This window comes from Zingiber officinale, chromosome 8A (assembly GCF_018446385.1).
Source record: "Zingiber officinale cultivar Zhangliang chromosome 8A, Zo_v1.1, whole genome shotgun sequence".
Lineage (NCBI taxonomy): Eukaryota > Viridiplantae > Streptophyta > Magnoliopsida > Zingiberales > Zingiberaceae > Zingiber > Zingiber officinale.
The window spans coordinates 6,040,831-6,185,009 of NC_056000.1; the positions used below are offsets into that span (position 1 = coordinate 6,040,831).

Here is a 144,179-nt window from a genome sequence, read left to right on the forward strand (position 1 = left end):
TTACTGCTACTATACTGCCATGTAACTGTCTCCAATTTGCAGACTCAGATGAGATTGTATATGGCAAATGATGCAAATTTTGAAGCATACTGAATGAGACAGGCTTATCATATAATAGCCGAAGAGAAAGATGGGTGGATTTGAGCTCTTAAATCCTGACAAGCTTATTAGCACATACTAGGTATAGATCTGGAAAGAGGCTTCTCACCACAACCCCCATGTCCATTCCCAGAGCAGAAAGGAAATTCTGATCATCTAGATTCCCCCTCAATGATTCTCAACATGCAAAAATCCCAAACATTCCAGGTATTCTTCTATGAGAAATTTTCCGTTCTCTTTTGCTGCACAAATTTTCTGAGGTTCACTCAGATCAAAGCTGATGAAGATAAAATTTTGAAGAATTTTTGCTATGCTGTATTCACTGAATTAACTTAAAATCAGGTTGTCAAACATTTCTGACCTCAAATTTACTCCCACTTCTCAGGATCTTTAACTTTGGATTTATGTAAAAGTTTCTGAATGATAATTAAAGCTGTTGATATTAATTTCCACCTTCTCCATGTCTTATCATAGAATGACAGGCTGTATGGAGACTCCATATGCCACCTTGGAGTTTCTAGCTCGCTTAATGTTATGTGTCTCTTTGCTACATCAACAATCACCATCGGCTCCATGTCAGCAATGAAGAGGAGTAATGCCAGGGGCGCATTTTTAACAATTGCATTTTATGTTGTCCCAGTTATATTTTTTGTGGTTTTAATTTGAAGAAGTCACCAACCATAATGCAATTGGATTTAGCTATGAGAGTCCATCATGACTAAGGGATTAAGAATAAATTTATTTATTAGGAGCCAGACCAAGTTTATAGAAAGAAATTGTGTATTCTATATATTTGTAATGTTTTTTTTAAAAAAAAAAACAATATTAAGCATGCTTAATCCAAGTAATACTTTCTTTATCCTCCAAGAAGATTCAGATTACCTCTCTTCCCCTTGACTAATTGAAGGTGATTTTGTGTTCTCTCTATCAATGAACATTATTTATCCTCATCCTTTGCTGTCTAACATTCAAAGCAAGCCCGGTTGCATAAATTAAACGAGTTTGCAGGTTGACCATCACCTCCCCCATCTTATGTCTTTATTGGCAACTCCTAAGATGTACACTTTCTGCTTGTTTTTTAGATTACCTATCAAAAGCCCTTAATCTCTCATTTTCTGATGAAAGCAAAATTTTAATCTAAGACCTTAGCGACAACTTCTAAGGTCCTCACCTACTAAGCTAGTTGACACTTTATTCAGCTGTTTCTCATCTGGACTAATTGCATTTTTCCTGAATATACAGAAGAATAATGCATCTACAAATTGAATGCAATGGAATACAAATTGTATATGTGTAGTGGTGTTGGAAACAGCACCCTAGTTAAGGCAAATATTTTCAGATATATCTCAATAGAAGTCAATTAGAACATTTTGCCTCGGGAAGCAGTTAGTCTATTAATAAACAGATTAACTGTGTTGAGGTTCCTACTTGAAAGCTTAAATTTAATAATTTTTAAGATTTTTTTTGTATAATATTGGCTTGTCATCGGATCATTCAATCTGCCCATGTTCTATTGGCAAATGATCATTGTTTCATTGGATGGTGTCATGTATTCTAAGGACACAAGATAGTTTTGTTTATAAATGGCATAAGTTTTGAAAGTGGAATATATATTGTTCTAATTTTGTGCTGTTTCATACTTGTACATCGGTTGTTTTTGTTAATTGTGGTTTTACTAATCCTCACAATGATATGCAGTTTTGTGTTGATATCTTATATGCAAAGGTTCATAATTTTGAATTATTGGACTTGTTAAGTAGCAAATCTGACAGTTTGTAGGAATCTTTGCATACTAGGATCATTACCCTTCTCCAACTTTGCCAAGATTGTGATGTACTCCCTATTTTGTATATGCAATTAGTATCTCTTTTATAAATAATGACCGTCATGTTCCTGCAAGTCAAGTTTTCTTCTCTTCCTCTTTCGTGTAATCTTCAATTTGAATTCTTCACCAACATTTTTAGTGGTAATTTGTATCTTCATGAGCCACTTCTGCGAGTGCAATTGAAAATTTAAAAAAAAAATCCAACAAACTCCACCTTATCGTCCATGGTATTGAATATTTTCTGTAGTTGACCACTTTTTTGCAGATACGAGGATGAAAATGAATAGTCAGTATTTGGTGATACTTTGGAAATGGCAATCTGTTACTACTTTAAATGCTAAGATCACACTAGATTCAACTAATCTTGTTGCCTGAATCAATCACGGTATATTGAATGGAAGTGGACCATTACCATTGTACATCTACTTTCATTATAAATATTGGAGACTGGATGCATACCCACAGATCTGTTATTTCAGGAGACACTGTGAATTCAGGTTCTGTTTATATTCTGCTTTGAACTCGTATGTAGTTTGTAACTTACTCTCTTCTTATACAGTAGGATTTTGTTTTTGTCTCCATTGATGTATAACCACATGTATCTTGAACATTCTCGCAGGCAGTATCCTACATTTCCTTTTCAATCTCTGTGGTGAAAAAAAATGAAATTGATAGGTAAGTGGGGGACCGAGACAAGCTGCCGTGAGGCTGCCAGTGGAGATGGGAGGTTGGTGGATCAATTCTGGCTAGATGGAATGAAGCTTGATAGGGATAAAGAGAGAATGAATGGAATGAGTGGCCTGGCAGTCAGGTCGAGCACGATGATGCAGACAGGAAAGCGACAGGTTGGCGATAGCAACAGGACAGCGACTTCCTTGTCAGCTCGACTAGGGAAACTGGTCCACAAGCAAGACACTTCCGGATATATCTCCATGGAACAGTGCAGTTGTCACCGCAGTAGGAGTGCAAGAAAGAACGTGTGACAGAATGACATAAAATATGGAAACGAGTGGCTGTTTCTGAACAATTGAATGAATGAATGAATGAATGGTTGGAATTTTCATGTCCTTTTCTTCACCCATACATATGTTTAACTGAGCAATTTCTCACAACTATTATCTGTAATTACCATAGTTGAAACTGATCTCGATTGATTCATTCTCGCAACAGAAGTTATCATTTCACCCAGCGAACAGATTTAAGAAGGTAGCAAGAAAAATCTGGCTGTGACCATTCCTTTTGTTTTTATTGTCTAGAAAGTGGTCCTGTCAATTAAGTGAATAAAGCTGAGTACCTGGTTTGGTCCCTCTTCTGTAAATTACTTCGTGTCCATCATCTGCAACTCCTCTATAACCAATAGCATGAAGCACTGGAAGTTTTAAAGCAGGGAACATCGCAAGTACAAGTCAAAGATATGCTCTCATAAAGAGGTGAATCTAAATGCCCCAGTACAATTTAACTTGGTGAAGTTTGTGTATTAATGATTTATCCAATCAAGGATATATTATTTCCTGTGTTCTCCCCCAAACTAATGTAATACTGGAAGTTAAATTTAGTTATATACAAACGTATTCATTTTTTTCTTCTTTCAAGTAAAACAAGGAACCTTTTCTATGATGCTAACTATTTTTGTTCTATTTTTTATTTACTTAAAAAATATCATCTCACTGTTGAGGAAAATCCAAAGGGGACGTACTTGTCGTGGCATTTCTATTGCTTTGTTCTTCCATTCGTGGATCATGTCGTTTCTGAAACATTCCAACAGTGTCAACTGAGATGGTTGTCAATCGTCACATCAGATAGATAGATCAACGTCCTCGAAATAAAGGAAAAAATAATACGAGACAAGTGCATCCAAATTTGCCGATAAAATTAATATCAAAGAGGTTGTTTTTTATTCTACTTTCGAAAAATAAAGGAAACTATTTATTTATTTCTAATATAAAGAGAAAAATAATTAATCCATAATTATTTATTTCAAACGAACGAATAGAAACAAAAGAACACACAAATTAATCGGCCATTTAATTTGGTGTATCCGATCCATGAAAAAGGCGTTCCATTATTTTTCTCAGGATCAGATGAAACTTTCGCGGGTAAAGAAGCATTACGTGACGCGCGCTGTGATAAATAACGGAAACGTACTTAGATGGCGAAATATGAAAGCGGTCCCCCGTTTCCATGTGCCACCGGCTCCGTCAGCCAATGGGAGGCGTCCCCGTCCTCAATTAGGCTGTGAAGCCCACGTGTCGCCGATGCAATAATGTTGAATGAGCCGGTGTGGTCCCCACGCGATTTCCAGCGTCATTTTTGTGGGAATAAATAATAGAGGCTAGTACGAGACAAGTGCATCCAAATTTGCCGATAAAATTAATATCAAAGATGTTGTTTTTTTATTTTACTTTCGAAAAATAAAGGAAACTATATATTTATTTCTAATCTAAAGAGAAAAATAATTAATCCATAATTATTTATTTCAAACGAACGAATACAAACAAAAGAACACACAAATTAATCGGCCATTTAATTTGGTGTATCCGATCCATGAAAAAGGCGTTCCATTATTTTTCTCAGGATCAGATGAAACTTTCGCGGGTAAAGAAGCATTACGTGACGCGCGCTGTGATAAATAACGGAAACGTACTTAGATGGCGAAATATGAAAGCGGTCCCCCGTTCCATGTGCCACCGGCTCCGTCGGCCAATGGGAGGCGTCCCCGTCCTCAATTAGGCTGTGAAGCCCACGTGTCGCCGATGCAATAATGTTGAATGAGCCGGTGTGGTCCCCACGCGATTTCCAGCGTCATTTTTGTGGGAATAAATAATAGAGGCTAGATTTGGTCCGAACCCCTCAAATCTGTCATCATCGATCTTGTCGATGCGTTCGCCGACTTTTTATATTATATTATATTATATTATATTACGAGTAAATTTACAATTTTATTCCTCAAAAATTTTTATTTCCATTCCCTAATCAAATATAATATAGATATTAATTTATCTAATTATTTCTCATATTTTCAAATATTTTCAGATATAAAAAATTAAAAATTAAATATAATTTTTCTTAAATTCAGCGTATTAAATTAAAATTTAATATATATTTTTTTTATTAAATTTAGCATGACTTTAATTATTCAATTAGATAAAAAATATACTAGATTTTCTTTAAATAATACTCAATTGAATAGAAAATATATTAGATTTTTTTTTTATGCTGAATTTAGAAGTAATTATATTAAGTAGAAAAAAATCATGTTCAATTTGATAGAAAATATACTGGATTCTAATTTAAAGTGCCGAATTTAAGAAAAATTATACTAATTTTTAGACTTTTTATATCTAAAAAAAAAATATGAAAGATAATTTTGATAGAAATATATACTGGATTCTAATTTAAACTGTTAATTTAAAAAACAATTATGTAACGATATTTGTATGAGAAAATTGAAACAAATAAAATTTTACAGATAGGGAATGAAAACTTTAGATTTTTTTCTAATTCATCGTTATATTATATTATATTATATATATATATATATATCTTAGTTTGTCTTTGGTGAAATTAATTCTTTTCACATCGTGATAATATCGGCAACTACATTAACGCAACATATTTCGTCGTCGGCTCGATTCAATCCGTTGATTTAACGTCGAGCTCATTTCACAAGAAAATGGAAAATATTATCTCGATTCAAGATTAAATTTATTTATTTAAATTTATATTCAATTCCAATATCAATATTTTGATATTGATTACTATTAGTGCAAATAAAAAATAAAAAAATATATAAATATAAATATAAATTAATGGTCGGATATGGTCGAGGGGGCCACTTTGCTAGGGTGGTCCATGGAACTTGGTAGGGTCAAATACACTGCATATGGTTATGGTTATGGTTATGTGGGGTGACTCAGTTTTATTTTATACAACTATTAACTCAATCATGCATTCACAATAATTCAAAGTCCATTCCATTCTTGTGATTTTTCTTTTACTAATTTCGATTAAATAAGCAATTCATTTACAAAGAATTTTAGCAGAAACTCAATCGTTCTTTCAAATAGTTTTAGAGATTCGGGGTGAATTGAGAGCAGAATATGATGAGTTTGAGTGTTCTATGAATTTTTTATATTTTGACTTATTTTGGTATTTTATTACAGAAGGGTGCTTATCAATTATTGATGCAGAGCTAGTTTTGTATTATTGTATTTGATGCAAAATGATTTTTTATTTGGTATAGAAGTGATCATATTTATTATCTTTTAGATTCTTAAATTTGATTTATAATGCATTACTCTTGCTATTTTAACCAAGCTTATGATCTATGGCAGTCAAAGCATAGTCAACGTTCGAATAGAAACAAAAGAAGGACTTTGTCTAAAATAAAATAGCGACATAACTTTTGAATGGTCCATTAAAAAAAACAAAACTGCTATCGGAATCAAAACGCTCGCACAAGAAACACATTCTTCCAACATTAAATTAAATTAAATTAAATATAAAATTATCATTTGTTCCATAAAATTTTTAACTTGATAAACAATTTTTTTTAAAAAAAATGTTTTATAGAAGTAATAATTCCAATTTGTCTTTAAAAAACAATGGGAAAAAGGAGGGGATTTACACTTGTGGAGTTTCCTCTCACAACGCTAACAACGTGACTGAACAGTAATCAAAGTCCATTAATGTTAGAGATTAGTTGACCAAATTAATCACGTCAATATTTTTGCACTGTATGTTTTTATTTTTTATTTTTGCTCTTTTTTTCCCACTGGAAAATGGCCGGCTTGCTCTCATGAATCATGCCAAACACTAGGATCAAAAATTGAATGTTCTTTCACTTTCAGCCTAAACAGGACTCCTCCTTAGAACAAGCTTGATCTGGATGATCAACAGCGGCCATCACTAATTGTGTCCTGACTCCAATTTTGCTTTGTGAGAAAAATCAATGGAAGCTGGAGTGTTCCATCCCAAATCCAATGTTAGATTCCTAGTCCCTATTAATGAAACCACTTGGCCCACTCCATTAATTCTAATTACTCACCATCCCATTCCTCTTCATTTCACACAAACAAAACTTTACTATCCAATCGATGCTTCAAACTCTTAGTCAAAGCAATTAAAAATATACATATATTAAATCAATATCCCTATCACTGCACTCAGTGTTTGGCTTGAGCTGAGTTGCTTCCAGACTTTCTAAACCCAAATTGCAGTGCTGTGCAGACCTTTTTAACAACCGCAAAGATCATACCTGCACAAATGTTTCAATAAGGGAGCATAATACACTTGGATTCTGCAAACACTCGGTTGTTGTCGATTGGAGAAGTACAAACATTAGCACAGTTTGTATGTTTTTCTTCTTCCCGTTTTAGTGACTGAAATTAGATGTTGACAAAAGTTGATGAAACTGCAACAACAAGTCACCGTCGTCATTTTTGAATTTACTGTTCAGTTTTGTGGACCTTGCACTTCACAAGGCAGAAATAAAGTTAAAGTTGGCAGAACGCATGAGACTTTACTGTAAATCGTAATCACCACTTGGCTGTCTTCCAAAAAGTAATGCATTTCTCCAAATTGCTGAAAAAAAAAATTGGTTCTTAGCTCGCGTTTGTCTGCTTATAAGCGGAGCTTGTATGAACAGCCGCAGGTAGAATGCAGAGCAGATTGGAGGTAATGCGAAATCATAAGGTAAGCTTCTGTTTTTTTTTTGTTTTTTTTGTTTCTTTTGTTTCCTCTCTTTTACTTTTCTTCGTCGATTCAGTTATTTGGTGAGCCTGGATTGCATTATTGGGAGGTTACAGGAATTGAATGCCTTGTCTGTTTGTATACGGTCAGCTTAAGTTTCGGTTGCAAGCGATGACGATTGGCATAGAGAAGACTGTTTTGCTCGACCAACTATATGAATGAATGCCGCACCCGACCGCAGCTGCATTGTCGTACATCCATTGGAGGAGTTTTCAATTCCATTGAGGTACTAAAGTCCCAGGCCAAGAATTTCTAAGATCTCATCGGGTTCTTGAGATCTTTCTGTCGCTGAATCTGAAGAAGGTAGTCACTTGACGTCTTGACATGATTACTGTGCATGAAGGCATGCAAACTCTTGGATTTGATTTGATGTTAATTACTTTGCCCCAGGATTACAGCTCTAGCTGCTGCTGCTGCTAGCTAGATGGATCAGAAGGTGGGTTGGGGCAATCCAACAGCCTCAAAATCCAATCTTGATGCTTCCTTTCTTAACTACTCCGGCATTGAGCTCCAAGGAATCATCGCGTGCTCGGATTCTGAGCTAATGGAATCAGGCGAAGCGTGGAGTGATGGCCTTCTTTCTCAACCCTGTGCCGCTGCTTTCCCGCTCGTTGGGAGAGTGGACGAGAATTTAATCAACGATGAAGATGTGATCTCTGCTATCTTTTCCGGCGGCGACAACTTCTGTAACTTGAGCTGCAGCGGTGAGTCCGAGATCAACCATGGTTCCTTCGACCAGCATAAGTTCGGCAAGGATGAAGCGGCCTCTCAATTCTGCCTCAATCCCCCTCCAAGGTCGAATTTTGACTCCAGGAGGAGGTTCGAGGAGGAAAGTTATCAGATCGTCGGTTCTCGGAGCCGGAAGAGGTCGCGGTCGGAGAAGCACTCGGGGTGCATGACAATAAGCTTCAGCGAGGAGAGCAGCCGGGAGCCGGACGTCGAGGTGATCGCACAGGTGAAGGAGATGATCTACAGGGCGGCGGCACTGCGGCCGGTGAGTCTGGGCGGCATAGAGGAGACTGCGGAGAGGCCGAAGAGGAAGAACGTGAGGATATCGAGCGACCCGCAGACGGTGGCGGCGAGGCACCGGCGGGAGAAGATCAGCGAGCGGCTTAGGGTGCTGCAGAGGCTCGTCCCCGGCGGGACCAAATTGGACACCGCAACCATGCTCGATGAGGCCGCCAACTACCTCAAGTTCCTCAAGTCGCAGGTCAGGGCCCTAGAAACCCTAGGCAACCCGTCGAACACTAACGGCGCCGCTTCCGCCGCCGCCACCTTGAAGCGCCCCTCCTTTCCACTCGCTCTGAACCAGGCTTTCGCCGTTCAGAGACCTCACCCGACCATCCTAAAACCCTAATTAACACATGATCGTCTTCATCATTAGCTCGGGGATTAGGGCTCAAATCTCGTCCTCAATAAATCTTCCTGATCAAAATTCAATTTTTATTTATATATAAAACTTCAGCTTTTCCAGGAACCACTGCCGCCCCTCTTTCTTTCTTCCTTTCTTTCTCACTTTCTTTCTTTTTTAAATCTTAACTACCTTTCCCCGTCCACAATAAAGCAATCCTGGTCTTTCAGAATTAACGAATCCTTGAAACGCTCCAGCTTTCGGAAAAAGTTCCTATTCAATTCGCAATTCCAAACACACAGTTTGAATATCCCATTTCCTATTTCTTCAACAATCAGAGAAATAAAGCCTGAGAGTCACACATCCCCTCTGCCTTGCGATGAGAAAAAAAAACAAAAGAAAAGAGGAGCGAATTCTGTAGGAACTAGTTCCAAAGGGAGTTGAAGGCACGAAGTTGAAGATTGGCAGCCATGCCCATAGCATGGCACTCACTCTGTTACTGATTGCATGTAAAGTAAATTACTGCTTATGTCAAGCAAAATAGAAAACTATACAATCTGAGAGAAGGAATGGGGATGGCTAGCTCTAGCTGGGGACAGACAGTTATCTTTCTTAGCTCTTTGCTATCTTATCTGATCCTTTTCTTTATTCAAAAAAAGGCGGTGTTCTGCTGGAATGTGACTTTTGTTATCGGGATTGGCTTCTTCTGCTTTTTTTTTTTTAATGTTCTTGGCTTATTTAGATAGTCTTTTCTCCGTGTAGTCATTGTTATGATTACTATCATTGTTATTGATGCCATTATTATTATTATTATGGTGACAATCCAATGTGTCTAATCCCAATAACCCTTCCTGAAGTAAAACTCGTTGTTCAGAGCTTTTATTGGCACTGTTGTCTGGATCATTTTGGAGCTGTATATGCATGATCCCAGCCTACCCTTAATATTGAAACTGTGATTCAATGAATGCGCGAGATTTTATCATTTTTGGATGTTATGATCGATCTTTTTTTTTTTTTTTTTTTGAGTAATTCAGATGTTTAGGTTCGTCCAATTAATCCTAAAATCGGACAGTTTTTTTTACTACTAAATAAATTCAGATTATAATTTATGTGCATTCAAAAGCTAACCTTTAATATATTTGTTTCAATTCAGATTGTTTGAGTGTTTTGGTCGATCAAAAATTTGTTAAAGTATTATGGGATGCGTTGGAACTCTCAGAATTGGCATTTAGTTAGTAAGCATCGTCCGTTGTATCTTTTAAAATAATTATAATATCATTTGTAAACTTTTTCTTAGAAGAAACGGTTTGTGCATCATCTTTGAGTTTAAACTCAATTTGTGTGTGATAGACTTAAGTGCGGTTTCATTTATAACATATAATTAGAATTATATTAACATTTAGGTAACTTACTAAAATATGAGAATGATAAAAAACATAAAATTAAATTTTACAAAACATTTTTCTTTCCAGAATACATGTCAAAAATTTTATTTTACAAAAATACTTACTTTAGATTGTTTTTTTTTATCAAAAACAAACTCTTTTATATTAAAAAAGGTAAACAAGTATATTGAAATTTATAATGGTTAAAGTCTTTAATTTTGAAGGCATAAACTTAATTATAAATCAATTTACACAATTGTTTAAATTATTCATCAAAATATTTTTTTTTTTCATAGAAAAAACCTAATGTGCTATACTCAATGAATATAACTCTTTAGATGCAGTGAGGGGGCATTTGAAGGGTAAGGGAGGGTAGAAGTTCTCCTTCCTCCCCTCACCTCCTCAAAGTTATATTCCCTTTACTTATGCTCCCTCTCCTCCTCCTAAACAAACTGTAAAAGTTTATAATTATGGTCAATATTTTTAATTATGAAAGTACAAATTAATTTACAAATTAACATTTATTTTATAAGTTGATAAATATATAAATGGGCAGGCTCTTTAAGTAAAATCAGTTATAGATGCAAATAGTTTGAATTACCATAAGTAGAACTTATCGACTGTGCGCACATAAATAATCCTCCTAAGTTTTCTTAGGTTCTAAAAATTCAGGACTCAGAATCGACAGGCCATATGGATAATTATTGTGTTGTAGCCGGGCAGTAAGCAATTATTGGTACAAATTATACATCAAATCAAATCAAACATTTTTTTTTAGAACTACACTAAACATTGATTGATAAGGAGAATAAGGTGGGGCTCCTAAAGTTAGGGTTGAGATTAAGAAGACTAGTTGATGTGATAGTTAAAGTTAAAAAGGGGTCAACAATCAGGATTAGCATGACCGTAGAACCCAATCGAGCAGCCCGACTAAGTACTTCGACTAATCAGTTCCTTTTTCATATTGGATTCTGAGTCCTCCTTGCCCGATTGAATCTTGAGTCCCTTTAGCTCGATTAGAACCCGAGTTCTCTTGGTCCAATCGGATCTTCTATACATACTGCTTGATCGAGCTCTTTGTCCGACCGGATACCGAATCCTCAAGGTACCTAACCTTCAGTAGTAGATCAGACTCATTCAAGAATGATGTCCAATCGGATAGTAAATAGGATTCATCATCTCACCATTGAAGTGTTACAATTAATAGCCTCTCAACCGGAGGGATCGATATTCTTTTTTGACGTTTTACATAACCGCTATCAAAGAATCAATAGAATATTACCTGTGTTGTCCATATGGTGAAAGTTTTTACCCTGTAAACACAGAGGTGATGATTTCAATTTAGAAAAGACTACAGAGTGTCAGAATGATTGATCTTATTTTAGTAATGCATTGATATTAGTGTAGAGATGAATAACAACACTATATAAGGGGTCTCCTCCTGATCAAGGCGTATGTAAGCTTTGCTATTAAAATTCACTGTTAATCGCCGGTGTTCTTCATTCGTTTTCTTCAGCTCCCCGTCTAACTTGAGCGTCAGAGTGCTTGCGCCGGAATCTTTTCCTGGCCCAATCATTGACGTTTTGTTCCTCCGTCATTCTTCTTTGACACTATGGCTCGCTCGTGGCACTAGGTTCCTCCTGCTCGAAGTCTTCCCGCGGTCAACCTCGAAGCCACCTAGTCAGCACATCATCTTCCCCGATTTCAGACAAGACCAAATTCGGAGTGCTTGTGTCGGGGACCCATCTATGACTTGGCGTTAGGGCGCAAGAGTTTGGAATTGAACCTCTGACCGGATGGTCGAAAGGTACGGAGAAACTCGCTTATAACTCGGCTCGAAAACTCGAGAGTATGGAATTCCGACCAGATGCTCAATCGAATGGTCGAAGGGCATGGGAAAATTCGCATATAACTGGACATTAAGGCTCGAGAGTTTGAAATTGAACCCACGATCGGATGGTCGAAGGGTACGAAGAAACCTGCTTATAACTCGACGCTAAGGCTCGAAAGTCTGGAATTAAACTTCCGACCGGATGGTCGAAGGGTATGGGGAAATCCGCTTATAACTTGATGCTAAGGCTCGAGAGTCTGGAATTGAACCTCCGACTAGATGGTCGAAGAGTACAGAGAAACCCACTTATAACACGGCACTAAGGCTTGAGTGTCTGGAATTGAACCTCCGATCGGATGATCAAAGGGCACGGGGAAACCTGCTTATAACTCAACGTTAAGGTTTGAGTGTTTAGAATTGAACCTCCAACTGGATGGTTGAAGGGCATGAGGAACCCCACTTATAACTCGACGCTAAGGCTCGAGAGTCTAGAATTGAACTTCTGACCCGATGGTCGAAGGGTACAGGGAAACTCGCTTATAACTCAGCGCTAATGCTCGAGAGTCTGGAACTGAACCTCCAATCGGATGGTCAAAGGATACGAGAAAATCAGCTTATAACTCAGCGCTAAGGCTTGAGAGTATGAAATTGAACCTCCGATTGGATGATCGAAGAGCACGGGGAAATCTACTTATAACTCAACGTTAAATCTCGAGAGTCTGGAATTAAACCTCCTACCAGATGATCGAAGGGCACAGTAAAATCTGCTTATAACTCGGCGCTAAGGCTCGAAAGTCTGAAATTGAACCTCTGACCGGATAGTTGAAGGACACAAGGAAACTCGCTTATAATTCATCGCTAAGGCTCGAGAGTCTAGAATCCGCATCTTCCGAGCTAAGTTTGCCCACATTTTCATTGAGCACAAATATTTGACAAGATATATATTTATGAAATACAAGTATACCTTTAAACTTGGTAAGGTTGAAGACAGTTGGCGCTCCATGGCCTGTCCAAGTTCCTTCCATTAGCGTCTTGAAGATAATAAGCACTTGAGGCGAGCCTTTTCATCACCTTGTATAGTCCTCCACTCCACTGAGGTTCTAACTTGTTAACATCTTCTACCGGTTTTACTCGTTTTCACACTAAGTCTCCCTCCTGAATGAATTAGGGAATGATCCTCCGGTTGTAGTTTTATCTCATCCGATGTCGGTAGGCTATCAACCGAGCGGTAGCTCTCTCTTTCTGCTCTCACTAACCAGGTCTAGTTCCATTAGACGTCGATCGACATTATCTTCATCATATAACCTTCTCTTATCGGACTCATAGTCAACTTCAACTGGAACCACTACTTCTCCATTATAGACGAGATGAAAGGGGTTATACTAGTGTTCTCCCGAGAGGAAGTGCGTAAGCCCATAGCACACTGGGCAATTCGTCTATCCAACTTCCTCCGACATGATCTAGCTTGATTTTGAGGCCTTTGAGGATCTCCCTGTTAGTGACTTCCGCTTGACTATTACTCTGAGTATATGTCACGGACGCAAAAGCTTGTAAGATACCATAACTTGAGTACCACTCTTGAATTTTTCGATCCTAGAATTGTCTTCCATTATCCAAGATGAGTTTGTAGGGAATTCCGTATTGACATATGATGTTCTGCCATAAGAACTTGATGGCCATCTACTCGGTTATCTTTGCTAAAGGTTCGACTTCCATCTACTTGGAGAAATAATCGACGACCACCAATAAGAACCTTTTATGAGCCGATGTCATCGTAAAAGGTCCCACAATATCCATTCTCAACTGTCGAAAAGACATAAAACAATTGAGGTTTTCAAAAGCTCTATGGGGGTGGTGTAAAATGGTCTAGTTTCTAGCATGATAAACAAGTGGATACTAACTTGGCCGAGTTGGCTTGTAGAGTGGGCCAGAAATATTCAACTAATAAAATATTTTTGACGAGTGATCAGCCGCCCGCACGGCTTCCACAGGAGACTTGTTAGACTTCTTATAGAATGTATTGCACTCCCTTCGACCCGATACATTTAAGCAAAGGGCAAGAGAAAGTCCTCTCATACAAGTGATCCCCCAACAATGTGAATCGATCAGATCATTTCTTGATCATACGTGCTTGTTCTGGCTATGATGGTAAACTTTCTTGTTGGAGGAAAGAAATTAACGGTGTTCTCCAGTCACTTTACAGTTCCATCGCTCTATGTAGGCTATTAACAATGTTTGTTCCACAAGCTTGTCTAGCGCCTAAGGGACTAAGGAGCCAACCAACTTGGCTAACTCATCCACCTTCTGGTTTTTTGTTTGGGGAATCTTCTATAAAGTCACCTCTTGAAATCATGCTTTTAGTTTCTCAAAGGCCTCCATATACATCCTTAGCCACTCACTATTGATCTCAAAGTTACTCGATAATTGTTGAGATGCCAACTACGAGTCTAAGTATATCATAACGCAAGCAGCACCCACATGCTTGGCTGCTTGCAGTCTGATTATCAACACCTCATACTATACTTCGTTGTTCATGCTTCGATAATCTAGTCGCATGAATAGCTGCACTTTGTCTTCCCGAGGTGATATCATAAAAATTTTGATTTTGTTACCCTAACGAATGGACAATCCATCCACATAGATCCTCTAATTTTCTTTTTGTTATTGGCTTTGTATCTCAGTCACGAAATCAGTTAAGTCTTGAGCTTTAATGGTTGCTCAAGGTTGATATTACATGTCATATTCGCTTAACTCTATGGTCTATTTGATCAGTCTTTCCGAAGCTCCTAGGTTGATGAGAACTTGACCTACGGTGTCGTTAGTTAATACTTTAAATGAATGTGAAAGAAAATGGAGGTAACCTCCTAGTGTCTAAGACTAACCCATATACTAATTTTTTGAGAGCAGTGTAGTAACATTTGACATTTTTCAATAAATAACTTAAGAAGTACACTGGTTGTTGTTCATTGTCCTCCTGCCGTACTAAAACCAACCCTACAACACTTTCAGTGGTGGACAGGTACACCCATAATAGCTCGCTAACTATTATTTTTACAGAGTATAGGCAAGGTGGACAATTAATCTTTAAGCTCTTCTAGCGCTTTATTATATTCGGCATCCCATTATAACTTGGTGGCTCGATGGAGTATCTTGAAGAATGATAGGCTCTGATCAGACTATCTCAAGATGAATCAGGACAGTGTTGTGCTTTGCCCAGTCAGTCATTGTACTTTCTTCAGATTACGTGAGGGGATCATTTCCTAAAGAGCTTGCACTTTGCTTGAGTTGGCCTTGATCTCCCGCTCAATCACTATATAGCCAAGGAAACACCCACTCTTGGCTCCAAACAAATACTTGCAAGGGTTGAGTTTGAGTCCATACTCCCTCAATGTTTGGCACGTCTCATCAATATCTGCACATAGGTCAACCGATTGGAGGGACTTGTTCAGAATGTTGTTCACATACACCTCCATATTCCTTCCAATCTGCTTCCAGAATACTTTATTTATAAGTCATTGATAAGTACTGTTTACATTCTTTAGTCCGAATGACATAACATATAACAATAGGTTCTCTTTGTAGTGATGAAACTAACCTTCTTCTAGTCTTATTTGGCCAGCGGAACTTGATGATAGCCTTGATACGCGTCCAACATATTAGTGCAGTTGGCACCAATAATCAAACCTAAGTTTTGATGAATGACAAATATATTAAAATTAGATATGTTGTGATCTAACCTTTCTACCAAGTGTGCAGGACTTGGGTGGTCTGACACTACGTTAAAATCCAGCTAGGTCTAGAGGACTTGATCGCTAGTGTAGAAGTCCAGATAGGTCAAGAAGTGACCCAATATCTGACGGAAAGTCCGGCTATGTCCGTGGGACCTGACAGCTGGCTAAAGTCCAGTTGAGTCTGCAGACTTGACAATTGGCGGGAAGACTTGGTGGACCAATGTAGAGTCAAGCGATTCTGCATAGTAGATAAGGTAAGTCACTAGAGAAGAATGTTATAGTGAAGATGAGTCCCAATTAGGAACTTTAGATGCAGGTCTAGTTTAAGTCTATTTTAAATAGCTAAACTGAGACTATGACTAGATCTTGGTCTAAGGAAGACGAGATCTAATTAATAATACTATTTTATTATTATTGTAATTTTGTTTTACAAGTTACACTTTATTTTTAGATTAACGTGTTTTGCAGAAGCAAAAATGCACAAGACACACTCGGGTGAATAATGCCTGAGGTACCTCTTGTGTGATTGGAGGCGCCTCAACTGCTTTGGTCGAAGACCCACACGGAAAGGAGTGAAGGCACCTTTCATGTTGCTGGAGGCACCCTGAAGTATGGTGTGGAGGCACCTTGAAGCGCCTAGAAGGCGCCTCGAAGCACTTGGAAGGCGCCTTCAAGTGGATAAAGGTCACAGTTTGCACGACTTATCGATTCTGAGAATAAAGGGATAAATGGTGCCTCTGGAGGCACCTTGAACGATGCTAGAGGCGCCCTTAATAGTCTATACAAGCCCTGTTCGAGCAACTTTCTAAACATAACTTCAATACACGACCTTTCGAGTTTTCGGCTACTCCGATTTCATCCTCCTACTATGTTGCGACGCTGCTATGCTCTACTACCGTTGAGAAGTCATCCAACACCGAGCTCGATCTGATAATCTTCAAGTGTTGGGTAACGAAAGTTTTAATTAAGTGTTTAATTATTGCATAAAAGAAAAGTATAGATTGTTACACTTGTTCTTAATTTTCTATTATACTCGATTCTCTCTTTCAGCAGTTCTGAAAAAGATTTTTAGTGGATTATCCTTCGATATGATCATAGAAATCGTGGGTCTTAGAGGTGGAGTCATTGAAGACTCCGAACCAAGTAACTCCTCATGCACTTAGCTTTTCGATTTCTACTTTATTTTATTTCACTGTGTACTCGCGTTTAAAAACTAAAAAAGATAAAATTTTAAAACCACGTGATTCATCCTCCTCTTACGTATGTAATGATCCTACACAACATTTATATCAGCTCATAGCGGAGGTTGAGTCCACCACTTGATCAATACGCGACAAGGGGTAATAGTCTTTTGGGCACGCTTTGTTCAAGTCTAAAAAATCCACGTAGATGCACCATTTGTTCCCTGGTTTGGACATCAGCACTACGTTAGCCAACTAGTTCAAGAACTGTATCTCCCAGATGTGTCCTGCCTCAAGCAGCTTGTCAACCTTCGTTTAGATGATCTTGTTCTACATGACTTCGAAATCTCTCTTCCTTTACTTAACTGAACGGCATCGGGGTGGATGTGGAGCACATGTTCCATAATGTTTGGTAAGATGCTGGTGATCTCCTCAGGTGTCCAAGTAAAGACGCCACCATTGCCCGTTAAACACACAACCAGATTTATCTTGAGCTCTGGGGTCAGGTTAGCCGCTAAGTAGAAGCCTTCGATCAGCCTTGATGGATCTGCACTTCTTTTTTCTCTTCATAAATTAACATTGGTGGCGCTTCATGTATTATGTTGACCTCCGTTTGCTAGATCTTAAGAATTGAGCAAGATTCGGTCTGGACGAAGTCCACATAGTACTTGCGTGCTACTAGCTAATCTCCTCTTACTTCGCTCACCTAGTCCTCCACTGGGAATTTGATTTTTTTAATAGAAGGTTAAGACAATCACTTAGAACTCGTTCAATGTCGATCGACCTAGAATCATGTTGTAGGTTGAAGGCGTATCCACTACTATGAAGGTTGACCGCTGAGTTCTCATCAAGAGCTCCTCCCCCAGAGAGATAGCCAACCTGATTTATCCTATCGACTGCACTTCATTGTAGTGAATCCATACAAGGGAGTCATCATGGGTTGAAGTTCGTTCTTTTCTATCTGCAGTTGCTTGAACACCTTCTTGATACCATTGACCGAGCTTCATAAAAATCTTATGCACATTATAATTAGCTATAATAACCTTGATAATTAATGCATCATCGTGGGGTATTTCCACCCCTTCTAATTCTTTGGGATCAAACTTATTGCTAGTCCTTGTGCTTACTCTTGGCTGCAACTGATGGTGTAAATCTCCAGTTAGTGTGAGTGTGACTTCCTAGCTTGGTGGAAATCTTTATCAGTTGAGTTACCAGTTATCATACCTATGTCTCCCCGAGTGGCATTTCCACGGTTTTCTTCTTGTCGAGTCGGGGGACGCTCAAGATTGACTTGGACGAGGGTCGGGGCCCTATTTTCTTGATGTTGGGGCACTGGCTGGGGTCGATCAGCATCTCGAGGGCCTCTTCTCTATGGTCCATTTGGGCATTGATAATGTCGGTTGTTAGGAGACAACGATTGCCTTCGTAACTCTCAGTTAGCTGTTTAGTGTATCCCCTGATTGTACCTATAGTAGTCCTGAGTGTTATGCGTTTTTGTTCAATGGTAAGTGCAAAAAGGTTGGACCCATTGGTAGGGCTCGATGAACGAGGTCTGAACGACTTCCACATATTGGACCATGTTTATCCTTTGCTCATAAGGATGTGACTGAGGGCCCAATCTGGGTCCTTTGTGTGGAGGAGGAGGGAGAGGGGCTCGTGGCACAACCCTTGGAGGTAGAGACAAGAGTAGGCGTAACCACCTCCTTCTTTCGAGTGGACTATGACTCCTCTATGTTAATGTACTTAGTTACCCTTCCTAACATATGGTCGAAATTCCTAAGAGGCTTCTTGATCAGGGACCGGAAGAAGTCTCCGTCTGTGAGTTCTTGGGAGAAAACATTCACCAGAATCTTTAGAGTAGCTAAAGGGATGTCTATGACCACTTGGTTGAACCGCTTGATTTATACTCTCAATGCCTCCTTGGGCCCCTTACCTAAGGGAGAATAAACTTAATGTAGTTTTGTGATATGGGGGCTAGTCAGAAATCCTTGAAATTGTAGATGGAGTCCGCAAGGAGTTGATTGAACCATCTCTGAGCTGAGCCAGAGAGCGTAGTGAAGAGCATTCGACACCATCTGTGTATTAATGGAGGATTACTATTGATCTTGTTTGAAAGTTGAGAAGACGGAATGATCGGAATGATGTAGTTGGAATGTTGATCGAATTGCCATGACTCGAAGGGGAGAAGGTATGATGAGTTGTCTTCTATGTTGACTAAGTCATCAGAAGACTTCTGATCAACGCTATCTACAAACAATGATTGGGTTGCCCTAATCCCTTGCACCTCAATGCTCGAGGCAGGTTCTAATAATATATAAGAAGTCGGTTAAATAGAAAAATAATAAATGCATGAAGAATAAGAATGGAAAGTGTACCCTGACCCAAGGGAACACCCTCTAGTAGACCAACGAGATGGTCGTAACGCTGATCGAGTCGTCGTGTCCCAAAAAAGTAGATGAATGTGAGTCATATGATGAGTTGGATCTAGGGAGCCGAGTGTAGGGGTGGCAATTCGGTTCGGGTTCGGGTTGACAGGTTCGGGTTGGCAGGTTGGCGGGTTGGCAAATGACAACCTGAACCCGACCTGATTATTAATTTGGATCAAAATATTCAACCTGAACCTGATCTGTTTATTTGCACTTGACCCGAACCCGACCCGTTTGACCCGTTTAACCCGTTTGACCCGTTTAACCCGTTTAACCCGTTTAACTCGTTCGACCCGTTTGACCCGTTTAACCCGTTTAACCTGTTTGACCCGTTTGACCCGAATATGACCTGAATTCATTAAATAAAATTTGTATATTTAATTAAAAATTAAAAATAACATTTATCTACACAAATTGAAAATTCATATCATAAATGATAAGCCATATCAACATTGCAATCAATAGCATAACATATCTCTATGTTTAGGGTTTTTAACTTTTTTAAATTTGTAATTTTAGTTTAAATTTATAATTATTTATAAACGGGTTCGCGGGTTGTAATCGGGTCATTTCAGGTTGACCCGAACCCGACCTGTTTATTAATTGGGTCAAATGGGTCGACCCGATTTCGACCCGAACCCGAAACTACCCAACCCTAACCTGATTTTTTCGTGTTCGGTTCGGGTCGTGTTTTCGTGTCGGGTCAAAAATTGCCACCCCTAGCCGAGTGCCAGAGCATAATAATGGGTTGTAGGTCAGATCATAATAATGGCTCGTAGACTAAAATATGACAATGGCACGTAGGTCGAAATATAACAATGGTGTGAAGGTCGAAATACCACATCGGCATGAAAGCCAAAACACAGCAACGATACAGAGTAGAAACAGAGTAGCCGCTTGATGGCTAGAACAGAATAGGCAGCACAAAACCGAAAAGGAGGTGGCAACAATCGGAATATTACAACAAGTTAGATTGGAGCACATCTGTGGCGAGGGCTCGGAGGCCCGATCAACATGGATGACATACGGAAGAACTACCTTGGAGATAGTCAGATCTACACTTGAGATAGTGGAGGTTGCTAGGAACACAGATAGAAGTGTTGGAACCCCAAGGTGTTTTGATGTGATCAAACAAGCTAAGTTAGGTCCTGCGTTTGTTTAACCCTTGTGTCTAAGTGTGCAGGAGCTTAGGAACACAGGAAGTCGAGCGGAAGACGTGGCTAGCGAGATGGACGGCACGGGAAAGAGCCGACGGGCTCGGTGCGTCCGAGGGACGAGGTGTCCGCGGAAGAGTACACCGGTGGATGAGAAGAGCGTGCATGACGCTCGAGGGACGAGAAACCGGGAAGGAAGACTGCTCGAGTAGAAGGCCGGAACATGGGTTCAGGTGAGCCCTATTCCGGAAGGCCGAGATCACCCAAACTAGCGGAGCCGGAGCGAACAGACCCGGACCAAGACGAGCCGAACTGAGACGAGCTGAACCGGATCAATTCCGGGCGCCCGGGGGTTCATATTTGACCAGATTGAAGCTGATCGCGAGCTGACCGTTGGGGGATAAAATTTATCCCCCCGGGGGCGCCCGGAACCCCTTCCAGGCGCCCGGACCAGTACTATAAATAAAGTACTGATCCGTACATTCAAAACAACAAACTTGTAATCAATTCCTTCTGTGCTTTCAATTATGTTCTTTTCATTTGTGCTGTCAACGTTGTAAAGAGGCTACTCCGCCCAGAGGAGAATCAGATAGTGCGCTTACATTCCTTGAATTAGCAATCCCCTGATTGCAAACCAAGTAAAACTTTGGTGTCTGCTTTTCTTTACTTAGTCTCTTTTATTTATTTATTACAAGTATTCATTATATAGTTGAAATCCGAGAAAAGTTCGAGTTTTATTTTGTAGGGTAATTACCCCTCCCCTCTTGCCGGCCTCCAAAGGGACCTACAAGTGGTATCAGAGCCAGGCGCTTCAGGAGGACTAACCGTCAATCGAAGCAACAAGATGGTCGGACCAAGCATCGTTTCACCAAAATTCGAGGGGAACTTCACAGACTGGAAGCGTCGTATGGAGGTATTCCTAAAAATAGATTTTAAAATTCGGTTTATTATGAAATATGATTTTGTAGCTCCAATAGATAAAGATGGAAAAGAAAAAGAAGAGAGCGATTGGACAAAGAAGGAGTAGAATGAGTCGGTAGCAAACAGCCGTGCGGAACATCACTTGCTGAGCGTGTTATCGCCTCAAGAGGTCAACCGCATCGGAAACTATTTATCTGCTAAAGAACTTTGGGAGAAGTTCTTTGAACTCCACGAAGGCACGTCCGAAGCGAAGCTCGCTAGAAGGGACATCCTCCACAACAAACTGATGAACATCCATCTGGAGAAAGGTGAGAAAGTAGCCGGTCTACATGCAAAGGTAAAAGAACTAGTTACTGGTCTCGAAAACCTTGGTGAAACGGTAACAAACCGGGACACTATACGCTACGCGCTCAACGCGTTTCCAAGAACTCCAGAGTGGACATCAATCGTCAATGCTTACTACATCTCAAAAGACCTGGAGGTAAGTACTTTAGAAGAGTTGTTTTCTACCCTTGAATTACACGAAATTAGATATGCAGAGATATCAAAGGACACAACCCATACTATGGCGCTGAACGCAACCAACAAGGATGAACCTGAGTCAGACTCCGAAGACGATCAAGAAGCGTACATGGTAAGAAACTTTAAAAAGTTTTTTAGATCGAATAAATTTAAAATGCAGAATAAAAAGAATCAAAAAGGTAGAAGAAAGGTACGGTGCTATCAGTGTCAGAAGGAGGGACACCTAAGGGAAGACTGCCCAGAACTCAAGAAGGTCAAAATGAAGACACCCAAGAAACACAACCTAAAAGCAACTTGGGATGACACTTCTTCATTTGAATCAGAAGCTCAAGAATATGCGGGGATTGCACTGATGGCAAGCCACGAAGGACAAAGTACATCAGAACCCAGCATCGATGAAGGGGGAGCGACCTCAGATGGAAGTAGCGAAGCAGGGGGAGATTCAGGCTTCAAGTCTGATATGGTAAGTGAGGTATGCCTCTTACCCCCTGATGAACTTTACTTTGGTATCAAAGCTATGACTAAATCCATGTATAAATTAGAAAATAAAAATGTCAAATTAGAAAATGAAATTTTAGAAACAAAGAGAATTTTGGCAAAATCATGTCTTATAGAGGATTTTGAAAAACTGAAAATTGAAAATGAAAAACTAAAAGAAGAAATAGAAAGATTGAAAAAATCAAATGGTTCAAATCTTTCTACTTTTAGATATTATAGAGGTTTAAATTGATATTATAGATTTCATCAAAGTCAAATAAGAAATATATCAAAAATCTATATATCTAGGAAATACTTGGTTAATCCTGTAGGTAGGAACCTCTATTGGGTTCCAAAAACCTATTTAATCTAAAATTAAAATTAGACTTAGCATTTTCAGCAAGGAAATTAAACAACTAATTTCTTTATGAGGCTTTGTCTAAGGAAGTGGTTGTTGCTCCAATAACCAAGAAGGCCTAGTGTCTTGCCATGACCTGGAAGCCAAGTATCGAAATGAAAAGTTTAATTGACTAACTGAAAAAACATTAATTCAAATTACTTAATGCTTTAAAAGAGTTATTCAATTTGTGTTAGAAAATATTTTTAACTTAACTTAAAAAAAAAATTTCTTAGAAATTTTTATGAAAATTGACTTAGATTTTTTTATATAAAAGTTAACTTAGAGTTTTTTTTATAATATTGCCTTATCATTTTTTTAAATTTTTTTTAGGGGATCAAAAATTTAAGTCAGTTTTAAATTTTAAAAAAAAAATCTGTTTTTTTTTTTTAAAAATTAAACTTTAAAAATTTAACAGAATTTTTAAATTATGTTTTTAACCCAGAACTTCAGTTTTAACTTAAAATTTTTTTTATGACTGTTTTATCTGAAAAATGTTTTACTTAATTTTTTTTCGAAAGAAAAATTCTGAAGAGTGTCTTTAAATTGAACTTTACTTAGACATTTTTAAATATTTTACATTTAAAGTTTTTTAACTTTACCTTAGACTTATTTATAACCCCAATTTTTATGTGATCAAAGGGGGAAAAGTATGTTAAGTCTAGGGGGAGATACTATAATTTTTCAATTGAAAAATATTTGGACTTATTGGAATATAAATCGTTTTTATTGCATATGGTTACCCTAACTTAACTTGGGTTGCTCACATCAAAAAGGGGGAGATTGTTGGAACCCCAAGGTGTTTTGATGTGATCAAACAAGCTAAGTTAGATCCTGTGTTTGTTTAACCCTTGTGTCTAAGTGTGCAGGAGCTTAGGAACACAGGAAGTTGAGCGGAAGACGTGGCTAGCGAGAAGGACGACACGGGAGAGAGCCGACGGGCTCGGTGCGTCCGAGGGACGAGGTGTCCGCGGAAGAGTACACTGGTGGACGAGAAGAGCGTGCGCGACGCTCGAGGGATGAGAAACCGGGAAGGAAGGCTGCTCGAGTAGAAGGTCGGAACATGGGTTCGGGTGAGCCCTATTCCGGAAGGCTGAGATCACCCAAACTAGCGGAGCCGGAGCGAACAGACCTGGACCAAGACGATCTGAACTGAGACGAGCTGAACCGGAGCAGAGAGCCTGGACCAGAGTCAACTTTGTTGACTTGACAGGTTCGGGCGCCTGGATCAATTCCGGGCGCCCGGGGGTTCATATTTGACCAAATCGAAGCTGATCGCGAGCTGATCGTTGGGGGATAAAATTTATCCCCCCGGGGGCGCCCGGAACCCCTTCCAGGCGCCCGGACCAGTACTATAAATAAAGTACTGATCCGTACATTCAAAACAACGAACTTGTAATCAATTCCTTCTGTGCTTTCAATTCTGTTCTTTTCATTTGTGCTGTCAACGTTGTAAAGAAGCTACTCCGCCCAGAGGAGAATCAGATAATGCGCTTACATTCCTTGGATTAGCAATCCCCTGATTGCAAACCAAGTAAAACTCTGGTGTATGCTTTTCTTTACTTAGTCTCTTTTATTTATTTATTACAAGTATTCATTATATAGTTGAAATCCGAGAAAGGTTCGAGTTTTATTTTGTAGGGCAATTCACCCCTCCCCTCTTGCCGGCCTCCAAAGGGACCTACAAGAAGGTCGGTCTACTTGGCATATGGAGCATCGGTCAGTCAGGTCAAGGGTGCTACCCTGTCGGATCTGATGACAAGAGTGTCGGTTAGTCAAATATGACAGCGGGAATGCCGACAGCAATGGTAAGGGTGTGACTGCAGTGGCTGAGACGCTAGAGGTGGCATCCTAAAGGGTGGTGGCCCAAGGCTAAGCATTGCCAAAATGCAGAGGTGACATGTGAATGCCACAACGAGTAGGGAGGCATGGCGCCAGCAGTGACGCCGATGACCAGGGGCTGTTGGAGGCCGCTGGAGGTGGCCAGTATGCAGAGGGGAAGGGAGAGGAGTGGCCATCATGAGGCGATGGCGTGTGAGAGGGGCGGCGACGTTAGAGGCCGCTGGAGGGTGACCATCGGCTAGAGCGGGGAGGTCCGCAGTGACATTCAAGCGTGAGAGGAGACAGTTACCGACAGCGGCAGCAAGATGAGGTAAAGGCAGTAGCGTGGTTATTGGGAGAGGAGAAGAAGCGGCGACCCCCTGTCTCCATGCAATTCCCAAAAAATAAAACCCACTCTCCTATCCTCTTTCCCCCTTCCGTGAAAATCCTTAAGGAAAAGGGAAAGTGAAATTCCAAAAATACCTCATTCTTCCACATGTCCTCTCTCCATTTATCACATTACAAGCTTCCCCTTTAAGTTTAGTCGAAGGAGGCACGAGTCCGACTGACTAAATAGTCTATCGCAAAGGCTGAATCGCTCCCAACTATAAAGTCAAATCGTTAAACCCATCGTATAACATCTTGCTAGTAGTTGTGGCAATGCCGAGTGAACAGTGGAAGTGATGTCAAGCGAGCGACGATAGCGGTGCCGATCGAATGGCGGTAGCAATATCGAGCCAGTAGCGACAAATAGTACTAAGCGGATGCCAAACAGTGTCGAGCGGACGACCGAAAGAATGCCAAGTGGGTGACCAAGCGATGTCAAGTGGGAGTGGATCCTAAGAGATCGAAGGGCATAGAGTCTGTGTAATCGATGGCAAACGGGAACAAAACTCATGAGTTGAGTAGGCGTGGAGCCCAAGAACTGAGCAGTTACGGAGCCTGTGAGACCAGAGGCGAACGAGAGCGAAACCTGTGAGCTGAGCAGGTGTGGAGCCCAAGAACCGAGCAAGAGCGGAGCCTGTGAGATCAGGGATGAACGAGAGCGAAACCCTTGAGTCAAGCGGGTACGAAGCTCGAGAGATCAAAGGGCACAAAGCTTATGTAATCGAAGGCGAACGGGAGCGAAACTCGTGAGCTGAGCAAGTGTGGATCCCGTGAACTAAGTGGGAGCAGATCCCAAGATATCAAAGGGCACGAAGTTGGGTAATCAAAGGTGAACGAGAGTGAAATCCGTGAGCTAAGCGGGAGCGGATCTCATGAATTGAGTAGGAACGGATCCCGAGAGATCAAAGGGCATGGATCCTGTGTAATCAAAGGCGAATGAGAGCGAAATCTATGAGCTGAGCAGACATAGATTTTGTGAACTGAACGGGAGCGTATCCCAAGAGATCAAAGGGCATGGAGCCTGTGTAATCGAAGGCGAACGAAAGCGAAACCCATGAGCTGAGCGGGAACAGATCCCTTGAACTAAGCAAGAGCAGATCTTGTGAACTGAGCAGTAGCGGATCCAGTGAATTGAGCTAGAATGGATCCTCAGAGATCAAAGGGCACAGAGCCTGTGTAATCGAAGGCGAACGGGAGCGAAGCCCTTGAGATGAGCAAGAGCAGATCAAGTGAACTGAGAGGGAGCGGATCCTAAGAGATCAAAGGGCATAAAGCCTGTGTAATTGAAGGCGAACAGTAGCGAAGCTCATGAATTGAGCAGGAACGAATCTCGTGAATTGAGCTAGAATGGAACTCATGAAATCAAAGAGCACGGAGCCTGTGGGATACTCTAGTTCAAGACCCATGATGATACTCTGATCTAAGACCGATGGCGATACTCCTGTCTAAAAGCAGGATTGCTTATAAATTGGCTGAACGACTCTGGAATCAGGGAAATGGTACGAGAGCAAGCTCGTTTATAACCTAGTTAGCTGCTTGAGAATCTGGGACATGGCGCGAGAGCATATTCACTTATAACTCAGTTCTGCTTGGGAGTTTGGAATATAAGCTCGAGAGCAAACTCGCTTATAACCCGGCCGAAAAGCTCGGGAGTCTAAAATATAAGCATGAGAATAAGCTCTCTTATAACCTAGCCGAACGGCTCGAGAGTCTGAAATATAAGCACGACAGAAAACTCGCTTATAACTTGGCCGAACGGCTCGGGAGTCTGGAGGCACAGTGTATGACCCAAACACCTTGTAGATACTTTGGTTTGAGATCGATGGCGATAACTCGACTTCAAACGGGGGAGGTGAAGCCCTGATGCCAATGAAAGTGAAGCCCATAGCAATATGAGGGAGCAGAGCCCGTACCACACCTGATCGGGGAGATAAGTCCCTAGTCCATGATCAAAGAGTCGTGCCCCTAATCTCTGATTAGGAAGCTGTGTCCCCTAGTCTCTGATCGGGAAGATGTCACCCTAGTGTCTGATTGAGGATCTAGGACCATAGTCTCGAAGTTAAACCTTTACTCTCTGATCGAGGAGTTGTGTCGGATATCAAAAGAGAAAATATAATAGAAAAATTGACCTGCTAACTGGCTGAGGGTTTGACTCACGAATACTCGTAGAGTGAGAGGAGAATATAATGTATTTGTCAAAGTCCACCTAGATCATGATGATGGCAGAGTTTTTTTGGCGTCATCCATCTTCACATTCCAGATCAAGCGAAATTCCCACAGACGACGCTAAATTTAATCCTATCTAACGACCACGCTACCACATCAACTATATTTTCAAACTTGAGTAGGTAGTCCTCTGGATTAACTGTGACTCTATATTCTCCAATTGCTAAGTGTTGGAAATGACTCGGTAATTTGTCTTCTAATATTTCCAGGGATAACGCCGTACTTACCCACTCAGGCGAGTTACTAGCAACCAGAGCCTTCCCCTTCTGGGGATCCCGAGCGGATGTGTCTATCGAAGATGATCCCTGAGGCCTTTTCACTTGGCCTATATCATTGAAAGGCATACGGAATAATGCCATATGGTACGCAAGTGGGGATGAGGGCACGGATAGAAGGTTGATCGGCTATATAGATGCCTAAGTGATAATCGATCGACGAAGGGGGACCATGGGGAATCCCATCGACCCTTCTACCTTGGTCCTTCGCTCGATGTGCATCACCGATAGTGCCGGGTCATTCGGCAAAGGACCCCTGACTGCTTGCTATTGCTACGCTAACTTATGTGCTTTAGCAGCTACTAGCAAATCCAGGTTCTCTTGTAATAGGGTAACTATTGTGAACCTTCTAGCTTCTTCCATTTCCATGTTTCATAATTATGCGAGGTCTCCATAGACGGCGCCAAATTTGATCCTGTCTAAAATCATGGAAGATGACGTGTTGACTAGGTGACTTCGAGGTTGATCACGGGAAGACTCCGAGTAGGAGGAACAATGTGCCATGAGCAAGCCTACTTGTCAAAGAAGAATGGAGGAACCAAATGTCAGCGACCAGGCTAGGGAAGGGTCCCCGATATAGACACTCTGACGCTCAAGTTAGACATGGAGCTGAAGAACAATGACAATGAACAATGAATTCTGATAGCGAAGCTTACTTGATGGCAAAAGGCGAATACGCTCGCCCCCGGCATCCCCGCCAACCCATCCCAGGGTCAACATGGAAGAGATAAATCACGGACGACTACTAGCCTTTGAAATACTGACTAGCACATAAGGGAGACATTTATCTTGGCTATACCTAGATTCGAACCCCAGACCTCATGGTGTGATAGCGAAGCTTACTTGCACCCTGAAAAGGAGTCCCCTTATATAATGTTGTTTTTCATCTCTGCATGAATATCAATGCATTACTAAATATGATCAACCATTCTGACACTCTACAGTCTTTCCTAAATTAGACCCATCATGTATGCATTTATAGTGTGGAAACTTCCACTGTACGGACAACACATGGAATATTATCTTGATTATCTAACAGCAGGTATGTAAAACACCAAAAAAGAATATTAAGTCATCCGGCTGAGGGGCTATTAATTGTAACACTTTAACGGTGAGCTGACGAGTCCTATCTGCTGTCCAATTGGACATTGCTCTTGAATGAGTTTGATCGGCTACCGAAGGTTAAGTACCTTGAGGACTCGACATCCAATCGAACAAAGAGCTCGGTCGAATAGTATGTCTAGAAGATCCAATCAAACCAAGAGGACTTGGATTCCAATTGAGTTGAGGAAACTCAGGATTCAGGGATCATCTTATTCGACCTATCATTGATTATGGAGTTAGACTCTGATCGAGAAGTTGTCCCCCTAGTGTCTGATTGAGGATCTAGGACCATAGTCTCTGATCATGGAGTTAGACTCTTACTCTCTGATCGAGAAGTTGTAGCGGATATCGAAAGAGAAAATATAATAGAAAAATTGACTTGCTAACCGGCCGAAGGTTTAACTCACGAATACTCATGGAGTGAGAGGAGAATATAATGTGTTTGTCGAAGTCCACCTAGATCATGATGATGGCAAAAAATTTTTAGCGTCATCCATCTTCACGTTCCAGATCAGGTAAAATTCCTACAAACGGCGCTAAATTTAATCCTATCTGACGGCCACACTACCGCATCAACTATATTTTCAAACTTGAGTAGTTAGTCATCTGGATCAACTGTGACTCTATATTCTCCAATCGCCAAGTGTTGGAAATGACTCGGTAATTTATCTTCTAAGATTTCCAGGGATAACGCCATACTTACCCGCTCAGGGGAGTTACTAGCAACCAGAGTCTTCCCCTTCCGGGGATCCCGAGGGGGTGTGTCTATTGAAGATGATCCCTGAGGCCTTTTCACTTGGCCTATATCATCGAAAGGCATGCGGAATAATGTCATATGGTATGTGAGTGGGAATGAGGGCACGGATAGAAGGTTGATCGGCTATACAGATGCCTAGGTGAAATTGATCGGCGAAGGAGGGACCATGGGGAATCCCATCGACCCTTCTACCTTGGTCCTTCACTCAGTGTGCATCACCGATAGTGCCGGGTCATTCGGCAGAGGACCCCTGACCGCTTGCTATTGTTGTGCTAACTTCTGTGCTTTAGCAGCTACTAGTAAATCCATGTCCTCCTGTAATAGGGTAACTATTGTGAACCTTCTAGCTTCTTCCATCTTCGTGTTTCAAAATTATGCGACGTTCCTATAGACGACGCCAAATTTAGTTTTGTCTAAAATCATGGAAGATGACGTGTTGACTAGGTGACTTCGAGGTTGATCACGGGAAGACTTCGAGCAGGAAGAACAGTGTGGCATAAGCGAGCTTGCTTGTCAAACAAGAACGAAGGAACGAAATGTCAGCGACCACGCTAGGGAAGGGTCCCTGGTACAAACACTCCGATGCTCAAGTTAGACAAGGAGCTGAAGAACAATGACGATGAACAGTGAATTCTGATAGCGAAGCTTATTTGGTGGCAAAAGGCGAATACACTCACCCCCGACATCCCCGCCAACCCGTCCCAGGGTCAACAGGCAAGAGATAAATCACGAGCAACTACTAGTCTTTGGAATAGTGACTAGCACATAAGGGAGACATTTACCTCGACTATGCCTAGATTTGAACCTCAAACTTAATGGTGTGATAGCGTAGTTTACTTGTACCTTGAAAAGGAGTCCCCTTATATAATGTTGTTTTTCATCACTATGCAAATATCAATGCATTACTAAATATGATCAACCATCCTGACATTTTATAGTCTTTCCTAAATTAGATCCATCATATATGCATTTATAGGGTAGAAACTTTCACCGTACAGACAACACATGAAATATTCTCTTGATTATTTGACAACGATTACGTAAAACACCAAAAAAGAATATCAAGTCATCCGGTTGAGGGGCTATTAATTGTAACACTTTCTGACGAGTCTTATCTGCTGTCTGATTGGACATCGCTATTGAATGAGTCTAATTGACTACCGAAGGTTAGGAACCTTGAGGACTTGACATTCGGTCGGACAAAGAACTTGGTCGAATAGTATCTCTAGAAGATCCGATTAGATCAAGAGGACTCGAATTCCAATTGAGTTGAGGAAACTCAGGATTCAATTGGGCTAGGAGGACTTGGAATCTAATTGGACAAAAGATCTGATTGGCCGAAGTGCTCGGTCGGGCTACTCGATTGGGCTCTACGATCGTGCTAACCTTGATTATTGATCTCTCTTTAATTTTAACTGTCACATTAATTAGTTTTCTTTACTTCGGCCCTAACTTCGAGGGCTCATCTTATTCGACCTATCATTGATTATAGGTCAATTTATGAAACTCAAGTTATTTAATTGAATTGACAACCCATTTAGTTTAATGAGTGCCATTTTAGCGGATTCATTTAATTTAAATCTGGATCGATTCGATCGCACGCAAGCTGTGCTCAAGTTCCATGAATATGTGCAAATCATGTTTCAATATGAATTCCTGCACTTACTTAATATAATATATTTAATGAATATATTAAACTGCAGTTGTTTACAACCTTAATTACTCGGGAATTACTTTACTTTTGCAAAACTGCAAATTTTCAGTTGAAGAATGGAAATATTGCACTGTTTTTTTATTTTAATTAATTATCTATTTATATATTATTATTTTGGTTTGTAAAAAAAAATTATTCAAGGGGACACTTAGATTCAAAGTTTAAGCGACGTTCGATGGATCCAGCGAGTTGAAGACGAATCAGAGCACCAAATGTGATCGATCGAGAACATAGACAGGGTACATGGTAGAGAAGAATAGGTGAATCAATAATGAAATAGATTAGAATACACCACAACAACGCCGTATCTACAGTCCCACACCATCACAGACTAAATCCCCATCGCCAAAACCACACCCGTCGAAGCACCGAAAACCCCCATTTCTCAACAACAATGTCACAACGAAGTACCTGACACATACGAAGAAATACACATGAGCGGACACAGTATACATCTCGATCACCAGATCCCGAGCGATCCAAGGAGCGCTCCGCCCTAGCAGATCCTTCAATGGCGGAGGGAACCGAGCAGGAGGCCGACGGTGGCAGCGAGGAGAGCGACGACGAGCGGAGGAGAGGCGGCTCCAGCGGCGGAGGTGGGGGCGGGGGCTGGAGAGTCGGCCGCGTAGGCGCCTCCGGCGAGAAGAGCGACGGCGACGGCGCAGATCGCGAGAGATGTGGATCCGAAGGAAGCCATGTCTCCGCGGCGAGATCTGAAACGAAGAAGGGCCGGGTTTGGGGATCGATGCGGAGTAGGAGGAGGAGAGCGGTTTATAGCGGTCGAGGAGAGGAGACATGCAGCTGGCGGTGGGCCCAATGACAACTGTCAAAGGTGAAACGTCGCTTTACTTTTGCTTAATCAGACGTTGGTGCCGATGGAACGTGTTAACAGCTCGTATTAATTAATGTTTTGGAGGTAGCCGATTGGAATAATTGGCAGCATTCAGCTCCATCAATTATGGAAATTTTTATTTCATAATTATTTTATTACTTTTTTAATTTAATAGATATTAAATATCTAAGTTATACCGATTAATTCTGAAAGTACAGATCCAACGTTCTCCTAAATCAATCGTGGGGATTGAATGGGTAAGAGGAGGAGCAGGATGTTCATCATTCTGACACTGATCTATAATTACGCGTAATTCTTTTGCGTGTGATGACGTACTTATTGAAAGCCAGCTTGGACGAATATTCGACACAACTTATTAGGCTGCCTTGATCTTTTGAATTTATGTTCGATTGACTTTTTCTTTCGAAGTCATATCTAAGACCGACCATATAGTTTAGATTGACAAAGCAATAATACAAGAAGAAGTAATGTGAAAAAAAACTGGTGATGGGACAAATAATTGCCACGAGAAATTAGTTAAACAAAGATTTCAAAGTACTAGGTCATTGGAGACTTGAGACAGACAAATAATTGCACGCACATTGCGTGCTTGTTGTTGAGCTGGGCCATAACTCGGGGTGGATGGTATCTCAATGAAGGTACTTGAACAACCTCGATTGTTTTTTTGACTTCCTCGGGAGAGGTAAGAAAGTATTTCCTCAAATTATTGTGGTTTATGATTTTATGATATTTTGACTATAATTTTTTTTTTAAAGAGAATACATTGGATTGTCTTTTTTTTTTCTTTCCCATGTTTAATATTTTCTTTTTAAATAAAATTTTGTTGCCTAATTTCTTCTTGTCACTTCCTCGATAAAATAGTTTGTATAATTGAGTTGATCTGTTAAAATCTAAAAAATTATCTTTTTTCATATGTGATGATTAACTTAAATTTTTTTAATTTGAGAATTTACTCTCAGAATTCTTTATTTGGAATACCATTTATATTAATTTTGTGAAAAAGTTAGTCGATTAATAGCGTCGATGGAATTGAAATAGACAATACAAGTGGAGGTGTCTACGAGGCCTGCACACACTACAACACTCGACCAGGTTCCAATTCCCTCACTTTCCCCTTTCTTGGCTACAGAGTAAGCGGATCGGCCATCTCTTGTTGATAGGAGGAGCCCTTCATTCCAGGGATTCCGCCATGAACCCCGAATAGTAAGCATCTTCCTATTTCCTACCCGAGAAGTCGCCTGTTTGGCAAAATTTCCATCTGTTTCAATTAAATTAGGGCATAACCTTTTTAAGATTGTACTTTACACCTATTTTTTTTTTTCCCAGATTGAGAGTTTTCATTGTTGTTTACCTTCTTTCTTGCTGTCCGGAGCGAACATCTCGAGTAAAGATTGGAATAGTGAAATCCGTTTAGAAGACACAGAATTTTGCTACCTAAATTTATTGTTGAGGCATCGTGAAAGAGATGAATAAGAGTTAGCCTGTTTAGAAAGAACCACTTAAGCTTGTGTGAATACTCATATAGAAATTGGGTCCGTTGCTTGTGTGAATTAAGCTTGAGATTTGGCTATGTTTGGAAAGATTTTCTCATTGTTCTGCATGATCTATCAGCTCCAGTAGTCATTACCCTTGAATCAATCTAGCCTCGGTATACAAAGAAGTGTGACAAATATGTATTTTGCAGTGACTATCTTTTCAAGCTTTTGCTCATTGGTGATTCTGGGGTTGGAAAATCATGCCTTTTGTTGAGATTTGCGGTAAAGATCCGTTCAAAATGGCCTTTTCTAGAGCTTTCTATTTGTTATCATTGATATGCTGCCTCTCCCTCCATCTTGTTTTTTCAATATTCAGCTTTTGCAGTAAATTTATGAGTCCTTTTGCATGAATAAATCTTGTGCTGGCAATTGTTTAGCCATGTATGGCCTTGCTAATTGATGGAATCCTTTGTTTGTATTTGCAAGTCCCAAATGCTACCTGCAAAGCAATACAAAAATCCTGAAGTGACGATGAGTGAACTGGTTTCAGGTCTTATTTATCCAGTTCCTCCACCCAGTATGGCTAAAATATTATTTAGAACATAAAGGGCAGTCCGGTGTACGAAGCTCCCGCCATGCGGGATCCCGAGGAAGGGTCCATTACGCAGTCTTACCCTGCTTTTTGCAAGTGGTTATTTCCAGGATTCGAACCCGTGACCTTTTTGGTCACATAGCAACAACTTTACCGTTGCGCCAAGATTTCCCTTCATTTAGAACATAAAGAACGTAAATAATAAACTAGTTGTCTGATTTTGTTCCCTAGGATTTAGTCTGTCACCAACCAAATTATCATGTAATAATTACAATATAGCAGAATGATTTTCTATGTAATAAATATCCACATAGCATGTTTGGTTACCAACCGAATTATCATTTTGAATTTCTAGCATTGAGATAGAAATTCAAATCAATCTAAAACTCAGGATATAGCGAAGGAGAACAAAATAACTCAGTTTGGAATTTAAGTAGTTGAAGGGGAGGGTAAAGTTATTGCCATGTGACCAAAAGGTCACAGGTTCGAATCCTGGAAACAGCCTATTGCAAAAAGCAGGGTAAGGCTGCGTATAATGGATCCTTCCCCGGGACCCCGCATGGCGGGAGCTTTGTGCACCGGGTTGCCCTTTTTTTTTCGGAATTTAAGGAGACCCAAAGAAAACATTAGAAAATGCATAAGTTGTAGGTAATTTTTAGTGGTGTCAGGGTTATTTCACGAAAACTTAAGGAAATATAATTAGAAATAATGAAGTATTTGTAGGTGAGCATCTTGTCCCCATTCCCCAATATCAGAAAATCAACCAAATTCTGTCAGTTCAACTTTTTTTAAATAACCGTTTCTGTTCATGTCTGAGATTTTGTACCAGGAAATCTTGAACTGGTGGCAAAGTTTGTTTTTACTAATTCAATCGCATAAAAGCAACTACCTATAGGATATTGGTTCCTTTGGGTTCATGATTCAGGTCTAAGGGTGTTTTGTCGATTCTCTGTTTGCAAGACTTCGTTTCATTGTAGTAGAATTAATATTGGAAAACATAATGACCTGTTCAAAATAGGGTGAAAACTATTTACTTTGGTTCAATTAGATGTCATAAGCATGATGTGAAAACCTTTTTAACTTTTGAATATAAAACATATAACGACAAGGAGCAATTATGGAGAAGGGAAACAATAGAATAGATATGATATGTACTTTGTACTAGCAGGCTTCAGGCATCCTAACAGAATGTTTCTAGGAGTGAAAGTTAACGGAATTATAGTTCCATGCAAGTGCTGTTTTCTGGCATTTCTAATTCATCAATAGGAAGATTTTTTTAGAAGATGCTTTTTAGCTTGTTATATTTTTTTCTCGACTTATTTATACTTCCATTTGGACACTCATCTTTTACTAAATAAGGAATTGCTAACTCTTGTTGGTTTAATATAAACTTGTGAAATATTCCTGTGAATATATATTCACTTGAAGCCCAACTTTATCCTTGATTTATGCTTTCACACGCTTTCAGCTCATGTATGTTTTACCTCCTACTTTGCATAGGACGACTCATATTTGGAGAGTTACATCAGTACAATTGGTGTTGATTTTGTAAGTTTCTATAAAATATCATAAAGTTTTACAGTGATTTCCTCATTGCGTGTTTTGCTTATAGATGTTTTTATTTTATCAGAAAATTCGCACAGTTGAGCAAGATGGGAAAACCATAAAGCTTCAAATTGTAAGTCTTGTTGGTGCTTGTCACCGACTAGTTCACTGTCTTACTTGACTACTAATCTTTTATTCTGTAGTGGGATACTGCAGGGCAAGAACGCTTTAGGACAATAACAAGCAGCTATTACCGTGGTGCTCACGGGATTATCGTAACTAACTGCCACTTATTTGGTTTGTTTATAAACTAATTCTTCAGTTTGACATGACTGTCAATGTTGGCAGGTGGTTTATGATATTACTGATCAGGAAAGCTTCAACAATGTCAAACAATGGCTGAATGAGATTAATAGGTATGCTAGTGAAAATGTGAACAAGCTACTGGTTGGAAACAAGTGTGATCTGACTGCAAACAGAGTGATCTCATATGAAACTGGCAAGGTAGAAAGTCCTTGTCCTAATTTAATATTTCCCATTTTGTCAATGAGGTTTCTCATTTTTTCAGCTACATTTACTAATGCTAGTTTATTTGATGCCTGAAGGCATTTGCGGATGAAATTGGGATACCCTTCTTGGAGACAAGTGCAAAAGACTCAATGAATGTAGAGAAGGCTTTTATGACCATGGCTGCCGAAATCAAGAACAGGTTCGTACATTTCTTCTACTGCTAATGCACTTGTTTGCCACAGTAACCTTGGGATGAAGTTTTAGATGAGATTAAATTTCTTAAATGTGATAAAGGGTACTAATTAGCATTGCTTATGTAGAATGGCGAGTCAACCAACAATGAGCACCAGTAGACCTGCTACAGTGAGAATACAGGGTCAACCAGTAGCTCAGAACAGCAGTTGCTGTTCCTGATTCAACATCAGGATGAATTAAGTCCTCGATCCTGATGAATGCTTTATATAATATGGTTGTGAAAGACATGATGTAAATGATCAGATTATTTCAGGAATTTTCTATGAACTTTGGGTGAAGCACACATTACTTTTTTGTAGTCATGAAAATTGAAAACTATTGTTCTGCTGTCATGATTCATGAGTATCGCCACTAATACGGGATATCATCAGCCACCCCAATATTTTTTTTCCTCGGCTTTTTTTTTTTTTTTTCAAAAAAATCCCATTTTGGTACATGTTTGACTAAGGTTGCAATTTCTGCCATTTATTCTATTAAGTTGGTGCTTGTCATGCCAGGTATGAGGTTGCTGTCGCGTATAGTTCCTTGGTGTCAATGGTGATGAGTTTCCTTGTAGGCAAATCATATTGATTCACCTTCTCTAAATCAGTACCACAGTTCTAATATGTAAAATAGAAAAGGTGGTTTAATTGCTTTTCTCTTTATCGTAAATATAGTTTTACCACCAAAATCATTTTGGCAAAAAGTAATAGGAACTGGAAAAACCGATTACAAAAGCATTAATTCCTACAAGTGAGGTCCAGTGGTCCGCGTGCAAAAACAGCACTACATCTTCTTGTAGCAAATCGACAAATGGTAGCTATTGAGAAAGTTTACATTGCTAATTTCAACACACCTAGAACGGACTCTCAGGGCCGTTTCTAGGGAGAGGAGATTAGGGAGAGGGATTTGCTAGATCTTATTTTACAGTATAAAAGATGGATCATTATATTTATTAGTTGATTTAGATGGATCCCATCTATTAAATAGATAGGGTCTATCAAAATCAATCAATCTTTATGATCCATCTTCTGATCTGTAAAATATGGATCAAAAGGATCCTGCCTGATCTCTAGAATGAACATAATTAACTTTTGTTATAATAAAAAAAATTCTCTCCAAAAAAAAGAACACGAAGACTCAATATCACCTACTTATGCACATTTGCTCTGAGTGACTGAAAGTGAGCAGCAATGGAATCATAATCAGGAAGCCTTGGATGAACATGGGACAAATTTTTAGAAGAGATTTCACGTGAAATTGATTTCCCATCTGAACTTGGCATAGTAGATTTCTCATTTTCTTTAACGGAAGGCCGCCTTGACTCATCTTGAGGTAGCTTGGAATGACCGCTAACAACAGATGGTTCAGTTTGTGAATGTTTCATTGATGGTTCTTCGGCTGATGATTGTGATTGTCGAGGCTTGGAACTATCCCTGTCCTGTAAACCTTTGGAGTGTTTTATTTTGGCAGAAGAAGATTCACCTTCAGAATTCAGTAGCGAGGTCTTTGATTCCTTTACTGGTTCTGAGATGTTTGGGACTTTATCTTCTTTAGCAACTGATGGTATGGGTCTTGTTCTTCGAGAAAGCTTAGCACTCTTATTGTTGCCACTCATGGATGCAGTTTGCAGCTCCAGCTCCTCTGCCTCTTGGTTGCCAAAATTGGAATCATTGATTGGCACTCTGGATTTCGAGCCATAAGATGCCCTCGCATGTAGTATCTGACTGTTAAGCCTCTGATTTGTAATCTCAGAGTCAGTTGATTTCTGTGTGGAAGGAGAAATGTTCGACTTCTGGCTTCCAGAGGTCGAAATACTATCTCTTGACTGTCTAACCCTGGCAGAATAAGTTTGCTCTTCCTCCCTGTCTATGTAGTTTGTCAATGATGATCTTGAATTAGATTCCTTGTACTCCTTTCTTTCTTGTTGCTGGAGATGTGATTCTTGAACTGGATGGACCAAATCTTCAGAACTTCTTCTATACTGAGAATAAATTGATCTTCCTGTTGCTGAAGAATCATCTGATGATCTATTTGCAAACTGCTCTTCACTATCAAGACTAGTGTCCACATTGGCTAGGGAAGCTCTAAACTTTGTCCCGGAAGTATTCGTATGCAAATGTCCACTTGTTTTCCCTTCACTTGTGGCTTCAATACTCGTTGAAAATTCAGATGTACTGATTGTAATTTCATCATCATTGAGAGATATATCTTCTGAATTCATTGTCGCCCTGGATGATACATCAGCACTGATGTTTCTTACATAAGGTGGACGAGTGTTACCTTTATTCCGGAATCCACCAGATAATCTACCGAAGTTCAGGATCCCACTTTCATATCCTTCATCTGAGACCAAAGTATTTACTGATTCTTCTTCTGTAGATCCTCCCCCTGCATCATTAGAGTGAGATTTTCCAATACTTCGAAATTGGTGGCTATTACGTACATTAAGGTCAGATCTCCGACTCTTATCATTAGAGTCTCTTTCCAATTCAAGGTTTTCCTCATCATGGAAGACAGTTACTCTTTGGTTACTAGAATCAAGTGCAATAGTATCATCCATGAGATGCGCTCCATGACTAGGTCGTGCTGCCAGTGAAACTTTACTGGAGCTGCTGTCAGTGTCTACGAAATTGCTTGATCTCCCATGCCCTATAAAATTAGGATTCTCCATCTCATCTTCACTCTCAGAACTTGATTGATCAGAGTCATATTTTGGCACGTTATACTTTGGTGGCAGATTGTCATCAGAATCCGAGTGTAGGTCAGCCTGCTTTGTCTTATCTGAATAATCTGTTTGGTGTGATTGTGAGTTGATTTCATTATTCATAAACCCAGAAACACTCTCCTTCTGGCTCCAAGAATCCACGTTTGACAAGAGATTAGAAGGTCCATTACTTTGTTGTGGCAAAAATGAATCTAACAAGTTGCTCTCTCTGTGCCTCCAGTGATCATCATTATCACTGTTGTAGTCATCATAATGCCCAGCTGAAGAATCAGCTTCAGTTTTATCCTCATGATAGTCCACAGTTTTATATTCATCAAGAGTATCAGAATGAAATGAAGGAAACATGCTAGGTCTATGTTCATAGTTCAGACTGCTGTCATCATCAACAACAGCAACATCATGATCAGTATCAACATTATCGATCTTGGATGCAGGTCCTAGATCTGAAATGCTTTCCTGAACATAATGATATGGTCTGGCATTATCTTCATGGAGATTTTTCCCAGATGTAGCATTAACAACCGGCAAGCCAGCTAACCGAGTCTTCTCTGATGTCAGATTTTCCCTAGAGGTAGGATTATTATTGAAGGTTTGATCTTTAGCTAATTTGTTTGTTCGTACCAAGTCATCCTTCTGCAGATCTGGTTCCTTTTGGTTCACAAAATGAGAATCCTCCGGGCTAGTATCCTCAGATGCTTTTAAATGTGAAGTGTCATTGCTCCCCACATAAGAGTTTTTCATTGACTGAGGTCCTTCATTTTTGACAACATATGCAGATTGTTCATATGATCCACCAGAAGATGGTCTAGAAACATTCCCGCGGCTTGCTAACTCAGCAGCAGCTCTAGCTGCCATGCTAGCCCTTTCAGCAGATTGGGCAGCTGCCTCAGCAGCAGAAGTTGCATCCTTAAATTCCATGTTCCATGAGCTATGGAAGGAAACACTCTCTTCCTTGGCAAGGGTTGATTTGACCGCTAAGATACAAGAAAAAGATCTCATTTATAATTGATTATCAAGAGAATACCAAGGGAAGTAAACTAATTTAATTGATATATTTACTGCACAAATAAGTTTAGGCATGTACTGAAAGATGATGGGTTATGTTTACTAGGAGTATCTTACAATACCTTGTGGTTGGGTTGCCATATTATTCTGATAAACCTTGGGAATTGATTCATTGCTCTGGCTTCCAGCAAAAGAGGCTTTTGTATCAGACGATTTAATTTCTGTTTTATCCATAGTACTGAAAGAGGATGGACCACTCTGTTCAGATACAGATTCATGAAGCTTAGACTTAATTGCATCTTGAGTCTGACAGAAATTGAATGAAAAAGTGAAGGAACAATGCAATTTACCAGGAGGTCATCCTTAGGTTTCTGAGCTTGCTCTTCAAATGCTTTGGGTTCCCATTTAATTCCATGTTCTTTAGCAATTTCATTCAGGACTTTAATCTTTGTCTGAATATCAGGTGCATTTGCTGATAGTTTCTCGACCATCTGAACCATAGTAATTTAAATGGGAAAGATTAAGAAAAAAATACTTGCAAATTGAATCTATAAGAAATATTAGCTATCCAAAAATGATGGATGTTGGTTGTCCCTAAATAAAAAGGGAAAAAAAATCAGAAAGAGATGTAGAGGAGATACTCTTCCATTTTGTTGTAATTTCTATTAACAAAGCTAAGTTAATGAATTGAACCTTACCATACGACTAACTCCACAATCTGGTCGAATTTCAAGAGCAGCCTTAACAAAATCTTTACCATACTTTGCTGTGAAATGTTTGCTAATATCCATAAGTTCTGGGATATCGGCACATCTCGGGGATGCATATATTACACTTGATACTGCTTCCTTCAGATCAATGGGGCAATTCCTAGAAGATGAGCATTTTGCAAGAGTTAAACAATGCCAGGAATGATCCCATTCAAAATAATAATAATTATTATTATTTTCAAAAATCTTCTACGGCTTCTTAGCAATTCCAATCAAAAGGCCTTTCAATCATGTCAGCTTGGGTAACCGATGAAGAAAGGCATCGCTAAGATGCAATAAAATGACAAAAAAAAAAAAAAAAACCTTAAAGAAACAAAAGAAAGCATCAGAGAAAGAGTTAAAAAAGAAGCAAAAGGGCTTATGTTATACCGTGAGATTAAATATCCAATAGTTAGAGATATTCCAATATCTAATTAGGTTCTAAAATAAATGATGAAATCTAGAAGCAAACTTTGAGATTTTACATTGATGATATGAACTTAGTTGTTATCCTGTAGTAATCATCATCGTTGTCGTCATTACTAAGTCCTGTAAATTGCAACTATTTGGGGCCGGCTACACAGCCTACACTGATCCACATTGAAAATATGCAAGAATGTATCAATTTATTTATCTGTAACAACTAGGGGAAAAGTTAGTTTCTGTTCAAATTCTGCTTCTCTCCGATGAGGTAAGTGATGTAAAATCAATTATTTCTTTGTTAAAAGGCAGGAAGTGAAGTAACAAACTTAATAGGGAAGTATGAAAACCACCGTCATATGAAACAGATTTAAATTTTAAGGACAGTCCATAGTTTTGCCCTCCAAGTAGATTAAGAAAGTCAGCAGTCGCTATGGATGTAAAACATTCCAGATTTTGACTTCTAATGTCTTTTATTTGGCAAACACATCATTTATGAGCTTATAAGACAAGCAATAGGAAGAGGAAGACAAAACAAAGGAGCATAATGAGACATCAAGGAAATTTAGCTGCTAAGTTACATACTTCTGTGACTCTATTATAGGCAAACGTGAATCAATGATTTCACAATATATCTCAATGAGTTCATATGCTGACGTAGTCTTTTCTTCCCTGATAACATGTTCAACCTGAAAGTTGACACAATGTAGCAAGTTAATCGACAAAGTATGAACTTCTAGATAAATCATGTGCATTATTGAATGTTCACAGGATGAGCATGATTATACAGATGGTACGGATGCTTGAAATAATATATGTACTAAAAAAAACAGTGATAAATCATAGCCGCCATATAATGCAGAACTAAATTTCAAGATGATTATCATGACACTTTGACCTTAAAGGTAAATGAAACAAATAAGTCATAATAGCCCTTCGAACACATCATTTTCTTTAGAAGCCAATCCTAGAATAATCATTGACCAGATGAATGATGGTCAAGTAAACAAAGTAATCAATGACCAAATTATCATAGGGAGCTGAAAAGTGAGAACCCTCGGGAAATGTTGATTTTGAAGTATACATGAACGCGCACAAAATTATTAAAACTTAAAAACTACGATTCAAAAACCCAAACTTTTCATCGACTGGTTCATATCTGAAAACGAGTTTAACCATTCTGTAAAAAGGAACTCTTACCCGTAGCCGAGCGGTTTGTTCCTGTCCACTCTCCAGGAGCTGAGCCAAATTCCGTCGCATGAGCTTCACCATCTCCTCCCTCTTGTTCTTTAGCAGCTTTATCCGTGACACCGCTAGCTTCAGAGACGTCTTGCTGCCCCCCAGTTCAATCGCCCGCCAGATAAGTCAAAATAAAAAAGGGGGGAAGGAACAGAATCGAGAAGCCAAACGCTAATACTACAATCAAAAAACAATAAAACTCTAAAACATTCAGATCGAAAAGGCGCTCACCATTTCTGCGGTTTGAAGCTATGGGAAAGCATCCCCGAAATTCTGGACCGGCTCTGCATATTTTTCTGCCGCTGAATTAAGTGCCCGGATAACTGAGAACGACGTAGAAAACACCAAAAACCGCTTCCACAAGATCACACCGGATTAAATACCAACCGGATCGAAGGATTTCTCAATTCGTTTGGCTGCAGATGTGAGGCAATTCGATCAACCTCCCCTGCTTCTCCTCCTCGTTCGCTGGCAACGGAGAAAGAAATAAATAGAAGCAAAATACGAAGGGCGAAGGAAAACGTGACGCTGCATGACTAAATTACCCCTCGATTCCAAACGGAAAAGGTTATTCAGGCAGGGGTGTTTTGGGTAAATTAAATGCGAGGACCGCTGCTGCCTCCAACGCCCGCGTATTTTTACGGTCCTGTCCAGCTCGATAGTTAGGACCGTGGGAGCGTTGATCAAATGGCGAGTGCAGTAATTGCAACGTTTCAAGCTTTGCTTAAGATCCACAAGTGCGGCGGCCCCACCGAAGAGACGATCCAACAAATATTGAAAGTCAACAGCGTCCGATGGGATAGCGTTGACCAAAACAATTGCCATTGGCTTACTCCATTTCAACTTTCAAGTTCGTGCTCGGTAAGAAAAAGGAAAAAAAACAAAAGACAAAAAGGGAATGAAATGGAAGGAAATATCGTGTGCTTTTCCTCTCTTGTTCTTCTATTACTGCGGAGAAACGTGTTGAGAAAGAGAGATGAAACCCTTTTGCATACTTGTAATACAAGGAAGCAATAATAAGTGACGAACGCGGAATATATCAGATTCTAGAACCCTATTTAAAGTCGCATTAGTTAATTTGTTTCATGATTTTAGCACTGTGAAAGTGAAGCTGCTTTTCTTGACCAGATTTCAATGAGGACTAGTAATTGGGCTAAAATTTATTTATCCAATGGGCCATGTGGGCCGCGAGTGAATGCCCATTAAGGTTTCTCTTTTATATCTTGCCCATATAGTAATTTAAAATACGTCAACAAGCAACTCGGAGAATTAGTTTATTGAGTGCAAAAAGATGTAGAATATTTAAATTTTGACTCAACATTTTATTAGTTATTTTGATTACATAGTTTTTTAGTTATTTTTATTCTTGCCATCGATGCCTACATAAATATGGACGGCGTGATAGAAGCTTTATCGAGATCTGGCCGAAAGACTGTTTTACGTTGGCGCCTGTTTCAGTTGACAACCAGAAGCAGAGGAGACAGCTGCGCGTGAACTTCGTCAACCAAGACAGCCTCCTTTTCTGGGATGGGCAGCCAGTGAGACACTGAGACTGATAATTATGCCCTCAAAGAATATTCTAAGTAAAGAGTCAAGAGGAAGAGCTGCATGAACAGTTGCGCTGATGCGTCCGATTGTCCTAAAAATATTCGACGTGACATCATCCTTATCACCATCTAATAATTTCGCCCTCTATTATTATCAGCAAATTCTAGACTATTTGTTTTATTTGGCAATTGTGTTTGTGTTTTGATGAGGAATACTAAGTTCTAAAAAAAATGGTACAAGCCTGTGCACTTTGAATGAAGTCTTAATTCGACGCGAAAACATTCTGCATGATGAGACTGAATATTTGAGGATTGAAGGGGAGAGCATGTCCCGTAATCTCAAGGATAATAGTAATGAATTCTCTAGGGTTAATGTTGCCGAGACAAGCAAGAACTTTAATTAAGGGTGTCAATTCGGATGGATTAGGTGGGGTCCGGTTGAATTTTTTTTTAACTCAATCCGAATCCGATCCGAACCCAAGTTCAACCCAAAACACTTAAACCCGAATCCAATCAACCTGAACCTAACTCGGGTAATCCAAAAATCCGATTCAAAACGATTTTTTGGATTATTTTTCCTATAATTCTTCACTTTTATTTCAATACTCTATCATTATCATGCAAATATGATGTTAATATACATAAAAATATCTTAATTTTCAAAATAAAATTCAATTTAACCCAAAAAAACCCACTAAATCCTATATTTAAGTCAACTTGGATCAACCCGCGTCAACCCAAACCCGATCCGACCCAACCTGAAAATTTTTAACTCTCCAATCCGAACCCGACCCGAACTCGAAAATACTCAACCCAAATCTGATTTTTTTCAAGTCGACTCGAATTGGATCGTCGGATCGAATTCATTTTTGACACCCTTAACTTCAACGACAATAATGATTAAAAAATTTAAGGTTAGAAAAAGAATATCTATGGGAATGCATGTATAAGTTAAATGTTAATGATAATAAAGCTATAAGTTTTATTTATCATGTTAACTCCTTTGATATTTAGCATGCTCGTTTAGCATACTTAAATTTTAGATCTTTAAAATATCTGTCTAAACATGATTTGATTAATTGTAAAATATAAAATCTGATAAGCATGAAATTTGTATATAAACAAAAATGATTAAGAAGCCATTTCCAAAGCCGAACTAAACACATAAATATTAGATATCATTCATACTAATATTTGTGAATATAATGATATTTTAACTAGAGAAGGAAAAAGATATTTTATCACTTTCATTGACGAATATTGTTCTAGATATACCTATGTATATTTGATTAGAACAAACGATGAAGCATTTAAAAAGTTTAAACTTTTCAGCTGAGGTTGAAAATCAAAAGGATAAAAAGATAAAAATGGTTCAAAATGATAGAGATAGTGAATATCTTTCAAATTAGTTTGATGTCTTATGTGAAGAGCATGATATTATTCATCAAAAGTTTGCATCATTTACTCCTTAATGGTTTGGTCGAAAGAAAAAAAATTGAATTTATACGAATATGATTAATTCAATATTTCTTAATGCTAAATTGTCAAATAACTTCTTATAGGGAGAAGATTTACTTATGACCTATCATGTGTTGGATCGATACATACGTGAGGGGAGGGAGAGTGAATCAAATGGTTTTCAAAAACTTATTTTATTATTTAAATAAAAAACACGAGTATGTGCAACGGAAAAACAGAGAAATCAAATGATAAATAAGAAAACCAAAACAGACACAGTCGGTTTACTTGGTTCAGAGCCTTCGGCGACTCTTACTCCAAGACCCAGGTCCCGCGGACCTATCGATGGACAATCTACTAAAATACCTTTTCTAGTACCTCCGGAAAAGGGAATCGAATACATAGAAAGAGGGAACAACTGAAGCACCCTACACTTGTCCTTTTGCAAGTAGTAAAATGTACAAATTACAAATTGTTACCCAACTCCTTGGAAGATTGTTAGCTTAGGCTCAGTGTCGTTCAGCTCCTTGGCAGCAGTCGGGCAAAAAACAACGTTGTACCAATGTCACAGCAGGAAGCCGAAGCAGTCGGGACCTCAAATGGACGCACAGAAGCTGGTATCGATGTTGTTCCTTGAAGCTTGGTCGAATAGCCCTTATAAAGGTTGTGGAAGGCGCATTCCATAAGCATGAAGACGCCTCTAACCTGAGAAATCTGATCTCATCTTCGTTGTGCTTTATCTGTGACGGGGTCCAAAAGTTATCCTACGAAAGCCACCTTCAAGCCATTGAAGGCGTCTTCCATGAACAGTGTGAAGGTGCTTTCGGATACTATTTATCCGAAGATTTTTTACTCCTTTTACCCTACAAGTTGTGTTAGTCTAAAACTAAAACATCTAACCTGCAAAAAAAAGTTAGCACAGTGAAAGATAAAAAGTAGTAATTAGCTCCTGTCCTCGCAGGACTAGGAACTAGTTAAGGTCTTATATTAGGGATCCAAAATGGACATAACCTGGACGATGCCTATTGTCCCTCAATTAGGACTCGTCCTCACTTAGTCACTCTCCTCCAGTGACTTACCTCTACTTACCAACTTACAGTCGATTGATTGGCCTCTTGACCCACCTGGTCTTCATGTCAGCTGTCCGATCCGCAGATCCAACTAGACTTCTGCCGGTTGTCCGGTCCCGCGGAGCCAACTATCTTCCTGCCAGATATCCGGTCGATCCATTGACCTACCTGGACTTCGCACCAACTATCCATCCCACGGATCTAGTTGGATTTCAACCTGGTGTCCAGTCCTTCAAACTTGTCAGTTTCTGCATACTCGGTAAAGCAATTAGATCACAAAACACCTAACTTAATTCCCTTGTTATTCATCAAAACCTGAGTTAGACCATTAGTACAATCTGCACCAATAATCTCCTCTTTTTTGATGAAATAACAACTAGGGTTAAGTTAGGAAAAATAAGATATGAAAAAAAAACAAACATAGAACTTGATTTTAAGAGAAGTCTAAAATTAGGCAGTCAGTTTTGTTCTCTTAATCATTTTTAGGATTTTTAGGATTAAGTTTTCTGATTTTCTTTGATTTTCTAACTTAAACTCTAACCACCCTCCCCCTTTGACATTCATAAAAAATAAACATGAATAGATAAGTGAGTCAATCATGCACTCAGGGAAAGTAATAGAATTTTGACAACAAAAGACTTTCAGGATTATTGGGGGAAGAATTTAGAAAATTTTTAACCTTTTGAAACACAACCCATTTGCAAAGAAAAATATAGAATTTTGCTAAGAAAATTTATTTTTGAAATAAGATTATGTTTGAAAAAGGCTTGCGAAATTGAAAAGATAACTCTTGCAAGAATTTTCAAAATTTTGCCAAAGTGTTTTCAAAAGCATGTATGTTTAAAATAGTTTTCAAAATACTTGTAGTTAGTTTTTCAAAACATAGATTTTGAAAAAATATCAAAATTTTTGCAATGAATGTTTTGAAAACTAACTTTTGCAAAATAAATTGTAAATTTGAACAGAAACTTTTTAAAAGATCTTGTCAGATAGATTTTTAAAATGTTTACAGAGTAATTTGGAAACAAGATAATTTTTCAAAGAATGATTTTTTTTAAAAAAACTATTCAAAACATTTTTCAAGAGTGTTTTTAAAGTAAATTTGAAAATGATTTTTTAAAGAATGATTTTCAAAAAAAACTATTCAAAACATTTTTCAAGAGTGTTTTTAAAACAAATTTGAAAGTAATTTTTCAAAGAATGATTTAAAAAAAAACTATTTAAAACATTTTTCAAGAGTGTTTTTAAGATAAATTTGAAAATAATTTGCAAAATATATCAAGACAATTAAAAAATTATTTTGGAAATATTCCTTCCTCCCCTTGGACCTAGTATGTATTTAAAAATATTCATCTACAAAATTATTCTTAACTATTTAACCATTAGTTATTAACTAACTACCAGAGGATAGTAACATTCATTTGGTTAATGATGTTAGGTAAATGCATCCAGTTAGTGTTTGACTAAACATAGATTACTTAACTTGATCACTGTAGTATTTGGTATTTTACACCCAGACTTATATTGATGCACTGATATAAGTATCTTAAGTCTAGGCAATGTGCCTATACATCTCACGCCGTTGTAGGTTTGGAATACACAATCAAGGGAATCCGAGTGTGTTTGTGAGATGCTCAAGTTCTAGTTCTATAGGAACTTGCTTTCTATGGATTTGATTTAGTTTAAAGCTAAAATCAATTTTGAAATTATAAGGAAATGGGAAATTTTAGGAAGTAACAAAATTTTCTTAGAATTTGTAAATTATTTGGAAAATGTTTTGAAAATAGCAAGTCTAGTCTATGAAGCACATTCCTAATTGTTGACGTAAATTGCTAAATTCACTTTCAAAAAGGTGTTTGGTAAATATGTCAGCTAAATTTGACTTGGATACAATGTAATTGAGTTCAATGTCACCCTTAGTTACATAATCCTTGATGAAGTATATTTAATTTCGATATATTTGGTTCTTGAATGATGCATTGGATTTTTTGTTAAGTTGATCGAACTAATATTGTCAATTAGGACTTTTGTATTTTTAAGGTTTAAATTGAAGACTTTTAGGGTGTGCATCATCCATAATAGTTATGTAACACATTCTCCTATTGCTATATATTCTACCTCAGTGGTAGATAAAGCGATACAGTGTTGCTTTCTGCTAAACCAACTGACAAGTAATGTGCCAAGTAGTTAACAACCACCACTTGTACTTTTTCTGTCTAATTTATAGTCGGCATAATCTAAGTCAGAGAACCCTATGAGTTCAAAGTTGGTTGTTCTAGGGTACCACATACCTATGTTGGATGTTCTTTTTAAGTATCTAAAAATTCTTTTAACATAGGCCAAGTGTGTTTCCTTAGCATATGTTTGGTACCATGCACACATACTAACTGCAAATAGAATGTCAGGTCGACTGACAGTTAGGTATAGTATGTTTCCTATGACGCTTCTGTAATATTTGAGGTCTATAGGTTTTCCATTTGGGTCACTGTCTAGAGTTAAATTTGTGGCCATTGGAGTTTTAATTTCCTTTGAGTGTTCCATACTAAATTTCTTAAGTAATTTAAGTGTATATTTTTGTTGATAAACCTAACTTCCTTCATTTGTTTGTTTGATTTGAGCTATAAAAAAAATCTTGATTGACTGTTTTGACAAATAGGGTTGAATCTACTTGACCTTGTTTGAAGCTTTTTGAGATTAAGCATGTGGTAAATCTTTCGTACCAAGCTCTAGAAACTTGTTTAGGCCATAAAGGGTTTTCTTTAGTTTAAAGACATAGTTAGGATGTTCTAGGTTTTCAAACCCTGGGGGTTGGCTTACATATACCTCTTCCTTAATTAGTCCATTTAGAAAGGATGACTTAATGCCCATTTGATATAATTTGAATCTCTTATGGGTCGCATAGCTTAATAACGTTCTAATTGATTGACAGAGGCATAAGTTTCATCATACTCAAGTCTCTCAACCTGACTAAAGTCTTTTGCTACTAATCTGACTTTGTTTCTAACAACTTCGCCATTTTCATTTAATTTATTTTTAAAAACTCATTTTGTTTCAATTAGTTTTTTATGTTTTGGTAGTCGAACTATATCCCGTACTTTATTTCTTTCAAATTAGGCTAGTTCCTCTTGCATAGCTAAGGTCTAATCTGGATTACTTAATGATTCTTCTGCTATTTTGGGTTTGATGTTACATATTAAAGTTATTTGGCTTAGGCTTTTAAAAGCTGATCTAGTTTGGACTCTTAGGTCTGGGTCACTAATTATTTGATCAAGTGGATGGTTTGGGTTAACCTTTATTGTTCTAGTTGGTTTATTTTCTTGTGGTTGATGTTCTTCTTCGTATTCTTGACTTAGATTTTCACTTGCTCCCCCTTGACTAGTGCTACCTCTTATAAACTCAATTAGTTGATTCCGAGTTTGTTCTAAGTTAAGAGTAGATTCTTCAAACTTTACATTTGTGGTTTCTTCAATTCTTAGTGTATTTTTGTTACATACTTTGTAACATCTACTGTTTAATGAGTATCTTACAAAGATTCTATTTTTTACTTTTGAGTTAAATTTTTCTAAGTATTCTCTTGTGTTTAGTATGTAAATTGGGCATCTAAACACTTTAAAGTATTTAATATTAGATTTTTTTTTTATTATAATAGAGTTCAAATGAGGTTTTATTATAATTTTTATTTATTGTGGTTCTGTTTTGTACATAGCAGACAACGCTAACTGTTTCTGCTCAAAAATATTTTGGAAGTTGATATTCATCTAGCATTGTCCTAGAGGCTTTAAGTAGGGTTCTATTTTTTCTTTCTACTACTCCATTTTGTTGGGGTGTTTTAGGGCATGTAAACTCATGATGATAATCATTTTCAAGGCAAAATAGATTAAAGTTATTGTTCTTAATTTCACCTCCATTATCACTTCTAATTTGTTTGATTTTTTGGTCTTTTTTAATTTTTAATTTATTTGCAAAAAGCTAGTGGTAATTTAAAACTTACAAAAACATAAATTTTATTAAAAGAACCGATGAAACATCTATGACCATTTTCAAGTTCCACACATGAATTTGAGAATTAATTTATGACTTCTTTTAATTTTAATGAAGCAAATAGTAAAGCAAATTTCGATGTTCTAAAGTGGTAGTCATAGAAAATTCAAAGTTTTCCCATCCTCTTTATGCTCGTCAAAAAAATTTTAGCTTGTCTAGTAGTTGTTATCGAACAAACGTTCAATACCAGCAGTAACATATTAGATGAATGATGATCGACTTTATTTTTCGACCTATTGGAAGCCCAAACATTATTCGACGATTGGACCAGAGCCGAAAAAAGAATTCAAGAAATACAACTTTCATATGACAATGTTGAAGAATTTGATATCGAAGGAATAAATACTACAAGAACGAGAAATGGAAGTGAATAGCGTCACTTCATAAAGTAAAAGGATAAAAAATTAAAAGAATTACGTGTGCTTTGATTCCAGTATATCCTAAGGGAATACATATACAACTTAAATAAGTGTAAGTCTTTTTTTATTTTATGAATTTATAATTTTTATTTTTTTAATATAATTATCTTGAATCGTGGCAAACCGTGGTGAATAGTAGCGAACTGCGGTGAATCGTGAATTGATAATTTCGAACTGTGAATCGTAATCGTCGTGAATGATTAAGGTTAAGGGTCAATTCCCTAAGAACCGTCAAACCATTGGTTCTGAATCGTTATAGAGTCTAATTTTTGATATTTGATTAGAGACAATGTTCAATGCTAAGGTACACTACCGTCTTGCAAATGCTTTGAAGTATTTCACTAATTAAAGGTTAAAATGGAAAGATACCTTTTTGTATATGAATCTATTATAATCAGTTTGGAAGAAATATTATATAGGGATTGTATGAGATTGCAATACATGGGAGAGTTTGATTTAAACAAATGTGTCTTTTCATTTGAATTTATCTTGAATAATATGTTTCTTGGTTGGATGATTTCATCTGTAACTACTTGATAGTTATTTAAATAAAGAGATATTTTGTGATAGTTGCATCATCTGAAAAGACCCATTAATTCATAAAAAGATATCTGTATAAATATTCAGATTTCTATATATTTCGATATGTTTTGGCAACTCGATATATATTTTTTTTGTTAGAAATTGTTTGCTTATAAAACTGATCAGCAAACTTGAATAGTATAGATAAATAAAATCTTAAAGGAAAATATTTTCAATCGTCTGATTTCGATACGCTGTGAATCCATTCCACATTGGTAGTTTTTTATTTTTCAGATTTTTCAGTTTCAGTTTGCTTAGTCTATCAGTTATTGTTCGCTTGACAAGCTCATAAACAGCATCGCACAGGCTTTTCCACTGGAAACCCGGATTGGTTAGCGCAGCCTTATGCAATCTTTCATGTCGCCTGAAAATGAGATCAGCCGTACCCTCACTTCTCACGAGTCTGAGGTGACAAAACCCACACTATTAACACCCTGCAAACTCCAATAATTCATGATAGGAGAATGGCGCATCCTGAGGTTGACAACTGCCGAGCAATTGAGTTTTTTGCAATGGAGGACAAGCTTAGCAGAGCGGAGTCGGAGATCGAAGAGCTAAAGCGGCGGCGAAAAGAGGACGCGCAGGCTAACGAGAAGGTGGTCAGCATCTTCGCCGCCCGCGAGCAGAGCTGGATGGCCGAGAGGCAGAGCCTCCGACGTCAGATCGAGGCCCTGCTCGGTGAGCTCTGCGGCCTCAAATCGAGCGACACAGAGTACGCGGCGAACTTAAAGACCCTGAGCGAGTCTTTGGAGGAGGAGTCGAAGAGGAGAAAGGTATTGGAGGAGAAGGCTGAATTCGGCGAGCAAATGGCGGAGGAGATGAGGGAGAGGCTCAAGACGGTGACGCAGGAGCACGCGGCCGAGCTGTGGAAGCACAAGGCGACGCTGGTGGAGCTGCTGTCGAACCAATGCCGAATGGAGTCCGAGATGGGACGCGCGCTGGTGCAGGTGGAGGCAGCCAAGGGGAAGCTCGAGATGGCGGTGCGAGAGAAAGATGCAGCGGCGGAGGCAGAGGCGAAGCTGTCGGAGGAGTGCGCCATGATCCGGAAAGACTGCGAGCAGAAGGACAAAATCTTGGGCGCGGTGCTGAGGAAATCTAAGCTCGATGCGACTGAGAAGCAGGTGCTGCTCAACGAAGTGAAGTTGCTGAGAGCGAAGAAGACGCAAGCTGAGGCAGAGATGAGGAGGTGGAGGAAGATGTGGGAGTCGTCGAAGCGCAGAAATGGCAACCCGAAGCATCTGCTGCCGGAATACCTCGAAGCCGAGGGAAAGAGAGGTCGGTGCTCTTCTCCGTCCATGTGCTCGGATCTTCCATTGAGCGATGGAAGTTATGAGCCAGGTACAGATACCATTTTATCTTCTTCATTTTCAGATCAAAATCACATTGTGTATTGCTTTGTTGCAGAACTCGATGACTTGCAGGAGCTACAAGACTGGGTTCGAACCGGGAATGAGAAGCATGCGAGCATCATCAAGCAGAGGCATCATGCAGAGGTAGAGGCATTCATAGAGCAGATGAGGCAGAAAGAAGAGACGTTGGAAACTTACCAGCGGCAGGTTCTGGGGAAGGCACTGGAAATAAAAATGCTTCAGTCTCACATAGAAGGACTTGATCGGAGTCTGTCTCACTTGAGAGAGGAGAACGTCAAACTGGAGGTCCTGTTGTTGAAAAAGGAGAAGGAAACGGAACTGCTGAAGGAGCAGCTCAGCTTCCTTTTTCATCGACATCAAAAAAGCAATTCAAGTTGCTCTCTTAATCCTGGGGTTTGCCAACAAAAGCCTCTTTGCTCAGAGGTGAAACTCAAAGAGAGGAAAACGGGAGAGAAGTATAAGGATTCAAAGCCCAAATCTACTGGGAAATTTACAGAGATCAAAGTTGGTAACACAAGACTGAGGCAGATGGGATCCAATGAAGAGAGTGAAATTTACAAGGAAAAGGAAGAAATTGGAACCAATCATTTTCAAGAACATGAGAAACACTGCAGAGAAGATATGTCTCCGGAACCAGAACGAGCAGAAATTTCATTGCAGGAGCAAGCTGAGGCTGCTTCAGTGACATTGCACTCTCCTAAAGAAGAAATAAAAGAAGTTAAAGAGGTACGCATTAATCCTCATACTTCTAACGAACAAAATGGCTTGCAAGAGGATGCTGCAATTTCTGGCAAATTCACGTCCCCTGAACCATCATTTATAAGAGAAGCATACTGTTGGAAGACATACGTTCATACTTTTGGTGTCTCGTACAACATCAAGAGGTTGAAACAGCAACAACTTGTTCTCGAGAAGTTGGCTGGATTACTGACTAATAAACAGTTAGCAAACATGGATACAATAAATACTGGTGGAATTGGAGCTGAAGACAGAAAGATTGATGAGGACAAACAAAACATGAAAGGCTTCTTCCTAATGAAATCTTTGCTACACAAACAAGTGAAAAGATACCAGTCACTGGAAGAGAAGACTGATGACTTGTGCAATAGAATGGTGAGAAAAAGGAATAAAGTTCCTTTATATTGCCATTGATGCATTTCTTTCACGAATCTCATTATTCGCCTCATTGTCCAATTTCTTTTCTACTTGGTGTGTCTTAGGAGGACAACTACCAGTTAGGAAGCAGAAGAGACTCACAAGGTGTTAGAACAAAGGAGCAATCTGAGACACTTATGTGCTATCTAGAAGAAACATTTGAACTACAAAAGTGTGTTGTGGCAACAGGACAGAAGTTCACAGAAATGCAGTCCAAAACTAATTCTATCTTTTCTGGAGCTGATGCACATGATAAATCTATAGGCTTCAACTTGAGGCAGTTTGCTGATATCATTAGAACTATCTTTGAGCAAGTTCAGAAAGGTCTTGAGTTGAGAATAGCTCGGATGATTGGTCAACTAGAGGGGAAGTTAGCCTGTGATAGCATTCTTCATAGGTGAGGAAGAATACTACTGCTCACTTGCAGGGTCAGTCATATATTTTCATGATCAATACATTAGACATAGATGAATAAGAAGATATACATGCATCTTTCAAAGTTCTCCCTGACAGATTGTTCACTGGAATATTTTAGCTCATAAATATTAACCAAACCAATGCATGCTTTCACAATTTTTATTTAAAAGAAAATATAAGACATTAGAGGTCAATAGTCAGTCACTCAACAGTAAATGGTAGATCAATTGCTCAACTACAGTTTTTAAAGCTCTTCTCACTGGAGGGGTTTATCATCTGTAATTGTAATTAGAATACTGATTCATGTTGATCCAACATAAAGTACAAAATGTAGAAAGTTGAAGCAAATGAAGAAACCCTGAAAAAGAAATCAAGTGAAGCTTCAACCTCAAATCTCAAAGAACTAAGCAAAAAAAAAAAGTAAATAAATAAATAAAATTTAGCATGGTTGCATAAGCTTTCAACAAGAACAAGGGAAAAAACTTTTACAGAGGCATGAGGTACAAGCATTGTTTTCTTGAATGTAAATATTTACAAATCAGACATCACCCTAACTATGCCAATACCAATAGACCTGCTTGATGATCATTGATGTTACACGAGTAAGGAAACACTCAATACCCCATACTTATCGATCGAAAGTCTTTCTAGATAAGCCATTGGTTTTCTAAGCTTGCTTGATGCAGCTGCTCAAACATCTAACTAATGAAGCTAGGCATATCTTTTTTAATTCCTAAAAGACTTGGTGTTCTACAATATAGAATTTGTATTCTTCATGACTGCTAAACTAGTTAGAAAAATACGGTATGCTATTTGAAGTGCCACACAATGTAGAATCTAAATTTCATTTCGATAAATTAAAACGAAAGGAGTATATAGAGGTTTGTGGCCTGACACTGGCCATAAGTTTCACGTCCATTTGGCGTAGAACTTCTCATCACTCCATACCAACATCCTCTGCAAGTGAATCTGGACCCCCCTCTTCTTCAAATGCAAATGTCTCGGCTTTATCTTATTCTCCAAACTAAAGGCGAAATACTGCGGAAACTTCTTCACGTCCTCGATCGGCCTCTCCATCTCGTGCACCAGGTAGTCGATCTTGGGCTTCATGTTGTTCTCCACGCTGTAGCCAAAGATTGCTGGGCAGCGAACGCAAACTCCAACTGCCTCCTCGTGTGACAGCCCCATGGACTCTAAAAACTTGATCTTGGAGACCAGCTTCTCGAGAGGGGTGTTGAGAAGGTGCGCGTTGAGATTGGTCGGCGCTCCGACGTTTCTGAGCCCGAGATTCCGAAGGAAGCAGAGCGTGGGACGTAGGTGACTTTCGACGTTGGCGACGAGGAGGTCGGGGCATCGGAGAACAAAATCGCGGGCCCGCTCGGGGCTGGCGGAGAGGTCATTGGCTAGGAAGGCGAAGACAGGGGCGAGGGTGCGGTGGACGTCGGTGGCGGAGGTGAATATGGCAGGGCATACGGCAGCAAGGCGGGAGAAGTGGTGATCGGAGAAACCCTTGGACTTGAGAAATTCGACGATTGAGAGGGACCAGGCGATGGACTCGGGGGAGGAGGCGATGCCGAGAGAAGTGAGGTACCGGAGGCTCTGACGGCGGGAGGTTCGGAACCTGAGGAGGAGGGGTTTGTGCGGGCGAGGAGTCACCGGAGAAGGTTTATGGTTGGGGATCGTGTGTCTGGATAAAGAGATGATTGCAAGGCGGGAGGAGCCTAGTGCTGCAGCCATCCTTCGCGGCTTCACCTGGCCTCTCTGCCGCTTGTTTCGACTCCATTTATTGAGCATTTCTTTTTATATACCTTTTATTTTAAAAATGCAATTCTCATTGCATCGTGGTCCCATGGTCTAGTGGTTAGGACATTGGACTCTGAATCCAGTAACCCGAGTTCAAGTCTCGGTGGGACCTGAATATAGAGTTTTTTTTTATCTATTTCCTCTTCAACTACATTTTTTTAAATAGTCTGGTTCTTGTATACTTTAATCACTAAAAAAAAACTTTTTGATAAATTAGTTTTGCATCCTGTCTCAGGTTCTTCTCTTCCTCTTTCCTCCAGCTTTACTTCTCCTCAAAGTAAACAGACGTAGGGAAAATCAATTCCACGTATATATGTATACAAAACCAAATGCCAAGCCTTTAAAAAGTTGTCTGAATTGAGGAAGACGCAAATTTCTTGAATGAAAGAGACTATCAGACCCGGCCCATTTTGGAAAGTTGATATCGCAATATATATATATATATATATATATATCGATCACTTTTCACAAACAGTTTTTGCAACAAGAAAACTCGTAGGTGTTTCAAACGCCAAAAAGCCTGCGGAATACCTCTCTTTCATTATAATGCACATATCATTCTTTTCCTCTTCCCTCACGCCAAGCATTCTTGCTTCATCACCAAACCACACCTCATATATCCTAACATCCAATCTCAGCCCATCTATAATCAATCAATATCGTCACCAATCGCCATGGTTCATCCATACGACAGAAGCAAGCTTTTCCTCCTTCTCACCTCCTTGTTTGCAAGCATTATTAACTCAGTATTCGCGTCTGTCGTCTCCACTGGGAATTTCAGTTCTGATTTCCACATCACTTGGTCTCCCGGCCATGTAATCACATCCTCTGATGCCCATTCAAGAAGCCTACTGCTAGACAATGAATCAGGTATATCTGCATGCTACTTAAATCGACACAATAATTCTGCGATAACTTGCATATATATATTTAATTCCTTGCAGGCTCTTCTTTTGCTTCCAACGATAAGTTCTTGTTTGGACAAATTGATATGCAGATCAAACTGGTGCCTGGGGACTCAGCCGGCACTGTTCTTGCCTACTACGTCAGTTGTATAAACTTCCTATCTTAATTCATATGAATTTGTCGTCAGGTTGATCAGTAGTTATCAGAATTATATATATAATTGGACTTCCGTTTAATTAACGATGTAGGCTACTTCTGATCGACCCAATCGCGACGAGATCGATTTTGAATTCCTGGGTAATGTGAGCGGGCAACCATATATTCTGCAAACAAATATTTATGCAAATGGATCCGGAGATAGGGAGGAGAGGATCTACCTCTGGTTTGATCCAACCAAAGACTACCACACTTATTCAATCTTTTGGAACATTTATCAGATTGTGTGAGTAAATTACATCAGATGGTCCAGGATTAAACTACTAGACAGATTCGTTTCATATAATTAAATATGATTGCTGCAGGTTCATGGTGGATTGGGTGCCAATCAGGGTGTTCAGGAATCATGCCGGTAAGGGGGTAGCTTTTCCCGGGTGGCAGCCGATGTGGATCAAGGCGAGCCTATGGAACGGCGACAGCTGGGCGACACGCGGCGGACGCAACAAGGTGAACTGGTCGAAGGGGCCTTTTGTGGCCTGGCTGAGGAACTACAAGGTGGATGCTTGTGTTTGGAAGGGGAGGCCTCGGTTTTGCCGGGCCGGGAGCCGCGGCAACTGGTGGAACCAACGCAAATTTGAGAGCTTGACATGGAGGCAGAGGAGGCTGTTCAAGTGGGTGCGAAAATACTACCTCATCTACGACTACTGCCAAGATACAAACAGATTCCTGCAGGATGAGCTACCGAGAGAGTGTTCATTGCCCAAATACTAAACTTGATTGATTTGTCAAAATATTTATATTTACAGCTAATACGAAAATTAATTATTTCAAAGGCATTAATAAATTCGACGACTCGAGTTTCCAACTGGTTTTTACCTGACCATGCCGCTTAGCGAGCGACACGCGGGGGACAGAGCACAATCTCGCCCGCCGCCTTGTTCTCGGCACCACGCCTAAATCCTAATCAGGCTCCGGCAAATCGTTGGTTGTCGCCGCGGAAATTTAATATGTGACACAAGAAAATGGCGTGTTCTCGCCGGGACATGCGCTTCACGTGTGTTGTAGTGTCGCTGGTCCACACATCGGCCATGCCCGGTCTAACTCGAGTCCGTCATGGTCTCAATTATGGCATCGTGAGGATTTCAAGGCAACATATGACGCGACGCCTGGATTTGTTTAAAAATAACGCAGTAATTGAATTTTTTTTACAATTTTATTTGAATACATTTATTATATATGACGATATTCTTAGAACAATAAAGTGTATAACCATAAGTAATGCTTTATTTGAAGTCCAGCTGGAAAATACAGATTGGACAACACAAGTGCTGCCCGCCCATTTTACAAACAATACTTTTGTCTACGCACGACGGGAAGAGAGAGACATAAACTTCAGCTAAAACTTTGAAGTCAAAAGACTCACACTCTGACGCATCAACCTTGGTCACTTCCAATGTTCAATGAGATCGATGGAAGTGCACCGAGGAAAAAATAATAACCAATAAATAAGAGACAGATTAATTTAATATAAAGAATTTGATAATTACGCATGCAATTGATGATCTGAGCGTCTCTGTCTAGCGTTCGGACTTGCGGTCGGAAGCCGGCGATGACCGGAGCACCCACCGAGCCAAAAACTGCCTTCTCGTGCGGCCATCGCCACCGCTGCAGTGTGGGCGGTTGCGGCAGGAGCCCACGAAGGTCTGAAGCCGACTCAAGGCGAGGCTGAGCGTGTCCTCCGACATGTTGGCGAAGCAGAGGCGGAACCACCCGGGCTCGTCGCAGTGGCAGGAGGAGCCCGGAGAGATGTTGAGCCCGACTTTGTACACTATCTTCTTCCACAGCTCCATTTCACCCTCGAACGTGACGGCGCTCAACAGGTGGCGCATGTCCACCCAGCAGAACAACCCTGCGCCGCTCTCCAAGCACTCGATCCCAATCCCTCGCAGGCCGCGCACCAGCGCGTCGTGGCGCTCCCGCAGCCTCCTCCGGTTCTCCGCCACGTACTCCGCCGTGAACGCCTCGTCGGAGAGCAGCGCAGCGAGGAGGTACTGCGTTTGGGAGGAGACGAGGCCGAAGCTCGACATCTTGGTGGCGGCCGACACGACCGCCTCGTTGTCGGAGTAGATCCCGCCGACGCGGAAGCCCGGGAGCCCGAGGTCCTTGGAGAGGCTACACACTATGTGGATGCGACCGCGGCATGCGTCGGCCCTTCCATCGGCGACCACCTCGGCGACGCTCACGAACCCCGGCTCGGCGAAGTTGGTGCCCGCGTAGATCTCGTCGCTGACGAGGTGAATGTCCTTGGCGACAACGAAGTCGACGAGCTCGTCGAGCTCGCGCCGGGTCATGGCGGTGCCCAGTGGATTGGAGGGGTTGGTGACGAGAACTCCTTTCACGGCGAGGCCGCGCTTGTGCGCCCGGTGGTACGCCTCCTCCAGCGCCGCCGCAGTGATGCGGAATCCGTTGGAGCTGGAGCAGTGCACCGGGACGATCTCGGCTCCGGTTCGCCATTTGAGGTCTCTGTCGAATCTGCAAAACACAATCATAAACCAAATTAGTCATTCACAACAAATTTAGCAAATGTTAAACTAATCCATGACGTGCATGTATACCCTGGATAATATGGGGTAGGTAGGAGGAATGCTTCGCCAGGATCGGCAAGGCAAAACATGAGGATCTCATTGGCGCAAGTTGAGCCTGCAGTGAGGACCAGGTTGTTGGGATAGAACCTTACTCTGTTTCCTCTTACTTCTCCCATATATTTAACCAATGCCTGTAAATTTAATTTGCATCCAATTAGATACGAAGTTAATTACGGACTAGCTAGCTAGTTATCGTAAAGAAGTTGATCGTTTGTGCGGATTTACATTCTTGAACGCAGGCAGGCCATGGTAGTCTTGGAAGAGAGCAAGCTCCCGGAAGATTAGTGCACTATCTTCCTTGAAGCCGGCAGGGCCAGGATTCTTCTCCAGCCATGACTCGATCAGATCAAAGCAGAGCTGCAACCGTTGCACGAAGAGTTAATTAGATTAATTGTACGCACTTAGAACTAATTAATTAAGAACTCGCGCGAGTACTTAGAAATCAGAGAGACCAACCTGGTTCTCTGCCAGGCCCATCTGAATAATCCCCGTAGGGTTAGCAATGGGATCATAGGGGTTCTTCTCGTACTCCTGCCATCCCAAGAAGTACGAGGAATCCTGTCCGTGCGTGTTGCAGGTTCTCGAGAGCAGCTTCTGGATCATTTTCTAAGGTACGGCTTATGGATGTATCGACCAGAAGACGGAGAGAAGACGGAAGAAGGGGAGAGCGAGAGGAGATTTGGTTGTTGATTTGAAGCACAAGAGGCAGCTTTTTATAGATGGCTTTCTGATATTAGCTCGAGTATACTCGGGGTTGAAATTCACCATGCCGACAAAAAGTCTGTTCTGGACCCATGATATTGGAAAAGGATGGGACATGTTCGTCCAGTTTTCCATTTTGAAATCGCTGTTCCACTTTTCTTTGTCACGTAAAAGAATGCTTGTCTTCTCCGTCGACAGACCATCGTCATCTCATTTCAGAGTATAATTATATGATGAACCCGTTGAAACACACGGAGGCGACTCACAGTTGATGTGAAACATAGAGACCCACCCAAGTAACTCCCGTGCCTGTGTGCGCGCCGACAACGGGAGCTCCTCTGTTTCATCATCCTGAACCCCAAGTCCATGATCCGGTCAAAACAGAGATGGTGTCGAGGTCATCTTTGTCGGAGGTGGAGCTGTGTTTAGCCTGGCTAATCATATAATAATCATGGAGATTAGGAAGACTAATATAATCATGCTAACATTGACATCGCTAAGCCTTCGACGTCTCAAGGTCCTTCCCCTGCAGCTTCCTCTAGCTTTGTTTTAGGTTTAGTCCACGGTTTTAAAGGGCATGAGATCAGATGATGAGCAAATTTGGCATTAGACACTTGCTCCCACTTGGAATTTAATTGGGTTCATGTCTCTTTCTGTATAACTCACGGCCAGGAGGACACACATAGGGACGTACGCCCTCTCGGTCATGTTGGATGCTAAATTTATTTCAAGATGATAGGAAAAAAAAACATATGATTAAACAAAGCTAACGGAAACAGGAAGAAGAATAGTGAGTTTCTAACACCATAAGACTATAGTAATATTATAATGATATTTATTCACCCAATTTAATGTGCGGTTAACATTTTTCTAAAGTCAATTCTAATTTCTAAGCTTAATTGACATTAATGGAACTAAATCAGATATATGTATAATAAAGTGTCCAATTTATTTGTTAAAAATAAATTGATAAACATTGATTAGCAATTAGTGGATATTAGATTAAAAATATAACATTAATTGTTTGTTAAAAACGAAAACTTTGATATACTATAAGATATAGTACTGTGGAGTTCTAATAATAAGCCCAAACATAAGTTAAGAAAATTGAGAAGAAAATAAGAGGTAAACCACGCACGTATGTTGAGTAAAGAACATTCTCTAAGCAAAATTTCTTGTGCATTTTCAAATATTAGTGGATAATTACTGTTATAATTTTGTATATGAAAACAAATATACAACTACGTGTAGTCATTCCTATTAACCATCAGAATAAATAAAAAAATAAAAATAGATCCTAGCGAACGATCCAGCGTCACAAATAATTTGAATTCCTCTGGTGTAATAAGTCTTACGTGAAATTCGAACTCTCATATGTAGGAAGCTCATCTCACCACTTACCAATGGACCATAACCCCGAGGGCTAACTATATAATGATTCTTTATATATATATATATATATATTGATCCTGTCCGAATGCTGAATCAACGGACGCTGGGCCAGGGGCGCTCTTCGACTGCTGATGTGGATCTTCGACTGGTGGTACGAAGCTCCGACGAACCTGCACAGAAGTCGGGCCGGGAAGGGGTTCCCGGCGATGACCCTCCGACGCTCAAGTCAGGCGAAGCTCAAGAAAGAAACAGTGGCTTCAAAACTCGTAGCATGCGTACCTCCGGCGAAGAATGAGGGTCTTTATATAGGGCAGCGAAGAAGTGAGTGTACATCTACTGAGGTGTACACGTGTCCATGGCCCATACTCCAGTAAGGACTTGTCAGTGAGTTTCCCTAACCCATACTGCTACAGTCTCAGCATGTCCTTGATGGGACAGCGGAATTCCCTGTCACAAGATTTGGAGCATGGCCCACATGTGAAACATTCCTGCTGTCAGAAAAAGACGCTCCTTGTCCTTTTCCCATTTGCTCCAGATCTGGCTTCCAGGCGGGCAGCTCCCTCAACATCCGGCCGACATATGCGGTGGTTTACTTGGGGAGATCCTCCATCACGTGCTTTGTGGAGACTATTAGCAGTGTTACCTTATGACTTTGGCCGAGCGTGAAGTCCGCTCGGCCCTGCGACCTTTTCCACTGAGCGCCGGAACCCTGATTTCGACAGGGTGCCTTTAACCATCAGCCGAATATCGTCCGGTCGACCAGCCGATCGGACCTATCCCTCTCCGAACGTTCGATTCCATCGGACGGCCGGCCGGCCGTCCGGTCGGACCCGGCCCTCTCCGGATGGACAACTGCCACTGTGATTTCCACGTGGCGTTGACTCCACAGGGCGGGGTCCCCTGTTCTTACTACCGGATCACTTGCCTCCCCTTCAAGTCTAGTCGAAGGAGGCGAATAGTCCGACTGACTGGACCAAGAATCTGGCCGAGCAGCTCCTCCGTGCTGGTATCCTCCGCTCGGCCAACCATAGAGGTAGCCTTAAGCGAATCAACCATGGCATTCACCGGATCTCCTCGTGTTCTGCGCCAATCTTCGACATTAAGGTTGAGCATGCTTTCATTAAATGCTCCGAATGATTGAATGCCACGTGGAGCACTGCCATCGGCGTACGGCGGCGGTGGCGTGGTGTTTTGATGTGATCGAAGCGATTCGAAATGGACGGCTCGATGCATGCTTTGATTCCCGTGACCTGGATCCAACGGTGTAGGCCGCCCGGCCTTCACCCTATAAATTCTCCGTTTCCTTCTCTCCCTCACTTGCCTCCGCGATTTCGACCATTGCCCCCTGCGCTTTGGAGCTCCGGCGATCCTATTTCTGCTCTCCGACGCTCTCCGGCGCCTCTTCCTTGATCCCTTTCCCCGCAGCAAGGTTTTATATCTTTCCTTCCTCCTTTCCGGTGTTTCCTTCGCATTTCTTTCTCAGTTTCAATCCTTGAAACCTCCTTTCGTTTGCTGTTGTTTTTCTCCTGCCTTTTTGCCTTTTGATTCCTTCCGATCGGCCCATGGCTAGCTCTTCCAATCCCGAAGATCAGTCGCTCGGCCCATGGTACACCACCATGCAGTCCCGATTCGAACAGCGGGATTTTGATATTTTGACAGACAATTTCGAAATCCCAGAGGATTTCGAAATTCGCTTAGCTGGTCCTTCCGCTCGGCCTCACAGGCCGCCGCGCGGAGCTTTCTGTGTCTTCCGAGACCAGTTTACCGCCGGTCTTCGTTTTCCTGTACATCCTTTCATCATAGATGTCTGTAATTTTTTCGATGTGCCGCTCGGCAGTTTAGTACCCAATACCTTCCGTCTCCTTTGCGGTGTTGTCGTTTTGTTTAAGATTCACAACATCCCCCTCCGACCGGAGGTCTTCTTTTATTTCTATTACCCCAAGCAAGCCGAGCCGGGCACCTTCATGTTCCAAGCTCGTCCCGGCTTGGTCTTTTTCAACAAACTTCCTACTTCCAATAAACATTGGAAGGATTATTTTTTCTACATCCGTATGCCTGATCAGGCCACCTTCCTGACAAAGTGGCAAGTCAACTTGCCCCCCACTCCCGAGCTGAAGAAATTCAAGACCCGACCGGACTATCTCCACACTGCAAATATGCTAGCCGGTCTGCGACTTGACATCAATAAGCTTCTTCACGAAGGAGTGATGTACATCTTCGGCTTGAGTCCTATACGGACTCCTCTTCCGGTCGGCTTCGGTAAGAACTTTGGTTGGGCATTTGCTTTGATTGCTAACTGATTTCTTTTCCTTTCTTTGCAGCGGACATCGTCATGGATTCGGTCATGGCCGGTGTTTTGAAGAGAAAGGCGGCCGCTCTGGAAGCCGCGGCGGCCAGAGAAATGGAAGCTTTGGGTATCCAGCCGGTCGAATCCCACGAAGGAGAGAGCGGGACTCAAGCTGAGTCGGCCGCTCCCGCTTCTCAGCAAAACGTGGCCAGCGGAGCCACCCCTCCTGGAGAACCAACTGCCCCTGAGGAAGGTTCTGCTCGGGAGGAGGAGCAGCCTCTACAAAAGAGGCGCCGAGTAGAGACTCCCCTGCGGTCGGCAACCTCCGCGGTCCAACCATCCGAGCGGGTCACTGCAACTACTCGGGGCAAGGCGCCAGAGACCGAAACTGTTGGTGCGGTTAGCACTAACGATTTAACCCAGGTTTTGATGAATGACAAATCAGGTTAAGTTAGTTTGTTTTTGTCTGACACTTTGATCGAGTGTGCAGGAGAAGTCCAGACAGGTCGACGGGCTGACCGGATGTCTGGCACGAAGTCCAGCTAGGTCGACGGGCTGACCGGATAGCTGGCGAGAAGTCCAAGCGGGTCGACGGGCTGACCGGACGCTTGGCGAGAAGTCCAGCTAGGTCGACGGGCTGATCGGATAGCTGGCGAGAAGTCCAAGCGGGTCGACGGGCTGACCGGACGCTTGGCGAGAAGTCCAGCTAGGTCGACGGGTTGACCGGATAGCTGGTGAGAAGTCCAGACGGGTCGACGGGCTGACCGGACGTCTGGCAGGTAAGTGAGTAAGTCAATGGAGGGGAGTGACTGCGAGGACGCGTTCCCGGAAAGGGAACATTAGGCGTCGATCCGGCTTAGATCCATTTCGGATATCTATGTCGAGATCGTGACTAGATTCCGGTCTCGGAAAGACGGAATCTAAGTCATACTATTTTTGCTAATTCATACTCACTTTGTGTTTGCTAACAATCTGTGTTGCAGGGTAAATTTACCTCCGGACTAACGTTTGTCTTGCAGGACGGATTATGCGGGAAAACAGGGTCCGGGCGCCCGAAGGTCCGGGTGCCCGGAAGGGATCCGGGCGCCCGGGAGGGAAATTTCATCCTAATCGCGCGTCGCCACGTGGAGCTCGCTGGTTGGACTTGCCACGTCTCACCAGGGCGCTCGGAAGGCATCCAGGGCGCCCCGAGCCTCATATAAAAGAAGGGTCAGAGGAGAGCTTCAGAACAACAACGAAAAGAAAAGTCTTCCACTGCTCTGCACTTCTGCGACGCTAACAAAGCTCCGACACTACGCTCCTTTCTTGTCTTTATTGTCGGTATTTGCTTTTCATTCTCATTAGCATTCATTGTACTGTTTTTTGTAATCATTATTTCGAACTGCTAGTGAATTGCCCAACGAAAGTACTACGGAGTACGGGCCTTCGAGTAGGAGTCGTCACAGGCTCCGAACGAAGTAAAAAACTCTGTGTCTACTTTACTTTTCCGCTGCGCTTATACTCGATATTTTCGAATCGATATTCACCCCCCCTCTATCGAATCTAACGGTCCTACAAGTGGTATCAGAGCAGGTACCGCTCTGATTTGGTGCAACCACCAATCAGGCAAAGGGGGGATTTTTTGAAAGAAAAATTAGATATCGTTTGAAAACATTGCTTAGTATTGCCTTTGGTACGCCTGATTTGGTACGCCTTTCGTTTTTTTCCCTCCAAAACTATTTTTGAAAAATACATCACCATCTCTTCACCATTGCTTAGTATTGACAAGATATTACATTTTCAAAAATTTGAAATAATATTTTTTTATTAATATTTTAATTATATTTTATTTTATTTTTCGAAAATAGTGAAATATTATTTTTTTTCGGCACTGCTAATCCAAGACCAAGTCTTGGGATCTTTTGTTTGTTTCTCTGTGTGCAAGAAATTATGACTCTTCTAGAAGGACGGAACCCCTGCGAACCACCACCATACGATCATGAAGACTTCAACTACTGGAAGCGATTAATGGAATGCTTCTTAGGAAGCGTAGACATCGATTATATGCTAATTTTGAGGAAACCTTCTCAAAACTCGGAACTGAACAAAAAGGTAAGTAACATTATTTGTAATGTTTTACCTAACAATATTTTATGCAGATTAGAAAAGTACAAGAATGCATATGAGCTATGGACCCAGTTGATCAAGCTTCACGAGATGCCGATGGAGCTAGAAGATCAAGTTAAAGTCGAATCCGGACTCGAGTCAGATCCAACGGAGAAGCCTGCTGAATTAGGGGTTGCGCTCAAGGTTAGTAATATTTACCAAAACACCCTTGCTAGTAGTAGTTTAAAATATGCGCCTGTTAATTTGGATATGTCTGAAAGTATATGTGAAAATAGTGTACATGACAATACTTGCAAAAAATACCTCTAGGATATTTTCTGATAAAACAAATATAATTACTTTAGAAAATATAGAAAATCTGAAAATAATTAATAAATCTAAAAATTTGAATTTAAACCTAAACAAATTTGAAAATTCAAACAAAAAAGATGACAAGGTCAATATTGATCTAGATAAAATTAATAAATTATTTAATCTAGACAATATTAATCTAGAAAATGCTATCCAAAACCAAGATAATTTAATTAATAAGAAATTAAACTTTAAAGATAAAACTAATCTAATAAATTCAATTAACCATATCAATTTAAAAGGTAAAGAAAATATAAGGATAAAATCAAACACTTTGATAAAATCAAAACGGAATTTAACAAACTTAAAATTAAATGTTAAAGATAACATATTAAACAAAAATAATCTAGAAATTTCAAAATTAACAATTAATAAAAAGCTAAAAGATAAACGGTTAAGAAAATATAATTCAAACAGTTTAGTTAATTCAAATTTAAAAATAAATAAAAACTTAAACTTTAAAAATAAACTATTAAAGAAAAATAATTCAATTAACCCAATAAAATTGAAATTGAAAGAACATTCAAATATTAAATACACTCTCTTAAAGAAAGATAATTTGACCAATTTAATTAATTCAAAATTAAAAACTTAAATTTAAATTACAAATTAAACATTACAACTTAACTAAAACCAACTCTAATTATACGAAAATCTTAAATTAAAGACCAATGATTTAGGGGGAGGCTCCAGAATAGCTGGCACCTCCAAAACTAACTTACCCGACAGGGTAACCCAAACAAACTAACGCGGCAGGGTAATTAGGATTAGTTAAAAAGAGACCAAGTTTAACTTGAATCATGGTACTGGTGAAGTTTTTGGATGATAGTATGTTAGGGAAGCTTGGGCATCGCATGTCTAGAAAGATATGACTTCGATCTGGTGCATTTGGCCAAGTGGAACTGACCGAAGCTACCCTTAAATGGATCCTAACTAGTTAGACCAAGGTTTAATACTAAGCTCCGTTGATAGGACTATTCGGAAAACCTCGAAAGGTTGGCTACTTCTAATGACGTCCAAGTGACTCACCAAGCTTAGAAGTTTATCCGAAGAATGCCTATTTGTTGAGACCAAAGCTAAACCTGAATCTAACAAAAGTTAAACCAAACTCTGTAATTAAATCTAATTCATCTCACAAAATTATAGGATTCCCTGATTAATAATCTAGATCGGGTGAGATGAATAAGGATCAAATTAATTTTCAAATTAAATTAAAATTAATTTTCAAATTTTAAATTGAATTTCAAATTAAAACTAAATTTCAAATTTCAAATTTAAAATTGAATTTCAAATTAAAATTAAATTTCGAATTTCAAATTAAATTAAAATTAATTAAAATTAAATTTTGAATTTCAAATTAAAATTAAATTTTGAATTAATTAAAAATTAAATTTCGAATTAAAACTAAATTAATTTTAAAAAAAATTAATATTAAATTAACTTTAAAAATTATTTTTAAAATTAAATTAACTTTAAAAAATTATTTTAAAACAAAAATTAACTTTAAAAAATATTTTTAAATTTAACTTTAAAAATTTTATATTTAACTTAAAAATTTTATTCTAAACTTAAAAATTATTTTAAAATTATTTCCAAATTTCTTTTAAAAATTATTTTAAAACATTTTAAAAATTATTTTAAAAAACTCTTTTAAAAATCATTTTAAAAACTTTAAAAAATTCTTTTAAAAATTATTTTTAAACATTTTAAAATTATTTTAAAAAACTCTTTTAAAAATCATTTTAAAAACTTTAAAAAATTCTTTTAAAAATTATTTTAAAACATATTAAAAATTATTTTAAACTATTTTAAAAATCATTTTAAAAACTCTAAAAAATTCTTTTAAAAATTATTTTAAAAACTATTTTAAGAATAATTTTAAAAACTTTAAAAAATTCTTTTAAAAATTATTTTAAAAAACTCTTTTAAAATTCATTTTAAAAACTTTAAAAAATTCTTTTAAAAATTATTTTAAAACATTTTAAAAATTATTTTAAACTATTTTAAAAATCATTTTAAAAACTTTTAAAAATTCTTTTAAAAATTATTTTAAAAAACAAACTATTGTGAAAATCATTTTAAAAACTTTAAAAAATTCTTTTAAAAATTATTTAAAAAAACTATTTTGAAAATTATTTTAAAAACTTTAAAAAATTCTTTTAAAAATTCTTTTAAAACATTTTAAAAATTATTGTTATTTTAAAAATTATTTTAACATAAAAATTATTTTAACTTAAAAATTATTTCAAAAATTATTTTAAAAACTTTTAGAAATCATTTAAAAACTATTTTAAAAATTATGTATCATTTTGAAAAAAATTTCTTATTTTTTTACTATAATAAAATTCTTTTATCTTAAAAAAAATGTTAATAATAATAAATTATTTCCATAGACTATTTTCACTTTAAAAATTATTGTTTTGACTTTAAACTCATTTTTAATCTTAAACATCATTTTAACCTTAAAATTATTTTTTAATTTAACTTAACTGAAAATTAGATCTTAAATTAAAACTCATTAAAACTTAATTTAAACATTACTTTTCAACTTAATTTAACCTAACTGAAAATTAAAACTTAAAAATTTAACTTAAACTTAAAACTTAAAGCTAAATTAATCACTGATATTAATTTTAATCTAAAATCAAAACTGAATTGAACGTATATTAATTAAATAATTATAAAAATCATTTTAAAATCCTATTAGAAATCCCTTAAAAATAATAATTATTATAATTCTTTTAAATTCATTTAAAACTTAGACACCTAACTTAAAAACTTAAATTCCATTAACTTTAACTTTAAACTTAATTATGTAATTAATAAGTAGAACTTAACTATTTAAGTTTAACTTTATTTGAGAATTAAGCTTGATTTGATCAGAACCTAGGTTTAACCTTAGTAAAAATATTAAAATTACTCTAAGTCATTTTTCTTAATCAACCTTTAAAATATTAATTATTTTTATTAAAACATAATTAAAGTTTGACTTAAATTGAACCTTACTTAACCTTGTTTAATAACGAGTTTAACTTCAAAATACCACCAACTTCAAACTAAGTCAATCCAACTTAAAAGGAAGTAAATGAAAAGTTAAATTATAACTAACACCTTCATCAATTAATACAAAATTTAGATTATAGCAAAATTTAATCAATAAATTATTAATATTGATCAATTATTGAATTAATAACAATTTATCTTACTTAACATTACACTAAAGGTTAATTTATTTTCAACTTAATCTAACATTAATTACGGTTAGTCAAATTTAAATGAACAATTTTATAAAGATAATTATACAATCGTCTAAAACACTTAGGTACGAAAATATGTTACGGTTGTAAAATTTTATATTAAGGGGAAGTAATAAATAAGGAGGATTAATAAATTTAAGGAGCATCAAATTAAGGGGGAGGTTTATTTTTTAATTATCTCCTTAAGTGTTATTTTTTAATCTTCTCTTTAAAATCTCTCTAGAAAATTCTACCTCAATTTAAAAAAATATATATATCTACTTTGAATATTTTTAGCAAATATTTTCAAATTTTATGTCAGGTTCAGGGGGAGGAATTAATTAAAAATTTCCCTTTATATAAAATATTTTAAATTTTGTTTGAAAAATATTTTCTTAAAAATTTCTTAAACCTACTTTTGAAAACTAACTCTTATAAAACTAAGTTGTTTTTAAGAATTGAGTTTTACTTTTTATTGAAAATTGATTTTGAAAATTAGATTTAAGTTAGTTTTGAAAATTGTGGAAATTAGATTTTTCAAAACTTAAGTTTACAAACTAAGTTTCTCAAAATCATTTTCCTTAATTTTGAAAATCAAAGTTTAAAAATCAATTTTCAAAATCAACTTGCTTAAAATTGTGAAAATTTTTTAAATCAACTCAAAATTGTTTGTTTTAAATTACAAACTTTTTATCCTTTTTACTTAGTCTTTGAAAACTCAACTTTTCAAGTATTTTAAACCATGGTTTTGAAACTAGTACTGAAAAACTTAAGTACTAGTATTTTAAGTACTAGTACTGAAAAACCTTTTATCATTGTCAAAACTTAAGTTTTAAATTAAATCGTTTACAAACTTAGTGCTGAAAAATAAATCAATTTTTGGAAAAATAAATTTTTCAAACTTAGTTTTGGAATTTTGGTTTTTGAAAACTTATGTTTGAAAATGAAACTATCTAAACTTAGCTAGCTTTCTAAAAGCTAAAAGCTAATGCTTTAAACAAATTTTCAAAAGCTTAAACTCCCCCAGATTAACTTGACATTTTTTTTTGTCTGAAGTCTATAATTACTTAATCCATGCTTATTTTTGATGAATGCCAAAGGGGGAGGGTTAGGTGGTTAAGTTAGGTTAAGTTAGCTGAACCTAACTGAAAATTCAAACTAACTTAAAAACCACATAAATGCATGGTTCTTGCATATGTTTTCACTAACTTAACCAAGTTGTCATTCCATCAAAAAGGGGGAGATTGTTGGTGCGGTTAGCACTAACGATTTAACCCAGGTTTTGATGAATGACAAATCAGGTTAAGTTAGTTTGTTTTTGTCTGACACTTTGATCGAGTGTGCAGGAGAAGTCCAGACAGGTCGACGGGCTGACCGGATGTCTGGCACGAAGTCCAGCTAGGTCGACGGGCTGACCGGATAGCTGGCACGAAGTCTAGCTAGGTCGACGGGCTGACCGGACGCTTGGCGAGAAGTCCAGCTAGGTCGACGGGTTGACCGGATAGCTGGTGAGAAGTCCAGACGGGTCGACGGGCTGACCGGACGTCTGGCAGGTAAGTGAGGTAAGTCACTGGAGGGGAGTGACTGCGAGGACGCGTTCCCGGGAAGGGAACATTAGGCGTCGATCCGGCTTAGTTCCATTTCGGATATCTAAGTCGAGATCATGACTAGATTCCGGTCTCGGAAAGACGGAATCTAAGTCATACTATTTTTGCTAATTCATACTCACTTTGCGTTTGCTAACAATCTATGTTGCAGGGTAAATTTGCCTCCGGACTAACGTTTGTCTTGCAGGACGGATTCTGCGGGAAAACAGGGTCCGGGCGCCCTGATCGCGCGTCGCCACGTGGAGCTCGCTGATTGGACTTGCCACGTCTCACCTGGGCGCCCGGAAGGCATCCAGGGCGCCCCGAGCCTCATATAAAAGAAGGGTCAGAGGAGAGCTTCAGAACAACAACGAAAAGAAAAGTCTTCCACTGCTCTGCACTTCTGCGACGCTAACAAAGCTCCGGCACTACGCTCCTTTCTTGTCTTTATTGTCGGTATTTGCTTTTCATTCTCATTAGCATTCATTGTACTGTTTTTTGTAATCATTATTTCGAACTGCTAGTGAATTGCCCAACGAAAGTACTCACGGAGTACGGGCCTTCGAGTAGGAGTCATCACAGGCTCCGAACGAAGTAAAAAATAACTGTGTTCATTTACTTTTCCGTTGCGCTTATACTCTGGATTTTCGAATCGATATTCACCCCCCCCTCTATCGAATCTAACGGACCTACAGAAACCATCTCGTCCGACCGGACGCCTTCGGACTGGGATGAGCCAGCTGCTCTAGTGGAGGTTATTCCAATCAGCACCCTTCCGCCCGCTCGCCACTCAGCCCAGCGCTCGACCATTTATTCCCAGTTTTCTGCGCCGGCTTCTGATCCCCTTCCGACCGCCGGTCGGACGACTGAAGAGCTGCTTCCAGAGGCCGACCGCCCGACCGCGCCAGAGCACACCATCACCTTGAAAGGGCCCCTAGCTGAGATGTGGGCCGATGCTCGGGCACGCACGGCGCTGATCCCCCTCCGAAACTTGGCCAATAGCCACATGCGGGAGGCCACGGGGGTAAGTTCGCTCTCTGCGAAGTTTTGTATGCATTCTTTCCGATCGGCATCTAACAGCTATAACTTTCTTTTGCCAGAGATGGGTGGAGGAAATTGCGGTTTCCAACCGCTTGGCCTTGGTGGATGAAGAGCTGCGACAACTGAAAGCAACAGTTAGTCCGTCCGGCCCTCAGGGCCCTTCATACTCTGAGCTGCAAAAGGAGCTGACGAAAACTCAAAATCTGCTGGCGGCCGAGCAGAAGAAGACAGCCGATCAGGCCTACGCCTTGGCCGAGTCCGAGCGACAAGTCAAGTTGCTCGACACTAAAATAACCCTGGCCACCACTCGGAAAAATACAGCTATCTCCGATCTGGAGAAAAAGAACGTGGAGGCTCGGGGCCTGGAGCTGAAGATAAAGGAGTTGACAGAGCAGCTCGACAGGGAGAAGGCGGGCCGCTCGGCCGACGCGGACAAGCTCCAGACTTTGAATGAGGCCCTTACTAGCTCCCAGGCGACCTTCAAAGAATATCAAGATGCCGAACCGAGTCGAATTGCTGCCTTAAGACAGAGCTACATCCGCTCGCCTGAATTCTCAGAGAAAATATGCGAACGGATGTACACAGCTTTCGACTTGGCTATGACCGCCACCACTACTTATCTGAAATCTAAGGGTCTTCTTCCGGAGTCTACTACTATTCCGGTCGGCGATCAAGTGGAGCTTCTGAATAATATTCCCCGGGACCTCTATGATTACATTGAGTAGCTTTATGTAATTCGGCCACTCGCCTGGATATCATCCTTTTTGTAATTGGGCCGCTCGGCTTAAGGCTTTACCTTTAATGCAATGTTTTCCTTGAATTTGCTGTCTCCTTTCAAAACCAAGATGTGTGTTTATCCGCTCACACACTATTATATCTCGTGCTCCCTCATAAGGGATTTTAACAAAGTAATTGTCGTGATCTCCCCGCTCAGCGAAATATACCGTGTTCTCTGATGGTAGAGACCGCTTACCCAATGCAAAGTACTTTTGGATACTAGGCCAATGGGAGCGTAGAGACGATCGCACGGTATCGAAGTCGCATGTCTTGGGACATTAGATGCTTTAATCTGCTCGGATTATTTAGAGACGCCGGCTCGTCTCTCGATTTTTAACGTCGGAGCTCGACGGTCTTCCGTTCGGAAGTTTATAGACGCCGGCTCGTCTCTCGATTTTTAACGTCGGAGCTCGACGGTCTTCCGCTCGGACGTTTATAGACGTCGGCTCGTCTCTCGATTTTTAACGTCGGAGCTCGACGGTCTTCCGCTCGGACGTTTATAGACGCCGGCTCGTCTTTCGATTTTTAACGTCGGAGCTCGACGGTCTTCCGCTCGGAAGTTTATAGACGCCGGCTCGTCTCTCTATTTTTAACGTCGGAGCTCGACGGTCTTCCGCTCGGACGTTTATAGATGCCGGCTCGTCTCTCGATTTTTAACGTCGGAGCTCGACGGTCTTCCGCTCGGAAGTTTATAGACGCCGGCTCGTCTCGATTTTAACGTCGGAGCTCGGCGGTCTTCCGCTTGGAAGTTTATAGACGCCGGTTCGTCTCTCGATTTTTAACGTCGGAGCTCGGCGGTCTTCCGCTCGGATGTTTATAGACGCCGGTCTCTCGATTTTAACGTCGGAGCTCGGCGGTCTTCTGCTCGGAAGTTTATAGACGCCGGCTCATCTCGATTTTTAACGTCGGAGCTCGACGGTCTTCCGCTCGGAAGTTTATAGACGCCGGCTCGTCTCGATTTTAACGTCGGAGCTCGGCGGTCTTCCGCTTGGAAGTTTATAGACGCCGCTCGTCTCGATTTTTAACGTCGGAGCTCGGCGGTCTTCCTTCGGAAGTTTATAGACGCCGGCTCGTCTCTCGATTTTAACGTCGGAGCTCGGCGGTCTTCCGCTCGGAAGTTAAGCCGGCTCGTCTCTCGATTTTAACGTCGGGCTCGGCGGTCTTCCGCTTCGAAGTTTATAGACGCCGGCTCGTCTCTCGATTTTTAACGTCGGGCTCGATTCTTCCGTCGGAGCTTATACGCCCGGCTCGTCTCTCGATTTTAACGTCGGAGTTCGATGGTCTTCCGCTCGGACGTTTATAGACGCCGACTCGTCTCTCGATCTTTAACGTCGGAGCTCGACGGTCTTCCGCTCGGACGTTTATAGACGCCGGCTCGTCTCGATATTTAACGTCGAACTTCGACGGTCTTCCGCGGAACGTTTATAGACGCCGGTCGGCTGAATGAACTGTGTCTTGTTATTTGCCCATTCTTCCTGCGTCCGATTTTTGTTTTTCGCCTTGGTCTTGAGCTTTTTGTGCCCCAAGTACATTTTATAAAGGGGCCGCTCGGCCTTACGCTTTTACGTCGGATCCGACCGAGGGCTACGCAGAAAACCATCCATCCGGCGGCTTATAGGCTTCGGTCGCCTCGATTTTTAACGTCGGAGCTTGACTACTGTCCGATCGGTGGGTTTATAAACGCCGAGTCATCTTTCGACGGTCTTCCGCTCGGACGTTTATAGACGCCGGCTCGTCTCTCGATATTTAACGTCGGAGCTCGACGGTCTTCCGCTCGGACGTTTATAGACGCCGGCTCGTCTCTCGATATTTAACGTCGGAGCTCGACGGTCTTCCGCTCGGACGTTTATAGACGCCGGCTCGTCTCTCGATTTTTAACGTCGGAGCTCGACGTTCTTTCGCTCGGAGGGTTTATAGACGCCGGCTCGTCTCTCGATTTTTAACGTCGGAGCTCGACGGTCTTCCGCTCGGATGATTTATAGACGCCGGCTCGTCTCTCGATTTTTAACGTCGGAGCTCGACGGCCATTAAGGCTAATTTTGACACTGCCGTTCGGCGAAGCTATTTGCCATCCTTTAATTATTTCTGCTTCCTGCATTACAAGGACATAGGCGACCAAAACATATATAAAATTACATCAGCGCACCTCTCACCCAGCTCGGTACGGCTGGAGATGATTTGCGCTTCATGGTTGATCCAAGTCCCAATCCATCTTCATCCGCTCGGCGGTGCTCCCCCTTGAATGCCGGTTGGATCATTGTCTTGGGGGAGGCGTCCGCTCGGGGATCATTGCCTCCGCTCGGGGATAATTGCCTCCGCTCGGCCACCTGATGATGACGTTGTTTGTTGCTTCAGCTGCTCAGCTTGCGCATTCTCTCTCTGTTGCTCCACGAGCTTAGCTGCTCTTGCCTTGATTAGAGCGTCGAGTTCCTTCGTGGAGAGCATCACGTTGGGCGGTTGTCCAGCCTCGTCCATTGCTTCCGTTCGGATGCAGGAGCGTTTCCACAGACGGCGCCAAATTGATCCTGTCCGAATGCTGAATCAACGGACGCTGGGCCAGGGGCGCTCTTCGACTGCTGATGTGGATCTTCGACTGGTGGTACGAAGCTCCGACGAACCTGTACAGAAGTCGGGTCGGGAAGGGGTTCCCGGCGGCGACCCTCCGACGCTCAAGTCAGGCGAAGCTCAAGAAAGAAACAGTGGCTTCAAAACTCGTAGCATGCGTACCTCCGGCGAAGAATGAGGGCCTTTATATAGGGCAGCGAAGAAGTGAGTGTACACCTACCGAGGTGTACACGTGTCCATGGCCCATACTCCAGTAAGGACTTGTCAGTGAGCTTCCCTAACCCATACTGCTACAGTCTCAGCATGTCCTCGATGGGACAGCGGAATCCCCTGTCACAAGATTTGGAGCATGGCCCACACGTGAAACATACCTGCTGTCAGAAAAAGACGCTCCTTGTCCTTTTCCCCTTTTGCTCCAGATCTGGCTTCCGGGCGGACAGCTCCCTCAACATCCGGCCGGCATATGCGGTGGTTTACTTGGGGAGATCCTCCATCACGTGCTTTGTGGAGACTATTAGCAGTGTTACCTTATGGCTTTGGCCGAGCGTGAAGTCTGCTCGGCCCGCGACCTTTTCCACTGAGCGCCGGAACCCTGATTTCGACAGGGTACCTTTAACCATCAGCCGAATATCGTCCGGTCGACCAGCCGATCGGACCCATCCCTCTCCGAACGTTCGATTCCATCGGATGGTCGGCCGGTCGTCCGGTCGGACCCGGCCCTCTCCGGATGGACAACAGCCACTGTGACTTCCACATGGCGTTGACTCCACAGGGCGGGGTCCCCTGTTCTTACTACCGGATCATATATATATATATATCAAGGACTTAGATGAAGAGTATTAACAACTCTAAAGACATACGTTGGAATATTTTAAACATATAGACATCGATTTCATATTGACATTGATTTCAAGTTTGTCAAATCAAATAAATCATATAAGATACACCCAAGTGACAAGCTTTGTTGAGCATGCTCCCTCATGATATCACTATTGGAAAGTCTCCAGCAAGGATCTCGTTATCCCGAAGTTGTATCCAATGTGTAGTCAACTATGAGCCCTGACACATAGAGGTTTAATGATGAAACACATGAAGAAAAGGTTATCCGTCGTCTCATCCGCCTGTTAGCATAGTGGACAGGTTTTGCAGTCTACATAAGACAATCTATCCTTGATGTGCCACATGACAAACTGGTATTCCGACATAATGTAAGGCTTCCATAGAACTGTTTCCCATGCCTTTCTGCTGCTTTGCATCTTGAAGAAGTCATATGCAACAGCTTCGCGCCCCAATTTTGGATCAAACCATGAGCCTAGCATTATTGCATTGTGCTCAGTAGAACCGACCCCATGTTGGACTGTTTGATGGATTTGATTCAGTTTCTTGATGAAAGGCCTATCGGATGGTTTCACTTATCACTCCCACATGTCGGTGTGTTAGAGGTATTGGTAGTAAATCCACCGCACTCAAAAAGAGTCCTTTTTTCATTGGATGATCTATAAGGACTTGAATAATAATGCAAAATTCCATGCCTTGAGATCAAGGGAAAATCTACATACATTCGAGGGGGGCAACTGCCCTCTAAATTTTTTTATTAGTATCATTATATAATTTGCTCCCCCCCTTATTTATATATTTTGCCACTCGTGACATAAGTTCAATAGTATTATATATTTTTGAGAATATTTAAATTTTTAAGTGAAATTTAATTGATTTTTAATATTTAATCAAAGTATTGTCATTTGTGAAAAGGAGAGTCAGCCCATAAAAAAACTCAATTAAATGAGAAGAGGCTTGTATGAGAAGTTGTACTTATGTTCTTTTTGTTTGAAAGATACACACATGACAAAGAGTTGGGGGGAAAGGGAAGCTGATGGAAAATGGGAAAAGGGACAAATTGTCTTTTTTTTTGTGTGAAACTATTCTCCCAACTTTCCATCGTAAGATTTTCTTTTATTTTTGTTGACTCTTCTAAATTCTATTGAAGTTTTTATCTATTTACATTCAAGTTTCATTATTAGTGAGTTGAAGAATAATATTATATATAGAGAAATTTCTCAAAAGAAAAATTTACATCGATTGAATCTTCACACTCATCACCAAAATAAGGTTTTTTATTTTGAAAACCTTCCAACAAACCTTGGACAATGACCAATAATATGGAGTTTTGATGTTAATGACAAAGATCAGGTGCGATGGCACATTTATTAAAAGGACCTTGTCAACTTGATCTTCATGACTTTTCACAAACTGAAATAGGAAATGTCAAAAGAAGGTTTGTTGCAAATTAGTTTAAAAAATATACGGCCTGGTTGGAGTATAACATATCCAAAGATAGTGCATAGTATTTACATTGTTATCTTTTTAGAACTCCAAGTAACCAAGGTGGAGGAGATTCATTTGTTGGTGAAGGATTTAAAAATTGGAGAAAGAAAGAGAAGTTTGATCTACATGTTGGCAAGCATAATAGTTTTTACAGCATAGCAAAATCGAAATGCAATGATTTAACAAATCAAAATCTTACTGGGAGTGTTTTGCTTTATTTACTGGAAAGCTAAATAAAGACAGAGTAGAATATTGAACTCGGTGGAATGTAGTTGTTGATTATATTTATTTTCTATTGAGGCGGGGATTAGTATTTTGGGGTCATGATGAATCTAATTTATTAATAAATAGAGACAATTATTTGGAACTTTTTCATTGACTTATTGAACACAATGAACTTGTGTAGAAAGTTTCATTTCAAAACACTTTTCTTAATTGTCAATTGACAATGAGATCATCTAGTAGTTAGAAAGATATTTGTGTTGTTGTTGCTGCTGAAACTACTTGTGCTATTATCAAAGATATTTATTAGACATATTTTACTATCTTAGTTAATGAGTCTCGTAATGTATCAATGAAAGATGACATGATAGTCATTTTAAAATATGTGAACAAAGAGGCAAAGATATTAGAATGTTTTCTTGGTATTAAACATGTTCCTAGTACAACTGCAAATTCACTTAAGGATGTCATTGATTGGTTATTCTGTCGTCATGGTTTAAACATATCAAATTTGCATGATCAAGGCTACGATGGGGTGAGAAATATACAAGGTGGGCTTAAAGGTTTGAAAATTCTAATTTTAAAAGAAAATCCATGTGCCTTTTATGTTCATTGTTTCTCTCATCAACTCTAATTGAGTTTAGTAGCTGTCGCAAAGTATCATTTTTCAAGTTCACTTTCTTTTTGAGATCTCATCGAAGGTTATGAATGTTGTTGGAGCATCTTGTAAGAGGCAAGATATTCTTAGAGCCAAACAACATGAAAAAGTTACAGAAGCACTAAAGAGAGGGGAGATTCTTAGTGGACATGGATTGAATAAACAAACTAACTTGCAACGAGCTAGTGATACTTGTTGGGTTCACATTATGATACTTTAGTTAAGTTCACTTCCATATTTTCATCCGTAATGGAAGTATTTGAACTTATTATGGAGAATGAGGTAAGAACAAAGCAGAAAGTTGAAGCACGCATATTGTTAGATGAAATGCAATCATTTGAGTTTATATTCACTGTACATTTAATGAAAAATGTCTTGGGATGATTAATGACTTGTCATTGGCATTGAAAGGAAAAAAGTTGTGGCCAGTAGTGTTGCCCAATTTGCTGTGTCTGGCTCCGCCCAAGCACAGCTGCCACACTCCGTCATCCGGGTGATCTCGATCGTCAACCGCCATATGTGGGTTGTCCTATATGCTATAGTGGATTATTTTGTATAGCCCAATAGTTTTCCTTAGAGTGACTAATGTGCCAACTGTTGGGGGATTGGTGGTCGACTTGAAGGGAGGGTTGAATAGATGACACTCCCAAATCCTTGCTTCCTATACTTGTTAGCTTGTGCAGCGGAAATACAAACAACAAACAAGCTAAAGACTAAAACTAAGAAAGGAAATGCAAACCACTAACACGTTCGTTTAACGTAGTTCGGAGATTAGGACTCCTACTCCATGGTGTGTCCTTGAGGTGGACGATCCCGATCCGTCGGTAGATTAGCCCCCGACAAATTCCGACTATCTCAAGTAGCTCCTTGTGGGTGGAGAAACCTCACCACAACACTCACAAATACTTGAGAACAAGTAGACTACTAATTAGGGTTTACCACCACTAATTTCGTTAGCTCTAACCAAGCTCCCAAGCTTTGGTTATATAACTCGCGGGTTGAAAACCCCGCCTACCAGTCGACTGCCAAAACATGCAGTCGACTGCCTTCTGTGGAAATTCGACCGTTACATCTCAACGGCTCGATACTAGTCGACTGCTAAAACTAGCAGTCGACTGCTCTACACTGACCGAACGAACAGAAGCATTCTCTTAACTCCCAGTCGACTGCACAATAGATTGCACCAGTCGACTGCTAAAACATGCAGTCGACGGCTACAGTAACGCTACATTACTGCTACAGTAACGCTACAGTAAAACCCTAAAACTAGGATTTTACTCCGAGTACAATCTCTCGTGCACTCGTACCCTCACCCTTATGACTCACTTGATGCTTCTTTGTAGCCTTAACCTCTTGCCTTCAAGCCTACTTCCTTTAGCTCTTGTCCCTTGGATGCATTCAAGCCCGCGGCTCGTCCCTAATACCAACCTTCGCGTATGCCTCGAAGTCGCTTCCCTCGACCCTTGTCCTCGCTGCCTTGTCCACGGTCCCTCGGATGCTCCATCCTTCACCGGACCCGAAGCTATCAACCTGAGTCACATGTGTATCCTGCAAACCTGAACAACTCAAATACACATATCAAATACAAGCGTGAACCTAACTTAAACTCTTTGTCCAAACACCAAAATACATGGTCCCACAGACCATTGGGATTGCTCCAATACCGACAACTTTCACAAAATTCCAACATTGTCTTAAACTTAACCTCCAAGTTTACTTGCGTTCCCATTGGAAGTGTGATCGACACCATGTCAATCTACGCTCCCTCCATATTAACCTCAATAAGTAGTTGTGCATAAGTGACACATTCCCTAGCCCAAGTTAACTTATCCATGTACATTGGCTGCCCAATTTCCAAGCTAATGAGGCTAAGAACACACTCCATCCAATAGTCCATCGGTAACCCATGTATCTGAACCGTTGGAACAAAATGGCCATCGTCATCAATATAAGAAATAGGTCAACATCATATTCAAGAATAACTGACTGTCGTACGTAAAATACAACCCCTTTGCCAACACATGATCTCGATCCGTTGGCGTATCAAAGCGGAAAATTGTCCAATCACTCTTCTCCAACGCCTAACAACCATGGTGATTCCATCACGACTGGGGTTACGCCCCATGAAACATCCGACGAGCTAAAATCCTAAGGAATCCTCAACTATATCGATGTCTTCGTAGTCCAGATTCAGTCTTTTTCCATGTTGTTCCAACTACTAAATTTTCATCATAGCTCTCGTCTTCTAGTTGTTGTGGAAAAGTCTAGCCCATGACTTTGTGCTCCTTCTGTTCAAGATGTTGTCGCCCACCTCCGATCCCTATGTTTGGTGAGATTCAGTTGGTACTTGGTCCTGAGATGGTGCTATTCCGCTCTGCTGGACATCCTGATGTGAGTTTATGAGAACAAGTTGACCAAAAGCTTTATATGTGGAGCTGAGTTGTGTCATTTCCTTTGCATCCGCAACTTCTCCAGTCAATTGGTCATCCACATCATCTTTAGTAACCTCCTCAGCAGGTTGTACTTCCACTTGTTCAGTCATTTGTGGTGACATGTGTCCTTTGTTCCCCAGATGAGCCTCCAATTAGGTCTGTTCAATGCCAACATCAGCTTTCTACTTCCCAATAAACGGTGGACTATCATATATGGCCTAAGGTTTGCTACTGTGTTGTCTCCTAGCAGGTTATCTTCTGCTCCTAGCCATGCCTTGCCCAGAAGCAAAAAGGTGCAGTGTGGGCGACAGGGAGCTGTCTATGCACCCACCAAATATGAAAATGTTAACCAAGGTAAGTAGCTTTTGCCCTATTCCTTCTAATGATAATAATGAAAAATAATCTTGAATTGATTTCACTGTCAATCATTGAAGGTGGTTTCATTGCACCTTCATCCTCCTCTTCAATGGCTAACCCCCGATCTATCGAAGCATTGTTGGTGTCCTACAATATGTCACCATTACGCGACCTGATATTATTGTCGCTGTCTATCGTGCCTATCAATTTATGCATACTTATACTGAACATCATTAGAAAGGTGTTAAGAGAATTCTTCGATATCTCAAAGGTGCTATTCTATGTAGTCTTCTTTTATATTGTTAGTCCTCACAAGAGTTGATTGTCTACAATGATATAGATTGGGTTGGATCTCCCAAAGATAGACGTTCTACTAGTGGATATGTCATATTTCTTAGGAAAAATCATGTTTCTTGGCTTTCAAAGAAGCAACTTGCAGTCTCTCGCTCAAGTACTGAAGTTGAATATAAAGGTATAGCTAATGCGATGTCAGAAATTATTTGGCTACAATCTTTTCTTTCAAAATTACACTGCTCCCCAACTGCTACGCCCAAAATCTAGTGTGATAATATTAACGCTACTTATTTTGCACAGGGCTGTAAACAAGTCAAGTTGAGCCGAGTTTTGGGGCATTCCAGCTTGTTTGATAAGGTAACCAAGCTGATGTAGGATCGAAAAGAATTTAGATATCTCCACAATAGTATGATATTGTCCACTTTGGGCCTAAGCTCTCATGATTTTGTTCTTGGGCTCTCCCCAAAAGGCCTCAAGCTAATGGAGATATCTTTTTCTCTTATAAACCCATGATCTTTTCCATGTGTTTTCAATGTGGGACTATGTTTGCAACTTTGCAACCCCAACAATCTCCCCCTCAAACAAAGGACCACAGGCTTCCTACGTCCGATCCTCGACCCACCAGCTCTTCCTTCCCCTCGACCCACCCGACCTACTAGGACTTCCTGCCTGGTGTCTGGTCATCTTGATCTGAACATAGGAGCCTCCACTTTCTTTGTTCGAGATCAATATTGTACCCACATGGCTCAATTAGACCATAGTTCTTGTGCACAGTTGGCGGTTAAATCTTCTGGCAGTCTGGCTCTGATACCAATTATTGGATCGAAAAGAATTTAGATATCTCCATAATTGTATGATATTATCCACTTTGGGCCTAAGCCCTCATGATTTTGTTCTTGGGATCTCCCCAAAAAGCCTCATGCTAATGGAGATATCTTTTTCTCTTATAAACTCATGATCTTTTCCATGTGTTTTCAATGTGAGACTATGTTTGCAATCTTGCAACCCCAACAACCGAGCGGAGCCGAGCCAAGCTTAAAATGAACCAAGCTTTTGAAATGAGTGTTCAAGCTTGGCTTGGTTTATTTTTTATGAGCTTGAGCTTGTTTGAAGCTTGGCTTGAGTTTGGTTCATTTAGATGTTATCAAGCTCTCAATTTAAGCTTGGCTTGAGCTTAGTTCGAGCTTGGTTCGTTTAGATGTTATCAAGTTCTCAATTCAAGCTTGTTTGATTGTTCGAAACTTTTAGTTGTTTGATTGGTTATTGAGCTTGATAATTTAAATATATTTATTTATTTTATTTTATTATTTATTTAGCATATTTAAAAGAGTTTTATTAATGAATATGGTTCATGAACATTGTTCATGAATGTTGTTCATAAACATTGTTCACGAACGTTAACGAGCTGAACACATATGTGTTCTAGCTTATTTGCTTAGCTTAACGAGTTGTTCAAACTTGTTTGTTTAATTAATCTTATGTATATTGAACGAACATAACCAAGCTCTTACCAAGTCGAACACCAAGCTTGTTCATGAACACTTGGTTAATTTACAGCTCTAATCTTGCGGCAAATCCTATTTTTTATGCTCGTACCAAGCATGTAGAGATTGATTTTTATTTTATTCGTGAGCATGTAACGACTCGACAACTTCCAATTTCTTATATCTCTACTGAAGATTAAATTACTGATATATTTAGCAAGTCATTATTCATACAATGCTTCACCAAGTTAGCACTCAAACTCAATGTTCAGACACTTCCATTGAGTTTGTCAGGGGTAATGACAATAATGGAAAATAATCTCGAATTGATTTAAATCAATATAGATTTATTATATTTGACATCACAATTAAAATCAGCATCACAATCAAGATCGACATGAATCAAATAATAAAAATAATATTTTCAAAACTATTATATTTATTACTATATTTATAATTGTATGTTATATTTAATTTTTTTCATTATTGTTTGGACAATTTGTATAAATAAACTTTAGTAATAATAGATAAAAGAATTATTCTCTATTTTATGTCTTTCCTCTGTCTATTAGTTTCAACACCTTCCCCTTTGCTTCTCACGAACTCTTTTATCTTTTGTGAGGGTCCTCTCCTTCTTGCTCCCTGCTTTAGTGATCACCGAAAAAAGCTTTGATAGAAGGTGATTAGACGCTGAAACTCTGCACTGGTACTGCACACTGCTTGCATAACACCACATCTTGTCCTGCGTGCATAAAGCTCTTTGCTCCTCTCCTCTCCACACTACTCTTTAGTTATCTCTGACACCTCCACGGCACTAGCTACCAGGCATAGCTCCGGTTATTAAAACACCTCTTGTTGTTGCAGTGCACACCGCAACATTGCTAAGAAGACAGGGCCACATGCAGTAGCACAACACCACCCTACTTTTGGTGTCACAGTGTAGTGTTGAATCTCCTTGCTCCGGTGAAGGTCATTGCAGCTAAGTCGGTGCAACTTCTCGCTCTTCCACATGCAGTAGCCCAATGGCTGGTCGTTGTAGCTCCATTGGTGCAGCTCCTCCCTCTTTCGCGCTATCGCAATAGAAACTAGAGAGAAGGCAAAACCCGTCCTTTTCATATTCATGTGCAAAGTGTTGCTTTTCGAGCCTTCAGACCATGATTCCTTCTTATTAGGGAGGGATGGTTGGTACTCACCAGAGAAGTTGAAGGACAGGAGGATGAGCATTCTAGAGTAATAAATGATTTCAATGTCATTAAATTAATCTTGACAGTATAGTGTGAATTAATCTTTTATTGTCCCAAGGTTACTGTGTAATGGAAGGATGACAAGTTATTACCTAGACATTTAGTATTCCATCTTCAGTTACAATGCATTTACATAGATTTTTTCTCTAAATGGGGTGCATAATCATGGAATACTAGGCTTCTAGCCATGAATATTTTTCAATTTATCTTAATAATCAATAGAAAAATATAGATCCGTTACATTAATGACTCCGCTAGTGTCGACCTCACGGATATAGAGGGAGGTACATACAGGTATATAGGCGTCAGGCGCATGGTGGGGTAAACCCCAGGTCGTTAGTTCTTAAGAATCGACCCCTGACCATTACGCCAGAGATGTCATGTGCCCACCATCTATGTTACGCCTTGGGGCAACACTAAAAACGCATGATATTACTCAGTGTGCAGGACTTGACTAGTCTGACACTAGGTTGGAATCCAACTAGGTCTGGAGAACCTGATAGTTGGTGTAGAAATCAAGATAGATCAACGAATAACTCGATATGTGACGGAAAGTCTGGCAGGGTCTGCGGGAATTGATAGTTGATCGAAGTCTAGTTGAGTCTGCGGACCTGACAACTACAGGAAGACCTGGTGGATCGAAGGAAGTCAAGTGATTCTGCATAGTAAATAAGGTAAGTCACTAGAGGAGAGAGTTCCAGTGAGAACGAGTCCCAATTTGGGACTTTAAGCGTAGGTCAAGTTTTGGCCCATTTTAAAAACTTAAACTGAAATCTTAACTAGATCCTAATCTTAGATAGACATGATCTAATTGATAAACCGCTTATTTTTATTGTGCTAACTTCATTTTGCATGATATACTTTGTTTTGTTGGACTAACACATTTTTCAGGGCGAAATGAGTATAAAATACCTCAAGTGAACAATACCTGAGGCGCCTTCCATGCGAAGGAAGGCGCCTTGAGTTGGGTGATAAAAGGTGCCTTCGGTTAGATAATACAGAAGACCTAGACGACGATAAGTCACTGTTTTTTCAAAATAAAACTTTGTCTATGGAAGACGCCTTCAACCCTATTTAAAGGGATACTTGACCAAAGTTTCAATACAACTCATACACATCTCTTCTACAATCTTCTACACGTTCGTTCGACGTTCCAACTATTTCAACTTCGTGTTGCTATTCTGTTACGACGCTGGTATGCTCGACTACTGCTGAGAAGCAGTCCAACACCAACACCAAGCTCGATCTGACAATCTACAAGTATTGGGTAATGAAGTTTTCTTTGTGTACTTAATTATTGCTTAAAAGAAAAGTGTAACTTGTTACACTTATCATATCTTTTTATTATACTTGTTGCCCTCTTTTGACGATTTCGGAAGAGGATTATAGTGAATTATCCATCGATACGGTCCATGAGATCATAGATCTTAGAGTAGAAGTCACTGAAAGCTCCGAACCAAGTAACCAATCAAATTCTTACTTGTTTTCGTTTATGTTTTTTGTTCCACTGTGCACACTTTGTTTTAAAAGAAAAAAGAAAAAGAAAAGTTTATTAAAATTACGTGATTCACCCCCTCTCTAATGTGTGTAACGATCCAACATCCTTAGGATGAATAGTTGTTAGCGCATGATGATGTTGCCACTATGGGGTCTAAGGTCAAATCCTGACTAGTAGTCAGGTGTCTACCCTCCTCATGTGTCATTCAATTGTCCAAGGCTAATAGTTACCCATGATTTACCTCTTCCGTGTTAGCATGAGAATGAGTTGACCAATGACAGAGCCAGCTTGGATGATCTACTCATGCTGATTCCATCGTCACCTCGGGGTTGCACTCCTATTTTTTTTTTCCTTTTTCCATGATAAATTTAAGCTTATCCCTTTCTAAACTCCCTTCGGATTCCGAGGCTACCATACGGATAGTTTTGAATGTGGCTCCACCATTTGAGTTAACAGACATCATGGATGAGCGAATCATTAGTTTTTTATCATGGCACAACAATAGCTAAAGATTGTCATGCACGTCTTTTCAAAACAGTGTTTCTATTATTAAATGGAGCATACCATTTGCTCCAACTGCTTAAATTATCCAAACTCTCAGCTAAGGAATGGGGGGTTTATATAACTAAATTAATCATTATTATCAATAACTAATTAGATTATCAATCGGTGTAATTTTATATGAATTATTTGAAAATATATAATCATAAAATAAAATTTTAAAATTTATATCTACAGGAAAGGGAGGCAATGTTTTTTTTAATGATTAGAAATATAAAAAATAGGGCCCTAGGTTATAATTTTATATTAATGTTTGAGTAAATGTTGCGATGATATATATGAGTTAAAACAAAATTTAGATAGCAAAATAAAAGAGAAAATTATAAATTGAATAAAAATTTTAAGTGAAATATTTTTTAAAAAACAATATAATAGTTTTAAATTTGGAAATAAATTTTTGAAATATAGAAGATTTAAAATATCGTTGAGGAAAAATTGTTAAATAATAAATAATAAATCTTGATGTAGTTTAAAATATGAGGGATAAATATAGAAAAATCATAAAAATAAGATTCAAATACAAACTATAATCGCGACCATGTTTTATAAAATATTAGGAAGGTAATTAAAAATTCCAAAATTTGACAATCATAATGCAATTCTTTATAACAGAATAATAAGATAAAATTTAGGTATACATAAAAAAACATAAAAATAGAAAGAAAAAATAAACAAATTTAAAATAGAAACAATTCTCATATATATTTTACAATCATTACTAATTCATCAATAACATTGATAGATATAACTCTTTTTTAAAATGAAATTAAATGGTTTTTTAAAAATTAAAAATTTAGAAAAAATAATTTTAAAAACAAAACAGTAGTGAGTCATGGCAGGAGTTTTCTATATTACATTTTTTAGAAAAAACTGAAAATTGAAATAATAATAAAAAAACAAACACTTTACAAACGAGTAATTTACTAATGAAAAAAAAACCCTACAATTAGAAATATATATATCTTTATAACCATCGTTTTTTTTAACTTCGAAAGATACAAATTAGTTTTATATTGCATATTAGAGGTTTGTCATTCAAAAAACAACACATAGGATTTTATGCGGTGATGAAAAGAGGTCCATAAAAAATAGATCGATCAGTCAGCCAGGTAGGGCCGGACGACGGGACAAATGGGAAGGCCGATCGGCAAGGAAAGGGTGCCGAGCGGCCCACCTAATACTGATAGACAGAGTCAAGAGGTAAGCGACAATCCGCAACAAGCTTGTTTCGCAGATTGAGGGATACGGCTGGTCAGACGAAGGTAATCAATGACAATTGAGAAACAAGGCAGGAGATGTGCTAATAGATCTGAGGGACACGATCAAGCAGGGTGCCCCAGCCAAGCGAACTCCGATTGACCTACAACGGGACTCGCCTAAGTATCTTGTCATATCCTTTCGGGATGTGTGCTATTGACAAAGGAACATGTTCAGTATGCAAATAATACTTTGAAAGCTTTCAGCATGTCACATCAGAAATATACATGTTTATTTAAGGAAAAGTATCAGAGATACTTTTTAGCTTGTCTTTTCATAGGACACTTGGAAAATGTACACACGCTTTGAGATGCATGCACAGATATTACAGTGACGCTATAAAAAGGGTGTTCACATCTACAGGCAGAGTTATCGCAACTTAACTATTCTACACTCTTTCGTTACCACACTTTTGCTATTTCACCGGAAACTGACATAAGCATCTGAGGGGCAACGCCAGGAACCCCTTCCCAACCCGGCATTAACATTTTTGTATTGCAAAAGTACATGGAGTCTTCGTCGCATCAAACCTTCAATCACATCCTCAGCTTCCCATTTTCTTTGCTTTTAAACATAAACAACATGAAAAGTAAAACACAGATTTATAATATAACTAAGAAAAAAAATTTGTACTTAAAAATGCAGATTTTATAAGCTGAAGAATGAAATTTGTACACAACTTCGCTAATGATAGAGATCGATTCACATAGCACTCTTATATTCTTCATTTCATATTTTATAATATATATATATATATATATCTTCCTTCAAAAACTATCTTCCTTGGAATTTACGAGTCCTCATAATGATCCTAGCCAACAATATAGGCATCGGAAGTGCTAGCAAATCAAGTCCTCTCAAGATAATTGAGACATATAGTACTACTATATAAATATGATATGGCTGGGATCGAGTCATGAATATCTAAGTGATTTAAGTTAACCAAACAAAAAAATAATAATAATCTCAGTTAGTCTTATTGACTATTTTGGGGGTGACCGATCCGATTCTATGAAAGTTTCCCATCGATCATCAAGGTAAATCGGAAAACGCACGCGCCGACCAGCCAAGCGGCCTAGCATCCTTTGGTTATGATGCGGAGAGGGTTTAGGGGCAAAGAAGAAAATAGGAGGGAAAGAGAGGGGCAAGTTGGGAAAACCACTGTTTAGGGCTTATAAGAGAGGGGAGGACGTACTGTGCGAAGGAGAGGGGGGGGGGGGGGGGTTGCTTCGTGCTTTCGTCGCCGCCAAGCAACTTGGCCAGCTTCCTCCCTCTCATGCTCTTCACTGACGACGACGTCGGTTGTCGGTTGCTCCCCTCCTTCTCTCCCTCCGGTCACTACCTCCTCCTCTGCTGCGTGCTGGCACATCGTCGCCAAGGACACGTCACCACCGGTGGACCTTCTGTTTAGCGTCTTCGCCGCTGCCACCACGAACCAAGGACTTCTTCGTTTTTGGTCCGCCGCCGTGAAGACCATGCAGAAGAGGCCACCCTCACTGCCTCCGACCCGACGCCAACGATGACCACCTCCGAGACAGCCTCCTCCCCTTCCCGCGCCAACGACGTCGGTCGGCACCTCCTCTCTGAAGGCATATAATCCGGACATGTAATGGCTACGTATATTTTTTTTCTCTTCCTTGCATTAGTGATAAGCTGTCCTAGGTTTAAGGGATAAATAGTAGAATTAGTCTTCCTAGTTTTAAGGGATAAGTTATTGGACTTAGCCTTAGTTTATGGTGTATATAAAGGGTTGTAGAGGTGTGTATTGATTCATTCATTTTTCAATCATCTTCATCACTGTAAGAAAGTAGTGTATCAGTTGTCTTCCTCCTTGATCTATTTTCTTTTGCATATTAGTGTGTGTCTTGGGTGTGCTATTCATTGATTCTAAGCCAACATCTGGTATCAGAGCTTTGGTAGTATAGAACACCCAAGAATCCACAATTCCACAAAAATGTCTGGCATCCCACAAGTTGCTGCGAAGGAGAACGGCGGAGTGTCATTTCCTTATCCGATGCTAAGCCCTCACAATTACACTGTGTGGGCAATAAAGACAGAGGCGATCCTTGATGCCCAGGGAGTCTGGGAGGCGGTGGAGCCGGTGGAAGGAGCCCAGGTGGATGCAAAGAAGGATAAAAAGGCACGTGCATACATCTTGCAGTGTGTCCCCGAAGACATACTTCTCCAGATCGCAACAAAGAAGACGGCGAAGGAAGTCTGGGACAGCCTCAAGACGAGGTACCTTGGAAGTGATTGAGTGAAGAAGGCACGCGTACAAACATTGAAGAGCGAGTTTGACGCCCTCCGGATGAAGGAGACCGACACGATTGATGAGTTTGCTGGCAAACTCAGCGCTATGAGCAGCAAGTTCTCCGCTCTTGGTGCCACGCTTGAAGATTCATCTTTGGTAAAGAAGTTACTCGATTCTGTCCCTGATAAGTTCTTCCCTATTGTTGCCGGTATTGAGCAGTTTCACGATCTTGAGACGATACAATTTGAGGAGACTATTGGGCGACTGAAGGCGTACGAGGAACGAACACTACAATTACGCAACAACACCAATGACACTGAAGGTGAGCTCCTACTAACTCATGCCGAATGGCAAATGCGACAGAAGGGGAGCAACGTGGACACTTCGTCAGGAGGAAAGGGGTGTGGGTCCAGCAGCCCTAGTCGTGGCAAATGGCGTGGACGAGGGCGAGGGTGCGGTCGTGGTCGTGGTATGCCGAGCCAAGATAGTGCAGGAGGCACTAGCAGCAACGGCAGAGACACTCATGACAAGAGTCATATAAAGTGTTTCAATTGTGAGAAAATGGAGCATTATGCGTCCGAGTGCTACAACAAGCGTCGTGATGATGAGGCTCACCTCACTTACGCCACCGATGAAGAGCCAGCACTGATGATGACCGTGTCCCACGAGGAGTCTAACGCTAGGCATGAGCGGCAGGATACCATTCTGCTCAGTGAAGAGATGTTGCTACCGGAGATGTACCGAGGCGTTAAGAAAGAAGATAAAGACATCTGGTACCTTGACAACGGTGCCAGCAACCACATGACTGGCCATCACGAGAAGTTTCAAGAACTAGATGAAACCATCACCGGGAGGGTGAGGTTTGGCGATGGATCAACCATTGAGATCATGGGCAAGGGGACGGTTGTGTTCGAATGCAAGAATGGCGATCGGAAGGCTCTCCACGAGGTATGCTACATTCCGAAACTTTGTAATAATATCATAAGTCTTGGTCAATTGACAGAAGCTGGGAATGAAGTGCATATGAAAGGAGATACCATGAAGGTGATTGATAGGAGCGGGAAGCTCTTGATGCTGATAAAGCGAACACAAAATCGCTTGTACAAGATAACCTTGAAAATATTCAAGCAAGCCTGTCTCCTAGCAAGACTAGAAGACCCAACCTGGCTAGGGCACATGCAAAGCAGCGAACCGGCAGTGTGCGGGACACTTTCCATGTGCAAGCCTACAAGAGGCAGACTTGGCATACATCCGAGTCGAGCATGCACACAAGGCATGTCAAGCAGAGCGGCAGTGCAGGGCTGCCCAAGCCCAAGTCTTACAGGAGGAAGACTTGGCAAACCAACAAGTGTGGCATGGGCGCAAGCCATACCAAGCAGAGGATTGGCAGTGCGCTGGGCACGTTCCAAGCCCAAGTGTGTAGGAGGCAAACTTGGCAGTGAAGCGGGCGTGGCAGGTATGCAACATATGCCAAGCAGCAAAGGCGGACAGATGGACTTGTTCGTTGTGCGAGCAGATAGACTTGCCCGTGGTGCCAAGAGAACTAACAGACGAGACTTGTTTGTGGTGCCGAAGAGATCGAGTTGTGGGCCAAGCACTTGGTGTGCAAATAAACTTTGGCGCGGGGCCAAAGAAGCGAAGTCATGGATAACGCGGACAGATGGACTTGTTCGTGGTGCAGACAAATGGACTGCCCATGGTGCCAAAGGTGGACAAATTGTGATTGATTTCGTTAATACCGGAGAACAAAGATGGGTTGCCCATGGTGTCATGCGACAACTACTCGGCTCCGTGACTTAGAACCATGTCAGGATTAGGAGGGGGAATGAAGGCATATAATCCGGACATGTAATGGCTACGTATATTTTTTTTCTCTTCCTTGCATTAGTGATAAGCTGTCCTAGGTTTAAGGGATAAATAGTAGAATTAGTCTTCCTAGTTTTAAGGGATAAGTTATTGGACGTAGCCTTAGTTTATGGTGTATATAAAGGGTTCTAGACGTGTGTATTGATTCATTCATTTTTCAATCATCTTCATCACTGTAAGAAAGTAGTGTATCAGTTGTCTTCCTCCTCGATCTATTTTCTTTTGCATATTAGTGTGTGTCTTGGGTGTGCTATTCATTGATTCTAAGCCAACACTCTCTCCTACATGTTGCTGCCATGCCCGCCGCTTCCCTCTCCCTTGGCACACCGACCCCCACAGTCGCCGATCACCGCCCTTCGGACCGTCGAAAGGCCAAGCGCTGCCTCACCAGCGGTCTCCTCTAGGACGCCGCAGCGCTGCTTCTCGTATCACCTCATCTTAGGCCACCTCCGGATCGTCCGCATTGTCGTGTGTCGTAGATGTGAGTCGGGTCTCCAGGCCCTCGCCGCCAAAGGATTGTGATCTGATCATGCTCCGTCTTTACTGCGTTTCGGTCTTCGAGCCGAGGTTACATTCCGATCCTTGCGTCGTTGCCTTATTTGGGTGTGTTCGTTGTACCCCGGTCTGCGTGCTGATTTCATATCCCAGCCTAAATACTGATATTTTATCCCGGCCTACTTGCCGATATTTTATCTCGACCTACGTGCTGATATTTTATCCCAGCCTACGTGTCGATGTCTTATCTCGGCCTGTGCGTCGATGTCATAACTCGGCCTACGTGCCGAGGTCGCATCAGGTTTCATGTGACCGCGTCCGACTCCTCGTCGCTAAATCCAGCTCTCCAGCTTGCTCATAGTCATCTACTCTTCCGGGTCACGACAACTCGAGTAGCATCCCATCCGAGAGCGCCCCCTGGACCAGGGTACATTTTCTGTTCATATTCTATACGTATTTCATTATTCTATAGCTTAGTCTGTTATTTATATATTCGTTTGATCTGCCTCGAGCATCGGGGCACTGGGGACCGGGTCAATGCGGTCTCTGGATGCAAGTAGCGTTGACCAGAGGACTTCTGAAGACTTAGTCAACATAGACGCCATCTCAGCATACCCCCCCTCCGGGACATTGCGATTCGATCAACATTCCATCCACCTAATCTGGCTGTCCGTCTAACTCAGATTCCGGACAGGATCAGGTTACGTCTCCCATTTGGAGAAAAATTCTTGCAAATATACCATAACTGGGGTTCGAATCGCGGGTGGCTGAGTGACAACCTAGATATTCTACCGCAATATCATAGTCCCAGGGACTCCAAGTTAGCCAAACCAAAAAAAATGATTAACCAGGCTGGGAAACGTCGAGCCTGGGGTGACCGGCTTGGCCTCACGGAAGTTTCCCATCGGCCACCAGGGTAAATTGGGAAGCGCTCACAACAGGTAGCCCAGGAGTCCTTTAATTGCGTGCCCCATTTAGAGGAAAAATTCCTATAAATTCATAGCTGAGGCTCGAACCGTGGGTGCCTAGGTGTCAACCTGGATGCCCTACCAAGTTAGCCAAAAAAAAAAATGATTAACCAGACTGGGTAACGTCGAGCCTGGGGTGACCGGCTCATCCCCAAGGAAGTTTTCCACTAGCTACCAGGATAAATCCGGAAGTGCTCGTAGTGGGTAGCCTAGGAGTCCAGCATCCTTTAATTGCGTGCCCCATTTGGAGGAAAAATTCCTACAAATTCGCCATAGCTGGGGCTCGAACCGCTGGTGCTTGGGTGACAACCTGGATGCCCTGTCGCTGCACCATAGCCCCGGGTGCACCAAGTTAGCCAAACAAAAAAAAATGATTAACCAGACTGGATAATGTTGAGCTTGGGGTGACCGGCCCGACGCCACAGAAGTTTCCCACCGGTCACCAGGATAAATTGAGAAGCACTAGCAGCGGGCAGCCCAGGAGCCTAGCATCCTTTAGTTGCGTGCTCCATTTGGAGGAAAAATACCACCAAGTTAGCCAAATAAAAAAAAATGATTAACCAGGCTGGGTAACGTCGAGCCTGGGGTGATCGGCTCGACCCCACGGAAGTTTTCCACCGGCTACTAAGGTAAATCGAGAAGCGCTCGTAGCTGGCAGTCGAAGAGCCCATCAAGTTAGCTAAACAAATGATTAATCAGGCTGGGTAACGTCGAGCCTGGGGTGCTAGCCCGGCCCCACGGAAGTTTTCTACCGACCACCAGGGTAAATCGGAAAGCGCTCGCAGCGGGCAGCCCAGGAGCCCAACATTCTTTAGTTGTGTGCCCTATTTGGAGGAAAAATTCCTACAAATTTATCATAGCTGGAACTCGAACCGCAGGTACCTGGGTGATAATCTGGATACCCTGCCGCTGCACCATAGCCCCGGGGGCACCAAGTTAGCCAAACAATTGTGGCAAAAAGGCGAATACGCTCGCTCCCAACGTCCCTGTCAACCCGTCCCAGGATTAACACGGAGGAAGTAAATCACGGACGACCAAGTTAGCCAAACAAAGACAATGTAATGTTGGATTTTTGGGCTCATTAATTTCTTCTAACAGAAAGAAATTCAAAAACCCTAAGCAATCCTTTAGCCTAGCTCTTCTATTCATGGTCCCCTCGTCTTCAATTTTTATCGTTCCAAAACCACAAGAACTCTTAAATCATCAATCTTCATGACCTTGCTTATTCTGAGTTTTTTTCATCCAGTCCGTGCTTCTTTAAGGATGGCTCAGAATTGCTAAGTGAGATAATTACGATGAGATAAAAAAAAAAATTAACTTGTACAAGTTCTAATCCAAAATTGTAAATTTATTTTATCCGATCTACCTTTTGAAGCAAGATAGTATAATCTTGAATCGCTAAGTAAATTATCATCCCTAATCCATATATATTATGAAAGCTGTACCGCACAAATTACACAATCCTTCAACGAGCAAAAGATTGAAAAGTATTTAATCTGAATTTTATGATGGCACTTCTATTTCTTTTTTTGGTTTGATTGGACTTTATATATATATATATATGTCTATGGTGCCATCAGGATGCAACACCTTATTCAAACATCAATGATACGAGGAATCATAGCAGATAATAAAGTCAAGTTAGTTAGTTAATATGAAAGTCAAGTCTAACAAAAATCAATTTAAACATCCTAATCCGAAGATAACTTATGAAGGCCGATTAGAGGACGAGATAAATTTCTCAAGGGATGCAGAGCGTGACCCTCAAAATCTAAGTAGATAGCACCAACTGATTGTTGGCGGAGGCTACAAAATTCAACTTGAATAGCCAAACGTTCCAAGTCTTTTAGTGAGCACATGAAATGGTTCCTTCTACAATACCAATTGGATATAGTTTTGATTGGACATTTGAGGAGCCTAGTTTCCCAGGTCCAATTGGTACCGAACAGATTCCTTGAGTCTTCACATGACCAAGATGTACTGTATAGTTGAGTCTTCAAACATCACTCTAAATCTGCTAAGAATCCTATTTTCCTATAACGATCTCCCGAGCGCTCAGCCTCTCGAACCTGATCAGATATGATAGCACACCTAGTCTAATCTAATTCCAACAAGGCTAATTCTTAGCTGAAAGAGCATTACTAGGGGCCTATTAAGGCCTCAAACTCCTTGGAAGCCTAGCCATATTCAAATTTCTCATTTATAGGCCCATAAGATCATCTTTTAAGCGATATGTATTCACTACTAAAGGATAGCAACTGAGACGACCAAGTACCGTTTAAGCATGGTGGCATGACAGGTTACATTGCCTTGTTAATTATATAATCCCTTCTCCACGCACAGGTAAGTTTTGGAATGTTTTTTTTTACTATCATCAACATCATTTTTGACATTTACTCATATTTAATCTCGAAATTGAATTGAAGAGTGGCTGCCGTACACTCATCCCTGACCTATCTACTGACGTCCCCATCTCGAGACTTTGGACTCCTAGTCCTCTTGCGGTTACCATGCTGTTCACATCATCGGTTGTACATTTTTATCGATTTCAGACCGGAACAATCAACAACCAAAATGGTAAGATTTTTCAAAGCAATATAGGTTCCGCTAAGGTCGAGCTAGGACGATTAATTTAAACGATCAAATTTCTCACTAGATCAGCTAAATATATAAATGTTCCCTGCAACTTCACAAGTCATAAGGTTAAGGATTCGTTGATCCTCAAAGATGGAGAAGGGAGTGAAAGGGAATCACCAAGCTAAGGCGAGTAAAAGGGATCCTCCACTTCCAGCGCCCCCGCCGTAGCACCCTCTATCTTTGTCGACGTGCTCTCCGTCAAGGAGTTCTGCGAAAACCTTTTCATCCACATCCTTCCTCCGAAGAGCTAACAGCAATCACGGTCGGGCAAACCTCCCTTTCGTTTATGGTCACGGAGCTAGGAGCCGTCTAGCGGTGCCGCTTCCTTGACATCTTCGTAATTTGCAAAGGCTGCCAATCACGGGAAAAAGGGTTGCAGTTAAGGGGTTTCCGTGGACTTAGCTTAGGGTTTTGTCTACGAGGGCAACATGACTCTGAACAGAGTAGCTAAGTAGACCCTGCACTCATTTGCAATCCAGGAAAAATTTCAAAATGTACCCTAAACGTATGTCCCCCCCAATGCCTGTAAAGTTTTAGCATCGTCCTGTTATCCAAATTTAATGAAGAAATCACATGCCACACACAGACCGACCGACCATGTGAAAAATAACCACATTACCGACCATCCCCCTCTCAAGGTTGGCAAGACTCCACAAGGGTTTGAAAGCTCGCATGCAATCACTTTAGCCCATCACCGACCAACCCTCTATTGGAGATGGGAGATGGGAGATGGTAGTACTCGTAATAGTATTTCACCCACATTACAATAGTGATTGATTCATTGTTCGTGATCGATCACCATGCCCGTTGCCTGTTTTTGTTATTAGAACATGCATCTTCATCATGTTGAAAAAGTGTCATCTTCGTTATGGCTTCCTCTTCGTCTCCTTTTCTCATATGCCATCGCCTCACACTACCACCACAGGGGATCTCTCTTGCCCTCCCTCAGCAATAGAGGTGACAACGAGGTTATATACTAACTTAAACATAGATTATATATAATATGTTATGACATATATCCTATTATACATATATTTATAACTTATTTATTAAATTATATATTTACAAACTTATTTAACTTACAATCATTTATTGATGTATAAATGAGTCATGCCAAAATTGGGCACTCCTGGCTATATCCAGAGGAAGGTCCATCCCCTAGTCCAGTAGTACTAGTTCCTCAGTTCACTAACCCCAATTTTGTCACTGGCTCCGTCGTCGACGGTTGGCCAACTATTAACCTCTCCGTTAACAAATTATGAAGGAGTATTTTAAAACCACATTACAAAACTTAGCGTAGCGATTGTTTTAACAATACTGAAAGCAGGGGACATTTTACAGAAAAACAAACAAAACCTAAGACATTTAAAATTGTCCCTACAACCTGTGAACTGTGAAGTAGGAAGAGAGGAGTTACAGAGACAAGGAAAAGAGTGAATTAGTTCATCTGTGATCTTTGGTACGTAAAATCTAATTAACAGCCTTTAAAAGATTTTTGCACAGAGACAGACAGAAAGAAAGAAAGATTGAAGAAAAAATTACATGGGATGTATTAAAGAAAAATCAAAAGAAAAAAAAATTGGAAAAAGGAGGACTTTACTCTCGGATGAATGAGATGATTGTTTCCAAGATAGGATTTTGAAGCTATTCATGGCAGATTTGGGCGAAGAGGAGACGAACTAGTCAGTATTCCGGCATCAAATGGGAGATTTTTCCATCGTCGGCAGCCATCATGGCGGTCCGTTCGGTGACCCGAAGCCATATGCAAACGCCGGTGAAGCTGAGCACGAGACTGAGTAGGCCGCTGCCGAGTCCAATCCCGACGATTGAGAGCACTGACAGCCCCTTCCCCCTCATCGGAGGCAGGGGATACCCGTAGAGGTCAGGGTTTCCGACGAATGAGCTGGCATTGAACCGTGGCGCCGCCGCCTCCACGCCGGAGCGGTTGGCGAGAAGCACGGGGATGGGGCCCTCGAGGCGGTTGTAGGAGACGTCGAAGGAGGAGAGGCGGACGAGGAGGCCGAGTTGGTCGGGGATTTGGCCGGACAGGAGGTTGGCGTGTAGGTCGATGGCATTGAGGTAGGCGCAGAGGGCGAGCTGCGGGGGGATGGCCCCGGAGAGGCGGTTGGCGGAAAGGTTGAGGACGGCGAGGTTGAGTAGCGCGGAGATCTCCGGGGGGATGCTGCCGGAGATCTGGTTGGAGGAGAGATCGAGGGACTGGAGGTTGGAGCAGTTGGCGACGAAGGGAGAGATGGCGCCGCCGAGGGAGAGCCCGGAGAGGGCCAGCTTGTAAACTCGGCCGTTGTTGCAGGTGACGCCAGTGAGGTAGGAGGTGAAGCCGTTGCAGGGGGCCTCGAAGTTAGCCTTGGTCCAGTTACGGAGGCTGTTGTCTGGGTCCACCAGTGACCGACGGAGACTAGAGAGACATGCCTCGTCCATAGTAGCAGCAGCCAGGGCCGGCGGAGAGAAGAGGAGGAGAAGGATCCCCATCCACCATGCCAGCGGCGGCGACGGCATTATAGTGGCGGAAGAAGAGAGTGATGGATTCGGTTGAGTTTGAGATTTGTGTTCCGTATTTGGGTGACTACTATTATGAATCGTGTAGTACGGCATGAAGATTTTTGAGTCCGATGTGCATTCGAGCCTAACCCGGATTCCGGTCCGTGGATAGCGTTAAATTTCAAATTGTTGGTTGGATTTGGTGCATCCGGGTTTTGGCCTGCCCAAATGAACTGATGGGTCTTCCTGATTTCGAAATGTTTATCCATCTTTGATTAAAGGACCAAGGAAAGTGGGAATTGTCCTAATTTAAGTTGAAGTTATAGTTGACAACTTGACATGGAAGGAGAAAAAAAAAAACACAAAGAGAGGAAACCCTAGGCACCGCCCCACTAATTCACTATGACAACAAGGACAACCCTTACTCTCCTTTTCTGTTGCGTCGCCCTCAGGAGTCCGCCACCACTATCGCACAAAAAGGAAATCAGATCGATTGTCCTAAAATTTTTATATCCTCGTTTCTTTTTATGGATATTGTATCTTTGAGATATGATCTAATTCATCCAATCAACAATGATGCACAAAAATACAAAAATAAAAGATCTGATCTCTAAAAAAAAGATTGGAAGCGAGTAAACGACTGACTCACTTCACTTCTGTTAAATAATTTATTATTTTATTTCATCCAAATTGCTTTTTCGTGGAAATTAACGTGGCATAAAAAACGATAGCAGATGAAAAATAGAAAAATTAATTGATTACTCGGGTAAATTCATTTTACTTAGGAAATTAACAAATACAAAAATTAAAAAAACCCTTCTATGGTAGAAGTTTTAGACGTCTAAATTGGTTTTAAATGTTCGACTGGTGCACGGCATCTAAATCTTTTACCTTGCGTGTATAATACGTCGTTGATGGATGGATACATTCTGAAAGCTTCGCTTGACTAGTTGCAAAGTGGGTCGGATCTGTGGATAGTTAATAAAGTTAATTAAGATTATTATTTTTTTCGATTAGCTGTAAATTGTCCCCGGGTCTAGGTGTCATGGTAAGATATTTAAATTGTCATATAGATATTAACTGTTTAATTTTCAGTTATGATATATTTTTTAAAAAATAATTTTAAATAGGACGTGTAATCAAAAAGATATTTGATTTCTGGATTGTCCGTCGTACTCACTTCTCAATTTACTCTTTTGATCAATGAAAAATTTCTATAAGATCAAATTGATTCTCCCCAAACTGATTAATTAGATTTATATTTTTTGAATTAGGTGCAAAGTGGTCTTGAGTCTTAATGAGATACAATACTTACTTAGCTGCAAAGTGGCTATTGCTACAGTAGTATACTTGTGTGTACTTGCTAATATTGCAAAGAAAATTCCAACGAAATAGTTGTTGCTAATGTTGCAAAGAAACTTCCAACGAAGTACCTAATGAGATATAATATTTATTGCTAATATTGCAATAAATAGTTTGATTTCTACGAGCAGGATGCATCCCGATGGTAAAATATATAGAGGCCAATAAAGGATAGGATTAGAGTTGAATTCCAGTGGAGATGACTTTAGAAGGTGGGCATCTGATTTTAAGTTGTGATTCTGATTTAAATTAATTAGGCTAAGCTCGGAAATCTAAATTATAAAAAAAATACAATTCAAAATGAAAGACAAAAAGAGGCATATCGTTTTAGCAAATATGCAAGCTAGCATTGATTCTTCTAAGACTGTATTAACAGGGCAGATCTAGGAATTAAAGTTTGGATGAACTTAAGTTTAATATAATAATTTATATATTATTATAAAAATATAATAGATTATATAGATATAAAACAAACAACTAAAATAACACAATTAATTAATTGCAAACGAGTGAAAAAAGTTAAAGCACAAAATTTAAAGAGGAAAGTATTTATTGCATCAAAAGTCCACATCTGAATCAAGACGTCAGTGACCCAATTACACAATAAGTCTAGAACTAACATTTTAGAAGTACTCTAGGGTATCTGGTAGAAAACAGTACGTAGCGGTGAAAATTTTTCCGTCATAAATAATTAATTTGGTAACAAAAGTATAAATTATCATAAATTAGCAACTAATTTTATGAAAAATAATTTTATCTTAAATTAGCAACAAAATATTAATCGCAGAATCTATGATGAATTTTATATTCGTTACATATTTTGCGATGAATACTACGATGAAATCAAGGTTCTTCATAGAATTCTAGAGAGTTCAGAATTCAAGGTTCGGCATAGAATTTTAATTTTTATTAATATAAATTTAAATTTTTTAAAACTAATCAAAGTATCTAAAAAGTTCATAATAATATGAAATCAGTTTTTATGTATCGCTATAAATCTTATGATTATATAAATCCTCAAATACTAATTTTACTTAATATATTAAGATCGATAATTTTTAAATACAGATTTATATTTTTCAACCACATTCATATTTAAAAAATCATCTTAAGTAAAATTAGTGTTGAAGAGATTTTATATAATCATGTGATTTATAAGAACTTATAAATACTAATTTTATATCATTTCAAACTCTTAGATATCTCAACTGAAGAGAAATACAATCTCCCTTTCCTCGGAGAGAAATACACAAAAATAGAAAAGAGAAGGAAAAAAAGATAGGGTTTATCAGAGATTCACGTGTCCAAGGACCCTTTTTTATAGAAAAAATATAGAAAATATATATATATATATATAGTAAAGAGAAGAATATGATAATGAATTAATTTCTCCTTTTAATTTGTTTGACTGTATTTTGGGTTGGGCTGTAACCTAGGATAGCCCTAGTGTAAATTCATCTATGTGTGTGTATTAAGATTCAATCTAGTGGGTTTTTTTAATAGGTTTTTTCCTAGTGCTAATTATCTTGTTCATTTTTTTATACCAAGTATTTAGATTCTAAACTTGACTAATTTTGGGGTAGTCGGTCCATCCCCACATTTCGTCCACCAAGTAAATTAGAAAGTGATCTCCTCACAATTCGAATCACTATATACTACAATGTCACCCAAATATAGCATAACAAATTGATCTAAGAACCCCAGCAATACATCATTCATCAAGTTCCAGAATGTGATAGACGCATTTGTCAAACCAAATCGCATAATAAGAAATTCATAAGACCCATAACTTGTTACACAAGTGGTTTTAGACTCGTCACCCTCAACAATTTGAATATGGTAGTAACCTAATTTTAGATCAATCTTCGTGAAGTACCTTGCCATTGAGAGTTTGTCGAATAGATCAAGGGCATTTGGAATAGGATACTCGTTTTTTATTGTAACCTTATTCAAATCCTGATAGTCTACACACATCTATAGCGATCCATCTTGCTTCTTTTGAAACAAGATAGGCGATCCAAAAGGAACTTTAGATGGTTGAACCAACCCTGCATCCAACAATTCTCCCAACTGTTCTCTCAATTCGGCCAACTCCATAGGAGACATACGATAAAGGGCTTTCATAGGTACAATGACATCCGGCTCTAGTTTGATCTTGTGATCTACAACCCTTCTTGGAGGTAACACTTTGGGTAAATCAGGTGGCATCACATCACCAAACTCATCAAGCACATCTGCCACAGCATCCGACACATCTTGGAATACATCCGGCTTAGTTTCAACAAGTGCAACAAGATATGTGCACTCACCATGCTTCAATCCCCCCGCTCAGCCTGCATGGCCGAAAGCAACCCCGACTTCTTATTGTTTGATTTACCTACATCATAGATGCCTTGCATGAACGAGGGATAGTTTCATCGACAATCAACAAGCCGCCTGGATGGGGCATGACAACCACATGCGGCATAACCAAAAACTCATTTCCAAGGATAATGTCGAAATCATCAAGGGGAACCACCATCAACCCACACAGTTCAGACCAACTACCCACTTGAAGTTTCACATTGGTCACTCCCTTAATTAGTTTTGCTTCCGAATTCACGGCTTTGATGTGACTTGCTTGTGGTGACAAGTCCAAGTGCAGGACGTTGATTGAAGACGGTTGACACGATCTGCATATAAAGGCGGGTACTTCTTGCTTTGTTTCTTTTAGTACTTTGACCTTGGTGTATGAACTATTTTGGATAAGAAATTATTTTTACCTTGACTTCACTCTTATTTTCCTGTGCTTGATACTTCCACACGATCTTTGAGAAATTCATTTTCATATCTATACAGTCTCTTGTTGTTGTCCATGATTAGTAGCAGATGCTAGATACCATGTTTGTATGCTTTGACTGTTGCTTATTTATGTACGATATTGAGCATGCTGGCTTCATGTAGCATACCCGTTTCTGCTTATATATATATGATGACTATTGCATTGTTCGCATCATGTCATTTCATGCATGCCGCATCCTCGGCCACTCGAGAGAGTGGTAGCTGGAGTTGATGCCGCTTGTCCTGTCGTGCCGCACTCGACCACTCGTGTGAGTGGTAGCTGGAGTACGAGCAGCAGGGACCCCCTTCGCTGTGTAGCTAGTTAGCTACTCAGCACCTGTCCATCCGGTCACTCGCGGAAGTGGCAGCCTTTGGGTGGTACAGTTATCATTGATCCGGCCTCTCGACCATACAGGGGTCATGGTGCAGAGAGGTGGGCGGGGTGACCATCCGTGCATACGCTGTTATTATGCCTGCTTTGGCTGCTGCTGTTTACTTATATTGTTATTGCTTTCTGGTATGTTTATGCTGCCGTTGCTTCTTGCTGTTGTTCACTTATGCTGATATGCTGTCTTATGTTGAGATATGCTCAAGTTGTAGGTGGTTAAACCTTGGTTTATTAATTGGAAATGTTTATATACCTTACCCATTACTTCTGTAGTTATGAGCAGTACTATAGCAGATTAGTACCATTTCTGACTTTCTATATCTAGCCTAGGATATGGTTCCAGGTATGAACCTTGATCATAGTTTTATTTTTGTATCTGCTATTCTCTTATGAGACTGTATTCCTTTTGGGTATTCTTTATTGGTTGATTATGTTCATGCACTATCTTTTCTATACCCGCTGAGTTCCAATACTCACCACCCCATAAAATGGTTTTATTTCGCCAGGTAATAAGTAGATGAGTTGTGGATGCTTAGAGAGATGTCGGCTGCCAGTCCTGGGTCCTACGTCACACTCGAGGATAGTTTTCGTTTTGGTTTTGTTATCGTTTGGGGTGGTATATTGATTTTGTGTATTTTGTTTTTCAACAAGTCGATATGAATTTTGGGTCAATTCTGTGATGACAGGTATTTTTGTTAGTGTCGTTGTTGGTTTTACGTTCGTATCGTTTTATGTCTTCCGCTGCTGTGTGTTTACGTTCAGCCGTGTAGGCTTATTAAACTGCGTGGTTGTATTTATTTTTGTCCAGCCGGGTAGGCTGAGTATATTAAACTGTGTGTTCTGTTGTTTATATTTTGTATATATATATTCCAGCCGAGTGTTGATAGGATCGAGTAGCGCGATAGAGGGAGGGGGGGGGGGTGAATATCGCTTCTTTTTAAAAACTATTCTTTTCGTATTTAAATCAAAGTCGTGCACAGCGGAAAGTAAATAGAGACACAAATGTTTTTACTTCGTTCGGAGCCTAGCTCGACTCCTACTCGAAGGCTCGCGGTCCTTGACCGCACCGATGGGCAAAGCACTAAAACCCTTCTCTCCGAACTCCTCGGAGAGAAGCAGATCGTACAAGTACAATAGAATAAGATAGTAACAAACCTACTATCTTATTAGCAATTAAGTATAAACCAGAAAACAAGTATACCGACAAATGAATCGAAGATGTAGCGTAGGTCGGTTCTTTCAAATGACATAGCTTTGCACTGAAGATGAGTCGCTTACAGAGTAGTAACTTATGATCAGAAAGTTATTGTTTTTGTCTCTGTCTTCGAGTCTGAATTTATAGGTGGACTGAGGTTCGGTTGACCGATTCCTCTGTTCGATCGACCGAACCAGCTCCGATCACCCACAGCTGGAATCTAACGCTGGCTCGTAAATTCTGCATTAACTGGCCTTCAATGGTTCGGTCGACCGAACCCTTTTATCGGTCGACCGAACAAGCTTTTACCTTGTTCGTCGAAGTCTGCCAGAATCTTGAATTAATGCGCGATTAATGTTGATTGGATCGGTCGACCGATCCCCAGGTTCGGTCGACCGATCAGCTTATTTCCATTGCTTGCTGATCGGTGCTGACGAGCTGGCTTTGCTGAGTCATCAAGTTCGGTCGACCGATCTTACTATTCCATCGACCGATCAAGCTTTGATCGAACTTTGACTTTGATCTGTTCTGAACTGTTTACTTTCTGTTATGCTCATGTTCGGTCGACTGAACCGCTGGTTCGGTCGACCGATCTAGTCTGACCTGCAATACAGTGTTAGAACAAAAACTTCCTGCAACACAGATGTTAGCACATAACATAATAATGAATAAAAGACAACATAATGAGTAATATAAAAGACAGCAATAGAACTGTCTTGATCTCAACTTGGAAATCTTCCCGGTTTCTTCAATTGGATCAACGACCTAAGGTTGTTCCCTCTGGGAACCCGACCTCACTGTTGCTCCTCCAGTTTGCTTACCTCAACCTACCTGCCAAACTTTGATCCTCTAGATCTAGTTTGGACTTCTCACTCAGCCTTGATCGGCTCCCCAGGACTTTTCCTTTGATCTTCGGTCCTTCAGACCTCTCGATCACACTGCCAAGCTTCGTCTCCCCTCGACCTACTTAGACTTTCACCTGGGTTCCACAATCTGCTAAGATTTCTCCTGCCTAGCCTCCAACTAGGTCTTTCCTGGTTGAGTAAACATTCTGCACACTCAGTAAACTTGTTAGATCATAACAAGACTTAACTTGAACCTTTGACAACATCAAAACTCAGGTTTGATTCTGGTGCATCTTGCACCAACAATCTCCCCCTTTTTGATGTTTGGCAACCAAGGTTCAAAGTTAAGTTAAACATATACAACTAGTAAATAAACAAGCAATTTCAATTTTTATTTCTCCCCCTGAAATAATCATCTCCCCCTAAATTCACTATCTCTCCCCCTTTGACACACATCAAAATTAGGGGAAGTCAAAAAACTAAACATAGAACATAATAAAGTCTAACATTTTTGAAAATGAGGAAAGATTAAACAAGTAAAGAGAAGTAAAACTTTTTAGTAAAGGAAAACGAATTGTACAAAAATATACTAAGTTTTGAAATGATATCACATTTGTCTAAGTTTCAAAACCATAATTTTACTAAGTGATCAAAATTCGAAAAAGAGTTTAATGATAAAATGAATTATAATTTGAAAAGAGTTAAAGAAGAAAGAAAATCAATCTTGAATTTTTATTTTATTTTATTTTGAAAAAGATGTTAGATAAAACAATTTTGAAAATAAATAGACTAAGTGAAAAAATTTTAAAACGTGTTTAAGGAAAATAATTTGAAACAATAAAAAAGTTTATAAAACTATTTTGAAGATAACTCCCCCTAAATTTGATATCTATCCTAAAAGTCCAAGCATGGTATGGTAAACTAAGGGAAAAAGTCCTTATGATGAAATGTCCAACCGTTGTCCAAAACTAGCTATCACAAAATAGTAGCAAGTTGACTCAGGTTGGTCAATTTGAGCATTTTATAACTAGCAAGGTTTTACTTGCTAGTTAACTCAAATTGATCAATGTTTGTTATTTAAAGCCCAGATTTATAGCGATACACTGACATAAGCATCTGAAATCTAGGGCTAGGACCTAAGCATCTCACCCATTCTAAGTTATCAAACAAGGGATCCTACTGTGCTTGTGAGATGCTGGCTCCTAAAACTATAGGATCATGCAATTCTACGGTAAAACCTAGGCTATTCCATAGACTGAAAAATAGTTTCAAAGTATTTTTGAAACAAAAATTTGAAATGGGAATTTTTACAAAAATAATTTTAAAAAATAAACTACGTAGTAATTTTCAAAAACAAAGAACCTATTCTACAAAACATAATCCTAACTGTCTTCTAAGGTTACTAAATTCTGCTTCAGGTAAGGGTTTAGTAAAAATGTCTGCCAAGTTAGATTTGGATTCAATATAATTAAGTTCAATATTCCCATTAGACACATGATCTCTAATGAAGTGATGCTTAACCTCTATATGTTTAGTTCTAGAGTGATGTACTAGATTTTTAGTAAGATTTATAGAGCTAATATTATCAATGTAGGTTTTTATATTTTTATAATCTAGATTAAAATCTTTTAATGTATGAGACATCCACAACAATTGAGCTACACATTCGCCCATTGCTATGTATTCGGCTTCAGTGGTAGATAAAGCAACACATTGTTGCTTACGACTAAACCAACTAACTAAAGAAGATCCTAACAACTGACAACCTCCACTTGTACTCTTTCTATCTAACTTACACCCAGCATAATCTGAATCCGAGTATCCGACTAAGTCAAAATGTGAGGTTCTTGAGTACCAAATTCCCACATTGATAGTGTTTTTTAAATATTTGATAATTCTTTTAACCAATGAAAGATGGGTTTCTTTTGCACAAGTTTGATATCGGGCACACATACTAACTGCAAATAAAATATCAGGTCGGCTTGCAGTTAGATAAAGTAAACTCCCTATCATACTTCTGTAATATTTTAAATCAACAGGTATACCATTTTCATCGTTATCAAGGGTTAGATTTGTTGGTGCAACCTTAGGTCAAGATTGACCTGGTTGACCAGACTCGAGTTGACTTGACTCGAGTTGTGTTTTGATGTTTGACGAGTTATGTTTGACAATGTTTGACGTGAACAGAAAAGTTGTACCTTGATGTTTTACAAGGATACAAGCTTGGGAGATTGTGGGTGCAACCCGTGGTCAAGGTTGACCTGGTTGACCCGAGGTGAGTTGACCTGACTCGGAAAAGTCCAAGCAGGGAGCTTGGCACGGGAAAAGTCCAAGCAGGGAGTTTGGCATTGTGAAAAGTCCAAGCAGGGAGCTTGGCATGGGAAAAGTCCAAGCAGGGAGTTTGGCATGGTGAAAACTCCAAGCAGGGAGCTTGGCACGGGAAAAGTCCAAGTATGGAGACTTGGCACGGAGAAGTCCAAGTATGGAAGCTTGGCACATGGGAAGTCGGAGAGGGCTCGGTAGCTCGTTCTCCGGACTGTGGTCAGAGAGGGCTCGGGAGCTCGTTCTGGACCGGATGGAAGTCGGAGAGGGCTCAGTGGCTCGTTCCCCGGACTAGGTCGAGAGGGCTCGGTGGCTCGTTCTCTAGACCGGATGTGAAAAGTCACGTGAGTGAAGCCGGCAGACGGATAAGTCACAGTGAGTGAAGCGGCGGTTGTGAAAACCCTAGTGAGTGAAGCTAGGTGAAAGTCACGGTGAGTGAAGCCGGCGGTGGGAAAGTCCTGGTGAGTGAAGGCGGTTGGAAAGTCCGGTGAGTGGCGGGCGGTTAGAAATCCGGTGAGTGAAGCGGTGAAAACCCTAGTGAGTGAAGCTAGGTGAAAGTCCCGTGAGTGAAGCCGGGCAAGGGAAAATCCAGATGGATCAAGGGTGATCGGACATCTGGTGTTGAGAAGGTCAAGTAGGTCAAGGGAGTGACCGGATACTTGACACGAAGAGAAAAGTCCAAGTGGGTCAAAGGGATTGACCGGACACTTGGTGGGGAGTCTTAGCAGGTCAAGGGAGTGACTGGATGCTAAGCATGATGTACCAAGAGGTCAAGGTTGACCGGATATTGGTTTGGACTTGGTTTGGGCAAAAACCAAGACCTGGATCGGTCTGGTGACCGATCCACTGATACTGTGGTTTCCTGATCGGTCTGGAGACCGATCAGAAAGCGATCGGTGTGCCTCTGTGAGCTTATTGATCGGTCTGGGGACCGATCAGCAGGAAGCATGATCGGTCCCCGTGACCGATCAGGGTACGCACAGAGAGTTGGGCACGATCAGATCAGCCCCAGACCGATCAGGGTGATGCCTGATTGGTCTGGCCCTAGCCGTTGAGAGACAACGGCTAGATTCTTCTGCTGTCTTTGGCCTCTGTTCTTCTCGCAGGTGGATGCAGGCTATAAAAGGGCTGAGGGTTTCTACAGTGGAGTCTCTCTCTTCCTTCTTCTTCCTCCTCTGAACTGAGCTGTTGTTCTTCTGAAAGCTGTGCTCTTGAGCTTTGCTCTGACTGAGTTGCTTGTTGGCATTCGTCCGTGAAGTTGGTGCTTCATCCGTGACTTCAGTCGACGAGAAGGCAAGCGAGTATTTGTACATTCATTGTGTATTTTGTTCTTGCTCTTCTTTGTATTTCCATATTGCTGTTGCAAGCTATTGTGGCGAGGTTTCTCCACCCAGAAGGAGTGATTATTAGCCGGGTTTCCGGGGTCTCATCCACCGACGGATTGATAGGCTTCGTCCACCTTACGGACACGCCGAGGAGTAGGAGTATATCTCCGAACCTCGTTACATCGCTGCGTGTTGAGGTTTGATCTTCTTGTCTTTGTTTCTTTGTTTTATTTTTCGCTGCGCTAACGTCAACTTGTAGAAAGAAATGAAGATTTGGGGTCAGCTATTCACACACCCCCTCTCTAGCCGCAATCCATCGATCCTAACAAGTGGTATCAGAGCAAGGTTGCTCTTCGACGGATTAACACCCAAGGGAGCACAAGCTAGAGAATGGATCAACTTGGAGAAGACGTCACGATTCCACCCTTCTACGATCGCGACGACTTCGCGTTTTGGAAGGTAAGAATGTGTTGGTTGCTACTCGGAAAACCTAGAGGTTCCACTGTACAAAAATTTTGTACAAAGGTCTGAACCTTTTCCTAGCTACCATGTGTTCTTTTAAATTAAATTTTGGATCGCCTGCGGAACTTAACACGTTTGATCCAAAACTTAATCTATTTGTTCTTTTAGGTTTTGACTTGGATCTCCTACGGAACTTAACACGTTCGACCCAAATCACCTTAAGTTATTAATTCCATTAAATATTAATTTCCATAATTGGTTCCCAGTACTGACGTGGCGAGGCACATGGCCTTCTTGGATATGGGAGCAACCACCACCGACTAGACAAAACCTTTTATAGAAATCTAATATTTAATTTCCTAAAATAACTTTAGGTTAACCGAAAAGAACGATCAAATCACAAGGAAAAATAAAATAAAAGAACACAACTTTGAAAAACATATTCGAAATACTAGAATCGTAAGCCTCTTGTATTTGGTATTATTTCCATAAATAACTAGCATGATGCGGAAAGAAAAATTACTAGTTATACCTTTTAGAAAGACCTCTTGATCTTCTACCGTATTCCTCTTCTAACCTCGGACGTTGTGTGGGCAACGATCTTCCGAGATGAGAACCACCAAGCACCTTCTTCTTCCTTGCAAGTTTCGGCCATCAAAACATCTTCTAGGATGAAGAGGTTCTGCCACCACCACCATGCTCCAAGGGATGCTAGAAACGAGGCTTGCTTTCTCTCCTTCTTCTCCTTCCTTGATCCGGCCACTAACAAAAGCTCCACCAAGAGATAAGTTTAAGAACAAGAGGAGAGGAGAGAAATAGGGCGACCACCAAAGAAGAAAAGAGAGGAAGAAAAAGAATAGAGTTGTTCACCATGAAGCCTCCTCTATCCCCTCTTTTATAATCCTTGGTCTTGGCAAATAAGGAAAAATTAATAAAACCTTCCTTAATTCTTTTGCCATGAAAAAGAAAATTTAATTAATTAAAAATTAATTTCCTTTTTCCAACTTATTTGGCCGGCCACCTTCAATCCACAAATCAAGGAAAGTTTTAATTAAAACAAAAATTAAAACTTCCTAATTTGTTTCTAGAAATTTATAAAAATTTCTCCAATAATTTTATCCCTTCATGATTGGTTAATAAAAAGGAAATTTTATAAATTAAAATTTTTCTTTTAAACATGTGGATAAAAAGAAAGTTATCTCTAAAAATTAAAATCTCTTTTAATCTACAAATAAGGAAAGATATCAAATCTTTTCTTAATCTTTTGTAGAAACTTATAAAAGAGAATATTTAATTTTAAACTCTCTCTTAAATCATGAACATGATTAAAAAGGAAAGTTTTCTTAAAATTTAAAATCCACCTTTAATCAACAAATAAGGAAAGATTTCAAATTTTAAACTTTCTTTTAAACATGTAGATGATTTACAAATAAGGAAAGTTTTTACCAAAAATTAAAATCATCCTTTTAAACTACAAATAAGGAAAGAGATTAATCTCTTCTCTTAATCTTTTGTAGAAAGTTATAAAAGGAAATTTTTAATTTTTAAACTTTCTTTTAAAATCATGATATCTACATAAGAAATAATTTTAATAAAAATCCTTTTTAATATTCTAGTGGCCGGCCACCTAAGCTTGGGACCCAAGCTTTGGTCGGCCACCTACATGGCTCATCCATTTGGTCTTGGCCGGCCCTAGCTTGGGTTCCAAGCTAGCTTGGCCGGCCCCATTGGATGGGTAAGAAGGTGGGTATGCGGTGGGTATAAATCTCTATATACTAGAGACTACGATAGGGACCGAGAGGAGGAATTGGTTTTGGTCTCCCGATGAAATTAAGCATCCCGTGTTCGCCCCGAACACACAACTTAATTTCATCAATAATAATTCATTCCACTAAAGAACTATTATTGAACTACCGCACCAATCCCAAATTACATTTTGGGCTCCTTCTTATTATGAGTGTGTTAGTCTCCCTGTGTTTAAGATAACAAATGTCCACTAATTAAGTAAGTTACTGACAACTCACTTAATTAATATCTAGCTCCAAGAGTAGTACCACTCAACTTCATCGTCATGTCGGACTAAGTCCACCTGCAGGGTTTAACATGACAATCCTTATGAGCTCCTCTTGGGGACATTTTCAACCTAGATCACTAGGACACAGTTTCCTTCTATAATCAACAACACACACTATAAGTGATATTATTTCCCAACTTATCGGGCTTATTGATTCATCGAACTAAATCTCACCCATTGATAAATTAAAGAAATAAATATCAAATATATGTGCTTGTTATTATATTAGGATTAAGAGCACACACTTCCATAATAACTGAGGTCTTTGTTTCTTTATAAAATCAGTATAAAAGAAACGACCTCTAATGGTCCTACTCAATACACTCTAAGTGTACTAGTGTAATTATATAGTTAAGATAAACTAATACCTAATTACACTACGACCTTCCAATGGTTTGTTCCTTTCCATTATGGTCGTGAGCTACTGTTTATAATTTATAAGGTACTGATAACATGATCCTCTGTGTGTGACACCACACACCATGTTATCTACAATATAAATTAATTGAACAACTACATTTATCATAAATGTAGACATTTGACCAATGTGATTCTTATTTCTAGATAAATGTTTATACCAAAAGCTAGGCTTTTAGTATACACTCTAACAATCTCCCACTTATACTAAAAGACTAAGCTGTCATATCTGCTGCCATACATCTAATTTCCAACCCTTCAACATGTCCATCAAAAGCTCTCGCCTTAAGGACCTTAGTGAAAAGATCTATAGGTCATCATCTGATGCATTCTAGGCAGCAACAACTTCTCCTCGTTTATACGATTTCTCGTATTGGGTGGTACTTGCGCTCTATTGTGTTTACTTGCCTTATAGACTTATGGTTTCTTCAAGTTTGCTACTGCACCAACATTATTACAATAAATTGTAATAATCTTTGGACAAACCAGAAATCATATCTAAGTCTATCTTGAGGTTATTGAGTCATTCAGCTTTTATGGCTACCTCAGAGGCTTGCCATATACTAAGCTTCTATGGTGGAGTCCAGAAAAACACCTATGCTTATCACTCTTCCATAGTTATGACTTTACCTCCTAAAGTAAACACAAAACCCCGAGGTTGACTTATTATTGTCCCTATCCGATTGGAAGTCAAAATCCATGCAACCCACAAGGACCAAATTAACTGCCTTGTAAGCTAGCATATATTCTCTAGTACCTCTAAGGTACTTCAATATATGCTTTACTGCAATCCACTGTCCTTGTCCAGGGTTACTTTGATATCTGCTAACTATGCCCTTGGCAAAACAGATTTCTGATCTCGTGCATAGCATACATTAGGTTGTCTAACTGCCGAAGCATAAAGAACTGCCTATATGTCCTCAATCTCCTTTAATGTCATCGGAGACATCTCTTTAGATAAAGACACTCCATCCTTAAAAGGTAAGAAACCTTTCTAGGAGTTTTGCATGCTTAAAACGAGCAAGGATTTTTCCGATGTATCAAGCTTGGGATAAGTAAAATATTCCCTTCTTGCGATCCCTTATTACTTTGATCTCAAGAATATATACATTCTCCCAAGTCCTTTATATCAAATTATTTGGACAACCATACCCTTACTTCTGACAACATTTTAATATTGTTTCCAACTACCAAAAATGTTATCTACGTATAGTACAAGAAATACCACCACGCTTCCATCACACCTTTTGTATACACAAGACTTATCCGGTTACTAAATCCATAGACTTTGATAAACCGGATGTTCTAAGACCTTGAAGCTTTGCCTCAGTCCATAGACTGATTGAGCTTGCACACAAGATGCTCTTAGCCCTTTGCAATGAACCCTTCTGGTTGCTTTATATGGATGCTTTCTTCAAGACTTCCATTAAAGAATGTTGTTTTGACATTCACTTGCCAAATAGATAAAAGAATCCGGATAGACTTAAGTATGGCTACCAGTGAAAAAGTTTCTTTTTCATCAAGCCTTGCTTTGAAAGTTACTACCTTCCTGTCTATCCCTCTTTTCCTATTATAGACCTTTTAACACCCAACGGCTTTTACACCATTTGGTGATTCTACAAGCTTCCAGATTTTATTAGAATACATATATTTTAATTCTTTTATTCATTACTCTTTGCCAAGATACTACATCTTTATCTTGGAGTGCTTCATCATATGACCGGAGATCAGGTTCATGTCCTCCAGGGATCGAGTCCAAAAACTCTCCCAAAACATGAACCTATTTAGGTTGCCTAACAACCCTCCCACTACGACAAGACACTTTCTGCAATTGTGTATCAATTTGTGATACGTGTTGCAGTTTTCTTGTGGTATCTCATCTTGTACAGTTGGTACTAGGTTAGACATGTCCTTTATTATTTCCTTAAGAACAAATTTACTTATGAGCACGTGGTTCATTATATAGTCCTTTTTCTAAAAAACAGGCATTGATGCTAACAATGACCTTCTGATTTTTAAGACTACAAACCTACTTTTGTTTATCTAGGATAACTTACAAACAAGTGAACTCCTATCCAACTTATCATTGTCTCTCTTTAACATATGTGCTGGATTACCCGAATCCGAATATGCTTCAAAATAGGTTTTCACCTATTCAACAATTCTATATAAGTAGAGAGTTCTAACTTGGAAGGTACTATGTTCACTTTCGTTTTCAGAGTTTATCCTTAAAACAAATTTGGTAATTTTCTGAATAATTCATCATCTATCTAATTATTTCATAAGAGTCCTTTACTTTCTTTCTAGTACACCATTCTGTTGGGGTGTACCAGATGCAGTTGATTGAAATCCAACTTCTGATAAGTGACTCCTAAAATCCTCAAGAGGTACTTGCCACTACGATCTTCCATAGTGACTTTTTACTTTAACATTTCTCCGCATCAGCCTTGTACTCTTTGAACTAATCAAAGCACTTAGTCTTGCGGCACATTAAGTAAATGTATTTGTATCTTGAATAGTTGTCTATAAAATAGATGAAATATTCGATACTACCTCTTGTCTGGATTGTCATAGGATCACACAAATCAGAATGAACCAATTCCAATATATCTTTGACTCCATTCCCCTTAGACTTAAAAGCTTCTTGGTTATTTTTCCTTTCAAGTAAGACTCGTAGGTTGGAAAGATTTCCACTACTAATGAACACAAAAGTTCATCAGCTACCAATGAATCCTACTCAAGTATAACCTAGCTTTTAGACGCCAAAGATATAATTGGTTCTTTTCTGAAGGTTGCTTTCTCTTAAAATTAGAAGATGTGTTACTAATTTCCATTTGTTGCATCGTGGGAGTTATTGGATTATAAATTGTCAACCATCATACCAGAATAGATAATTTCCTTATTTTTCTTGATAACATCTTTGTTATCAAAATAGACACAATATCTATAATAGTTTAGAAACTGAAATCAGGTTCTTTCTAAACTTGGTACGTAAAGACAATTACTTAAAATCCATATTTTATTCTTATCAAAAGATAAACATCTCCCACTACCACTTTTACAGTAGTGCTCATGTGGACGGTGATTTACCTTTCATTTAGTTGTCGGGTTTCCTGGAACCCTGAATTGCAGACATGATTAATGGCATCTTGTATCTACACTCTAGGTTCTGGTAGATAACACCACTAGACATGTTTCAACTAATGAATTAAATACACCTAAATTGTTCTTAGTTCTAAGAAGACAGTCTACCTTAATGTCCAAGTCCTATTTCCAATCATTACAATTGGGACTACTAAGTCTTTTTCTATAGTATGACTACTAGGGATTGACAAACATCCTAAGAATCACAAAAATATTTGGTCAAGATCAACTCCTTAAAATCTCCATGAATTTTGTATATACAAAATCGAAAAGGAGATTTTATTCATTAATTTTATTATCTCGTCAACTTTACTTTATGACGAATAAAATTAATAGTTGATCTGTCTTTGATCAAATATTTGGTCAAAACTCTTTGAATTTAAAATAACATTGATTTCTCAAACAATATTATTTAAATTCACCAACACCTCAAACACCGTGAATTTTGCATGCCACGTTAGTGTGGACGTATACAAAATTTAAACATTTGTAAGAGGAGGGTTTTACCCATTAATTATCTTGTCAATAAATCTTTATGACAAATAAAATTACCTCAAACACTGTGAATTTTGTATGCCACGTTAGTGTGAACGTATACAAAATCAAACATTTGTAAGAGGGGTTTTTAATTTTATTATCTTGTCAACCTTTTTATTTGACAAATTAATAGTTGGTTTTCTTCGGTCACACAAATAATAGCAGTGACTCCGATGGGGAGGATACTATTAGACATGCCTAAGTGTATATCATTACTTGACACTAAGTCCATTAATAAGATTATGCCCCTTCCGTTGGGGAAGATCACACGCTCTTAATTAACTTCCTATAGTCATCCAAAATTGGAAGTCTGTTCTAGTGATCCACAAATAAGCTCATCCGTTATGGAGGAAGGCACTCAGAGCCAACGCGCAAGCTTGTTTGCATCACTTACAAACCAGTAATGGAGACCATGGGATTTATTTAAAAATCCCTCTCCCACTTAGATATTTATAAATGAGGAATTTTAGCTATGCTAGCCTACTAAATATGTAAACTAACATGCACACACAGCATAATATAAAAGCAATAAATAGAAAATCTAATTTTCAACTATTATGGCTTTTATCTCTAGTTGTCCTCCGTGTGTTGTCATCCCAAGCTGCTGCCATATTTGGCCACCGCCACCGGGTCTAGCTGTCGCATCCATCTTGCTCCTAGTTCCGCTGCGCCTCTGGTCCTCAGAAGGTTCCACGTTTTGCAAGATTCGATCCGCGACATAAATAGAATTTTACATTTTGATCCTATATTCCATAAAAGGAATGTACATGTATCTAGATCAAAAAATAAAATCCTAATAAAACTAAATACAGCTCCTGCTGTATTTTATAATACAATCATGCACATACAATAAAATGCCCTTGACATGTCCAAGGGTCCAATCACACACATAATAACTATAAGCCATAATAGTTGGATCCTGCATCCACAAAGTTAGCACACCCTACTATTATCCTGCCTAAATTATGTATGACATGTGCATGATTAAACTAATACCAAATACACAGAGGCAAAACCCTAGCTCTGATACCAATTGTTGGTTGCTACTCGGAAAACCTAGAGGTTCCACTGTACAAAAATTTTGTACAAAGGTCTGAACCTTTTCCTAGCTACCATGTGTTCTTTTAAATTAAATTTTGGATCGCCTGCGGAACTTAACACGTTTGATCCAAAACTTAATCTATTTGTTCTTTTAGGTTTTGACTTGGATCTCCTACGGAACTTAACACGTTCGACCCAAATCACCTTAAGTTATTAATTCCATTAAATATTAATTTCCATAATTAGTTCCCAGTACTGACGTGGCGAGGCACATGACCTTCTTGGATATGGGAGCAACCACCACCGACTAGACAAAACCTTTTATAGAAATCTAATATTTAATTTCCTAAAATAACTTTAGGTTAACCGAAAAGAACGATCAAATCACAAGGAAAAATAAAATAAAAGAACACAACTTCGAAAAACATATTCGAAATACTAGAATCGTAAGCCTCTTGTATTTGGTATTATTTCCATAAATAACTAGCATGATGCGGAAAGAAAAATTACTAGTTATACCTTTTAGAAAGACCTCTTGATCTTCTACCGTATTCCTCTTCTAACCTCGGACGTTGTGTGGGCAACGATCTTCCGAGATGAGAACCACCAAGCACCTTCTTCTTCCTTGCAAGTTTCGGCCATCAAAACATCTTCTAGGATGAAGAGGTTCGGCCACCACCACCATGCTCCAAGGGATGCTAGAAACGAGGCTTGCTTTCTCTCCTTCTTCTCCTTCCTTGATCCGGCCACTAACAAAAGCTCCACCAAGAGATAAGTTTCGGCCAACAAGAGGAGAGGAGAGAAATAGGGCCGGCCACACCAAAGAAGAAAAGAGAGGAAGAAAAAGAATAGAGTTGTTCACCATGAAGCCTCCTCTACCCCCTCTTTTATAATCCTTGGTCTTGGCAAATAAGGAAAAATTAATAAAACCTTCCTTAATTCTTTTGCCATGAAAAAGAAAAATTAATTAAAAATTAATTTCCTTTTTCCAACTTATTTGGCCGGCCACCTACAATCCACAAATCAAGGAAAGTTTTAATTAAAACAAAAATTAAAACTTCCTAATTTGTTTCTAGAAATTTATAAAAATTTCTCCAATAATTTTATCCCTTCATGATTGGTTAATAAAAAGGAAATTTTATAAATTAAAATTTTTCTTTTAAACATGTGGATAAAAAGAAAGTTATCTCTAAAAATTAAAATCTCTTTTAATCTACAAATAAGGAAAGATATCAAATCTTTTCTTAATCTTTTGTAGAAACTTATAAAAGAGAATATTTAATTTTTAAACTCTCTCTTAAATCATGAACATGATTAAAAAGGAAAGTTTTCTTAAAATTTAAAATCCACCTTTAATCAACAAATAAGGAAAGATTTCAAATTTTAAACTTTCTTTTAAACATGTAGATGATTTACAAATAAGGAAAGTTTTTACCAAAAATTAAAACCATCCTTTTAAACTACAAATAAGGAAAGAGATTAATCTCTTCTCTTAATCTTTTGTAGAAAGCTATAAAAGGAAATTTTTAATTTTTAAACTCTCTTTTAAAATCATGATATCCACATAAGAAATAATTTTAATAAAAATCCTTTTTAATATTCTAGTGGCCAGCCACCTAAGCTTGGGACCCAAGCTTTGGCCGGCCACCTACATGGCTCATCCACTTGGTCTTGGCCGGCCCTAGCTTGGGTTCCAAGCTAGCTTGGCCGGCCCCATTGGATGGGTAAGAAGGTGGGTATGCGGTGGGTATAAATCTCTATATACTAGAGACTACGATAGGGACCGAGAGGAGGAATTGGTTTTGGTCTCCCGATGAAATTAAGCATCCCGTGTTCGCCCCGAACACACAACTTAATTTCATCAATAATAATTCATTCCACTAAAGAACTATTATTGAACTATCGCACCAATCCCAAATTACATTTTGGGCTCCTTCTTATTATGAGTGTGTTAGTCTCCCTGTGTTTAAGATAACAAATGTCCACTAATTAAGTAAGTTACTGACAACTCACTTAATTAATATCTAGCTCCAAGAGTAGTACCACTCAACTTCATCGTCATGTCGGACTAAGTCCACCTGCAGGGTTTAACATGACAATCCTTATGAGCTCCTCTTGGGGACATTTTCAACCTAGATCACTAGGACACAGTTTCCTTCTATAATCAACAACACACACTATAAGTGATATTATTTCCCAACTTATCGGGCTTATTGATTCATCGAACTAAATCTCACCCATTGATAAATTAAAGAAATAAATATCAAATATATGTGCTTGTTATTATATTAGGATTAAGAGCACACACTTCCATAATAACTGATGTCTTTGTTTCTTTATAAAATCAGTATAAAAGAAACAACCTCTAATGGTCCTACTCAATACACTCTAAGTGTACTAGTGTAATTATATAGTTAAGATAAACTAATACCTAATTACACTACGACCTTCCAATGGTTTGTTCCTTTCCATTATGGTCGTGAGCTACTGTTTATAATTTATAAGGTACTGATAACATGATCCTCTGTGTGTGACACCACACACCATGTTATCTACAATATAAATTAATTGAACAACTACATTTATCATAAATGTAGACATTTGACCAATGTGATTCTTATTTCTAGATAAATGTTTATACCAAAAGCTAGGCTTTTAGTATACACTCTAACAGAATGAAGTACTTTCTTATGACTAACCTAGAAAATTGGAGGTGTGTGCAATTAGGTTTTACTCCTCCATTGGATAAAGAAGGAGAACTTTTGGAGAAGAAGAAGTGGACGAAGGAGCAAATCCACCAATCAACCATCAATGATGAGGTAACGAAAATCATTGAATTTTCTTTACCTAATGATGTTTTGTGTAGGATAGGTGGATATAACGATGCCAAGGAGTTGTGGAACAACTTGGCCAAGCTCCATGAAGGAAGCTCCATTTCAAGTCATGAAGAGGAGTCAAGTGAGCCAAGTAGCTCACATCATGGAGGAGAGGAATTAGAAGTTGAGGGCTACTCAACATCTAAGGAAGAAGAGAAGGAGAGTTCTTCTTCAAGAATGGAGCAAGAGGAAGAAGCTTCTACCTCCGGAAGGGATGAAGAAGAAAGTCTTAATCCATCCTCAACCCTAGGTAACTCAAGCATTTCAATTTCAAATAAATTACACATAATGTGCTTTGAGTGTAGGGAGTATGGACATTACAAGAGTAAGTGTCCAAGGAGGATTAGGAAGACTCCACCGGCACCAAAGGGAAGCCGGAGTCCCGATATGCAAGGGCAAGGAGCACGTGGTGTGCTTCCAATGCAAGCGAAGGAGACACTATAGGAGCCAATGTCCGAGGGGGAGGCAACCTCACAAGGACAAGAGATCGAGCACATGTATAGGAGGAGCTAGGGCAAACCCTAAGGTAATCTCTAAGGCACATTCTTGCAATTCTAGTAGGATGCATGCTAGTAGCCTTATTGCTATTGTCAAGAATGATAAGCATGTTAATTATAGGAATCAATATATGTGCTTAGGTGCTAAACATGTTAGCCTAGGTAAGGACAACACTAGAAATGTCAATCCTAGGATTAACTCATCTAAGGTTAGGGAGAACCTAGGTAGAAATCCCAAATCAACTAGACACATGCCTAGGAATACCTCAAAGAAAAAGGATAAATTAAAGCTTGAGGTATTAGAGAAAGAAAATCAAGTCTTGAGGTCAAGACTTGACTCTCTAGAAAAGGCTCTTGAGGATTTGACTCTAGAGTTTAGGGGTCAAAAACCCAAGTCCAAGGACAAGAAAGGTTTGGGTCACAAACCTAAGTCCCAAGTGGTCAAGCCCACTTACCATGATGTTCCATTCGATTATGGAACAAAACCTAGGACTAGGAAAACCATCACCAAGGTCACAAGGGGAGTCACCTTTAGAGTTGATCTTGATGAGTCCCAAATGACCAATGCTTCAAAGCCTAGGAGGGTCATTAGGAGGGTTGCTAGGGAAGTCATCCCTAGTGAATATTTAGTGAACCCAATGAGCTCAAATAGGTATTGGGTTCCTAGGAGCGTGATTTCATCACGCTAGGTGAGTTAGGGTGTGCTAACCTTACTTGAATAGGTAGTTAACCTAATCATGGCAAAAGGTGGCACTTTAGGATTTTTCAAGGTATAATCAAGCCTTGAAAATGAAATTAAGAATTATTCCTAAGGTGATTAGAATGTGCCAATCAAATTTGAGGAGTTTTCTAGAGTCAATCTAATTGGCACATAGTGATCTAAAAATCTTTGGTATAAGATGCTAGGTCTATTACACTTAGGAATATAGAACCTATGGCAAAATGATCAAAATTATCAAAAATGGCAACTAAGGCTAGAATTAGGTATTTTCTATACCTTTATGTGCTATTTGCCATATATTGTTTGCCATATGCCATGTCATGACATCATATTTATTTTATGATCATTTAAAATGTCATGATAATGCTTAGGTTAGTTAAATGTCATGCTTTATTTAAGTTTCATACTTTATGCCATGACATCATGACATTGACACATGTTTCCATTTATGATACAATTATATGTCATGTCATCATCTTGTGCATTAATGATCAATGAAATTGATTTAAGGACTAAAACACAATTTGATATGGAGATCAAATTGTTATTTAGAAAAATGCATGAGAACTTAGATTAAGCTAACCTAAACCCATATCTCACATCAAAATTGACTTGGATGTGTTTGATACACCTTAGATGTGTGTGAGATATTAGGATTGTGAGTTAGGATCAAGGTGCATAGTTCTTGTACCTAGATGAGCCTAATTCTAATTGGGGATCATAGGGAAAGCTTGTGTACAAGTCATGTACATTTAGCCCTAAGATTGTGGTCCTAAATTAAAGGGTTTAAAATCATTTTAAAATTGATTTGAAAAACCTTGATGAAGCTTTTCTAGTGATAGCTCTCATCATTGAGCAAAGTGATACAAAGATGAGTTAACTTTGAGCTATTTCAAAGACTTTTGAACTTTGTATCAAGATTGAAAAATGGAAGATATTTTCATAGAAAACTATTTTTCCTTGATAGTATATGTTATGAGGAATGTATCCTCAAAGTTTTATAATTTCTGGAATTTTCTAGAATTTTGTAGGGGTTTCTGAATTTCGGAAGGAAATTCAGAAACTGATATCAGAGGTTGTGGACCGATCAGAAGGGAGTCTGATCGGTCCAGGCAGTTGTGGATCGGTCACTGTGACCAATCCAGGGAAGACCTGATCGGTCTGGTGACCGATCAGGGCGTGCCAGTTTCGACTGTGCTGTCTGAAATTTCAGCAATGAAGTTGGTGTTTTGAATTTCTAAAGGGTTGAAACTCTCAAAGACATTGTTGGTGCAATGGTCAAGGGGGAGTTGACCTTTAGGGGGAGTTTTACCTATTAGTCAAGGGGGAGTTGACTTTTAGGGGGAGTTTTTACTCCTAAAAGACTTAAGTGATATGAGATTATCACTAAGTTAATTGTTGACTCTAGTGTCAAGGGGGAAATTAAGGGTTTCAATGAAAGGTATGAGACTTTCATTAGGAAGAAACTCTTGACCTTGATTCACTCTTTTTGATGTGTGTCAAAAAGGGGGAGAATGTCTCATTGGAGTTTGAGGAGAATGGAGAATGTCTAGAGAATGTTTAGGGAAGAACATTGGAAAACCTAAGTTAGGTTATCGGGTTAACCTAACTTGATTATGAGTTTTGTCAAACATCAAAAAGGGGGAGATTGTTGGTGCAACCTTAGGTCAAGGTTGACCTGGTTGACCAGACTCGAGTTGACTTGACTCGAGTTGTGTTTTGATGTTTGACGAGTTATGTTTGACAATGTTTGACGTGAACAGAAAAGTTGTACCTTGATGTTTTACAAGGATACAAGCTTGGGAGATTGTGGGTGCAACCCGTGGTCAAGGTTGACCTGGTTGACCCGAGGTGAGTTGACCTGACTCGGAAAAGTCTAAGCAGGGAGCTTGGCACGGGAAAAGTCCAAGCAGGGAGTTTGGCATTGTGAAAAGTCCAAGCAGGGAGCTTGGCATGGGAAAAGTCCAAGCAGGGAGTTTGGCATGGTGAAAACTCCAAGCAGGGAGCTTGGCACGGGAAAAGTCCAAGTATGGAGACTTGGCACGGAGAAGTCCAAGTATGGAAGCTTGGCACATGGGAAGTCGGAGAGGGCTCGGTAGCTCGTTCTCCGGACTGTGGTCAGAGAGGGCTCGGGAGCTCGTTCTCTGGACCGGATGGAAGTCGGAGAGGGCTCGGTAGCTCGTTCCCCGAACTGTGGTCAGAGAGGGCTCGGTAGCTCGTTCTCTAGACCGGATGTGGAAAGTCCTGGTGAGTGAAGCCAGACATATAAGTCCCGTGAGTGAAGCCGAGTGAAAACCCTAGTGAGTGAAGCTAGGTGAAAGTCCCGGTGAGTGAAGCCAATGGGAAAGTCCGGTGAGTGAAGCCAGTTGGAAAGTCCCTGGTGAGTGAAGGCAGATTAGAAATCCTGGGAGTGAAGCCGGTGAAACCCTAGTGAGTGAAGCTAGGTGAAAGTCCCGGTGAGTCAGGCCAGGAAAATCCAGATGGATCAAGGGTGATCGGACATCTGGTGTTGAGAAGGTCAAGTAGGTCAAGGGAGTGACCGGATACTTGACACGAAGAGAAAAGTCTAAGTGGGTCAAAGGGATTGACCGGACACTTGGTGGGGAGTCTTAGCAGGTCAAGGGAGTGACCGGATGCTAAGCATGATGTACCAAGAGGTCAAGGTTGACCGGATATTGGTTTGGACTTGGTTTGGGCAAAAACCAAGACTTGGATCGGTCTGGAGACCGATCAGAAAGCGAACAGAAGGCAAAGAGAAAATGAGGGGATCGGTCTGTGGACCGATCCACATGCACCCTGATCGGTCCACAGACCGATCAGGAGACGATCAGAGAGTTAGGCGAAGAGTTCTGATCGGTCTGGGGACCGATCAGCATAGAGCCTTATCGGTCCCCACGACCGATCAGATCAGCCCCAGACCGATCAGGGTGATGCCTGATTGGTCTGGCCCTAGCCGTTGAGAGACAACAGCTAGATTCTTCTGCTGTCTTTGGCCTCTGTTCTTCTCGCAGGTGGATGCAGGCTATAAAAGGGCTGAGGGCTTATACAGTGGAGTCTCTCTCTTACACTTCTTCTTCCTCCTCTGAACTGAGCTGCTGTTCTTCTGAAAGCTGCGCTCTTGAACTTTGCTGAGCTCCGAAGCTTCGGGTGAGCTTCTTTGACTGAGTTGCTTGTTGGCATTCGTCCGTGAAGTTGGTGCTTCATCCGGGACTTCAGTCGACGAGAAGGCAAGCGAGTATTTGTACATTCATTGTGTATTTTGTTCTTGCTCTTCTTTGTATTTCCATATTGCTGTTGCAAGCTATTGTGGCGAGGTTTCTCCACCCAGAAGGAGTGATTATTAGCCGGGTTTCCGGGATCTCATCCACCGACGGATTGATAGGCTTCGCCCACCTTACGGACACGCCGAGGAGTAGGAGTATATCTCCGAACCTCGTTACATCGTTGCGTGTTGAGGTTTGATCTTCTTGTCTTTGTTTCTTTGTTTTATTTTTCGCTGCGCTAACGTCAACTTGTAGAAAGAAACGAAGATTTGGGGTCGGCTATTCACACCCCCCCTCTCTAGCCGCAATCCATCGATCCTAACAAGATTACTAGCCATTGGTGTTTTAAGCCCTTTACAGTTTTCCATACCAAATTTTTTAAGAAGTTCTTTTGTATATTTAGTTTGATGTACATAATTACCATCTTTAGTTTGTTTAATTTGGAGACCTAAAAAATAATTTAATTCACCAACTAAACTCATTTCAAATTCATTTCCCATTAAGGTGACAAATTCTTTTAAGAATTTTGAATTAGTTGAACCAAATACAATATCGTCTACATAAACCTGGGCTATAAAAATATCTGAGTTAAAGGTTTTAATAAAAAGTGTAGGATCAATTTGGCCTTCTTTAAAACCCTTGGATTTTAGAAAACTAGATAAACGTTCATACCAAGCCCTAGGTGCTTGTTTTAATCCATATAAAGCTTTTTTAAGTTTAAAGACATAGGTTGGATTTTCTAGATTTTCAAAACCGGGTGGTTGACTAACGTAGACTTCCTCCTTAATAACGCCATTTAAAAAAGCGGATTTAACATCCATTTGGTACAACTTGAACCCCTTAAATGCAGCATAGGCTAACAACATTCTAATTGATTCAAGTCTAGCTACCGGGGCATAAGTCTCGTCGTAATCTAGTCCTTCGACTTGACTAAACCCTTTTGCTACTAAACGAGCTTTATTTCTTAAAATATTACCTTGATCATCTAATTTATTTCTAAACACCCATTTAGTATCAATGACCGTTTTATTTATTGGTGGAGGTACTAAGTCCCAAACCTGATTTCGTTCAAATTGATTTAATTCTTCTTGCATTGCGATTACCCAGTCTGGTTCTATTAAAGCATCATTTATATTTTTAGGTTCAATTTTAGATATCAACGCTATTTGACTTAGATTTCTAAAAGCAGATCTTGTTTGAACTCTCAATTCAGGATTTCCTATGATTTGATTGACCGAATGGTGAGGGTTAGATTTTAATAATTTTGAATTATCAGATTCTTTAAGGCTAGGTAATTCTTCATCATCTACTTGATTAGAATCAATATCAATTTCATTAAATGTTACATTTGTTGTTTCCTCAATTTTTAAAGTAGATTTGTTATAAACCCTATATGCCCTGCTTGTAGATGAATACCCTAGAAAAATTCCCAAGTTAGTTTTTGAAGTGAATTTGCCTAAGTGATCTTTAAGATTTAAAATATGAACATTACAATCAAAAACTTTAAAATATTTTATATTAGGAATTTTGTTGAAATTAAATAAATTTCTTAGGATGTTTTATTTTTATCTTTATTAATTATGATCCGATTTTGAACATAACAAGCTGTGTTAACAGCTTCAGTCCAAAAGTATTTTGGTGTATTGTATTCATTTAGCATGGTTCGGGCAGCTTCTTGTAAGGTTCTATTCTTATGTTCTACTAAGCCATTTTGTTGTGGTGTTTTAGGGCATGAAAACTCATGGTGATAACCATTTTCTAAGCAAAAATTATTAAAATTATGATTTCTGAATTCTCCTCCATTATCACTTCTTATCCTTTTTATTTTAATATCTCTATCATTTTCTACTTGTTTACAAAAATTCTTGAATGTTTCAAAGGTTTCATTTTTGTTAGATAAAAATTTTACCCAAGTATATTTAGAGTAGTCATCAATGATTACTAAACAATATAGATTTCCATTAAAAGATTTTATTCCATGAGAGTCAAATAAATCCAAATGTATTAGTTCAAGTATTTTATTTGTTCTATTTTGATTTGTAAGTTTATGAGTTGATTTAATTTGTTTACCTTGTTGACAGGAATTACAAACTTTATTTAAAGGATTTCCTAATTTTGGCAAACCTTTAACTAAACCATTTTTGCTTAATTTTAATAAATTTTTAAGATGAGTATGAGCTAATCTCCTATGTCATAACCAAGTTTCATCATTATTTGCTAGAAGACATTTAGATATTGTTTTAGGTAGATGAATGGAATATATATTTTTGTCTCTAAAACCTTTCAGTAAAACATTAGTTGAGTCATTGTAACTTATTAAACATTTAGAAGACAAAAATTGAACCTTAAAACCTGAATCACAAAGTTGGCTTATACTAAGTAAATTATAATTAAAATGTTCAACAAGTAAAACCTTTTTAATTGAAATGTTTGACTGTAATTGAATTTCACCAGTACCGATTACCTTTGATTTGTCATTGTTTCCAAAGGCAACAGACCCTAAATTTTTGAATTCAATGTTGATAAATTTGTGCTGATCCCCAGTCATGTGTCTGGAACACCCACTATCCAAAATCCATTTATCCAGAGCTTTGGAATCCTACAAAATGTAGGATGAGACCAAAGTGTGATTAAGGGATTAAATAAGTAGTTTTGAACTTTAATGAATTTAATATGTATTATTTATTGTTCGAATCAAGTAAATTGATTAAGTTTTAATTTTCAATAAGTTAATTTTTTTTTATAAAAATTAAGTTTAAAATAATTTTAATTTAAGTTTTAAAATAAATTAATTAAGTTTAAAATAATTTTAATTAAGTTTAAAATAATTTTAATAATTTAATTAAGTTTAAAATAATTTAATTAAGTTTAAAATAATTTTAATTGAGTTTTTAAAAATAATTTTAATAATTTAATTAAGTTTAAAATAATTTTAATTAAGTTTAAAATAAGTTTAATTAAGTTTTAAAATAATTTAATTAAGTTTTAAAATAATTTAATTAACTTTAAAAATAATTTTAATTGAGTTTTAAAAATAATTTTAATTGAGTTTTAAAAATAATTTTAATTAAGTTTAAAAATAATTTAAATAAATAATTTAATTAAGTTTAAAAATAATTTTAATTAAGTTTTAAAATAATTTTATTAAGTTTAAAATAATTTAATTAAGTTTAAAAATAATTTAATTAAGTTTAAAAATAATTTAATTAAATAATTTAATTAAGTTTAAAAATAATTTTAATTAAGTTTTAATAATTTAATTGAGTTTTAAAATAATTTAATTAAGTTTTAAACTAATTTAATTAAGTTTTAAAATAATTTAATTAAGTTTTAAAATAAATTAATTAAGTTTAAAAATAATTTTAATTAAGTTTAAAATAATTTAATTAAGTTTTAAAATAATTTAATTAAGTTTTAAAATAATTTAATTAAGTTTAAAAATAATTTTAATTAAGTTTAAAATAATTTTAATTATGTTTTAAAATAATTTTAATTAAGTTTTAAAATAATTTTAATTAAGTTTAAAATAATTTAATTAAGTTTTAAAATAATTTTTAAATTGAATTAGTTTGAATTAGATTTGATTTAGTTCAAATTAGAATTAATTTTATTGAAAGAGGTTATTTAACCCATGTTAGATTCAAACTTAGCTTTGGGTCAATCAAGCAGACGTCCTAAGGATAAGTTTCAGTTCAGTGGAGAGGCATATGACCTACTTGAATATCATTAGACCACTTGCTGAAGACTTTCCAAACTGTTCCTGCCTAAAAAACTTAATACTAAATTTTGGTCTAACTAGCCCATGTTTGACTGGGGTAGCTTCGGTCAGATCCACTAAGTCTAGTGCACCAGGTTAGAATTCCATATTCAACCTAGACATGCCTTCGACAGAGTTTCCTTGACGTACTATCATCCCAATCCATTTCGGTGCTATGTTATAGGGTTTGGTAAACCTTTTTCATCTAACCGTTCTAATAATCCTAATCCTAAGTAATGAGTTTGATTTAATTAAGTTGGTTGGATTGTTTTTCTAGTTGCTCCCCCTGAGTCATAGCTTAGATAAGGTCTATCTAAGTAATTGATTTGACTCTTAGGGATCAAGTAGTGGCTTGGTTTGATTGATTTGATTAAGTGTTTTGTTTGAACCCATGCTTGGACTTGACTTCTAACATTTTGACTAATTAGAGACATGTATGATTTGTTTGTTTTGTTTGGTTTATAGCCAAGCCCCGATTTATTGTACACGGCTCGTTGCGATCCAAGTACTATATTTAGACACTTGGATCCCATTTCGAACCTTTCAAAAGTTTTCTTGAGTCGCTCGACTTGACCTTTCAAATCGAAATTTTCTTCCTCAAGTTTTTCAACTCGAATCGAAGTTCTGACTTGAACTTGGTTAGTCGAGTCACTCAAGCTAACTTGTTGCTTAAGGTGGTCTATTTCCTTAAGTAACAAGTTATTTTGTTTTTACGAATTTGCTAATTTTTTAAACAAACATTTAACTACTTCAAGTAAATTTGACTTTGAATAAATCGTTACCATATTCGGATCTTTCGATCTGGGGCTTCTTTCGGAATCGAGGTCGATCTCGGACTCGTATTCTTCGTCGGACTCGGACTCGGACTCGGACTCGAAATCTTCGTTCCTTGCCATAAATGCAAGGTGACTCGAGTGCTTCGTTTGTTCCGTGTCAGATTCGTCGGAAGAGGTTTCGTCCCAAGTCGCTTGAAGTGCCTTCTTCCGCCTTGTCGATTTGGGTTGTTCTTCTTTCCGATTTGGGCATTCGTTTTTGAAATGCCCCTTTTTGTTGCATCCATAACAAATCATTTCTGATTTGTTTTGGATCTGGTTCGGTGGGATCTTTTTGGTATTTCTTCTGAACTTTTTCTTAGTCAACAATCTTCGGACCATGTTGACTAGTTCTTCTTCGTTTGTTGAATCTGAGTCTGACTCGCTTTCAGACTTGATCTTCGTTTTTGATTTTGTCTCTTTGTTTGAACCTGCATACAAAGAACTCCTTTCTCGACATGGCTCATGTTAGATTACTCGTGTAATTCCAACTCGCAAAACAATTCATCTAACTTAAGAATTGAAAGATCTTTGGAAACTTTGTATGCATCTACAATTGATGTCCACAAAGCATTCCTCGGAAAGGCGTTCAGAGCGTACCTTATCGTGTCGCGATTTTCGAGTTCATGTCCAATCAAGTGTAGACCGTTGAGGATGTCTTTCAGTCGGGCGTGTAGTTGCGAGGCCGTCTCTCTAGGAAACATTTTTATATTAAGTAAATTATTTAAAAGAAGATTTCGTTTGTTTACCTTTGAGTCGTCGGTTCCTTCGTGTAATTTGATTAGTGAGTCCCACAAGTCTTTGGCGTTGTCGTAGGGGCCAACTCGGTTCAATTCCTCCATTGTGAGTCCACACTGAATGGTGTTGATCGCCTTGTAATTTAGTTGTGTCTTTTTCACCATTTGTGGAGTCCATTCTTCCGGTTCTAGAGTTGTTCCGTCCTTCATTGGAGGAGTGTAACCTTTCAAGATTGTGAACCAGAGCTCGATGTCGGACTTCAGGAAACACTCCATCCTATTCTTCCAGTAGCTAAAGTTTTCTCCTTTGAATAGTGGAGGTCGGACTGTGCTATAGCCTTCTTGATATGAATTCGACATCCTTGCAAACACATATTAAAAAAATGTTTCCAAGACTTTTGTCTTGGGATTAGTAGTGCTTGAAAAAAATAGAGATAATGAAAAATATTAAAGAAATTTGAAGAAAAGAAAAGATTTTAAAGATGCTTAGAAAATCGGTTAAGAAATTTCAGAGCTAACTTGGCTCTGATACCAATTGATATGATCGAGTAGCGCGATAGAGGGGGGGGGGTGAATATCGCTTCTTTTTAAAAACTATTCTTTTCATATTTAAATCAAAGTCGTGCACAGCGGAAAGTAAATAGAGATACAAATGTTTTTACTTCGTTCGGAGCCTAGCTCGACTCCTAGTCGAAGGCCCGCGGTCCTTGACCGCACCGATGGGCAAAGCACTAAAACCCTTCTCTCCGAACTCCTCGGAGAGAAGCAGATCGTACAAGTACAATAGAATAAGATAGTAACAAACCTACTATCTTATTAGCAATTAAGTATAAACCAGAAAACAAGTATACCGACAAATGAATCGAAGATGTAGCATAGGTCGGTTCTTCCAAATGACGTAGCTTTGCACTGAAGATAAGTCGCTTGCAGAGTAGTAACTTATGATCAGAAAGTTATTATTTTTGTCTCTGTCTTCGAGTCTGAATTTATAGGTGGACTGAGGTTCAGTCGACCGATTCCTCTGTTCGATCGACCGAACCAGCTCCGATCACCCACAGCTGGAATCTGACGCTGGCTCATAAATTCTGCATTAACTGGCCTTCAATGGTTCGGTCGACCGAACCCTTTTATCGGTCGACCGAACAAGCTTTTACCTTGTTCATCGAAGTCTGCTAGAATCTTGAATTAATGCGCGATTAATGTTGATTGGATCGGTCGACCGATCCCCAGGTTCGGTCGACCGATCATCTTATTTCCTTTGCTTGCTGATCGGTGCTGACAAGCTGGCTTTGCTGAGTCATCAAGTTCGGTCGACCGATCTTACTATTCGGTCGACCGATCAAGCTTTGATCGAACTTTGACTTTGATATGTTCTGAACTGTTTGCTTTCTGTTATGCTCATGTTCGGTCGACTGAACCGCTGGTTCGGTCGACCGATCCAGTCTGACCTGCAACACAGTGTTAGAACAAAAACTTCCTGCAACACAGATGTTAGCACACATCATAATAATGAATAAAAGACAGCATAATGAGTAATATAAAAGACAGCAATAGAACTGTCTTGATCTCAACTTGGAAACCTTCTCGGTTTCTTCATTTGGATCAGCGACCTAAGGTTGTTCCCTCTGGGAACCTGACCTCACTGTCGCTCCTCCAGTTTGCTTACCTCAACCTACCTGCCAAACTTTGATCCTCCAGATCTAGTTTGGACTTCTCACTCAGCCTTGATCGGCTTCCCAGGACTTTTCATTTGATCTTCGGTCCTTCAGACCTCTCGATCACACTGCCAAGCTTCGTCTCCCCTCGACCTACTTGGTCTTTCCCGGTTGAGTAAACATTCTGCACACTCAGTAAACTTGTTAGATCATAACAAGACTTAACTTGAACCTTTGATAACATCAAAACTCAGGTTTGATTCTGGTGCATCTTGCACCAACAAGTGTGACTGAGGTATATTTTGTATGTAGTAATGCTTCAGATTGTCACCTGTACAGGGGAGATGCTGTCGAAATTTCTTCGGACAGGGACTCCTTTGGGGCGTGACAATTTTATGGTATCAGAGCCCAGGTTGCGAAGCCTATTTATGTGTTTCAGATTGTGCAATTTGTTTTTCGTGTTCGGTATTTTCGAGTTAATTTGATACCAATTTAGTGGTATCAGAGTATGGTTCGAGTCAAATGCTGTGTTTTGTGTTCGGGAATTTTGGTCTTGTTTCGATTTATGATTTTCGATTTCCCGATTGTTTTGTTTTCCCTTTGTAAGTTGATCCCTCGATGTGACTCTCGAGTTGTGGGACCAGGCAGCGGCAGGATATCTCCGAGCTATAGGATGTAAGTTGTCTACAGCTAAATCATTTTCCTTATATACTTGTTACTAACAGGAATGACACGAAAAGGGTCGACTGCTATGCGTAACAGTGGACAAGGTCGACCACGAAAACAACCCATGGTGTCGATGGGTCCCGAACCTACTGGCCAAGGGACAGAATTTACAGGAAACCCGAATGAGGTTGATTCAGGTAACAGTGATCGGAATCCTCCAACCTCTACTAGGGAGCATGAGTTACGGACGTCGGGAGTACCATCTTCTATACCTGCGCCAGACACTACTGGTTGGGTGGTGGATAGAGTCCGAATACCCTTGTTGGCGAAGTCTGTAAAAGATCGAACTACTCTGTTCCATGGGGGTGTTGATTCTTGGGCAGCTCGTAGCTGGTTGAAGAACTTGGAGGATGTTGGAGTGTATACTGAAAGCCTAAGCTTTGTAAACATTCATTATGAATAAAGAATCATATTTGGTCAAATTGTCAACATTTAGTTGTAGTTGTTCAATTAATTTATATTGTAGATAACATAGTATGTGGTGTCACATGCAGAAGATAATGTTTTCAGTACCTTATAAATTATAAACAGTAGCTCGCGACCAAAATGGAAAGGAACAAACCATTAGAAGGTCGTAGTGTAATTAGGTATCAGTTTATCTTGACTGTATAATTACACTAGTACACTTAGAGTGTATTGAGTAGGACCATTTGAGGTCGTTTCTTTTATACTAACTTTATAAAGAAACAAAGACCTCGGTTATTATGGAAGTGTGTGCTCTTAATCCTAATATAATAACAAGCACATATATTTGATATTTATTTCTTTAATTTAACAATGGGTGAGATTTAGTTCGATGAATCAATAAGCCCGATAAATTGGGAAATGGTATCACTTATAGTGTGTGTTGTTGATTATAGAAGGAAACTGTGTCCTAGAGATACTAGGTTGATAATGTCCTCAAGAGGAGCTCATAAGGATTGTCATGTTAAACCCTGCAGGTGGACTTAGTCCGACATGACGATAAAGTTGAGTGGTACTACTCTTGGACTAAGATATTAATTAAATGAGTTGTCAGTAACTCACTTAATTAGTGGACATTCGATATCTTAAACACAGGGAGACTAACACACTCATAATAAGGAGCCCAAAAATGTAATTTGGGATTGGTGCGGTAGTTCAATAATAGTTCTCTAGCGGAATGAATTATTATTGATAAAATTAAGTTGTGTGTTTGGGGCGAACACGGGATGCTTAATTTTATCGGGAGACCAAAACCAATTCCTCCTCTCGGTCCCTATCGTAGCCTCTTATTTATAGAGTACTATACCCACCTATACCCACCTTCTATACCCACCAATAGGGGGCCGGCCAAGCTAGCTTGGGAACCAAGCTAGGGCCGGCCTAGGTATAAATTGGGGTGGCCGGCCCTAGCTTGAACCCAAGCTAGAGGGGTCGGCCATATTAATTTAAAAAGGGATTTTAATTTTAATTTTTATTATGTGGGAGATATAATTTATTAAAGAGAATTAAAATTAAAATATCTCTCTTGTAAAAGATCTACAAAAGATTAAAGAAAGAGATTAGATCTCTTTCCTTATTTGTAGATTGGTGAGATATTTTATTTTCTCTTTAAAAATTATTCACATGTTGTAAAATTAAAATTATAGAAATTTCCTTTTATCAACCATGAAGAGATTTTTAAAGAGAAATTTTAATTTTTAAAATTCCCGGAAACAAATTAGGAAGTTTTAATTGTTGATTAAAACTTGTCTAATTTACCTCTTTTGATGTGGCCGGCCATTAGAGATTAATTGGGGAAATTTTATTTTATTTTTCTCAATTAAATCATGACAAGGGAATTAAGGAAATTTTATTGTAATTAAATTTCCTAATTTGCCTAGGCCAAGGAATATAAAAGAAGAGGTGAGGGTGTCTTCATGAGATACAACCTCTATTATTTCTCTCCCTCTTTTATTCCTTGGAGTGGCCGGCCATCCTCTTCCTCTCTCCCTCTTTGTGGTGGCCGAAACTCTCAAAGGCTTGGAGCTCTTGTGGCGGCCGGATACTACTTGGAGAAGAAGAAGAAGAAGAAGGAGAGAAAGCTAGCATCTCTTGGAGCTTGGTTGGTGTTTTGTTCTTCATCCTTGGTTAAGCTTTCTGTGGCCGAACCTAGCTAGGAGGAGAAGAAGGTGGTTGGTGGTTTCTCATCTTGGAAGATCGTTGCCCACACAACGTCCGAGGTTAGAAGAGGAATACGGTAGAAGATCAAGAGGTCTTTCTAAAGGTATAACTAGTAATTTTTCTTTCCGCATCATACTAGTTATTTTTGGAAATAATACCAAATACAAGAGGCTTACGATTCTAGAATTTCGAATATGTTTTTCGATGTTGTGTTCTTTTGTTTTTTCTTTTCCTTGTGATTTGATTGTTCTTTTCGGATAACCTAAAGTTATTTTAGGAAATTAAATATTAGCTTTCTATAAAAGGTTTTGTCTAATCGGTGGTGGTTGCTCCCATATCCAAGAAGGTCATGTGCCTCGCCACGTCAGTACTGGGAACCGATTATGGAAATTAATATTTAATGGAATTAATAACTTAAGGTGATTTGGGTCGAACGTGTTAAGTTCCGCAGGAGACCCATGTCAAAACCTAAAAGAACGAATAAATTAAGTTTTGGATCAAACGTGTTAAGTTCCGCAGGCGATCCAAAATTTAATTTAAAAGAACACATGGTAGCTAGGAAAAGGTTCAGACCTTTGTACAAATTTTTTGTACAGTGGAACCTCTAGGTTTTCCGAGTAGCAACCAACAGAGGACACATTTGGGTACATGAAGTGTACAGATGAAGAGAAGGTGGAGTTGGCCGCATATCATCTTCGGGATCAGGCAGCCACTTGGTGGGACATGCAGAAGACGATCTTTGGGGGACAACACATCACGTGGCTGATGTATCGAGAGGCGTTTGAGAGGCAGTATTTTCCGGCTACATTTTGTCTAGCACGTCGTCAGGAGTTTCTGAACCTCAAACAGGGCGACCGTTCTGTGATGGAGTATAATGCAGAGTTCAATAGATTGGCTGAATTTTGTCCTCATCTGGTGGCTCAGGATTATGATCGGATGTATCAGTTTACTCAGGGACTTGCAGCGTACATTCGGCTCAGGATGTTCAGATTTCCAGGAAGTTCTTATCGAGAGGTGTTAGACCGGGCGTTGTTCATTGAGATGACTCAACAACAAGTGACTCTGGAAAAGAATAATGACAAACAGATGACGCAGAAGAAAGGAAAAAGAGGTCAGAGCTCACAGGTTACTCCTGGAGGGTCTCCTCAACCTCAGAAGTCCAGGCGAACCTCGGATGGAGGTTCTCGTTCCCCTCCGCGAGACCGGAAGAGTGACAGTAGGGGAACTAGATGTTTCCAGTGTGGCTCAAAAAGTCACCTCAAACTTGTTAGGACCTTCGGATGGCTAGAGAGGGGGGTGTGAATAGCCTCCTTTAAAAATCCAATCAATTTCCTCACAAGAGTTTGTTAGCACAGCGGAAATAAGTAAAATGAAAACTGATGCAAGGAAAAGAACAAACCACCACTAACAAAACAATGTACGAGGTTCGGGGATAACTTGCCCCTACTCCTCGGCGTGTCCGTAAGGTGGACGATCCCTTGATCTTTCGGTAGATCACACCTCGGACAAAATCCGGCTAAGTGTTTCTCCTTCTCGGTGGAGTAACCTCTCCACAAAAGTCACAGAATAGATTTGAAAGCAAAGCACAATGACTTACAGAGTTTTGTGGCTAACGGAATGAACAAATGAAACTTACAGCCACGAAGCAAAATGCATGCAAAGACAGAAGGAAGTCTTCAGTCAAGAGCTCAACAACACAGCCTCTTGATCGACAGAGAGTTTTTCCAGAACCTTAGCAAACCTCTCTTCTTCCTTCTTCTTATTCTGCTTTCTCACTGTCCCGAATCACTGCAACCAACTCAGGCGTCGCCAATCACTCTTCCTTCTCATCTGGTTCTCTGAACTCACACCAATACCATCCATGGTCTTCACTGGTGTCTCTGAGCTCGAACCAATGAGCAAGAGTCCAACTGATCGCGGCCAGTGAACGTTGAAGCCCGAATTGCATCACTTGCAGTGAAATACAGCATAAAGGGCACTTGTTCTTATTCTTCTGATGGAGCTTCATTTGAAATTAACCAATGGCACGATACCTGCAACCTGTAACTTAAAAATCTCACAGCAGATGATTTGATCAGGTGAATCAGAAGTGAATCAGAAATATCAGAGAAGCAGCAGAAACAAACGACATGTTGTGGATCGGTCAACAGACCGATCCATGAGCTCGACCGATCGGGACTCATCCCGATCGGTCGAAGAGTCTGATCGGTGGACCGATTATGGGTGGATCGTCCACGACCGATCCCCTCTCGCTTGAGTCCCAGATTTGATCGCTTTTTCGATCGGTCAGACCGATCGATAACCCATACGCTTCGTGGTTACCGATCGGTCCCCGATCGATCGATAACCCACAGAGACTTTCTGTGTGGTCACCGATCGGTCACGAGACCGATCGGTGACTCTGGATCGATCGGCCGACCGATCCAAACAACTTAACTGGATCGGTCAACAGATCGATCCAATGTCTTGTGTTAGTTTTAGAGCCTCCCACCCCTAAACCCTAACGCCTTCCGGTCCAGAACGAGCTACCAAGCCCTCTCGACCTAGTGCGGAGAACGAGCCGCCGAGCCCTCTCCGACTCCGTCGGTCCGAGAACGAGCTACCGAGCCCTCTCTGACCTAGTCCGGAGAACGAGCTGCCGAGCCTTCTCCGACTTCGTCCGGTCCAGAGAACGAGCTACCGAGCCCTCTCTGACCTAGTCTGGAGAACGAGCTACCGAGCCCTCTCCGACTTCGTCCGGTCCAGAGAACGAGCTACCGAGCCCTCTCTGACCTGGTCCAGAGAACGAGCTGCCGAGCCCTCTTCGACTTCGTCCGGTCCAGAGAACGAGCTACCGAGCCCTCTCTGACTTTGCGTGCCAAGTATCCGTAATTGGACTTTTCCTCTCCTCATGATCATCCTTGATCATCAATCAGTCTGAGTTTAATTAATATCTGATACAAACTTAAATCAGTGTCAACATCAAAACAACAGCCAGGTCAGACTGTATCAACAATCTCCCCCTTTTTGTTGTTTGACAACACGATTTAAGTTTAGATTAGAAATGTTCATATTTCCATATTTTCCTAATTTTAGGGGAATCAAGATCCTTCCCCTAAGACAGATACAACACCATGTAAGGATAGGGGAATCAAGGTCCTCCCCCTAAAGCCAAACTTCCATTTATCTTTAAACTTAGTTATCTTCTCCCCCTTTGTCAAACACCGAAAAGGTGCGAATTAGGTAAGAGAACGTTAAGGACTCCCCCTTAACCCATACTGTCTTTTTCTTAATTCACCTAGAACACCCTCTAAATGTATTATAAGACAGTGATAAAGAAATAAGAGACATACAAGACATGGCATATGAACAGCATATTAAAAACCAATAAGGAGTGAAACATAAAGAAAGAAAATAAATAGCATAAATAGAAGAAATCAGTAAGTATCCAGGACAGACATACATATCCAACAACCAACATCCAAAACATAGACAGTCAAAATGACATCATAGAACAATGTATATCAATCAGCCTCCTCATCATGAGGAGCATCAGCATCATCAACGGGAGGAATGAGTCCCTGAGGTGGCATGCCGCTGCTCGATGATGGATAGCCCGGGAAATCCTACGGAGGTGGATATCTGGCCATCCAATCCATAATCGCCTGATGTGTCACAAGCTGCTGACTGCGTAAATCATCGTAGAGTTGGTCAATCCGGACGCGCAGCCCGTGAAGCTCAACAACCAGCAGCTCATCGTGCCGATCAAAGCGACTCTCCAGCTCGGCGATCTGTCAGCGCAGATCAGGATCGGCCTTGTTGGTTGCTACTCGGAAAGCCTAGAGGTTCCACTGTACAAAAATTTTGTACAAAGGTCTGAACCTTTTCCTAGCTACCATGTGTTCTTTTAAATTAAATTTTGGATCGCCTGCGGAACTTAACACGTTTGATCCAAAACTTAATCTATTCGTTCTTTTAGGTTTTGACTTGGGTCTCCTGCGGAACTTAACATGTTCGACCCAAATCACCTTAAATTATTAATTCCATTAAATATTAATTTCCATAATCGGTTCCCAGTACTGACGTGGCGAGGCACATGGCCTTCTTGGATATGGGAGCAACCACCACCGACTAGACAAAACCTTTTATAGAAAGCTAATATTTAATTTCCTAAAATAACTTTAGGTTAACCGAAAAGAACAATCAAATCACAAGGAAAAGAAAAACAAAAGAACACTATATCGAAAACAAATTCGAAACTCTAGAATCGTATGCCTCTTGTATTTAGTATTATTTCCATAAATAACTAGTATGATGCGGAAAGAAAAATTACTAGTTATACCTTGTAGAAAAACCTCTTGATCTTCTACCGTATTCCTCTTCTAACCTCGGACGTTGTGTGGGCAACGATCTTCCGAGATGAGAAACCACCAAGCACCTTCTTCTCCTCCTAGCTAGGTTCGGCCAACACAAAGAAGCTTCACCAAGGACGAAGAACAAAACACCAACCAAGCTCCAAGGGATACAAGCTTTCTCTCCTTCTTCTTCTTCTTCTCCAAGTAGTATCCGGCCACCACAAGAGCTCCAAGCCAATGGAGAAAGGTTCGGCCACCACCAAGAGGAAGAGAGGAAGAGAGGTTGGCCGGCCACAACACCAAGGAAAAGAGGGAGAGAAATAATAGAGGTTGTTCTTTTTGAAGCCTTCTCTACCCCCTCTTTTATAATCCTTGGTCTTGGCAAATAAGGAAATTTAATTAAAAACTTCCTTAATTATTTTGCCATGAAAAAGAAAATTTTATTTAATTAAAAATAATTTTTTTTTACAAATTACAATGACCGGCCACCTTAAATCAAGGAAATTTTAATTCACACAAGAATTAAAACTTCCTAATTTGCTTTCAGAAATTTATAAAAATTTCTCAAATAATTTTTCCCTTCATGGTGGTTAATAAAACGGAAATTTTATAAATTAAAATATTTCTTTTAAACATGTGGATAAAAAGAAAGTTATCTCTAAAAATTAAAATCTCTTTTAATCTACAAATAAGGAAAGATATCAAATCTTTTCTTAATCTTTTGTAGAAACTTATAAAAGAGAATATTTAATTTTAAACTCTCTTTTAAATCATGAACATGATTAAAATTGAAAGTTTTCTTAAAATTTAAAATCCTCCTTTAATCAACAAATAAGGAAAGATTTCAAATTTTAAACTTTCTTTTAAACATGTAGATGATTTACAAATAAGGAAAGTTTTTACCAAAAATTAAAACCATCCTTTAATCTACAAATAAGGAAAGAGATTAATCTCTTCTCTTAATCTTTTGTAGAAAACTATAAAAGGAAATTTTTAATTTTTAAACTATCTTTTAAAATCATGATATCCACATAAGAAATAATTTTAATAAAAATCCTTTTTAATATTCTAGTGGTCGGCCACCTAAACTTGGGACCCAAGCTTTGGCCGGCCACCTACATGGCTCATCCACTTGATCTTGGCCGGCCCTAGCTTGGGTTCCAAGCTAGCTTGGCCGACCCCATTGGATGGGTAAGATGGTGGGTATACAGTGGGTATAAATCTCTATATACTAGAGGCTACGATAGGGACCGAGAGGAGGAATTGGTTTTGGTCTCCCGATGAAATTAAGCATCCCGTGTTCGCCCCGAACACACAACTTAATTTCATCAATAATAATTCATTCCACTAAAGAACTATTATTGAACTACCGCACCAATCCCAAATTACATTTTGGGCTCCTTCTTATTATGAGTGTGTTAGTCTCCCTGTGTTTAAGATAACAAATGTCCACTAATTAAGTAAGTTACTGACAACTCACTTAATTAATATCTAGCTCCAAGAGTAGTACCACTCAACTTCATCGTCATGTCGGACTAAGTCCACCTGCAGGGTTTAACATGACAATCCTTATGAGCTCCTCTTGGGGACATTCTCAACCTAGATCACTAGGACACAGTTTCCTTCTATAATCAACAACACACACTATAAGTGATATCATTTCCCAACTTATCGGGCTTATTGATTCATCGAACTAAATCTCACCCATTGATAAATTAAAGAAATAAATATCAAATATATGTGCTTGTTATTATATTAGGATTAAGAGCACACACTTCCATAATAACTGAGGTCTTTGTTTCTTTATAAAGTCAGTATAAAAGAAACGACCTCTAATGGTCCTACTCAATACACTCTAAGTGTACTAGTGTAATTATATAGTTAAGATAAACTAATACCTAATTACACTACGACCTTCCAATGGTTTGTTCCTTTTCATTATGGTCGTGAGCTACTGTTTATAATTTATAAGGAAACCGATAACATGATCTTCTGTGTGTGACACCACACACTATGTTATCTACAATATAAATTAATTGAACAACTACATTTATCATAAATGTAGACATTTGACCAATGTGATTCTTATTTCTAGATAAATGTTTATACCAAAAGCTAGGCTTTTAGTATACACTCTAACAGGCCTCTCCATTGTCAGCAGCAGGAGGAGCAGCAACAGGAGCAGCTGCAACCTGTCGTGGAGGTCCCCGTGGTAACTCACCTAGAGCTCTCCCATCCTTCCACCAAACATCCCCATTTTGTCCTATGATTCCAGACTTGGAAAATGCCCGCTTCCCAAGTCTGCAATCCTGTCTGACCATCTTGACTATTCTACCCTTAGAGACATCAATCTGAAGGGTCTCGAGCCAATCTGTAATTATATGCCCATAAGGCATATAAACAGTGTAGCCGCTCGGCTCACTATAGGAGATGATCAAAGAGTAGATGCTAGATATGATGTCAAAGTCGAGACGCCGACGCAATCCATAAAGCATCAGACAATGATATAGTCGGATCTCAGACAATGGTTTAGATGTGATAGGCAGAAGGCAGTTTGTGACAATTTTAAAAAGAATGTAGTCTTGAGGAGATAATCTCAAGGCTGCAAAAGTAGGAAAGCCAACATCTAGCTCATCAAGGCCACCCGGTCTAGGATGTCTGAAGAAGTACTCATAAATATCGTTAGATGAGATATCAAAGGGTGGAGGTAAAGGATCTGGTAAATCAGGAAATATCAAAAAGACATTACCGGAACACCTCCGACAATCGAGATAGTCAAAGAAGGATCAGAAACTGAAATCAAGAGTCCGCTTAGCAACTCTTGTTTTATAACCTGCATCATTAGTCTGATGAAGGTTGTTATAAAACTCAGAGACCAAGTCGTAGTTGATATCCCGTTCTAAGTAGACAAGTGAGTCAAGTTTGTAGTAGGCAATGATTTCAGACACAGTTGGACAAAATTCGTCCATGAATTTACGATCTACAGACCTACAAGGGAGTAATTTAAAGGTTCTTTGTCTAAAGGCTTCCTCAAAATTGTGGTTCGGGAATCTCCCGGAAACAGAAGGTTGAGGTCGGGAATGAGCCTTAGACTTCGACTTATCAGGTGACTTAGAGGTCCCCTCACCCACTGGTTTCTTTCTAAGAGTTAACAAAGTGATATAATGGGGCAAGTAAGTGAGCACCGGAGCCACCCGAAACAAAAACCACAGATATGGTGAGAAATGAGACCGAAATGCCAAGTTCTAGAGAAGTAAGGAGTTACCTTGGTGCCATTGAAGTTTTAGCTAGAGCTTTGGCTAGGGTTCCGGCGTGCAAAGAGAAGAGGGGAGGTGAGGTGTAGGGAAGAGTCGGCTAGGGCTTCCGCGTGAAGAGGGAAAAGAAAGGATCGGGAAGTTTTAAGGGTTTTCTGATGGGTGTACAGTTGATGAAATGATTGGACGGCTGTCCGATCGTATCAGTCCCCGATCGGTCCATGGACCGATCCAGAACATCCGGTCTGTGGACCGATCAAGAGGTTCCCCGATCGGTCCATGGACCGATCAGGAACTTCCCGATCGGTCGGTGAGACCGATCGAGAATGATCGCGGCCTTACGTATCGATTGATCCGACGGTCTTGGACCGATCAGAACTCGATCGGTCTCAGACCGATCGAAAGTGATCGATGGCGGACTCTGCGTGTCGACCGATCGGTCCGTAGACCGATCAGTGTCTGATACTTAGATCTCTCCAGTAATTTCAGTAACTGAAATTAGTAATTTCAGTAACTGAAATTCATAGAGATTATCGATAGTTCGTGGGAGTTTCTCTAGGAAAACTTCCAAGTTCAGAACCTAGAACCTGGAGGATCTACAAGCATAATGATTACCTAAAAATTATGGTCTGAACTTGTTTATAGCCCTAAAGTTGTAGACATTTAGAAAACAAACAACTTAAGGCCTGAAAACTGAAATTTTTTACCTTTGTTATGTTCAATTTCAAGTTTGTCAAAATATAACCAACTTGCTATCATTCTTTCAAGGACTTATCCTATTATCAATCAAAATCATGAAAAGCATCGTTCAAGTGTATCAAACAGTCCATCAACCAAAGTTTCATAATTTCTAGGTAAAGGTCCAACCAAGTTTCCTTGGTTGGAATATATGAGTAAGATCTAGGAACCAAATACACATGAATTATGTAATGGTCTTCCCCATATTCAATTTATGCCTCTTCAACCTAATTATTCAAGGGATGCATGATACATTTTGAATAATTCGACTGATCCTAGCATCTCACCCCATTTCTAGCAAACAAAAATCATTTGTTAAATCTTATAGTTTGTGTGAGATGTTCCCAAGTTGCCCAAATTAATTTCCCTATTTCTCTTGTTGTTTTAATTGTCCTTATTGATCATGATGAAGTCCTAATGGACTATTGAGCCAAACACATTCCCAATTCTCTCCTCAAATGACTAAATTCATTTTTCGGAAGAGGTTTGGTGAAAATATCGGCTAGGTTTGACTTTGACTCAACATAGGTGAGTGCAATGTCTCCCCTAGCTACGTGATCTCTAATGAAGTGGTGACGCACTTCAATATGTTTGGTCCTTGAATGATGGACTGAGTTTTTTGTTAGGTTTATTGTGCTGATGTTGTCACACAACACTTGCACTCCCTTATACGAAAGTCCATAATCTTCTAGAGTGTGGATCATCCACAACAATTGTGATACACTCTCTCCCATGGCAATGTATTCAGCCTCGGTCGTGGAGAGAGCAACACAATGTTGCTTCCGACTTGACCAACTAGCTAATGATGAACCTAAAAATTGGCAACCCCCACTAGTGCTTTTCCGATCCAATTTGCACCCAGCGTAATCGGAGTCGGTATAACCTATCAAGTCAAAAGACTCCGTGCGAGGGTACCATAGACCTACTCGAATTGTGCCCTTAAGGTATCTCAGAATTCTCTTAACTGCAATTAAATGAGATTCCTTGGCACAGACTTGATATCTAGCGCACATGCCCACAGCAAAAAGTACGTCTGGCCTACTAGCTGTGAGATATAGAAGACTACCAATCATGCTTCTATATTGCGTTAGATCAACTGGTTTTCCATTCTCATCATTGTCAAGGCGAGTGTTTGTCGCCATTAGAGTGGATACTTCCTTAGAGTCACTCATTTTGAATTTCTTGAGCATCTCTTGAGTATATTTTGTTTGATGGACATAAATGCCATCTCGAGTTTGTTTGATTTCAAGTCCAAGGAAGAATGCTAATTCTCCTACCAGACTCATTTCAAACTCACTTTCCATGTAAGTGATAAATTCATTCAAATAACCCTTGTTATTTGAGCCACAAATTATGTCATCGACATACACCTGGGCTACAAATATGTTTTCACCATCTCTACGCAGAA

The 144,179-nt window shown here is 39.6% G+C and overlaps 8 protein-coding genes, 1 long non-coding RNA gene and 1 other non-coding gene across 14 annotated transcripts in view; 6 read left to right on the forward strand and 4 right to left on the reverse strand.

The window, feature by feature from the left end:
* Window positions 1-2,987, forward strand: part of LOC122012120 — a 5,334-nt gene extending 2,347 nt beyond the window's left edge. For all 3 annotated transcript variants that reach the window (XR_006120134.1, XR_006120135.1, XR_006120136.1), the window contains one exon: window positions 1-2,987. This exon is cut by the window's left edge and continues 165 nt beyond it. This is a non-coding gene — a long non-coding RNA (uncharacterized LOC122012120).
* A 4,512-nt stretch (window positions 2,988-7,499) lies between these two features.
* On the forward strand, window positions 7,500-9,669 carry LOC122012562 (transcription factor bHLH87-like). Of its 2 annotated transcripts, none has more exons than XM_042569140.1 (3): window positions 7,500-7,618; window positions 7,692-7,978; window positions 8,066-9,669. In XM_042569140.1, the coding sequence occupies exon 3, from the start codon at window positions 8,100-8,102 to the stop codon at window positions 9,030-9,032; it is 933 nt and encodes a 310-aa protein (XP_042425074.1). In that variant the 5' UTR covers window positions 7,500-7,618; window positions 7,692-7,978; window positions 8,066-8,099; the 3' UTR covers window positions 9,033-9,669. The 2 variants fall into 2 exon arrangements, with proteins under 2 accessions (XP_042425074.1, XP_042425075.1); XM_042569141.1 differs by having other exon boundaries at window positions 7,582-7,618; window positions 7,766-7,978.
* Window positions 9,670-33,216: 23,547 nt separating this feature from the next.
* On the forward strand, window positions 33,217-36,904 carry LOC122012125 (ras-related protein RIC1). The gene is made up of 8 exons (XM_042568573.1): window positions 33,217-33,391; window positions 33,873-33,945; window positions 35,756-35,803; window positions 35,886-35,933; window positions 36,004-36,075; window positions 36,149-36,304; window positions 36,406-36,509; window positions 36,631-36,904. Exons 1-8 carry the CDS (start codon window positions 33,378-33,380, stop codon window positions 36,722-36,724), a joined length of 609 nt encoding a protein of 202 aa, XP_042424507.1. The 5' UTR covers window positions 33,217-33,377; the 3' UTR covers window positions 36,725-36,904.
* A 384-nt stretch (window positions 36,905-37,288) lies between these two features.
* Window positions 37,289-43,177, reverse strand: LOC122012126. Its single transcript, XM_042568574.1, has 7 exons — window positions 42,917-43,177; window positions 42,647-42,779; window positions 42,032-42,135; window positions 40,976-41,147; window positions 40,628-40,768; window positions 40,400-40,535; window positions 37,289-40,246 (listed from the first exon to the last, which is right to left on the reverse strand). Exons 1-7 carry the CDS (start codon window positions 42,973-42,975, stop codon window positions 37,695-37,697), a joined length of 3,297 nt encoding a protein of 1,098 aa, XP_042424508.1. The 5' UTR covers window positions 42,976-43,177; the 3' UTR covers window positions 37,289-37,694.
* An 8,998-nt stretch (window positions 43,178-52,175) lies between these two features.
* Window positions 52,176-54,826, forward strand: LOC122012127 (myosin heavy chain, skeletal muscle-like). 2 transcript variants are annotated; one of them, XM_042568575.1, is made up of 3 exons: window positions 52,176-53,140; window positions 53,207-54,285; window positions 54,393-54,826. In XM_042568575.1, exons 1-3 carry the CDS (start codon window positions 52,267-52,269, stop codon window positions 54,726-54,728), a joined length of 2,289 nt encoding a protein of 762 aa, XP_042424509.1. In that variant the 5' UTR covers window positions 52,176-52,266; the 3' UTR covers window positions 54,729-54,826. The 2 variants fall into 2 exon arrangements, with proteins under 2 accessions (XP_042424509.1, XP_042424510.1); XM_042568576.1 differs by having other exon boundaries at window positions 52,176-53,077.
* A 140-nt stretch (window positions 54,827-54,966) lies between these two features.
* Window positions 54,967-56,497, reverse strand: LOC122012128 (transcription termination factor MTEF1, chloroplastic-like). The gene is made up of 2 exons (XM_042568578.1): window positions 55,640-56,497; window positions 54,967-55,102 (listed from the first exon to the last, which is right to left on the reverse strand). The coding sequence occupies exon 1, from the start codon at window positions 56,479-56,481 to the stop codon at window positions 55,654-55,656; it is 828 nt and encodes a 275-aa protein (XP_042424512.1). The 5' UTR covers window positions 56,482-56,497; the 3' UTR covers window positions 54,967-55,102; window positions 55,640-55,653.
* A 90-nt stretch (window positions 56,498-56,587) lies between these two features.
* Window positions 56,588-56,659, forward strand: TRNAQ-CUG. The gene has a single exon. It is a non-coding gene; the product is annotated as a tRNA-Gln (tRNA).
* Window positions 56,660-57,194: 535 nt separating this feature from the next.
* Window positions 57,195-58,453, forward strand: LOC122011657 (probable xyloglucan endotransglucosylase/hydrolase protein 10). The gene is made up of 4 exons (XM_042568030.1): window positions 57,195-57,417; window positions 57,492-57,592; window positions 57,702-57,895; window positions 57,975-58,453. The coding sequence occupies exons 1-4, from the start codon at window positions 57,222-57,224 to the stop codon at window positions 58,378-58,380; spliced, it is 897 nt and encodes a 298-aa protein (XP_042423964.1). The 5' UTR covers window positions 57,195-57,221; the 3' UTR covers window positions 58,381-58,453.
* Window positions 58,454-58,873: 420 nt separating this feature from the next.
* On the reverse strand, window positions 58,874-60,920 carry LOC122011509 (1-aminocyclopropane-1-carboxylate synthase 3-like). The gene is made up of 4 exons (XM_042567902.1): window positions 60,711-60,920; window positions 60,480-60,611; window positions 60,225-60,385; window positions 58,874-60,141 (listed from the first exon to the last, which is right to left on the reverse strand). Exons 1-4 carry the CDS (start codon window positions 60,855-60,857, stop codon window positions 59,187-59,189), a joined length of 1,395 nt encoding a protein of 464 aa, XP_042423836.1. The 5' UTR covers window positions 60,858-60,920; the 3' UTR covers window positions 58,874-59,186.
* A 37,350-nt stretch (window positions 60,921-98,270) lies between these two features.
* On the reverse strand, window positions 98,271-99,422 carry LOC122011545 (receptor-like protein 44). Its single transcript, XM_042567931.1, has one exon. It carries the CDS (start codon window positions 99,361-99,363, stop codon window positions 98,530-98,532), a length of 834 nt encoding a protein of 277 aa, XP_042423865.1. The 5' UTR covers window positions 99,364-99,422; the 3' UTR covers window positions 98,271-98,529.
* Between the last annotated feature and the right edge of the window lie 44,757 nt (window positions 99,423-144,179).

Bases quoted from the DNA above. Each gene is read 5' to 3' on its own strand.
- LOC122011545 (XM_042567931.1), bottom strand. From the start codon at position 99,363: ATGCCGTCGCCGCCGCTGGCATGGTGGATGGGGATCCTTCTCCTCCTC.
- LOC122012128 (XM_042568578.1), bottom strand. From the start codon at position 56,481: ATGGCTGCAGCACTAGGCTCCTCCCGCCTTGCAATCATCTCTTTATCC.
- LOC122012127 (XM_042568575.1), top strand. From the start codon at position 52,267: ATGGCGCATCCTGAGGTTGACAACTGCCGAGCAATTGAGTTTTTTGCA. The intron at 53,141-53,206 runs GTACAGATACCA...GCTTTGTTGCAG, and splicing joins CGATGGAAGTTATGAGCCAG to AACTCGATGACTTGCAGGAG. The intron at 54,286-54,392 runs GTGAGAAAAAGG...GGTGTGTCTTAG, and splicing joins ATGACTTGTGCAATAGAATG to GAGGACAACTACCAGTTAGG.
- LOC122011509 (XM_042567902.1), bottom strand. From the start codon at position 60,857: ATGATCCAGAAGCTGCTCTCGAGAACCTGCAACACGCACGGACAGGAT. The intron at 60,612-60,710 runs GTTGGTCTCTCT...CAACGGTTGCAG, and splicing joins TGGGCCTGGCAGAGAACCAG to CTCTGCTTTGATCTGATCGA. The intron at 60,142-60,224 runs GTATACATGCAC...TGTGTTTTGCAG, and splicing joins CCTACCCCATATTATCCAGG to ATTCGACAGAGACCTCAAAT.
- LOC122012562 (XM_042569140.1), top strand. From the start codon at position 8,100: ATGGATCAGAAGGTGGGTTGGGGCAATCCAACAGCCTCAAAATCCAAT.
- LOC122011657 (XM_042568030.1), top strand. From the start codon at position 57,222: ATGGTTCATCCATACGACAGAAGCAAGCTTTTCCTCCTTCTCACCTCC. The intron at 57,593-57,701 runs GTCAGTTGTATA...TTAACGATGTAG, and splicing joins GCACTGTTCTTGCCTACTAC to GCTACTTCTGATCGACCCAA. The intron at 57,896-57,974 runs GTGAGTAAATTA...TGATTGCTGCAG, and splicing joins TGGAACATTTATCAGATTGT to GTTCATGGTGGATTGGGTGC.
- LOC122012126 (XM_042568574.1), bottom strand. From the start codon at position 42,975: ATGCAGAGCCGGTCCAGAATTTCGGGGATGCTTTCCCATAGCTTCAAA. The intron at 40,769-40,975 runs GTAAGGTTCAAT...ACTATGGTTCAG, and splicing joins ATTGTGGAGTTAGTCGTATG to ATGGTCGAGAAACTATCAGC. The intron at 40,247-40,399 runs GTATTGTAAGAT...CTTGTATCTTAG, and splicing joins TATGGCAACCCAACCACAAG to CGGTCAAATCAACCCTTGCC.
- LOC122012125 (XM_042568573.1), top strand. The intron at 35,934-36,003 runs GTAAGTCTTGTT...TTTATTCTGTAG, and splicing joins AAACCATAAAGCTTCAAATT to TGGGATACTGCAGGGCAAGA. The intron at 36,076-36,148 runs GTAACTAACTGC...CAATGTTGGCAG, and splicing joins GTGGTGCTCACGGGATTATC to GTGGTTTATGATATTACTGA.